Source organism: Phasianus colchicus, chromosome 3, assembly GCF_987193195.1.
Source record: "Phasianus colchicus chromosome 3, bPhaCol1.hap1.1, whole genome shotgun sequence".
Lineage (NCBI taxonomy): Eukaryota > Metazoa > Chordata > Aves > Galliformes > Phasianidae > Phasianus > Phasianus colchicus.
The window spans coordinates 25174087-25295982 of record NC_143438.1 but is presented as its reverse complement, the minus strand read 5'-3'; the positions used below and the strand labels follow the sequence as shown (position 1 = coordinate 25295982).

General features: G+C 39.9%; 4 protein-coding genes and 1 long non-coding RNA gene across 17 annotated transcripts in view; 1 reads left to right on the top strand and 4 right to left on the bottom strand.

Annotated features, from left to right (window-relative positions):
- Positions 1-1012: 1012 nt before the first annotated feature.
- LOC149918463 (uncharacterized) lies at positions 1013-55424 on the bottom strand. 5 transcript variants are annotated; one of them, XR_016465483.1, is made up of 5 exons: positions 55013-55424; positions 54429-54490; positions 9712-10028; positions 9461-9547; positions 1013-1156 (listed from the first exon to the last, which is right to left on the bottom strand). It is a non-coding gene; the product is annotated as an uncharacterized LOC149918463 (long non-coding RNA). The 5 variants fall into 5 exon arrangements; XR_016465484.1 differs by lacking the exon at positions 1013-1156 and adding an exon at positions 1984-2078; XR_016465482.1 differs by lacking the exon at positions 1013-1156 and having other exon boundaries at positions 8684-9547.
- Positions 55425-57182: 1758 nt separating this feature from the next.
- On the bottom strand, positions 57183-71309 carry ATPSCKMT (ATP synthase c subunit lysine N-methyltransferase). 6 transcript variants are annotated; one of them, XM_031589200.2, is made up of 5 exons: positions 71139-71309; positions 70305-70579; positions 68347-68484; positions 67276-67326; positions 57183-63886 (listed from the first exon to the last, which is right to left on the bottom strand). In XM_031589200.2, the coding sequence occupies exons 2-5, from the start codon at positions 70572-70574 to the stop codon at positions 63689-63691; spliced, it is 657 nt and encodes a 218-aa protein (XP_031445060.1). In that variant the 5' UTR covers positions 70575-70579; positions 71139-71309; the 3' UTR covers positions 57183-63688. The 6 variants fall into 6 exon arrangements, with proteins under 6 accessions (XP_031445060.1, XP_031445061.1, XP_031445062.1 ...); XM_031589201.2 differs by having other exon boundaries at positions 71207-71309; XM_031589202.2 differs by lacking the exon at positions 71139-71309 and adding an exon at positions 70868-70956.
- An 89-nt stretch (positions 71310-71398) lies between these two features.
- On the top strand, positions 71399-78414 carry CCT5 (chaperonin containing TCP1 subunit 5). The gene is made up of 11 exons (XM_031589204.2): positions 71399-71578; positions 71781-71841; positions 71938-72102; positions 72811-73009; positions 73974-74166; positions 74622-74771; positions 75116-75235; positions 75611-75796; positions 76678-76815; positions 77280-77460; positions 78140-78414. Exons 1-11 carry the CDS (start codon positions 71474-71476, stop codon positions 78265-78267), a joined length of 1626 nt encoding a protein of 541 aa, XP_031445064.2. The 5' UTR covers positions 71399-71473; the 3' UTR covers positions 78268-78414.
- Positions 78415-93916: 15502 nt separating this feature from the next.
- LOC116226351 (serine/threonine-protein kinase SBK2) lies at positions 93917-104991 on the bottom strand. Of its 4 annotated transcripts, none has more exons than XM_090137109.1 (4): positions 103663-104991; positions 96530-96737; positions 95556-95758; positions 93917-95298 (listed from the first exon to the last, which is right to left on the bottom strand). In XM_090137109.1, exons 1-4 carry the CDS (start codon positions 103768-103770, stop codon positions 94729-94731), a joined length of 1089 nt encoding a protein of 362 aa, XP_089993235.1. In that variant the 5' UTR covers positions 103771-104991; the 3' UTR covers positions 93917-94728. The 4 variants fall into 4 exon arrangements, with proteins under 4 accessions (XP_089993235.1, XP_031445065.2, XP_089993237.1 ...); XM_031589205.2 differs by having other exon boundaries at positions 96530-96719; positions 103663-104989; XM_090137111.1 differs by having other exon boundaries at positions 96530-96719; positions 103581-103715.
- A 15153-nt stretch (positions 104992-120144) lies between these two features.
- The window catches only part of LOC116226551 (carboxymethylenebutenolidase homolog), an 11721-nt gene continuing 9969 nt past the window's right edge, over positions 120145-121896 (bottom strand). The window contains exons 6-7 of the mRNA XM_031589453.2: positions 121457-121548; positions 120145-120609 (exon numbers count right to left, since the gene is read on the bottom strand). Coding sequence (XP_031445313.1) covers positions 120430-120609; positions 121457-121548 — 272 coding nt within the window. The 3' untranslated portion in view covers positions 120145-120429. The remainder of the gene's footprint in view (positions 120610-121456; positions 121549-121896) is intronic.

The window sequence follows — 121896 nt, the reverse complement described above, 5'->3', positions numbered from 1 at the left end:
CCTAGTCCTGGGAAATGACATGCAAGTTCTGACAAATATAGTCCTCACAAAGTTACCTGAATTATTGTGTCAATCTATGTGTCAGTACAAATATGAAATATCTGAACTGATCTTTTCCTTGCACTGCTACCTGCCACGTCTATCACTTCAATGAGAATATAATGTACGTAGTACATATGTATCTTTCTTCAAATAGTTTTACGATTGTCATTTCCTTTCCGATGGCTGCAATACTGACTAGACATCATAAATTTCAATTATTCTTTCTTCAAATCTAGGTGTTCAATCACAGTTTTTACTCTTCGTATTGCAAAAGCATGAGTGATTCTCTGGGAGAGAAATGCTTTTTTATCTCTGCTCTGCAGTCAGGTGTGGTGGAGTGTCAGACTGTGGTTTATGTCACATATCAGCAGGTCAGGAGGCCACTGTTTTGAAATGGAATCCGCATATCCACACTACCCAGAGCTGCTGTCTGACCTTTTCTTGCCCCTTTCCCCTCAAAGAGTAAGGATATCACAGAACTTTTCTGAACTGCTGCAAAACCTAACGTCTGGTCTGTGAATAAAATTCAATTTAAACACAAAACATCTTTATTTCCCTTCATTCATCATCAATTTCAACAATACCATACTTACACCAGGATATAAAACACACTCTTAACACTGATGTGTTCAGAAGTACTTTCAATGATAAATGCTGCTATCAGAGATGCACAACGCATCTGACATGTTGCTGCAGGGCTATCTGTTTTGTGCCAAGGAATAAGCTGATAGCATCCATTCACCTAGAAGCTATCAGTACAGCTTCTCAGCAGGCCTCCTTTTACCATGTTTTTTAGCCACTTTATTTTGACAATTTCTGCCTGGGAAAAGCCTAACAGTGGAACTACCTAAGATTGTCAATAAATAGAAATCTGAAAAGATAAAAACACTTTATGTTTAACAGTTGAAAAGCAACAAGAAATGATTTGACATTTTAAAAGGAAGTAACACCAAAAACAAATAAGGCTTATCATGTCATCCTAGACAATCACAGTCACAAGTACAAAGTCCAAAGGTGATATATGTAATGCAGCTGAAGTAGAGATGCTAAGGAGCAGAAGGTTTCACAGCCATAATGGACACTGGCATAAGGAACCAGCAATGAGCACGCAAACCTGAAATGTAATGAACCCACTATTTGTAAACATATCTGAAATCGGTTTCGATGAAGAAAAAGTGTAACACCAGCAAATCAACATTACAATCAGACACTGAAGATCTTCTCATACTATGAGAATGATGCAAAAGCAGCACACTCTAAATATTATACACATAATTACTAGCTTAATTACAGCTAATTGGATTTTTTTTTTTTTTAGCTAGAACATAGGAGAAACCACAGAGGAAGTTTTATAATTGGGAATGGTTTTAACATATAATTGCCATGCAGTCAGTACCACCACTGGGAAAACTATTTGTAGACTTGAAAATTAGATAAGCAAAAGTAAAACTTTTTGTTTAAAACAGAAGGAGAGTAAATATCTATATTCTCACATAAAATACTTGCATGCTTTTATTTCTATGTATATTGCATGCTCATCTTCAAGTAGAGAAAAGAATAGACACAAGATTTTCAGCCAAACTCACTTGTGATAGAAATGAGAATGATTGTGTAAATCATATAATCTCCCAAGTTGGAACAGATCCACAAAGGTCATAGAGTTCAACTCCTTTCTCTACATGGGACTACACAAAATGCAAATCCTGAGAGAGACATCTAAATGCTTCTGGAACTCCAGCAGCTTGGGGCTGCCCTGGTGAGACTGTGCCAGTGCCCAGTCACCTTCTGGTGAAGAACCTTTCACAAACATCCAACCTGACCTTTCCCTGACACAGCTCCATACTGCAAAGACAATTTATTTCAAATTCTGTTCAAGGAATGGGACACCATTTACTTTCATAGAAAAGAAATCAGCATTCAAATGATCCAGCTGACCTCAAAGGCAGATGTTGATGGTACAGCAGTAGAGGTTGAACCTTCCTGCCCATATTCCATTATATTTTGTTGCCGGATGAGAGATGGCAGCAGAGGGCAGTCTAAGAATCAAGGGAATAAAAACATGAGAGATGAGATATGAAGGCCTTTCCTAAGCAAATGATATATTTTTGACATGCACTTAAGTGGGAAGGCCTCTCACTTAGGCAGAAAGCTAATATGTTTTTCTGGACAGTCAAGATAATTCTTCTATCTGCCCTTAGCAAAAAGGTTACTCCTTAACCTTTACATCAGGTCTCATGCTCTGTTATTTTTGATACCACCCGTTAAATCTAAGGCTGCCTTTGTTAACAGCTAGACAAATAAATGATTTCCTGTCGATATTCTAATATGAACTTCATTCGCACCAGTCATGCATGCATATTTATGTGTATTTATCCTCAGACTACAACAAGCATTGGCTCTTGATGAGTGTTAGTGGACTTGCAGAATGAATCACTCAGGAAGCTGAGGATCTGTTGATTTTTTTTCCCTTCCAATTTGAAAGGAGGCATACAAAATAGAAGCATAGATTAGAACTTATTTATCTTAAAGTTTTGGACAGGAAACAAAAAGGGTCATGTGCATCTGTTGGTAAAGGTGTGCTTTTTTGACAAATAGAATAGTCATATCTAATTTGATGATTATTAAATTTATTGTCTATCCAATAGGCCTGTGAACATTCACTGCGTTTAAATTAAACAATGAAAAACCTTTGTGTTTGAACAAGCTTTTCTCCACTTAAATGAATGCATATTAAAAAATCAGAAAAAAATCAGAATTATTAAAAAAAAAGTATTTCTGACAATCAAATGAAAGCTCTATTAAGAAGAGAAATCTTCACCCAAGACTTACAGACATGACAAAAATTCTGAGGGCTGCTTTGAAAGCAATCCCTCTTATTTTATGATGCTGGCCCATGACCTCAAAGGCAGATGTTGATGGTACAGCAGTAGAGGTTGAACCTTCCTGCCCATATTCCATTATATTTTGTTGTCGGATGAGAGATGGCAGCGAGAGCAGTCTGACAGAATGTGTCTGACATGGGAGTGCAGACAGAGCAAAGGTGTGTCATTGAATTTCTCCACGTGGAAAAAATGGCACCCATTAACATTCATCAATGCTCACTGAACACTTATGGAGATCAAACAGTGGATGTGAGCACAGCGAGGCGGTGGGGGGTGTGATTCAGCAGTGACAGTGGGTCACTTCTGCTGGTGAAGACTTTTACAAACACAGCATGCAGGCCAATCTTCATCAGGGGTGAAAATGCACAGATAACAGTGGTGACTGTGCTGAGAATTAACGTTTTCTAGCTGAGAATTTGTTCAACGAAGTAGTGTTTTTGTGCTCTTTGTATCTGTTGTAGGTCTATGGAAATAAATAGGCATTACTTTTGGAGACAACCTACGTATATGGTAGTGTTAGGAGACTAAACAAACGTATCGCTTTGTATACATAATACACTCAAATACACACACAACCAAGTCCACCTATTTAGAATAAGGTTAACTACGTAAACTTCTAGCTACTCATTCTTTGCCTTTTAACAGGCCACCGTTACAGATTTCAAGCAATGAAGAACATATTGATGAATCAAAAGATGAAAAAACAAATAGCAGACATTATGTAAAAATCTGCTATTTCATCAGAATTTCCATAAATGCCCTATACTGTATGTATTTCAACAATTTTGCTATCCTTTCTTCAGGTATAGCATGCATCTTGGAAAAGACTGTGCTTTGCTCACAAAAATCCTGATGATTCTGTTCACATTTTGTTTTCTCTTAATTAACAACATTAGGCAATAAATTGTTGCAGTTATCCTTGTAAATACCTATATTGTGGGAAAGAGAACGCTTACAGCAGGAGGTACTCCCCTGGATATACCTCTTAAAAAACTGAAATTGCACAACAAGGATTATTTTTCATTTAAATGACAGCAGGGTTCCTCATCTCCTCTGAATGTAGCTCAAACATTAAAAACTTGAGTTTAGCTTTCCTTATGGCAAAGGAAAGGGAATCAATATTGTCCAAGAAAACAACTTGGCTACAGAGCCACAGGGGAAAAGATTACTGTCCCTCTTGCCTCCTCTGCATACAGAAATAAATGATTTTGAGCCAAAAGTCAGGGGAAAGAGGGTGAGCAACGTTATCCAGCCTTGTGGTTAGGATACACAGGAGTGCAGGAGACCTGCATTTTGATCCCTTTCCAGTGTTTCATTCTTCTTGTTGTTGCAGTTTTATTTCATTTTTAATTAAAAAAAAAGAGATAGGATATTCAGGGACCAGAATCTGCCATAGAATCTCCTGTACTGGAGACATCCAAGAGCAGGTTAGGTAGTTTCTTAGCATAAACAATACAGCTGAAGTCTACATGCAGGGGAATAAAACACAGAAAGGGGGAATTAATCAGTTGGTCTCCAGAGGTCTGTTCTTGTCCTATGTTTTTACTAGTGATTGAGGAAATAGTTCCTGAAAAAAGCCTTGCTACAATGATTCGTAGGAATGCTTTATTTCTCTGACTAATTCCTAGCTCAGTAATGTATATTTTCTAGCACTAGGGGATATCAGAGGTGAGGTTCTTTGAACAAGAAAAGCTGGTTTGCCTCCCTAGAGACCTCTTCTTGGGACAATTTGTGCTTGTCAAAGATACACAGAACTTGCAGCAGGAACTGGAAAAATCTAGTCTTGTGATAAGATAGACTTAAATAATTAATGTGCCTTTGGACAGTGACCAAGGCTCTGTTTATCTTTGGGAATTTTTTAATAGCAAGAAATATAAGTTCTTATTCTCCACATCAAAAGTTAAAAAAAAATGATTTTAACCAGCTCTGTTTCTTAAACCACAAAAACAAATAATTGTTCATCCTTATGAACGAAGTATCACAATCTTGACATGCGTCTTGGAGAAAATAAAGCACTCTGACCACATAACTCTTGACAAATCTCACTCGCTCACATTCATTATGTTTTTTAAACCTTCCACAAGAAATATCTTTTTTTACCTAAAAATCACCATCAGGTTTCTGAATACGTTATAAGCTTCTAGAGTGAGGCACAAAAGATAAAGCATTCTAAGAAAAATAGACATATTTGATAAAGCAGTGTTAATTTACATTGTAGAGCACAAAGTGCAGTACATCTTCACAGAAATACATTCATTTCTTTTATTCAAACATCTGATTGCCCAAAGCAAACTGGGTCTAACATTACTGTGGGCATAGGTGTCCCTGTTCATTACAGGGAAATGGGACAATACAACCTTTCGGAGTCCCTTCCAATTCAAAAGATTCTACTATTTGTCTCTGCTAATTCAGCCTCTTTTGCATCAACTCCTTTTGCCAAACACAGTTCCCATGGGCACATGGTTGCAAGAGACAGTGGGATACTATGCTAGACCTAAAGCTCTAGAAGACTCTTATCTCAACTGATAGGCAGCTTTGGGTCCTCCAAACTACTTTTTAAACTCACATATTATAATATATAATTATTGCAAACATGATTTTGAAACAGAGAAGATGACTACTTTGGTCTCTGAAGAAGCAGATTAGAAAGTACAGTGGAGGATTAATTCAGAGCCTCATTCACACTTCAGGGAAATTTCCAGTAGAGTTGCGGAAACACGAGAAGATCTTTGGCACCAAATTTTATAGTACTAAAGTCATGATGTTCACATTCTCACAGCCAGACATGCACCAGACAGCTCCAGCACTTATATCCCTATAGTACATTTGAACTAGGCACTGTCCCTCTGTTTTTCTTACTTTTTAAAAATCCAATCCAGTACACACACCTAGATGAGATCTACCAGATCAATATTATACAGAGATGCATAGTTTCAACTGAAGAGCTTTTGGATAAAGATCTCTTCATGTTATAATGATCACATGATCAAGATCACATTATATCATATATTGTTTTTATCTGTAGAAGCAGGAACACAAACTCCAGCCTCCTAGGATCAACCAGCAGGCTACGGACATCCATACTGTTGATTAGTTATCTTATTGCAAAACTGATAGAACAAAAAGGAAGCAAAAACTCATCATGATTACTTGCAAGTTGCTAATTTAAAAGCTTTTCCTATGGCCATAGTCCTAGAAGTAGAAATGACTTCCAATCACTAATGCATAAGCCATACTAATTAAATAAAATGAATGTATTACTTAGAATTTCCCTAGAAATTTCCCAGTTTCAGTTAACAATTCCAGAAAGGTGTGAAAGACATTTGAAATGGAGAAGCAGATCAACATTTGATATGAAAATACAGAATAACTAGTAAAATGAGTGGGAAAAAAAAAAAAAAAAAAATGAAAACAGAAAAACTCAAAATTAAGATTAAAATGTAAAAGTTAGTCTACCCAATAAAGACCAGGTATGATCCATCATTTTTATATAGGTTTGAGGTTTTTCACTTGTTTAAATATTTAAAAACTTCATGTTTTGCCACCAGTATAGGATTCAAAGAAGAATAATACAGTTCTCACAGCAGTCAAACTCTTCTTCATTTAGTGGGAAAGAGAACATAAATAATGCAGGAACAAACAATACAACTTTTAAGTCCCAAACATCAGTATATTTTAAAAGCAGTCAAAATATGAAAGGCAGCTACATAAGGATTTATCAGGTATACTGTTCTTTGCTTTTTACTTTTTATATTCTAGCTCCATAAAATAAAAAGAGGGGATTCTAAAACAAAGTTCTGTGCCCTGAGGCAAAGTGGTTAGAATTAAGTACATAAATGAGTGTTGCATGTTTTGAGATTAATTACTTCCATTTGCAAATGAATTAATGCATTTCTATTTTGTTTTTCAGAATAAAGGCTTATTCTTGCAGAGAACTGTCTTATTTTCTTATTTCATCAATGTTCTATAAATGCATTTTATGCTGATGTGTAAAAAACATTGTCCATTTTCCTTATTAATTCGTTTACATAAGGAACTACAGAGAACCTAAAAAAATGAAGACCATGGAAGAGAAAAATGTAATGCAACAAATAATGTACCATTCCCTACTCAGGCAGTAATATCCTTGGTTTTCACACAGTGGTTACTTTGAGTGCTAATAACACGCCTATTTATTTCCATGAAAACTACACTAGATGCAAAGAGCACAAGAACACTACTTGATAGAGCAAATTCTCAGCTACAAAACACTATTTTTCAACAGTCACCACCAGTAGCCATGCATTTCCACCAGCCACAAACAGGAGTCCGCATACCATAGCATCTTTCAACAGTGGAAGCAACCCACTGCCACTGCTGCCACTGCTGAAACACACTACCCACTGCCTCACTGTGCTCACTTTCACTGATCTCCATAAACATTCAGCAAAGCATCGGTCCCATTTTTCCTGCATAGAGGAATCCAATGACACACGTTTGTTCCATCAGCACTCCCATGTCAGATGCCATTCTGCCAGACTGTCCCTCTGCTGCCCTCTCTCATCCGGCAACAAGAGGTAATTTAATGTTGGTGGGAAGGTTCAACACCTCTACTGCCATACCATCAGCATCTGCCTTTGATGTCATGGGCCAACATCATAAAATAGGAGGGATTACTTTTAGAACAGTCACCATAATATAGTGTTTTTGTACTTGGAATTTTATCCAACAGGTTATCGGTGACTTTAAAATGGAGGCTAAAAAAAAAAAATAACAGATTTATAAATTTCAGGCCATGAAGAAATGCATGCTTACAGGAATAACTGTTATGAAATTAAAGACTAGATCATAAAAAAGCTGAAGTGTTACTGTTATTTATGCTAGAACAGGTGTAGAATCAGTAAAAAAAAGATTTCTGTGATGTAGTAATCTTAGAATGTGAACAATGTGTTCAATATAACCCTGCCCGAAATAGGTACCTTACTCATATATAACATATTTAACAATTATCAGTGACTGGCAAGCACTGGCCCCCCAAAATCAGTACGGAGTAAGACAGTTTTCAGAGCAGATGTGCAGAAGCTTGGCATTTCTAATTTCTTCCATCTATATTGCAGAGCAAGAGAAGGGATGCTGAAAATGAAGCAACATCAGCAGCTTCTGACTCCCCAGAGCTGAGTAGTCAACACACCTCCCTTTGCACTATCTGCAGCCAAAGCCACAGCACAGCTACCACCTATGTGTGCACAGATGCTGTGTCCCTACTCAGGCATGGCAAAGCAGCAGCACACTGAAATTCTCTTATATGTAACAGCAACAATCTCCACTCTTTGAGAACATTTGCCTCTGCGTGGCCAAAGGAGCAGCTGTACCATTTTCTATTAGTTCGTTCCACAACATAATTTCAATGAACAAATAGAAATGCTAGCTCAGAAACTTGCAGTTTGACAGAAAAAATAAGGTTAAATCACCTCTCAGCACCCTCAGAAGCATCACTGTCTCTCATAGTTTCCAATCTCAAAGTATTTAAGACTTTCAGTGTGTTTTGGGGTTCTTCGGGGGAGTGTTTTTTTTCCCCCTCACAACCAGCATATGATCAACAGTTACAGTTCTGCCTCATAGAAATAAAATGGAATTTCTCTTGTTTTTTCTACATGTCAATGCCAGAGCCTGGCACTCCAGAATTCACTGTTGGTGAATTCATGGATTAATTCCTGCTCTTGAGCCTGACACCATAGAGACATATGTTCTTAGCATAATTCACACGCAATTCCCATTCCCATCCCTGTTTTGCCTACTCTGTGACGCACCTCAGCAGCACAGGCAAGCATCACATTTTCTGATGAGTGTAGCTGCCTTATGGAAATACAACACAACATACTATACCAAAGGGCTGTGAAATTTTCTTCCAAACCACATTTACCCTTCTCTACAATATGCTCCAACAGCTTGGAAGGGAGAATCAGCATAAAACGCAGACCTTAAAGTGGCATGTATAAGATATCAAAAGTTTCACACCTTTTACTAAACTGATGCACATGTACAAAACAACACTGTTAACAGGCTTGGCAGAGCTGATTATACTTAGCCCCTACACCAACTCTTCTCATTCACTCTCATTTTCCGTTACCTCTATGTTACATGCTATTGTATAAAATCAAAGGGCTAAAAAGCCAGCATACAAAAAAAAAAGTGAGAGCATGCAACTTAACTGTTCCTAAAGCGTGTTGTACTATTTTGTTGAAAGACAAAGACCTTACAATTCAATTTTCCCTCTACACACGAAATACTCTTCTCATAGCTTTTAACTCAGCCATGTCAGACACAGAAGCTTTACAGCACCATTTCTTACATAGGTTTCATAAGTAAGTCTGAAGCTTCAAGGAGCAAGAGAATGTGCCTCATGCAGATAGATGCCTATGGCATATGTTTTCATTTCTTACTGTCCATTACAGTAGAGCACAAGGCTCTACTGGTCATGAAATGCTGGATTTTCACTGGTGATGCAATCAAATTAAAAGCCTCTAGCCCCACTGCTCTGTAGAATGGATACACACCTTCCATCGTGTCCATTTAGCAGCATAGCATGTTCCCATGCAGAGTGAGCAGTCATCAGATTCTCCTGATGAAACATTCTTCCCCTTCTAGAAAAAATATAAAAATACATATATACTTAAAAAAGAAATTACATATCAAATAAAAATATCCATCAGAATCAGGATAGGGCTCGTCAGTGGAAAAGATATCCCAGCTTGCTTTATTGCCTCCTATACAACACAGGCCACAGGGTCTGGATATGCCACATTACCTCTTTCAGAACCGTAAGTCTCCCCTGAAAGACTTCCAATGGTTATACAAGTATTCAGTCTGGACAGTTAACCGTTCTAGCAGTCACACACATAGATAAGCAGTTGTTCCTATTGACTAAAGAGCTGATCTGCATGGGAAAAGGGTTTCTTCCACAGCTCTGCAGTTCCATAGCTCACACTTCCCCAGGAACACATGGTTCTTCTTGGACTGAATCAACTGCTCACTGCAATGGAAGAGCTCAGCGCCTCTGTGCTGGGCAGGGGAAACCCTCTGCATCATCCACCTCAGAGGCTGGCTGTGGACAGGAGACTGTACCTGTGGGTATAGCAGAATATCAGGCAATACCAGGCTGCCTCAGCTCCAAGGTCAAGAGTGCTGTTATAACAGTTACAATACCATTTATCTGATCAACCAGATGTCCTAGGCACTTGCAGAAGACAGTCACTAGAGAATCAGTATTTTGCTATCATAGTTTACTTGCTCCAGGGAGCTGTTTTTAAATGACACAGGCTTCCTCCCAGTCAAACAGGTGATGCATGTTGCTTACATAGAACACTGGCCCAATGTCTTCTACTAATCACAAGCATTTTGTGCTTTCAGAAGACACGGAGAAAAGAAGAAACCAGAATGAAGACAGAAGTTCTGGAAGCAAAAGGTTACCACCAATGCACATCAGAAAAATATCCCTGGTTGTGTTACCCATGTGAAGAACCTTGAGTGATGAATCCCAAACCAGCTCCTCCAGAGTATCTCCTGCATCAGTTCTAGTTCCCCTGGTTCTAAGATCCAGGATACAGAGATATAAACCAGTACTGGGCTTAATGATTAAATTTATTTAAAGTCTCTGTGACAGATGCATATCTGTGCTATTCCAAGGTTCAGTGCTGATAGGGCACTGAGCAGCCTAATGTATCTGTAGGTGTCCCTGTTCGTTGCAGGGGAGTTGGAATGGATGACCTTTAAAGGGTGCCTCCCAGTTCAAATGATTGTGTGATACTATGTGTTTTCCACCTTGCAGCAGCTGTGAGATTAGCAATTGCCTGGCAGATCCACCTCATCAATTTGCCACACAAAAATTGTCAGCCTTCATAACACAAACCAGTAAGCAGCATCTCCTCAGGAACCCAAGTGGCATCTCACAAGAATTGAAGTACAATTTGTCACAGCAGAATAGAAAAATGGGGGGGAAAGAGAACTTAAAATAGTGAAGATATTAAAAACGGAGGGGGATGGGTGGATTGAGGAGGTTCTGCTAAAAACTATTTTAACAGAAGGTAAAGTAGGTGAAAAAAGGCCCAAGTGACTGAGAAGTTATTAGATTTCTTCCAGTAGAAATGAATCCACATGCAGCACAACCGCCCTGAAAACTGAATCCATGAAGAGAAATTCATGAGGGTTGCTTCAGAAAAGCATTACTCCTCCAAACCAGACTGCTAATGTACACACTGCCCAAGAGACTGAGATCAATATTCACCTACTCTTTACTTCAAGTGTTGATACCTAAACACAGAGGAAATGAAATATAAATGTTTGAGAGGAGTACATGATGATGATGCATTCTCTCAACAATTAACTCCAATTTGATCATTTCATGGCAATAAATTCCCTAATTACAAAAGGAAATGTTACAGTCTTCTAACTGTGACCAAATACAGGAAGATCTCTCCATCATGCATTACTTAAGTGGGTCTAATAACAACAACCTTAATTTACATAAATACAGGTCTCATCTCTGGAAACAGATCTTCCTTGTAAAGTTAAAACTACTTCAGTAAGCGAGACTGAAAATCATTTGTGTATCTAAACAGAAACCCAACTTGCACTGAACTGAGATCATTTTATTGTTAAAGCAAAACTACAGGTATGAGTTAAGTGCTGGCACAATGTCACTCAAAATTTTAATAAAAAAAATCCTTGAATGGAGATACAAAAAAATGCAATAAACTCTTCTCCCAGTGGAAGAGTTTAAGGCTGTATGAACAAATATAGGCACTGATGATTGATTAATTACCCAACAATTTCCAGATCTAGGTACCTTGTCCTTAAAATATCTTCAAGTATTTACAAACTTTCTGCAAAACTTACAGCAGCAAAGATCAATCAAAAAAAAAAATTAAACGTCATCATAACAAGAGCCTGGGATGAAGAAAAACATGGCAGAAATCCCATGCTTTTGACCTATTTGAGAGCATAACTTAGCCAGTCTAATTTTTTTTTTACCTGAATTCAGAGCACCAGCAGAGAGAATTAGTTAATATTTTAAAGAACAATTACCACAATTCTCAGTTTACACTGTGTTTACAAGAAAATTAAGGTTTGTAGTCAAGGTATTGTGTGTGAGAGCAACAATAAGAGCTCTCTAGATCACACATAGCAATTAAGAATATATCTAAATGAGTACCACTGTGCTCTTCAGGATTTTGTATCATAGAGGCTGACTACCAGAAAAACTGACCCCTGGGATACGAGCTATTCCTGATGCCACCTGCACAAACTTACCAGGCACTCCAAGACATGATGCTCTGGACATGAGCCTTCTATGCCCTTGCAGATACAATGAAAAATTATATTGGGATTTTTCACGATAGCATAACAGCAATTAAGCACTTCTATTACATGAAGTACATAAAATACAAAGTATTTCCCTTTTGACTCTAGCCACCTAACTTCACAACAGTACACGCTGTCTGCAAGCCATTTCTAAATCCTTTGCAGGTGACAGTGAAATGATTATTTGTAATAGTTCCTGTTACAGGATGACATACTCAGCAGGCAAAGTCTTTATCAGACAGCAGATAGTTTTGCAGAAGCTCTTCCCCTAATGACAACAACAAGGAACAGAGAAACAGGGGAGCTGACAACCCACCTGTTGCCATGTGTAACCTGTAAGACCTACATAATCTGGAACTGGCTCCAAAACGATAGTCTTTGAGGAACCCTCCCAGATATCCCACAGTCTGTGTCCTTTCCTAGAATGTCACGACACAGGGAACCTGCTTTAGCAGGGGGGTTGGATTTGATGGTCCCTTCCAATCCCTTGATTCTGTGCAAATTCATTCCTCCATGCAGAAGTCTCTCAGAGATTTATCTTGCACTTAAGCTATCACATCAACACCAGATATGAAGCCAGTACAATAAAAGTGTAAAAAAAAAAAATTGAACTGAAAAAGAAATCAAGTATCATGGCAAACAGCAGGAGTGAAGACAGCTGAAGATGTTATAGATTACCATAACAAAATTTCTCTGCTAAAATAAAATGATATAATTAAATCCACATCGATAAAACAGCATCTGTTTGTACTAGAAAGAGCCCCGTGTATTCTGTTTCCTTTTTCTGAAGGATAGGAGAAGAAAACATCTTGCAAGAGTCACTGCAGAACAGTAGATTTACTGTACATTAACAAAACAATTTTCTATTTGTATAAGACAACAAACATAAGAAGGTCAAATGCTTTTAACTAACTTATTTGCAAACATAAAGGCAAAATGTCAACAATTTCTAACCTTCCCAGAGTGCTTCTCAGCAGAGACCTAGGAGTAATATTTTTTCATGACTAATAGAAAATTCTGTCCCTTGGCCTCACTGGTTTGAGGTCTGGCAACATCAAATTGCTGCTCATTCTTCTCTGTTCATTTATCCCAATGTGATACGTAGCAGTGGCACGTGGCTTCTCATAGCTCTGCCAGGAGCTATGAGGTCTGATATAATGATGCTAAATTTGGGGGCGGGGGGCTAGAAAGTAAAATAAAAAAAAAATTTGGAACTATTTTAACTTTCCCACAGTTTGGAAAAGTAGTATATTTTATAAAAGAATATAAAGTGTTTCTCAGAAGAGTAAACAAATGCAAATATCAGCCTTTATTATCAACAAAATCAATATCATCCTGCAAAGTAGAAAGCCTTCTGATTATACAACAGTGTGTATCTGTTCCTTAAACAAATGAATTGCACTATTCAGCCTGTAGCTGCTCTGAAAGACCACACAGATCTTACCAGCAGTTAGAGTCTATCAAAGGCAAAAGGACATCTGGAAGTGTTTGTATGTTCCACAAGACAGGAAGTCATGTTTTGGGGCCTCCAGCTAAAGAGAAACATTGACAAACCAGGAGACAAACAGGGGCAGGACAGAAGACCAAAAGACTGGAGTATATTCAGACTGCAAAGACTTCAGGCTGATCTACTCACTATATGCCTCCACAGGGGGGAACAGGAGAGGGGGACAGAAAACAACTCTTTTTAGAAGCGTACTGCCAAAGGACAAAATTTCAGGCTACAGGTTGTAGTAAGGGAAATTCTGACTAAATGTAAGTAAAATATATGATGAGAGTGGGTAACAGCTTGAACAGGCTGTCCAGAGAAACCAAAGAACAGACTGTCTCCATTCTTCAAAGATTTCAAAATGTACCTGTGTAAAACAGAAATTACGCTGCTTTTTAGCACTGTTGGATTACATCATCTCCAGGGCTTCCCTCCCAGCCTAAACTAACACAATCATTCAAAGTGCAGAGTCATAATGATACCAGAGTATGACTGTAAATCAATCTGCTGCAGTGGTGAATTCATCCTGCCTCCTACTTTCTATCTAAAAATCATTACTGTTAGATATAATTCATAATGCTTTCATGATAGCTTCCTGCAAGGAAGGATAACAGCGTAACCTATGATGAATTCATATTGCTGTGAAAAAACAAAGCTGTACACACAGTTTTTCATTTAAAAATAAAAAATAAGTGTCAAGATTTTGGAAGCAACAAGGGGAAAAAAAAACAAACTATTTTATCTTAGACCAGAAGTCCAGGCTACATGTCCTTTGCATACAAACTGCTGTAATGAACAGCAACTTGGATATATCAGTGGACTTCACGGTAAGGAAGAGGTAAAAAAAAAACTTAAAGGTCAAGGCATGAATGCAGAGTTTGCAGAAACAGGGATTCTGTGAAAGAGTCACGAACACACAGCTCAGCAGTACAAATGGCAAGTGGTTCACTCCAGCTTGCACAGACCACAGTTTACTTTGGGGGGAAAAAAAAAAGAGGAAAAAGCAGAAGCTGTGTATGTTTTATGCTATGACTTCCCAAAGAGTGCTTCACTCACTGACTTGTTGGAAGCTTTCAGATAGCTGTCCATTCGCTTTTCCTAATGAAGTAGGTCTGCTTTGTATAAATATTTAAGCAGTATCAGAAGGAGACAGTGTAGGAACAACTTTCTAAAGCTAGCAGCCAAAATGCTCCCTGGAAAAAGAGAACTTGGACTCTGGTTACATTCCGAGGAAATATTTATGTGTATTAAAACAACCACCAATAGAATTTGAAAACACGTTACAGTCTTGCCTCTCTGGAGATCAGTTAATTCATTTTTTCTTGGAAGAACAAACAAAAGTTTTATAGTCCTTTCAGACAGAGGAAGACCTAAATCTGTGCTTTTCACATTTTGGATCAATACTCCAAGACTTGTGCTATTGATTAGAAGAATGTTAGTGTTATCACCTCCCATTCCTAGCAGCGAGCATCTGTTCCTGTATTTTTTTCCTGAAGCGTCTGCAAAGCATAAATCCAGATATCATATGCAAGCAACATGTGCAGAAGCACATTAGGATTTCTCCTATAAAAACTGTTTTTCCTTACAAGCACAGTATCAAAAGCACTGCATTTTTCCTACAGCTGTTACCCACTTCTTTCATTTTCTTGAACTCTGCCATATGTAGGAAGATAAATTATGTATTGATTTTTCTTTTTTTTTTTTTTTTTTTTTTGAATGGCCTCATGAACAAAGGCAGTGAAGTGGAAGATAGGGATTTTGGGAGACAACACCAGAGCATGTTGAATCATGGCTCTCTTCTGGGTGGTTTTTCTTTGAGTTAACAGACTTATCACCACAACAGCACACTTCCAGAATGTACATTCTCCTCACACTGGGGCAAAGGAGAGCCATATGCATCTATTACTATAGTTTTTCCACCAGTCTAGCACAGCTAATGGCCCTTTTTTGCCTCTGTCCCTCTCCCATTGCTCCTTCATGTGCTTTATGAGAGCATACCAGGCTCAGTGTTGGTGCTTTGTGACTACTCCAGTACACGGTATCATTAACAAGCCCATAACAGCCATCCCACTACCAGAACTGTTCCCAGGTCACGCATCACCGCATATGCAATTTCTGCCTTAGGTGAGCAATCACTTTACCATAATTCAGTGTGCTGTCCACAATAATAACTGGAATACATTACTTCTCTATTGAACACTTCAAATCCTTCAGCTATAAATGGCAGAGTTTTCAGCATTCAACAGTCAAGCAACATTCAGTCTCCCTCTCTTCTTCAAGCATATTTTATGACAGTGAGTTAATTAAACTCAGTTAACTAATACCATGAAGATAGTTCCCTCAAGATTTTTTTATTTTTATTTCTTTTTGGTTTCTTAGTACTTTCTGAATTCCTTAGCCAGACTAGAGACCAACAGTGCTTGAGTCTTTAGGAACAAAGCAATGCTACCACAAAAGAGCAACCAACACTTTTAAGCTTTGCTTCAAAAACATACTACCACTCTCAACCAGTCCTTGATATAAATAGTTGTGCTTATCCCAGTGGGAATATTCCATTTCTTACCAACAACTAAATATTAAAAACTCACTTCACCTTGAAAAGTAAAATAAGACCCCAAATGTTTTACAAGACACCTTTACCTGCCTTCTTTTATCTGGATTTCTTATGTGAAATAACCAAGCCAAAGACATTAACCAAAAAAAAAATATATATATATAAAATCAATATACATCCTTAGGTTTGAGAAAGCAGCATAGCCTATTATAATTTTCACTGAAATTAATTCTGCATACGATGTTTGGATAATTTTCTTTTTCTAGTTCCTCGTGTGCCTATATCAAAAATGTACTTTTGAGCAAAACTATAATCGTCCTATCAAAAAAAAAAAAAAACGACCAACAGAAAATCCTTTCTAGATGCAGAGGTACAATTGGGTAACCACAAGTTAACCCCAAGTTTGGTTATGTTTGTTTTTAACCTCTATTTAAGTTCTGAGTGTTGTTTGTTTTGTAGTTGTTTTGCCTTTTGTTACTTTTTTTTTTTTTTTTTTTTTTAAGTCTCAAATGTTTGAATTTTTCCCCAAAATTTGAGACAATTACAACCAAATTCACTTTAAAAAGATCCACAGCAACATTCTGGTGGAGAAAGGCAAACGTTCACATTCTGCATATATCCATTTTCATGCCATCAACCAGGAGATAGGCAGATCCTTTTCCCACCCCACAGTGAAGAGAATGGCATCTACATATCTTCTTCCTCCAGAAGAATACTCCACACAATGGCCTAGACAGCCCTTCCCACTCACTCAATAGGTTGACGCCTATTTCCAATGGTCAGTAAAACGGGGACCTCCAGCAGCATCTGCATCTGAAACATCAAGCATTGTTCTGGCCTTCTCGACAGTGCTCCATAACTGCTGAGTTAGGACATTCTGGATGTGATGCTCTCTGCACCATAGTACCCCAGGTACTGCCCAGACTAGAGCAATAAATTTACCTAGTGGTGCAAAACAGCAGAGAACACGTCCAGCCAAATATGGAGGGGTAAAAAAACAGTTTCTCAGTGACATTCATCAAATTCATCAAGTCTGATAAATGTGCAAGAAGAGAATACCTGAGCAGTTGCTCTCAAGCAACTTCAACCATTAAGAACCATTCATAAGCAGCAGTCTGAAAATTAGAGATAAGTGCAGAGAATGGTGGAAACATCCGAAGCAGGGAGTATGGAACATCAACATACTAAGATGGAACAGGAGAAAGGTCAGAGAAAACAAATGCAGGAACCAAAGATAAATACTTTCATATTCTCAAGAATATGGAATAATATCCCTTCACTTTTGGACTGACAAAAAGCTTTGTTGGAGAAAAAATTTGACAATTGCTGGAGGACTTTAGAAAGGAAATTCTGTTTCACTTGCACTATCAGCCACCAACTGTAAGTTCAATACTTCTGACACCAAAGTTATGCTTTCTAACATGATGGTTAACACTCTGGGATGAGAATTTTCCTGTATAAATGAGATTGGAACCTCAGAAACTTCTTACTCTTCATTGATCTTACACAAAAAATAACTCCAAATGCTGAGCAATCAACAGTTTGTTCTTATGAACAGTTTGAGGCACACACAGCTGATGCATATGCATCACATGTTCAAGTAGATCTTTACTCAGGCCCAAGCTACAAAAGGAATAGCACAGCACTATGCAGAGAAGAACATTTTTAGAGCAGAAAGAGCTGTTATATATAAGGAAGTCACTAGGTTTCTGGACTTCATAATTTCACTATCTAAATCAGTAAGGAGTAAGTAGCCCAAAAGTCATGTCATACACAGGGGAAAAGGAAGAATTAAGTAATGATAAAACCTGGCACTATTTGCTAGGGGTGGCAAATGCTAATGAATAAAAATTGAAGAGATACTGAAGAAAAGCTTGCAACTCTTACATCAAAGAGTGGCTATGATCCACTGCACTGTGTTGAGAAAAAAATATAATACAAATAATAAAGGTAAGAGATTTCTATTTCTTTTCTATAGCTTGTCTCATTATGCAGCTGAGTGTGAATGAGCCCTTGTAGGTACAGTCAGCAGGCGGAACAGAACTGCATAGCACACACAACTGAAATCATCCTGAAATCATCAGGAACTTCAGGAATATTGTGTGTTTGAGAAATGGCTTATCCTTCATCAAGAACCTAATACAGCAAAGCTTATTTAGTTTGGACTAATTTCTGGAGGACAACACCAGGCACGCTGTGCCAGACAGGCATAGCCAAAAGCTACAAAAATCTTTCAAGATCAGCAGACTTTAGATGCATCCCTGAAACCTTTTAGTGAATATGGGCAGCAAGTACTGAATGCTGCAAATGAGCAGGCCTATCTGGGGTTCCCTATGAGAATAATCTTCATGTTTGCATGTTTTATGCATCTACCTAGCTAAAATGAGCGTGGAACATCTGACACCTAGGGATGACGCAATGAATATGCATCAAGAGCACTTTAAAGCTCATATTTTTTCAATCTCCTGTTAAGCACTGTCATCAAAAGGTGTTGGGCAGTTCATAGCAATCATAGTACAGGGGTCAAAAGGCTGGGCTGTGCAGCTATAGGCGATTATTTAAGGAAAGGTCCTCATTTTAGAGTAGAAGAACTGCAGTTAGTACTGAAAAACATGTGACATCAAAGAACACAAATAACTCAAGAGGGAGGTCTAAAATGCAAAAACATTGCCTTGACCTTTTTCAGCTAGTTCTCTTGGGCTTGGATTCCATCCATTTCCTGGCACAGGGATTAACTGAGAAGCAGCAACAGAAAACTCAGTGGATTCCCTGGACAACACAAGCAGCTAGTATGTAGCTCAGGAATTGGAATGCAGCTGTCAAACAAAACCACAAGGATACTCTGTAGAGACAGACGATGCAGAACCTGGCAATAAGTTCAAAAAATTCTGAAAGGAAAGGCAGCATCACGTTAGTCAATTGAGACCATCATCAGCAAATATTGCTTCCTGAAGAAATTAAGAAGAGCTGAAATGGCACAATACTCCACCTATCTTATGGGTATTGTGCACAGTGGAAGAAAGGCAATAGATGTACTCTGTGCTGCAAATTGTGTTAAGAGTTGTACAGCAAATCCACAGTACAAGTGAAGGTAAGGACCACTATTAGAAATGTAAATAAAATAAACAGAGTATACAAAAAAAATTCTGATTACTGTTTTAAATCAGCGGACCCAGATGTGGGAAATCCTAATATTACACATTCTAGTGTATTAGAATATATGCAGAGAAAATTGCATTTGAAATCTCTGCAGCTTTGAATTTTAACAAAATAGAATCTGAACATCATTTCTGCTCATCTCTTGTTTCTTGACATCCAGTTTCCCCTTATCAATGCATTCCTGTTATGTCTAATTTCTCCAGAGCATTTCAGGGGAAAAAAAGACATCAATATAGAAATGAGCATTGTCTCATTTCTTAAAATCCCAGATAGTTAAATCCAGTCGTTCATTATCACTCTTCTATCCTGATGTCCTGGTCATACAAGTCCTTTGTCCCTGACTGGCTTCAGCAGCGTCCCATATTTTTCTGCATTAGAATTTAGAAGCATGATTAATATGTAGAGCAAATGCATTTTGCAGTACACATCAGAGTATTCTGAAAACGTATTAATACCCTCCGTGAAACGTTTGATCAATTACTGTTTAATATTGAATTTTTTAATTCACCCTCATGTCATGACTGAAGACAGCTTTATCAGAAAAGTTGATGTTGGGTGTTTTTACAAGGGTAGATCTCCAAAAGGCTATACTGGAAAGACAATTTCTGCCAGGGAGCAGCAAGAGCCAATGCCTCCCTATTGGAATGGGATCCAGCAGGGCCAGGCAGCCAAGTCCTGTCCTGCTGCTCCAGCCAGATACCAAGGCAGCATGGGGTACCAGGGCAGCCCCAGCTCTGAATATTAGGTACCTCTCACAGATAGGCCAAGGCTAGGCCCACGACCAGGCAGAGTAAGGCTGTAAGGAGCTGGAGATCAGGCTTGCTATATCATCTCCAGGGCACTGACTGGTGGTTGCAGAGGGTGACAGGCACAGTTAAAGCTAACAGTGTCTCCAGGGCCATGACAACTTGGAAAACACCATCAGAGAGACCTGGAAAGATTACAAAAGCTTTTGTTTAGAAGATCGGGGTTTCATAGTTGCCTAACAAAACTTTACCTGCTACTTATAAACCCTGTAACATCTAGTTAAAGGTCGTCACATTTATTAGTTTCCCAAAATAAGACGTGCATTGATTTACAATGGTTTCGCTGGAAGGCAATGCCTCATGGGCGACTAGAGGCAGAAAACCAGCTATAAAGCTGAGCAAGGAATATGTGGGCCTGCTTCTGAGTGAGGCAGGTGATTTAACAACAGCAGACACAGATAAAGCTAAAGCATTTAAAAGTCCTCTTTGCCTCAGTCATGACCAAGATCCCCCACACCCCTGCAATGAGTGAAACTGGTCTTGATATCTACTAGCAGTGCATGAGGTCTCAATCAGGGATTACTTGAGATAATTCAACCCATACAAGTCTATGGGATCCAACAGACATCATCCAAGAGCATGAGAGCTGACCAATATCCTTAGAAGGCTCTATTATCACAGAAATCTCATGGAAATCAGTTAGTCCGATAGGAGCAGAGAAAGACAAATATTTTATCAATCTTTAGAAAATGATAAGAGGTAAACCCAGGGAACTTGAAGCCCCACTCCGATTGCTGGAAGAAAAAAAAAGCCATCTTCAGGCATGTTTCTGGGTAGATGAAGTAGTTAAAGGTGAGTGAGAACAGCCAGTACAGATATACCAAATATAAATTGTCTTCTAGGATAAAATGAGTAGGTTCGTGGATGTTATTTGCCTTCAACTTTAGAAATATGTTTAACTCTTGATTCTGCTGAGCTACTCTGGAGGTTGAGTGATGCATTGGCTGTTCTGGGCCATGCCTGTGACTGCTTACAGCAGTTTCCAGCACTCGTCTCCACCCAGTTTCCCCAGCCCTACCCAGTACAGCAGACAAGGACCAGTGAGACACACTAGCAGCAGTGGAGATGAGTGGTGCAGAGACATGTTCTTCCAGGGGTGTTCATGTGGAGCCTGGTGCTGAGTTGCAGGGGAGCAGGAGATGGCCCAGCTGCTGAGGGGCAGGAACACGTCTTCAGCATGCCTTAAGACAGTGACTGACTACAACATCTCTTCCTTTTGCAGTGAGCAGCAGCAGGGCTGCAGCACTGGTGAAGAAAAGTAAGTGTCACCCTCCACTTTCCCCACCTGCAGCAGTGAGACAACCATGTGCGGCTGTTGTTGAGTGATGGGTGCACGCTTGGGCCACTCAGCAGGGTACAGCTACTGCCATAATGACACAGGGCAGGGGGAGGCTGCAGGACAGGCTGGACATGCCTGACTAGAGGAAAGTGATGATATGCAAGATTGCTGTCATCAAGTAAAGAGAAACACTTGAGATGCCTAAGAGCAGGACTGTTGTCAAAATGACAGGCCAGTAGGAACCTTATGAAATTCAACAAGGATGAACCTGAAGTCCTGCAGCTGGGAAGGAATAAGCCCTTACAAAAACAGATGCAGAGGAATGACGACTAGGAAACAGCTCTACTGAAAAGTAAAAATTAAAAAATGATCAAATTACAAAATCACAAAACTGTTGAGATTGCAAGAGATCTCTCGAGATGCTGATCTCCCTGCTCAAGTTGGGTCAATTACATTAGGTTGCCCAGGAAAAGCAACATACACAGAGGAATTTTTCATTCACTCTACTATTAAAGAAAAGTTCCCTCTTTTCTGGAAACCCTTGTTTAAAGAAAAAAACAACATGACACCTCCTCGGAGGTGAGAAACTCAATCCATCTTCTGTCCTCTGATAAGTCGCAAGAATACAGACTCCTAACACAAAGTTGGTAAAGTCCTGGGGCCATGGAATGCTGGCAGAAAATGAATGAAGCAAAGACAGATATTTCTTGTGAAAATAAGATGGTACCGATTTACAATGTCAAGACCATCTTTTGGGGGATTACTTTATTTGAACTCATTTAAACCTGACTGCAAGTCACATAGCTAGAGTTAAGAACAAAATTCTTAACCAATCAATCAAAAATAGTGCAATGGACCTCTAATTTGAAATTATCAAATGCTGTAGCAGCAGAGTAGATCATTTTGAAACTGAAACATTATCTAGGACTGAATTATAGTTCCTGTCCCTCTCAAGATAGAAGAAAATAAGAAAGCAATAAGGTGAGAAACCACCACAATATGATGGCAGAGCTATGGAGCTTTCCTAAATTTATTTAGGAAAGTGAATTTTAAATACATTAAAGAAACAGTATTTCTATCTCAAAAGAAATTACACTTTTTCAAATGCACAATGATTTATTTACAGATTAACTTTTAATTTTACAGTTTCCAGTCAATACTTCATCCAAAAGATAAAATTACATGTATTTTTAAATATCTAGAGGTTTATTAGCTTATTTTCATAACATAGGAGCTATAAAATTAAGACATCAGTGAATTCTACCTTGTAATCTAATGTTTCCTAAGTGAATAACAAAAATAGTTTCATCATATTGCTAGGATCCTCTTCCCAGGTAGCTACATTTCCTAAGGTTTCACCACATTCCTAGAAAAATCTTACCTTAGCCAAAGACATTTTTTCTTAGTTTTATAGTGATAGTTCTCTTTCCCTCATTAGAATGGAAGTTATCTGTATCAATACAACAGGTTACCTCTGCTTGTCTGCTCCAGAAAAGAAATGTCTCCACTACTTCCAGTAGAACATTGCCTTTGTCTCAAAGAAAAACACCCTTTCTCCACCAACTCACATTAAGATGAAATTGAATCAATATTCAAGAACATGAAGGACAAGAAGTTTATCAGGAACAGTCAGCAGGGACTTACCAAAGGCAAGTCATGCGTGACCAACCTAATTGCTTTCTATGATGAAAGAACTAGCTGTACAGACAAGAGAATAGTGAATATCAGGTCAAAGGAGTTATCACGTTGGAGGGGCTCTATCTGGAAAACCATTCAGTTTGGGGCTCTGCAGTTTGTGAAGGATGCTAAGAAGTTGAAGAGAGTCTGTTAGGAGACTGCCCAGTAGATGGTAAGAACTTAACTCTTTAGGAAACATTAAGGGAGTTCAATTTGTTTAATTTGGTAAAGACTTAATCCAATAGGCCTAATAGCAGCCTACAGCTACTTGAAATTACAATGACAACGGAGTCGAATTCTTTTCAGATATGGCAGACAGCAAACAGGGAGAAGTTGCACTTTGGAAGACTGATGGACATCAAGAAAAAATTATTCACAAGAAAGATTGGTTAGCACTAGAATACATTATTCACATGTGTGGAATTGCCATTCTTAGAGATTTTCAAGACTGACAAAACCACAACTGACTTGATCTAAAGTTTATAACAGTTCTGATTCTAGCAGAAGAATTGACTAGACAGCCTCCAGGGATCACTTCCAAACTGCATTTTTATCATTCTATGAATATCTGTGAGATAAACAACACTGGCCATTGTAACTTGCTTTTCAGTTAATGCTTAGAAGAGCTATGAAATACACTCCTTGTTCATGAAGCGTCCTAGAAAAATGTTAACCACATTTGGGAAAGAACCAAAACAAGACAAGCAAGACCTCCCTTTACATTACCTACATGAAGAAACAATGTCAATATTTCCCCTACTTCAGAAACGAATGTGTGTGCTGAATTAAAAATCAATGTTGAAAGAACTACATTCTGTTAAAAACTGCCTGTTTTAATCAGAAAACAGCTTAAAATGCCACTCACTTTTCTATGTTCTTAAGTATATAAAGTTTTTTTTTTTGTTTTTACAAATGGCACCTTTAGCACAAAAGTGCCAAAAGTGCCTAGTATTTGCTCAGAGAAAAAGAAAACATGAAAATTATACCTCCACTTTTTGGCAGTTCTCTCATGCAAGTATTTTTTTTTTTTTTTTTTTTTTTTTTTTTTTTTTACTTCTTTTAAACGAGACTAGAAAACAACTACCAACAACGGAAAAAAGAGAGAGAAAGAAAGGCAGAAAGACTAATTAATAAACTGAAAATTAAATAGTGAATTTAAATTTGTAAGAAGGTTATGAGGTAATGAGTTTGGTCCATGCTTTTCAGGATAAGTATGACAGTGTTGCATTCCCACTGAAGGATAATGAATACATACCAAACTTGGCTTCTTGTTCCTTACTATGCCTACCCTGCCAAAATGTCTTTTTAAGAGTTTGCCTTCTACTATGCATGTTATTTAATACATACATATCTCAGTGTCATGCCAAATGCATAAATGGTTTCTGTTGATTACTGCCTAGTGAATCCAAATAATAGGAACTAGACAATTATTTGTAAAGAGCACTAATTAGTGGCATCTACATTATATCCTTTAGCAAAACAGACTTTTTTTTAAGTCATTGCACTTAAACTGAACCATTCATCTTCAACAAAGCAACCGTTTGATCTTGCTGTGTTCAACAGCATATCTAGCTACATATTGAGAGCATACAGAGATAAAGACAGCCAATTTTTAGTGAAATTATACAAAAGTGGCTCAGGGACAAATGCTGGGAAATCAGAAAATATTCAAAACTGGTAATGACAGTACTGAGATAAATGGATGTGCCTAGATTAATAAATTAAAGAAAGACAGAGCCTCAAATAAAAGGCTACATTCTTTCATACCATTTCACTACTAATGTACTCCACCAATAGTTATGATCAACAACAATTAGTAATGTCCCAGGCAGGGGCAGACTGAGCATATACAGGATAAGGACTGCGTACTGCAGATGTGAAAATACATTATTAATTCTATTTTCTACCATGAGCACAGACCTCATATCTACAAAGGAGTTGCTAAGGACAAGCACCATATTCTACTGTAGCACAAGACCAGAATGGATAGCACAACCCCAGATAGCATCAAGTAGTTGATCCTGACTCCAGAATCTGTTCTCCACCACTCTATATTCTTCAGCACATATTCATTATAGCACTTAACTGCTCCTTCAAGGAAGCAATGGGTACATCTGGCATTTCACTACTGTAAAACCACATAGACATTCTTGATAAACCCAGAACACAGAGGCTGGATATTGCTGACAATGCAGCCACAGCCAAGCTCTGGTCGCAGGGCAGAGTTTTTAAACTAGCTTCCCTGTGGTTTTTCAGCTGCAGCTGTAACATTGACAGTACACAATTTAAGTATCTTCTAGCTAGTCTGAACTTAACCACCCAAACTGCAGCTGCTGTAACACAGACATACCACAAGTTCAGTGCTTAGAAACCACCAGGATCTCCAGAAGATTCTCCCAACTGCTGACCAGCTCTGGAGCCCAGGTTGGTTGGAGCTCATGGGCAGACACGCACAGAGCAGTCAAACATAAGCTGGGATGCTGTGCAGGCCCTAGCAGGGCTGTCAAGAGATCCCACCAGCACCCCCACGCACAGAGCTACATGGAGGTCAGCCTCACAAGTGGACAGGACAAGGGTAGGATTCCCTCTTCTACCACACACCACAGAATTTTCTCCCAGTGAGGTGAGACGGAGGCAAACTAGTTATAAACAAGCGTAGGTAAAGTTGTACAACCTCAGGATGAAAGGCACTGATGTCATCTCAAAGCACATCACTGGGTTCAGCCCTTTTTACTTGTTTATGTGCATTTGTTTCCCAACTCCTGGATGAATTCACCAGCAGGCAGATTTCTCTCTGCTTCTTTCCAGGTATTGGCAGGTTGAGGAACTTAACTAACAATGCCAAGTGGAGACAAATGCCAGGCGTTCAGAACTTCCTTAGCATTTTGTTCTCTCTAGCTTAAGCAGCTGTGTACTTGGCTATACCGAGTACACTGACTTTTTTAGCTGAAAAAAGTCATTTTGCAATGCCATGTTCAGTAGACGTAAATACATTACTCGTGAATTTTAAAATGGAATGTAAAGAGTTGTAACCCAACATTCAATCATGTCACACTACCACACTTTTATAAGCCCCCTCTTATAGAAATACCCCTCACTTCACAACCAAGCCTTATTCATGTCACCACTTTTGGCAGTACATACATTTGTGAACAACTGTTTTCAAGGATGAAGTAGAGGAAGAGTAAAATTTCATCAACGACCTCTGAGAAACACCTTGAAAGCTCACTGAGAATGACAACTATTGCAATTGAACCAGCCTGGGACATTAAGTTTCATGCACAAAAAAAAAGTAACTTATCCCATTAGTTCAGTGTTTTCATTACTTATTCTTTTCATTTTAATAACAAATATTAAAAACTAAAAAAAAAAAAAAAAAAAAAATGCTTTGTTACTTATGTATGTTCACCATACTAAGAGGGCTGCCCTGAAAATAATACCTCCTACTTTATGATGTTGGTCCATGACATCATAGACAGATATTGGTGGTATGGCAGTAATGGCTGAAGCTTCCCATCAATATTCCATTACATTTTGTTGTCATGTGACAGACAACAGCAGAGGAGCAGTCTGACAGACGTGGAAGGGCATATGGAGAAAAATTGTGACACTGAATTCCACCATGCTGAAATATGGCATCCATTGATATTGGTCTGCATTTAGTTTATGGAGAACAAACATAGTTGTGAGCACAAGATGATAGGGGGTGGTGAGTTTGAGTAGCAGCAACAGCAGGTCACATCTGTTGGTGCAGACTATTACAAACACAGCATGCAGGCTCTTGTTTGTAAATGGTAAAAAATGTATAGCTAATGGTGGTGTTGGAAGAATGAAAAATTCATAGCTGAGAATGGGCTCTATCAAATTGTGTTATTGTGCGTTTTTTATCTGTTGTCATTTCTGTGGAAATAAATTGGAGCAACCTTTGTTGATGGGGCCCTGAATAATTCCCCTTCATTCAACACTACCCAAGCTAACCAGCAGGTAGGACACCCATATAATAGGTCTTGCAGAGAGATCTAGACAAATTAGAATGCTGGGCAATCACCAACCATATTAAGTTTAACGAGAGTAAGCACTGGATTTTGCACCTGGTAAGGGGAAATCTTGACTCCACATAGAGACTAGGGAATTAGATGCTTGAGAGCAGACTCACTGAAAGAGATTTGAGGGTACTAGTCAATAGCAAGTTGAACATGAACCAACAACATGCCCAGGAAGCCCAAAAGGAGCAATCATACCCTGGAGTGAACCAGGCCCAGCACCGCCAGCCAGGCAAAGAGAGAGATTTCTGCTCTATGCTGTGTGGCCTCATCCTGGGTTTGCTCAGCCCAGAGCAGAGGAAGCTGAAAGGGAGTGCTGAGCTCTGCTCTCTACTGACAGCAACGAGGCCTAAAAGAACAGCATGGAGCTGTGTCAGGGGAGGGTCAGGCTGGAGGTAAGGAAGAGGTTCCAGTGGGCATGGAACAATGGGCACAGCCCCAAGTCATTGAGTCCAATTCCACTTCAATGAGCAGGGACATCTACAGCTAGATCAAGTGCTCAGAGTCCCATACAGCCTGACCTTTGAGTGCCTCCAAGAATGGGGCATCCAACACCTCACAGGACCACCTGTTCTAGTATCTCACCACCCTTACTATAAAAAAAATAAATAAATCTTCCTTACATCCAGACTAAATCTCCCTTATTTTAGTTTGAAACCATTTCTCCTTGTCCTGTCACAGCAGATCCTGCTAAAGTGTCTGTTCCCTTCTTTCTTATAGTCCCCTTTCAAATACTGAAAAGCTGCTTAAGAGTCCAGATTGCAACATACCTACAAAAAGCTCAATTTCACTCAGTGGAAAAAAAATAGTCCTACTCGAGCTGAAATAAAACTATTTTGTTAAGACTTAAATTGTTTTTTTTAGTAAAGCATCAATTTCTCATTTGGATCAAATGATAATAAGTAGGAGGAACAGTTTAATTAGCACTACTGAAAATATTCTACATCAGACAATTTTTTGCCTCAGCATCAGGCAGAACTCATTAAAAAAAAAAAAAAAGAACTCAACCTTTTGCTAACCTTTGCTAACCTTTGGAAGACCAATACTTCACACAATTTTCTAACTGCAGAAGATTTGCACAATGCTACCATTCAAACACATCTATTAATTTACTTTTATTTTCCATTCAACTTTCCAAAACTAAATTATCTAGCACTGAGGTTAGGAAATTGGAGAGTGAACCTCAAGAAGGATGAGATAGTATGTTCCCTAAAAGATCAGTTTTGAGGGGATTCTAAAATACAATAATTGTGAAATCGTGTAAGAAAGAACACCCCCGCCCCTAAACAATCCCTGTAAAGGGCAAGCACTCCAGCATTGTTTTTATCCTCATAAAACTGTCCTACTAGATTAGAGAGTTGTGTCAGACAAAATCACAGCTGACAAATGTAAAGTGATGCATACAGAATCATAAAGAATATATTTCACATAGACAATGACAGTATTTGAGGTGACTATAATTAGCCAAAAAATATCACACAGACTTGCATTATGACAGTCAGTACCAGCCACAAAAGCAACCACTGAGATCAACTCTGATAAAGAGAACAACATACAAAGACAGAAACCTAAAAGCTGCGGTTTCCTACTCAGCCTTTATTCCCTTGAAAGAATACACGACCTTGTAGCACACACATAGTAGTATGCATACAAGAAAACGTATGAAGCTACCTCTTGAAATAATAGATTTTGTGACTAAGAGTAAACTACTTTCATATGTCGTCATACATCATCATTTAAGTGTTTGGCATAATGCTCATACAACAATATTCCTACTGGACATCCTTAATCTGTATAGCATCTAGAAGAGAGGGCACTAGTTTTACTGCAGTACCTGTGTCAGCCAGGTGTTTTCCACTGCAGGAAGCAATCCTTATACCAAGTTTAAGCATAACAAACAAGCCTTAAAGTATAGCCAAAGACCAAACTACGCAGTCTTAAGAGAACAGAGGGAATGACATGTTGAGGGCCTTCTGCTCTTCCAAGATTCACCTGTAGGCCTCTAGTTATCTAGTGGGGATGTCTCAGTGTTTTCTTGCCTACAAGAATGATATCCTTCACTTATTGCAGAAAATCTCTGTTCCACAGTCATCCAACTTCATTAAGAATCATAAACATTGCTTACTATCAAAATAGCAGTAGTGGAGACAGGGCACCATAACAGGTGCAACAGACGTGGCAACATAAGCACCTTCTAAAAGTGTACTCTAATTTACTTTAGTAGGAATCTGATCTATACACTTATTTTTTCAATTTACAACTGCAAGTACTTGTTTCTTGATGATGGAAAGAAATAAGTAAATACCCAACATTATCTATTTGGAAGCGTCACAGAATTTTGCAAATCTTTCTAAGATTATTGCTCTAATGAACAACAAAGTGAATCCACATGTATATTTTAGGGTTTGCTACTGACAGCAGCATTTCAATACATTTACTTATTACAGTAATATTATCATTCACAATTACCTAATATGTTTTAATCGACTACTTTCATGTAAGCATCAATAAAAAGTACTGAGCAAAGGCATCACAGAAAACTCCACTCTGATTTAAAGATTAAGGAAGATTAGCTGTGATGGTTACAGATCCTGCAGTAGTGAAAATATCAAAAAATAGTATGAAGCATTGAGAATGAGAACAAGTCAGCACTCTGCCTGGGTAATATCACTTTTTGTATTTGAATAGTTGGAAAGGTCTCCTCATTCAGACCAATGTGACAAACACCAGAACCAGATTTTCTCTCCTCAGAGTCATAATCATTTAAGCCAGACCTAGGATTCTGATAACCTTCTCAAAAGATGATCTTGATTTGAGAATTTGCACCACAGAAAAGCACAGGAATATTACTCAGCACTACAGAAAGGAGTAAGATTTGTTGCAAAAGAAATAAGGAGAAAATGCAGTTGAAGAAAATGCCAACTACAAAAAGAATGTTAGTGTTTTATCACGAAAGCACTGGAATTGTATCTAGAATAGTGTACTTAGAGATGTGATTAAATTGTTATGAAATATCTTAAACCAAGGCTTGAATAATAATAGAAACAAACAGGATTAGTGTCTAAGTAAAATATATATATATATATATATATGTATTTGTTTTTTCCAGAATTAAATATAATAAAAGAAAAGAATAATTTATATGAATATTTGCTATATGAATCAAACCACAGAAACATTATGGTAAATCCCAAATAAAAGTATCTATTTAAAATTCAAGATTATCTGTAGCACCCAAGTGATTAAAAATGAATATAATTCAGACTTGTTAAAGAAATTAGAAGGATTAATAAATACAACACATTTCAAAAGTTCAAATCCTTCATCAGTGAGATGTTGCATTGCTATCCCTCAGAGCAGCATGCACATGGACAACATTCTGTATGAACACAAATCTTATTAAATGGGTGTCACTATTGCTGGGGGGGAACCAAACCTGTTTTTCTGAAAACATCTCCTTATTTCTCTTTCCCATCCAAGCCCAAAGGAGAAAAAACAAAGATAAGTTTGTAGCAAATTAAAGTCCCAGATGCAACTAAATGTAACTGTCACATGAACCTTCCACCACTTAAAGTATTTGTTAGCTACTAAGAAAAGTCAGGAAAAAATAAAATTGAGTATTACCTTCTTGCAGGGTAAAGAACACTAAATGTCTGCGAGGTAATCAAGACTTAATTCAGGCACCATTGCCTAACAATTGCAAAGACTATTTTCACCTGAAACATGAAAGCTTGTACCAAATAATGGAGTTTTTAAATTATCTTAACTTCCCCCCCCCCCCCCCCCCTTCTATCTTCTTCTAGCTCTGCTAGGAGCTTTTCCCTACACTATGTGACACAGAGGGCTTTTCTCCACTTTAGTGGGCTGTGTATCAGGCTCTTAATCATGTTACCACCTGAAGTAAATTTCCACCATAAAAGTAGTGCAAAAACACTTGCATTCTCTTCTTCCCAATTGCTTATTCTCTTTGTAAGCAGATATTTGTTCTCAAAAATAGTTTTTAGAAAATCTGAGAAATATATATTTCTTCACTTGGTCAGTGTAGAAACAGTTATGTCAATAAACAAAGTTCTCGTGTTTCCCTTCCACTGTTTTTGCAAAAAAGAATCACTACTTCAGAATAGTAAAGCCCCATTCTTCACTTCTGAGAGCTAAAACATTTCAGAGGGAGAATCCAGCTAACAGCTGCAGGATATTGTGAAAACCATGGCTACGGTCATGAGATTGGAGCTTAAAACCTACTACAATTATTACTTAACTTACAGAGAGCATTCTATTATTTCAGGAGGGGGAATGGCAGTGGGAGAGGGAGTGGACAGTGAAAGGACAAGCAGGAATGGTTTTAAACTGAGACAGGGGAGGTTTAGGTTAGATATTAGGAGGAGGTTTTCCACTCAGAGGGTGACAACACACAGGAACAGGTTGCCCAAGGAGGCTGTGGATGCCCCATCCCTGGAGGCATTCAAGGCCAGGCTGGATGTGGCTCTGGGCAGCCTGGTCTGCTGGTTGGTGACCCTGCACATAGCAGGGGGTTGCAACTAGATGATCATTGTGGTCCTTTTCAACCCAGGCCATTCTGTGATTCTGTGATGCTTTTGCTTTATTATTTGCTGTAGGCAAAAGGCAGGTAAACCAGATGGCACCATAACAACATGTGAAAGTATAAAGAAATTCTAGTAACATGCATTAAAACTGAAATCAGCTCAGTGCTTTTGCTACATATTAAGAGACCAGAATTCAGAGTTACCATTAAAAAAAAAAAAAAAAAAAAAAAAACTGTGTTTACTGGAAATAAATGGAAATCTATATGCAAATATCAAACATTTAAAAGAGTCAGAAAAACATGTTTTCATGACATCAGGGTCATGTTTGTTCTTCTCATACCTTATTTATAAAAAATTAGTTCTTATTTTGTTATTAAGGTTTAGAAAGTAAGTAGCAATACATTAAGAATGCCAAATCTAGAACTCAAATTTTCACCTCATCTTAAGATCTTCACTTTTTACTCATTGGGTATGTTCAAGAAATAAGACATTTCTGATTACCCTGAAGTTCACAGATCAGCTGTTAAATAGCAGCATCCTGGTTGCTAAGCTACAACATGCTTCGCAAGTTCCAAGTTACTTAAAATTCGTAGCAGAAGACCTTAATGTGAGACTAGTCTGTGGGCAGAACACTGTTTCTGAGGGTGGTATATTTATTCTAAAATAAGCAACCAAAAACCAAAACACCACCAGGCTAGATAATAAAATTCAGCTACAATGTCTCCAAAATTCAATGAAACATAAGGAAAAAAAAGTGCTTCAGGTGAGAAAGTAATTCAACCACCAAACAATCCTCCAGATACTAGAGGAAGAACTAGCACTACCACATGGCCAGTGGGGGGGATACAACTAATTATATCTCCATTTTTTGTAACTAGGCTTTTGTATTCTACTTGGCCTTGAGGGCATGAAGAAATACAAACTTATTAGTTGCTTGAACATCAAGATGTTAAAGTACCAAAGTTAGCCATATAAAACCTAAAACAAAGGAGTCTCTAAGTGCCACAGCCAGGCTTTTCAAACTGTTTGGTCATTTTGTATCAGCAATGCTTTTATATAACACCTGCAACATCCAAGTAAATAGTTGGTGAAAACCATGCTGAGGAAACACAGAGCCATTTTCTCTTAGGTGTTTTCAACTTCAATGATCTCTATGAAAATACCTTCTGAATGCTGAGCTAGGACCAGAAAATGATATTGAGCAGCACCAAACCACTTCAAGGAAAGAGGAGAAACACAGACCTGCGTCAAATTCCTCCTGGGTAAGAAATTCCATACAGGTATCATATCAGTGTTTCCTGATACATCCACAATATGAGCCCTTTCTGAACTCCAATTTGCACACCTGTCTGTTGCTTAGCCCAACCTTTTTTTTAATCCCAGATTTCAAAACTTCATTTCTGACTGTACCTCAGTCACATTTCTTCAAGTACTCTTCACCCTGCCTCTGAAAGCTAGCAATGTAGCACTTCATTGTTACATTAAAACAAACAAACAATAACAACCAGGTTCCAAAAAACATGAAAGAACACAGTAAAATACTCAACTGTCTCTGCAAAATTTTCACTGCTTAGTAACCTCATTATATGCATGTAATGTGCCATTGAAACTTAAAAAGTTTCATCCTTGATGAAATATCCATATCCCATAGCTTTTCACTTTAATTTTAGAAGTTGCACAGTTCTCTCTCTTCTAGCATTTTAATTAAACTTCAGTCACATAACCAAGCTAATGTCACTTTTTCTAAAACATAACACTCATCAATATGCTCCATACATCATTCATTTCAGTCAGTCAGAAAGTTGGGCAGCTGAGATGTGAAGTAGACATTCAATTGAAATAAGACTAGATTTAGTAGATTTACATTCTAGTCACAATGCTGCATGTCTGTACTGTGATCTTTTTGCAAAAAAAAAAAAAAAAAAAAAAAAAAAAAAACCTATTGCTCTGCCCATTTTCAGAAGTACATGCTAACTTTCACTTCTAAATTTACTGGTGGTTATTCCAGTAATTCTGAAAGAAAGATGTGGAATTAGATTGGAATGCTCAGAATAAATTCAAAATAATTAGTGGAAATATGCAGAGAAACACAAATGACAGCTTCTAAGAATGCAAAATACCTCCATATCTTAGTTCTAACTCATGAGTAGCAAGAATAGCCTGAAATCTCAGTCATAACTGCAGGATGTTAATCTAGGACAGAACTCTTAATCAACAGGTATAAAAATTAACTCTCAACACCATTCTGAATTAAATATACCTTTCCCCCCCAAAATGGTAACTGCTACTGAAGCTTAAGTAATTATGATGCTCAACACACCCTGCAGATCATCTCTTGAAGACTTAATCACTGCGCATATGTATGCAAACTTTGAGACTAAATACTGTATCTTTCCAATATTAATTGATACAAGAATACAAGCCTACAAAAGGAGCCTGATGCTTGGAACAGGCACTTGGGTGGCCAGTAAAATTCATTCCTTTCCTGAACGCACAAGCAGAAGGATCATGTTTGCTAACTGAATGGTCCTCTTGTTATACTCGTAATGTAACAACTTATTCTGGAATAACAAGTTCAGGAAGGACCGAAAACAAACAAAAAAAAAAATAGTAATGAGAATAGCGAAATAGTTTCACACTGCATTATGAACATCTCAATTTTTTAATCTGCCCAGCTATCAGATAAGTGAGCAAATGAAGGAGGCATAATCGTTAAGGTTTGATGAACAAATCCTTCAGAATAAATCATAGAAATCACAGAATAGGTTGTGTTGCAAAGGACCTTGAAGCCCACCCAGCCCCAACCCCCTGCTGTGGGCAGGGCTGCCAGCCAGCATCTCAGCCTGCCCAGAGCCCCATCCCACCTGGCCTTGACAGCCTTCAGGGATGGGGGACCACAGCTTGTATGGGAAGCCCGTGCCAGCCACACATTTCTACTTATCAGCCTACCTGAAGAGTCAACTACATGCATCTATAGCAGACAAGTTCTTAAAAAAAAAAAAAAAAAGTGAATCTGAGTGATTAGAAAATCTCTCCTCCAAATACAGAAGACTTCCAAGAAGCTAAGAGTACAGGATAGTTTCATCTGGTCAACATAAAACAGTTCTCAGATGACAAGTAATGAAAATTAAACAGAACTGTAATCATGGATTTTTACTTTGTCTCTATGCTTTAAACACAAAAGGATTATTAGGATATTCCATTTAGTTTTTGAAACTGTGACTTTACAAATGCTGTGCTCTTCCCAAAAATTGAATAGAATACGAAGTTTAACTCAATCAGAAGAGTGCTATTAAACTTCAATTACAAATGCATGATGGTTCTGGTGGTGCTATTTAGACCCATTAACAGATGAAAAAGAAGAATGAAATAATTTTTAAACAACAAGTTGCAGGCAATTGTTTCCATGTGTTTTGATTTCCCCTGATAAACAGCCCTTCTTACTAATGAAAATTGAGTGTGATAGTTGTCCAGACTAAAGACCAAAAAACAGTACCTACTAAGCAATAATAGACACAAGAAACTGAGAATCAAAAAGAAGACAGAACCAAATGTGTTACACTGTTCCTCTAAGTCAGCATGTAAGTAGTGTTGCCATAAACATAACAGACCCAGACTAGAACAAGTCAAACCAGAGTTAAAAGTAATTGTGTCCTGATGTGGAATAAATCTTTCATCAGTCTTGCAGATTTAGGAGTAACATTAAGGGCTGCAGAACACTGGAGAGATAAATATAATCCCTCACAAATAGAAAAGATCTTGCTGATGAAAGAGCAGGATGCAAACTGTAAAAGATGGTACATCCTTACAATTTCAATAATGCTTTTCTGCTGAAATAGCATCATGTCACATATATGAGGCTTACATAGGAACAAAGAAATCCTCCTCGTAACCAACACAAGGTGTGATGTTTTCTATCAGCAAAAAAAGTTAATGGAACGAGTTCTGGAAGACTTGGAGAGACAATACATAGACTTGGAGAGAAACCTGACAGCAACATTTGTGTTACTTTGAGTAACCTAATCAACAATTAGGGGGAAAAAACATACACCAGGTTTAACTATCCATTCTCTGTACATATATATATGCTTTTTTTTTTGCACAAAAAGAACTACTTTGCCTAGACATGGATGGAGCAAAAAGCTTTTTCATACTTCATAAGAAAGCATCTTTGGAACAAGCAGACCAAATGGCAGCTCAGAAGCAATAGCAGCTGTCCCAAGGAAGAGCAGAGGAGTAGAGCATGGATCGGAGCAAACCTGCATTGACCACCAGCACCACCAACCCAGCTACCCAGGCCGTCAACCTTCGCTGGCCAGCACATATGCAAAGTCTCTAGAAAAGGGAAAAGATTCCAATGAGTACCGCTGATGTGAAATACTTCAGGCCATTCTTTGAGAATACCATCTAGCAGGAAGGCTTGTGGCAACACTCACAGTACACACGCTTGCAGGAAGACACACCAGACATTGCAGTCCCATGATTTGAATCTGATGCCAGGACAGCAACAAAATTCTTGTTCATCTAAGGATGGGCAGCAATGAAATCTACAGGATTTGCAAGGTGCCCAAACATGTAATGAGTATAAAGAATACAGCTACTCACAGTGGTTTGTTTTAACTTTTCCACACAGGAGGCTCAGGAATATCAACTGTCTGGAACTGCCTACAGTCTGTCAGAGGTGTCAGTTTAAGGAAATGGGCTATGAATGTATCTTTATTTCAGTACTAGGGAAGTCAAGGTTATGTATTCAACGACTCAAGGAGAGCTCAGTTACAGAATCACCAAGGTTGGAAAATATCTCTAAGACCATCTAGCCCAATCATCTACCTACCACCAATAATACCAACTAATCACATCCCTTAGCACAATACTTAAACATTTCTTGAACACCTCCAGGGACAATGACTCCATCACCTCCCTGAGCAGTCTATTCCTGTCCCTGACCACTCTACTGGAAAAACTTTTCCTAACATTCAACCTGAACCTCCCCTAGAGCAACTTGAGGCATTGCCTCTAGTCCTATTGCTAGTTATGCAGGGAAAGAAGCCAACTCCCACCTCATCACAACCTCCTTTCAGGTAGTCATAGTCCTAAACATTTAAAGGATGTTTATATAGGTGTCGCATGTGCAATTAAGTGAAAATACAAAAAGGAAGTGGGATTTCTTCCAGACTGATGTATTGCTAACTCAAAGCACACCATGACATTCAGACACAATAGGCTGACAGGAATATTTCCGAATGCGCATTTCAATAAATTCACATATCAGAACAGATTGAAGGGGTTTTCTTTAGAGGAATACTTCACTAGAATATATTTTAACAGAAACACAATACACCAATTACTGTGGAAACTCTTGCCAAAACATTTTAGCATTAATTTTGACAGGGCTGGCAATAAGAACAATGAATTCATACAGATTTGAAATGTTTGAATTACACTGCAGAATTACTTGGCTATCAGCACTGTTGTATGGCTGCATAAAGTTAGACACAGCAAAGAAAATGACTATCGTGCACTTTTCTCTTTGCATCACCCTACTTACTATGTTTTAGTGTTGAAAGTCAAATGACAGCACCAATCAAGGAAGTGGCAGTACTAATCTCCCCATTTGAGCTTTAAGCAGAAAATGCTTCATTCATTTCAGGCTCTCAACTTGATTGTTACTCAAGAAGCAGATATAAGACAGTGTATTATTTGTGATATAGAAATGTCCATGTACACCAAATAACGGTCTGTTTTATAATTTGCTCTTAATTAGCTTACAGAGAAAGTAGAGCATATTATGCAGTAAAAACCCTAACTTTTAAGAAGAATAAAGTCATTTACTATTTACTATTACGTTTACTATAGCATTATATCAAATTGATAATTAAGCCTGGAATAACAGCACAACATTCTTGCAAATATGGCTTTTACAACTGAACTTCATACAAAAGTTCAGCATCCGACCCAAAACTCTGTTTAGAAGACAAACAGCTGCTCCTCTGCATGATCCACCAGACAGAACTCTAAGCTAAGATCCAGGAGCTCATTACGACTTTTGAAAACGCACTTGAGATTTCAGCAGAGCTAGAAATATCTGTTGCTCATGAGAGCTAAGATTAGAGGAAGATAACTAGCAAGAATTAGGATAAATAAAGCTAGCAAGACTGCTTACAGTTAATACTTCAATAATTGAAACAGGCCCTTTCTTGGGAATACAAAATACTGTCATACTTCAAGCTATTTCCATGTTACATCTCTGCTCCAACTTCTTGCAACTTCTACTTTTCCCCAGCTTTAACATAGTTGGATTTGATGTTTCTGCACTCCCTGTCAAGCCAAACAAAGCCTGACTTTTTCCATGCAAAAGAGGAAAACACGCCTCTTGGGAATCACCCCAAAGCAGTTCTCTGTCCATGAAACACCTCTATAGGAGTGTCACAGGATGGAAAAGGTCAGTTCCAATTGAGTCCCAGGACTGCAGGAGATAGAAGGATGGCCATATGATTAAGGCAGTTAAATGCCTTCCGAGGAGGCATCACTGGTCTGACCTTCACCTCATCAGTCCTGAAGCTCTCAGTCTTAAGCAAACTGAACTTTTTACTACTGATCCACCAAATGTGGTGTTTCCATTCTCTAAAATGCCAGATTTGAAGAAATTGTGATGACGTAAAAAAAAAGAAGTACATCTGAAGTCTTTGGGAAGCCTGTTTTCATAATAATATATATATATATATGATGTCATATATTCCAGGCATTTAGAAGACGTACAAAATTAGAGAATGTGACACTTTCAGATTTAAAACACCCTGTACCTCATTATTTCCTCTGTAAAATGAAGATAAATATGCTAAGAGAGGAAATTTATTTCACAGCACCTCTTCAGTACTTGTGAAGTGGTCATGCTACAGTACGATATTTCTTAGTCTTCTCAGTTTTCAGGAGAAAATTTAAATAATTCATTAAACAAGGTATCAGGGTAGGTATGGAGGGGATTTGTTTATCTCTAATTCTATCCATTCAAATGTAACTGACAGAAGCTGCATTTTTGTTGTGCTTGCTGATCATTACAACCTGTGCTATACTTTCCCAGTTTTGGAGTACTCAATTAACACCCACTCTGCACTGTCCCAGAGGTTGATGATATGATGCATAGGGAAATATAGGTTAAAAAAACATTAAGGAACACAAATAAGAAATATTTTTGCAATATTGAAACTTATTGTTTGATTTCAAGTTGAGATTGAACTTTCACAGAGATCCACATTTTATGCACTCTAGCTCATCCTCCTTCCAATTAAAACTTGTACATTTGCCAATAAAGAGTAAAAAAATCAGCAGTTCATTTGTTTTGTTTGCTTGAGTTACTCATCCCTAAATCACACGCTCTTCCCACCTACTTACCATGCAGCAGTGTTGGAAGGATTCAAACTGCGGTCTCTGTTGCCAGTGATTACAATTATAAAAGTGCTTTTTACTTAAAAAGAAGGACTGGACCCAATGCCATGAAAATACTGTCTTGAAACACCAAAGTTTTAAAATCTTAAGATGACAGTATTTTCCAACACAACAGATGCACTTGGTCTGATAACACAGAGTCTGGCCTGTTAAACATAAATCCTAGGAGTTAAGATAAATAGCAAATCACTTGTTTCACCTGAAAAATCCCAAATACTTCAGTAGCCAAAAACCAGAGCCCAAACAAAATATTCAGTTTGTTTAAAGTTTTCCAAAGAAACGTCTCATATTAAGTATGAAAACTCATCACAAAAAGCCATGACAAGGAACAAGGAATTCATACGTGGAGGGAAATTGAAGGAGATGCTAAAAGGGTGGCATTTTTGTTTTGCTTAAGTCAGTCACATCTTAAGCAGCAACACTGCATTCTAAAAAAAAAGTCTTTCATTCACTTAGGCAAAAACTCAAACTACAGTAACTGGAACACTTCAGCAAAGAGCAGAAAGCAAAGAGCTACATATGACTTCAGGAGAATCTCAGGGACAGAATTAAGCTCTCAAAGATTAGAAACAGTTATGCAGCCTCTTCAGGGAAACCACTCTTTAGACATTTAAAAATTAATAAGCAATGATTAGTTGTTTTCTTTTCACTATAGAAAACACATCAGGAGAGAATAAAATCTACTCAAGAAAGTACACACAAACTCTTTAAAAAATCTTATTATTCAAATAGACAATTTCTGGCCTATACCCTCTGCTTACTTTCCAAGTACAGCTGTTCATGGCTTCACTAAAGATTCTGCCAGCATAAAGAAGCAAGCAGAAGTTGCATACCAGTATAGTTAAGTGGCAGTAAAAGCTAGAGAGAGCAAGTAAAAGGCATCCACTTTAAAATCCCAGGATTTTTTTTTTAGTGCCCACGATATTCTGATGATTAGCTCATAATAATAGACTGTATAAGGATGTACTGCTGATGCCAGAATAAAGTTTTTCTGAGGTTTCTCCTCCTCCAAAATCCAAATTTCAGATCCTGTGATTGGTTAGGAAAACACAAAATTTGATATTCACTCTGTTTTCACCATCTTGTATTACTATACTAATTGCAACGCCCCAGCTCCACAAAAGACTGAAAAAAGAACTGCTTATTTACCACATCATTAAGGATTTCTTTCTAATATAACAAAGTATTAGCTGGATAAATAAAATATGGAATATTATTTAGTAATAGGTTCAACTAGACTTTTCCAGTCTTGTACTTTCCTCATCTACTCATAAAGCATTACCCACCTTCATGCACAGGACATTCAAAACTGAATGTTCCGATACAGCACAAGCATTCAGGATTTATTACTGTCATCTAAAATGTATGTATTTGTGTTTATGTGTACGCATACATAGAATCGTAGAATTGCTCAGGTTGGAAAAGACCTTAAAATATCATCAAGTTCAACCACAACCTAACCATACCACCTCAACTCTAACAACCCTTTGCTAAATCATGTTCCTGAGCACCACATTCAAACTGTTTTTATACATGTTCAGGGATGGTGACTCAACCACCTCCCTGGGGAGCCTATTCCAGTGTTTAACTTCCCTTTCCGTAAATAAGTTTTTCCTAACCTAAACCTCCCCTATATACATACACACAATCTTCTTTTAATCTATATCAAGCTGAGACTTGAGTATAAATACCTGGCTTTTCCTTCCTCTCCCCTGCAAGACCTAATGGAAGGAAACCAAAAACCGGGACCCAAAGAAATGACAAGTGCCACAAAATTCCCCTACTTCTCAATCCAACCAGGTACTTTATGGTGCAATTAGACAAGTAACTTAATCTTTGAGCAATATGGAAAAAGTATCTTTTGGCAAATGTGAACTGGGTCTACAGCCAGTAGACTTCACTGACAAAGCTAGTACAGAACAGATCTAAACATCTTGCTCCACGTCAGACACCTTAATCTTTATCTTGCAGTATCCAGCTGATTCTTATACTTTATTCAGATGCTTAACCAGCCCTTACAAGTTGGGCTAGGCCTCATGATAGAGAAGATGTAAGCTTTTCTTAGATCTCCTTTCTGCAAAGAGAAGCATTTGGGAATTCCTGCAGCCTCAGAGGAATTTAGGCAGCTTTTAAACACAGCACGTAAAAACAGCAGGGTGCAGAAGGAAAAATTCTGAACATTTCCCCTGTGCAGTTTGATCAATACTTCTCAAACCAAACTATTTCAGGTGAATTCACAAGTTAACAAAACTATATCGTTTTTGCTCAAAAAATGTTAAATAAAGAATCATAGGAAAAGTAGTAAAACTGCAGTCAGATATTGTAGCTAGGTTTAAGACCGCAATGTGGGACTGAGACATTCAAAGAAAAACCCTAAAGTGAATTTTTCCTTTTCTTAGTCAACTCACTTAGCAATCAAAAAAAAAAAAACCTAACACTCTAAATCCTTTTCCTGCTAAAATTTCTTTGAGACCTACATGTTGGATTTGGAAGGAAGGTCGTTCCTCACCACTTCTTTCTTAAAAGTATACATCTTTACTGCTTATGTGAAAATAACTGGTACCATTCAATAGGCAAATTAACTGAATAAAAACACATCCTCTCTCGTATTCACATAGATGCAGTTTGGTTAAGGTCTTTAAAGTCAGGAAATAAAGTGACCTTAATCCTGGCATAATAGAAAATCAATGTTTTTCTAATTTGAGGAGTGAGGGTTTCAGCCATGGAATAATAAATCCAAGCCAAGAAATGGCATTTCTTACATAAAGAGAGCTATCAGTCCTTTGAGTCAGTCAAACCTCTGAAAGAACATCTGTCCTGTTTTCTCACCTGGAACAGTGGGGAAAAAAAAAGAAAAGCACTTGTGCTATTTCTAAAGTCTCTTAACTACAGATGGACAAACCACTTTCAATCCCTTCACTGCCAACAGTACATCTGGATATTCAAAAACATGTCATTACAAGGAAATACAGACATGCAAGATGTAAATATGTAAATCTAAATACTCTTTACATCACTGTTGTTAGTAAAACATCCTATATATTTTGAAGAAATTATTTTCTTCAAAATTAATCTGATGCCTTGTCTTGGAGAGTAAGTAAGAAAAATTAAAATAAATTATCATGTAACAATTAAGAATACATTTTTTCCCTATGTCTAAATGCAAGTTGTTTCCTTGGACTAGCAAACAACAAGTTCAGTAGCAACACATTCAATAAAATCTCTAAAACCTTATGAGGTTTTATGTAGATGTTGATTTTCCCTCTCCATTTTACATGCTGGAATGTCAGTAAGTGTCCTGAATTGCTGATCAGTGTGATGACCGCTTGAAATAGTTCAAAAGAAGAAAGCATTTTGCTGAATAAACTAACAATGGCAAAGACCTCCACGTTACAGCTATTGTGTCACAGGAAGATTCACAACCTTGAAAACGTGGCACAAAAGAGAACAAAAGGTTGGCTTCCTCAACCTGCTCACTCAGAGGATTAAGGACAAAATATGATACAAATAGCCATTTTCTCAACACAGGATTTGATGTTAACTCCATTCCCCTCCCAGTTTTACAGCAGTAGCATTGTTACTTAGTGCTATCAAATCTATGGTCAATAATTCTGCACAAACAACACATGCACTTGATTCGCTAGCCAGTAGTATGCAGCAAACAGGTGCACTTAAAGTTTACAGAATATGAAATTGTGTTCTGTGTCTCCCAATGTCATAACATACCTCGATATTAATTCCCAAGGAAAATAGAAAAGGTAATTTCACACACCAAAATCTTTAATTGACCTTGAGAATGCAAGATCGCAAAGTGATCCTGGTGATCATGCTTACTGTCCCCTACACAGTTACAGATGCCTACAGCTTTTTCCCCAGACTTGCTCTTACAATGCAGTCATGGGCTGCAAGCACAATATCTGTGTCAAGTTAAAAATTGAGCTTTTTAGAGAAATAAGAAAAAGTACTATAATGTAAGCCCATAATATAAATAATAGAAGGCTAAAGCTTTGCTAAATTCTATGTATTTGTTACAGAAAGAGCTTTCAATCTCAAAGCTAGTAATGGCTTTCAATGGCTGAGGCAGTAGAAGTTTCTAAAAAGATTAAGGTGGAACACCACAGGTTATGATCACAATGTCACCACAGTGTCAGTAACAAACAAATATATGCCATGGGGCTTAATTATGATTCAGAAACACTTTTTTGTTGTTGTTTCTTTAGAAAATTCACTTTCTTCAAAACTTCCAGAGTGTTTTATATAAGAATTTTTTCTTGTAAAGTTAACTACTATTGTGAAGTACAAGTCAATCAGATCTACTATAAACAAGACAAAAAATAATCAGCAGATGTCAGAAAACACATTCATCACAGCCCGTGGTTTGTATTCTGTACCCGCACAATGGCTGATAGTTATTCCTCCAGTCCATCAGCTGACAGAACACACTACACAATACAAAGGCCAATTCCACATCAGGATTGTTGTGGCAAACTTAATTGTAGGTCTTTCACAAACCCCATTTATTTGGTTTGACCTATTATACAAGCAGTTCAAACCAGTACAAAGACATACAACAGCAAAACAGCACTGAACTCAAAGAAGAGTCATATTCAAGTAGGCAGAGTAATTTATCAGCTTTGTATATCTATATGACCAAGTTTCAAGTTACCTCCTCAGAAATGGAAAAATTATAGGAAATTTGGAAGGTAGCACAATGTTGAAATAATATATTTTTAAAGTAGTTTCATCTAATTGAAAAAACTATGCATGCTGCTTTTCTATAATGCCACTATTACCTTTTGCATGAGAGCTATTAGCAATTACTGAAAGACATTGTTTTCACAATATGCAATGTGAAAATCCAATGATTCAATCTTTCTCTGCCCAAGTCATAAAATAATCTTTTCAATCTGTTTTTAAATTACCTGGTGCATTAAAACTTCGGGAGTGTCTTATCTGGCTCTTCCCAGATTCCCACAATAACAAAAATATTTCGGGAAAAGAAAAATGAACAACATTTTTGAAACTTTAAAAGAGACAGTACCATTCCGCAACCTCATATCTCTGACTAGATATAACTGTGAATTTTGTAAGTATTCAAGTTACATTTTCTTCATTTAACATTAGAGTTCATATCAGTTAAGTTTCTCAATCTAGTTCATAGTGATGGTGATAATGGCAGCTTTTGATTTGGCTTGCAAGAGTAGATGTCACAGAGCAGACACAGTGTATTTGATGTCATGATTTTGAAACATACAGTGACCCGGGAATTATCTTCAAGGTCCCTTCAAACCTGAGTCATTCTATGATTAGAAAAGAAATTCCTATCCATTCCATGATTTCCCCTTGTAGGAAACACGACCAAGAAATGCGCGCACCACAGAGATTTGAGGGAACCATTTAATAGTCTCTACAGATTTACTGTAGTATTGAAAAACATTCAGGAGACTTATAGATGAAAACATAAATGGTTTGCAGAAACAGGCATTTTGAAAAGCCAAGATTTAAAACCAAAATAAACAGCAGAAAAACAAGTAGTGAAAAAAAAAAATCACTGAGACACAGACGTGCTGTAAAAAGAACAAGCAGGTTTACAAGGGTTCTACAAAAGGCAATGCATGAATAAGGAGATGGGCCCTACTCTTTCAAACAATGCTAGATGCAAGCAAGACAAGAACACAGGAAGCAAGAAAGGTAAATGACACAACTGAGCTTCCTCCTCAGGCAGAAATTTACCTCTTCTCACCAATTCAGGAATACCAAGTTTTCTGCAATCCCTTTCCTGTCCTATAAATTTACATTGATTAGAGAAGTCCAGGGAGAAAGCTGTGGGCTCTAACTACTTTTGACACTGAGAAGCAAGGTAAACGAAGCCTGAGGCAATGGAACTGCACTGACAGGAATTTAAATGGAAAGTGTTGTATTAATTACCACAAAACTGATAAACTCAAGGAGTCAATGATGCCAGCAAGATCCTGTCACTTACAAATCCTAAGCAGTTAGCTGTGGTTCAGTGAGCTGAGGGCATCTGCTGCTTTGTCTCATGGTAACAGTCATCGCTAAATCTGTAGACCTTCAATAAAGACAACACAACTAGAGCATTTTACATTCAAAACAAAAACCAAGCTTGATATTTCAACAGCACAGCTTTCAACTGCAAAGCATTTCAAGAACCTTTCCCCTCTCCATGGGAATCATCAGAAGAAAAAGCATTAGTTGAGTCAGGCTAGAGCTCCTGCTAACATCTGAACCAGTTTCCTTAACACAAGACAATACATAAAAGAGCAGTGAAACTAAGAAAAATATATAAAGGCATTTGGTAATCTTTAGGGCTGATTCACTCAAATGCAGTGCTGGAGAGAATACAAAGCTTTATCAGTGACTTCAAGGTCTGCCAAACGGATGCTGCCCTCTACCTACTCCTGACCTGATAGTTACTGACTGGCAAAGCCAGTTTCTCCTCAATAAAAGGTAAAAATCTGTAAAGCAAGAAAAACAAGAAATAAAAGCAGTGAAGAAACACATAAAGGAAGAGCAGGAACTTGGCAGTTAAATTCCAAATACCTGGAATTTAATAAAACAAGTGAAATGGTGGTTAAAAAACTCATCACGACAAGAAGAAGCATTTTAAGAACTGCAGATGTGTGACCTACTGAAAGACTTTCATTGTCAGTGTGCTCATAACATATCAAAGTTCACCTTCTGTACATTTCATAAAACAGTCTTAAACTCAAGGTACAGGTCTTTGACACAAATGAAAATGTTCTCAGATGCCAATGCTTTTACTGAGTGGAAAGGCTTGTTTGGTAATGCAGTTGGTTCTCTTTCGACTAAACATATTAAATCTGACCCTGATTCCAATGAGAATTTGAAATCTGCAAAGTCAGTCAGATTTAAGCCTGAGTTCCCATTTCCACTACTTCAGCACAAATCAGTGAGAACTGGGGTATGCTTATCACCCCCAAACTGAGTATAGCTCTCAATGAAAGGTGAGGAGTAATTCTGCCTTTTGTAAGTCCATGACAAAGCATAAGTAAGGCTCAACATCACATATGAGATCAGGTGAAGTACGACAAGATATAGCAAAATGAACGTGGAAAGGTATTTGTTTAAACATAAGCAAGAGACATTTTAATCTTACCCTTAACCCCAAAGTGTCCTGTTCTCAATCCATTGGCAACATGCTGTTATTAAATAGATTGCAGTAGAAATTTGAAGCCTATTTTAAAACAAAGGTTTCCACAGAGGAGACTGACAGGCCTTTATCTACAAACACACTGCATATCAACTGTGGCCAAAGAAAAGCTGCTAATGAATGTGTTAGATATACTACCTAGTTTTGTTTTGTGTTTTTTAACATTGGTACAAAGGAACCTCGAATTTGTTGCTTCTGTAAAATCTCCTTTGATGCTACATCTACAGAAGGACAATGGAACTCCTGAGCATTTCTCTATTCCGCCAGCACTTCTACAGGTTACCGTGCCAAAAGGAACTGCCAGTGCTCAAGGACAGGTGAAAACAAATCTGAACGTGTAAGAAATGCTTGGGATTATTACTGAACAATTGGATGAAAACAGAATATTAATGTAGATACAACTGTCTTCTGACATCCAGTTTTACAGAAAAAACACCACAAAAAAAAAACCCTGCACTGATGGTATTTCTCCCTGGCAAAAGCCATGTCCCTAAAATCCTACCAAAAACATTCCTGGTTATACCAAAGTTTGTCCTCAAACACTGAAAACAAATGTACAATTTGTATTCTTTAGAAGATACCGTGAAAATACTCTATTAGAGAATAAACTTACAGGGTTTTCTCTTTTCCCCTCCCATGACAATAATGCAATCCATATTTTGTACAAAGACCATCCCCTAAATGTTTTGAAAGCTAGACATAGTTTCAGAAGTGTATGAAATTTAACTTGATGAAATTCATAGAAATCTACTGTGGGAGCTACCACTTACACTTTAATAATTCTAAAGATACATTCGTTGATTTTTGTGCAGCAAGAAAGTCAACAATATTCTTCCAACTGGGCTTACGTGATCACTTACCTCTAGCTAGCAAAATCACCTTGCTGAAATCATCTTCCAGTAAAAATTTAAAAAAAAGTCATCTGTTCCACAGTACCAACAGCAAAATAGAGACTTTTTGTTATGCAACAGGTTTGAACACAGCTGGTAAGTCATGGTTTTGTTCAATGTCAACATGGTTTCACTTTTCCATAGGAAATCAATTGCTAAAAACATAGCTAAGTAGGCAAGAAGTTAGGACAGGCTTCAAATAGATTTTCTGCAAGTATATGCATGCACAACTTCAGGTCACTGTTATGACAAAGGCTTCCTAAGAAGCTCATTTTTTCAGTAAGCTGTTTGCAGTTAAGACTAAAGCAAGAGGCGATACAGTACATCAGAACCTCTAATTTTATAAACACCTTCACAATTACTGGTTCCACATTTAAAGAAAAGTAATCCAAGAACATTAACTGTTTGAAGATCTTCCAACTACAGTCTTATCAACAATTACAGGAATACCGTGACTCTATAAACAATCTATTTTTATTTTTTTTTTTAATGATGTGAAATTCTTCAATGAGAGACTTTTATCAGGATGAGTCAGGGACAAAAAAATAGATGCACTGCAAATGAATTTATGCATGATCCTTTCACAATAAAAAAGCAAGCACTACAGAATATAGATACTGAGCTGTAAGATTTAGTTCCAAGTGATATTATTCCATTCCTGTTTCTTCTTCATTTTGCTTGATGTGACTAGCAAATTAACTGTACTCTGAAATCCAGTTTGTTTTACAAAATTACTTCATTGCTACAAGAACTCCAACTCAAAACCTTCAGATATTTTCCATAGCTACTCTTCTTTTGGTTATTACTTCAAATTCTCTCTTCTCCTTACCATCTGCCTCTATATATTCTAAATAACATTCACCTTCACACAGTAATATTAGAGTGTCATTCACAGACTGCCAACATGAGGCAGAACATTACCACTGTTGAACTTGATGTACATACTTAGAACATACTCAGAAAACACAACATCAATTTTTTGCACCAAAAAATTGTATCTGTATTACCAATAAGAACAGGTAATATGTTTTCTTCAGAAACTAAATTCCATTGTCATGTGTTTATTAAAATGAAAGCCTATCCCAATAGTTCTGTTTCCTCATCTAAATACATACATACTATCTAAAAGTATCTGACCTTGCAGTGTCATTCAGCGAAGATAAACTGTCAACATTTAAGTCAGAACAACAGAACAAAACCAAAACAATTATACATGGAAAAAACCCTTCCCTAGACACCAGCAATTTACCACTCAAATCTGCCACAAAGACTATGAAAATAAAATACGTATATTTCTTGCTGTACTTGGAATTTAGTTTGTGGAAAGGAATTCTTGACAGACTGTTGAAACTTTTCAAGTAATTATAATAACTATGAAATACCTAATTGACATTCTCAGTATGAATGTAAGATGCTAAATGGTGTAAACAACAAAACATGTACCCTACTTCCATCTACTGACCAAAAGTTCTCAAGTAAAATAAGTTCACTTCTGTCTTGAAGGGATTGACTTAGAACTTTAGTAATTGAAACATATTCTGAAGATAACTGAGAGCTTTTCTGTTGTCACATATTATCACTTTTTCTGCTGCAATACTGATAAAAATCTTCACTCAGGTTTTAGGTTTCTGACTTCCATATCCCTCAGTGCCACATCCACGCAGTTCTTGAATACCTTCAGGGACAATGACTCCACCACCTCCCTGGAACAGGCTGCCCAATGTTACACTGAATTATGGATTGCAAGAGAGTATAAAATAAAGCACATTATGAAGGACTGCACGTTAAGTAAGCATTAACTGTACTACATGTGCATGTTTTCACATCAATTCATTTGCGCACGTTAGCCATAAGATTGGGAGATCAAGACAGCCTTTCTAGTTGAAATTTAGAATGCAATTGGCGATAAGAGCTGAGGACTTGGGGCACTTGACTGAACAGTAAGACAGGTATCCGTCTCTTGTCTGTCATTTAAGTCCCAAAAATATGACAGAAAAGAAAGGGCAGTAAGATAAAGAGAGGTATCAGTGCTGCCTGAAATATTTACAGACAGAAAATAAGTAGGTTTGTCCTCCACGCAAGCAGCATCACGATAACATGGCAGCGAAGGCCAAAACGTGCCCAGAGATGACAGCACCTTTCCCCACACCTCATTACTTCATCTGGGTGAAGGAGGAAGCAGCAGAGCCAGCAGCAGTTCCTTGGTGGGGAAACACAGGGCAAAGCCTCCCTAAGAGAGGGCTGGACATTTCCTGTCACCTCCACAGCATACTAATAACACAGACAGCACTGATTTGCTGAAAATAAGGGGGACACAGTGAACATGAGATATAAGAGAAGTTTAGAAGTCACTGCTTGATCTCTTCCTCTGGTGGCGGAGGAAGAACTCTGGCAACCCTTGCAGCCGGGGCTGCTTTAATTATGCATATAGAATAAAAGAGTTCCATGCTCAAGTACTATAGGGACACATGACTTAAATTCCCCCAAGCAGAGAAAGAATTACAATGCATAGAAAATGGATTATTTTCCACAGGAAAACAGGACACTCCTGTACATTTAATTTCAGTAGTGAAAAATATTCCAATTCAGTTTGATTAAATTATAGCAATATAAAAACAAAAAAAATGTTTAGGTTAAAAATTCAGAAAACAATGTAATAGAGATCCAACATTTACATAAACGAGACATTTTCATTCCAATTATTAAATTAAATAGCACTTTACCCCACCAACATGTGGAAAATCACTGGGGAAAATGGCTACGCTATACATGAGTTCCGCTCAGTTTTTGTTATGTTAGGAGTGTCACTCGTATACCTGGAAATGAAAAGACTGCAGCTAGAGCACAATTACCTATGTACAGAGCGCTATGGTACGTTGCATAGAAACCTGGGCAATATTTAACATGGCTCATTTGCTTTTAGAAAATACAAATTCAGAGACAAAGCTGTTTGTGCATTAGGTCGCAATTCAGTGAATATCTTTAACCAAGAAAAAAATTACACAAATCAGAATGTTTTCCTTCCGTATTTCCCTTCAAGTTAAAATCCAATAACATTTTGTTTACAGACAAACTGAGTGTTCCAGGCTATTCTTTTAATATCTATGTTTTGTTTATTCTGTTTTATGTGTTTGGTTTTTTTTAGATTGCCATTTTTATGGCCTTCAAAGATTTAGTTACACTGATATAGTGCGGACTCCTCACCATTACACACCTCCTGAAAAAGAAAAATAAATACTTGTCCTAAATTCACCTTTTAAAATGTTCTCATCACATAAGAGTAATTTCAGAGGCATGTGGTCTTAATGGTATTAAAGGTCATGAAACAGACATTTGCCAAAGTAAAGCATTTATTCTACTTCTTCCAGATCAGATCATCTGTGTTACTCTCCATGCACTATGAATAAAACTAAATATGTGAAAGATTAGGCACAAGTTAAGCACAACTTGAGAAGAACACATATATCATGAACAATTCTGTATTTTGCATACTTGCTACCATTCCCACAATGAAGGTGACCAACAAATTATTAAATATCAAAGGAAATAGTTGAAGCCTATGTAAAACAAGCACCAGTTCCAATAGTATATCAACCAGGAACAGGTAGAAGGAACAAAAGTCACGTGCAGATGTCAGGAAGTCAGCCACTGAACTCAGGTAGGACCAATGTTACAGTAAGCCTTGACACTTCCACTGCTTAATCTCAATTAAACTGATAAAAAAAAGCAGCAACAAGACCCTTATGTTACTACTCAGCGGGTTCTGGGTAGCAAAAACAATAAAACACCAAGACTATGCACTGAATAAGAAAAAAAGATTATCAGAAAAGCACAATGAATATAGCATCCCATCTAAAATATAAATAACTGAACAAGAGTTTGTTGAAATAATTGTATTGTAACAACGGCTTCAGAGTTATATATGTTAACATACTGCTGTTATTTTGCGACATTAAACTGCCCAATTACTGTCTGGGTTTCAGGCACAAAAGAAATCTCTGCCTGCCTGATTACTGTGAGGAAAAGAGTGGAAAATGCACCCAAATTTATGAAAACATATCGACAAACAAACTCACAGAAGAAAAATCTAAACAAAACAGAGTTGCAGAATTTAAACCTTCTGCAGAATACAGTAAATTTGCATCCCAATTTCTTTTCTTTCTAAACAAAATAATGCCCTAAATGCCCAAATTAAATCTTTCTCAGAGCAAAACAGGGCTGTGCCTTATCATTAAGGCTTGTTATACTGGAGAAATTGATGGTCTGTAAAACCAAAGAAGGCTGAAACACCAAGCACCAGTAAACAGAATAAACTTCTGACTGCTCGTTAACCAACACTGCTAGCAGCATAGCTTGCCAGGAGTTCAGAGAACAAACAAAAGTGCAGAGCCCTAAAGAGAAGTAAACTCAGGCAGGCTAACAGTAAGAAGGTATTGGGGCTGAGAACCAGGCCATATATTAGGTAACATCAGAAGCCAGGTCATGAGAAATCAGTCTGGGAACACCCATGGAGCGCATGCACAGCCAAGTGCAGGGGCCATCAGGAAGCAGAAGGCTCTCACTTACAGAATGGATAAAATAGAATCAGGCCCATAGCTCCATTTCCTGCTGGTTACACATAGGTCTTCACATGCAGGTCAGGATGGGAAACAGCTGATCAGCTTGCAGCTGTTCAGACCCGGTCCCCTCATCAGCACTGGGTGCTAGCAAGAATTCTGAAGGTTCCTTTAAACATTTGGAGACACAAATAAAAGCCTGCTATTTATTAAAAGGTGAAGTATATCTTGTCCATGCAGGGAAACGCACTGACCAAATCATGACTTTTCACAGAAGATAAGCATCCAAAAGGCACTGAGTTGCTACAGCTGGCAAACAAATGCTCCCAACTTAATGATGCCAAAGTCGTTTCGCACACGGTTTGGGGTAAAGATTAAAGAATACGACAGGATTCAGTCACAATTCAGGTTACCAACTATTCCTGAGATACAAATTATAGTTGATAAAGTTGCTTAGGAATTTATCTAGAGAAATCTGTAATAGAATAAAGGAGTTATATCTGCCCGGCATTTCATTTGTCTCAATATCTCAGAAGCTCTTTCTCAAAGAAGAAATATTTGTCTATTTACTTAGTCCCAGGAAGCGAGCAAACAGGAATGAATGTTAAGTTTGCCTCTTTTAAATAAAACCTATCATGTGATGTTGTCCTCTGATCTCATCATAAAAGCTTTCTCTGAAAAATTAAAGGTTAGCTCATCAGGCAATAAATGCAAGCAATTTCCCCTCACTGTTGAGGTCATGAGAATTTATCATGGATGAGTATTTATTTTTAGCCACTTTCCCCATCGCACCCTTTATGCTATCATTATCATAGTTTGGGGGTCAGGCAGATTGAGCATAATGACAGAAAGAAACTAATAGTTGAGTAGCTCCTCTGTTTAAGTAGGCAGAATTGTGTACTACAACATAGTGATTGTTCAGCTACCTTACCATTAACAACTCACCAGGAACAGAGCTTCATCTAGAAAGACTCAGAAGCATCAAACTGACCGAAATCCGGAAGGGTTATGACATACTTTAAGCATACATTGCACTACAAATACTGCAACATGTAACATCAAAGAGTAAAAGGCTAAAGACTGCTTTGCTGTAGTTTAATACAGCATCAGTAAAAAGACAGTTTTCTAGTCAGAAGGTTTACTATTATTTAAGTCTGCATCTCAGTTATTGTTTCAATTTTCTTTCCAACCTCCAAATAGTACCATTTCTTCATAACTTCCACTAAGGTTCATGTACAAAATGAAGGCTGCAACCTGTCAGAAGGGTATTTATTCCTACATTTTTACACTACCCGTACTGAATGAATACTAATAAAGTTGTGTGCATGAACACCATCTCACTAAGAAACCAAATGAGCAGAAAAAACATGAGGCTTCTAAATTAAATAAGTGCATGTAAAAAAAATAGAATACTAATTTAAAAAAACACTAGTTCGGGTTTTGTTTTTGTTAGTTTAGTTAAATTATGCAAGAGCAATCTGGGAAACTCAGAGTAGCGCAGCAGGATAATTGTGTATGGTCGTTTAAATACCCACCTGCAGATGCAGGAGCCACATACAACCTTAGCATTGAGATCAGCCTCATTTTCCATAGGTCAAAGGCTAAGGGACTGTTCAATCAGCCAAGAGCCAGCAAATATAAAAGCATAGTAGACCCAGACCAATTACACTTCACAGAGATTTATCACTAGGAAATGTTAATTAACATCTTTACTCAATCTAGACTTCTTTTAGGAGATAGAAAGTTAATTCTACTTTGCAAGTCACAAGAGTTCTACCATCTGTTAACATATCGTCCCAGTCTCTGCTTTCCCTCCTGCTTTTTATTTGAGGCAACTAGCAACTGTAATATGGACTGTAACTTCAGATACATTTCAGAATGCATTAAAAGAGGCCTTCATAAAATTCATCCTTTGGAAGGTATCACCTACTTCATTGGGTTTCTGTTTGCTTGTTTTTTTCAGTCTCACATCTCGACTATTTTCTATAAGGAGCTTTAGAATCTAGGAATAAGGCTTCTTTTCAGTACAAGTTAATCTATTTGACGAAGGTGCTGAATTAATCCTCCTACTGCTATCTTCCAAACTATGACTTAAGCAAACATATCTAATGTAGAAGCTGAGAATGTCCTAATTTAACTAAAACTTCAAAAACCTAGCAGCAAGAAAGGGAGAAAAAAAAATGTGTGGGTGGTGGAGGGTAGCGCAGGTTAAGTGGCAAATAAAGCACTGCTTATACACAAAAGTTACACCTCTATCTGGAGAGCAAGTAATAGAGTTTGATCGAGAAAGCGGAAGGCAACTGAAAATAGCAAGAACAATTTGAAAGTAAAACGATAACAGTCTTTGCAGGTTGTGTAACTTACTGGTTCCCCATAAATATATTAACCAACCATAAACAGATCATCTATGGAACATGGCAGAGATTATGAAACATCTTAAAATCAGATAGTATCAAGTTTTTCTTAAAGAACAAGTATATTAATACCCCAGTTTCTTTTATCTTAGTACCTTCTGCATTACAAAACATACCAGCTGAAACCTGTTCTGAAATCCAGCATCTAATGGCCCCAAGTACCAGTAACACACCTCACCTAAAACACTGGAGAAAACACAAATTTTAACAAGACTGGTATGAATTCTCTGTACTCTGTGGGATAAACAAACCTAGAAGATATGCATTGTAACCAAAGATACCATTGTAAGCCAGTTATCCATACAAAAATATTTAAAAATTGTATTTGCAAAGCATTGATCCTCAAAAATTAAAGCTCTGTTGTACAATCACTCAAAAACAACAGCGTTCAGATCAACACTATGCTGCACGTAGGCCATAGTGTTTGAGGGAACAAATGATTTTTCAGATTACTTTTATCAGCATAATCAGTTAAGTCTGTCTACAGAACATATCCTCTCTAATGCATATAGAAATAATAGATAGTTTAACAGCACTATAATAAAACAAACAATTTAAATAACAGACCACACTTCTTCTCTATCACTTTCTGTAGCAACTGGACAAATCAATACAACAAGGAAAGCATTACTACAAAGACATAATGACAAAAGAACCAGCAGAATAGGAAGGTGCTATAAAGGAAGGGAAGACTGCTCACCTATATCAGAAGATTCTAGGTTTGCAGGGGAAAGCTCTACCAGGCAGAGATCTCCAGAAAGAGACTCTTCCCCAGTGGCAGTCAGCCCTTAAGTGGGTTTAGGAGAGGTGCAGCAGGTTCCACCCCTCCTGGTCACACAGCTGAATTGCCTTCACCTGTGTTCCCATTGCTGACTCAGTCCTTTCCCCAGGTGATCAATCAGTGGTTCAGGCCTGACTCAACACTTCCTATACACTTTTCAGTAAACACTTTGAAAGCAGGTGGCACAGCCACCTTGCTTCTTAGAAGCAGCTTTAATGCTTTTGTGTTCAGTTGGCTCTTTTGTGCTGTTCATTTTCTTATCAGCCCCACCTGAAGAAGCATATTGACTTTCACCTGATCTTCAGGCTCCTGCTGTACCATCAGTGTGGCATCACAGAAGCACATGCTGAACATCCAAGCCTCACTGTGGCTGATTAATGTTACCAAGCTGGTGAGCTTGAGCAGAAACAACACCATTCTCCCATGCAGCTTTTTAATTCTAGTGGTCTGAATTACGTGCTTTAGTGTATTGCAGCAAAAGTAGCATTCTATGTATGGCGATGCAGAGAAAATTCTTTCAGTTTAGGGGAAGGACTGTCACTAATCTTTCAACGAACAATTTAGGCTTCCTTCGTAGAATCACCTCAAGCAGCCTTTTCTGTACATCCATTCTGATCTGCTTTTTGACTTCACAAGATTGGTCTGATTTCACAATTGTTTTTCATGATTTGGTGACAAAAGGCAGAAAGCAGTACTGTTGTTGAACAGCTTTGTTTGTTGCTGGACTAATAACCTTTTATTATATTTGCTTAATTGGTAGATAAAGAGATTTGATTGCCTTGGTGAAGGCAATGTATTTGTTCACACAATTCAACATGCATTTTCCCCATATACAATAGAGAAAGCAGTATTTTGTCTTGATGTTGTTCATATTTAGAGAGGATAAATGGCAAGTTTTCAACTCTGACTCTTGAAAAGTTACCTAGAAAAGTGGCCTAGGAAGAATCTATGAATTTCAGCAGCTTGTTTTCCAGACAAATGTAACATGCACTACTGCTGGCCTTGAGTAGTTAAGCTGATCCCTGCCAAACAGCTTCTGAAAGAGAAGACCAAGACAGTAACTGTACTTTAAACTGATGGTAACATCAGGCTGAAAGGTATTTGGGCTTGTAAAGAAGTGAGCTGTAACAGGAAGAGCTGCTGCCAAGTCTCATGAACAGGAAACTTTCGTTCTATCTTACATGTCATTTTGATGAAAGTTAGGCCTAAGGAAAACAGTCCTTCCCTCAGATTATCTTATTTGTACCTAAGAATAATTAAAATTTAAATTAAGAAATGAGAACATGTAGGCTTACAAACATAGGCCATGACAGATCTACCCAAAGAATTTCTGAAGTGAAAAAAAGGTCACATTGATTTACGCTGATTTAGTGACACTTCCAAAAGGAACTAACACAGACGATGTAAAAAAAGGGTAAAAAATAAAAATTGAAGTAAATAATACAGTAAGAAGGCCACAGTGCCTGAACTGGATTGTAGCCGATCTATATTTAACAGTGATAGTTTGAACTTCTGTCCTACAAAAAAAAAAAATGGAAATCATCAAATACAGAGAAGAACCAGACTAACCTTCATATAAAAAGTAGAATCCAAATACAGTTAAAAAGCTGTAACCAAGAGACATCAAATGGTAAGAACTACTTGATGCAGAAATAGCTAAGAAAAACACAAGACTAAAAAAAGAAAAAAAAGTCATGAAGCACCACAGGTGCTATGTCTTCCAGTCATCAGTAAGAATATGGCACTGAATGTCACATGTGAGCATCTGACCTACCTCTAGCTCCATTCATTGTGCAATGGCACAGGTACTGCCACCCTCAGCAGCAGCCATCCGAAAAACATTCTTCCAGCAGTAGATGTGTACATGCAGCTGCCAACTGAGAGGACTTCACCATGTAATATTTTTACTACTACATAGATTACGCTGCTGTAAGGAGGAAATCTTCCTCAGCTAACTGATAAAACACCCACACAGGAGCACAAAAAGGTGAAGCAGTGCAGAAAGCCCAAATAATCCCTGCTTGCTCCCAGGCCCACCTAAGGAACCATCAGCCTCCCTCCCCAGAACCAGAGGAGCACAGGAGCACAGAGGCAGGTGGAAGCCCAAATTCAGGGCATCATGAGCCATGGGAACTGCAACAGGAGTATCACTCATTATGGGATGCAGAGGAAGAGGAGGCATGAGATTCACTACAGATCATTTGGAAGAGCAACCAGTACCAGACAAATATGACAGCATCCAAGTCTCCTGTTTCCTGGAAGTGTGCTTAGACTGCCTAATTTTCCACTCAGACAAATAATCCTCAGAAGAATTCTATTTGATCAGGATTTTTATTAGAATAAGCAAACAACCTAATTTAGATGGCATGTCTGAGAGGCTTACAAGAATAAGGTAGCAGTTCTAGGAAGCTTAAGCATTCGTTAAATCAGTGTGAATTTAACTTACGTTATACTTAACTCTCGTCGGTAAAAACTAGCCATCCCCTGAAGCCAGAGATTGTTTTCATAGTGGAAGCCGTTTCTATGTCTTCTCAGGGTGATAAATGCAGTTTCCTTTTAAATTAGTGATGCTGTCACTCAGAGGGAGCTGGAGATTTTTTGTTCTTGTATTTTTTTTTTCCCCCACTATTGTTTATTCCGTAATACTTTATTAAAAAAAACATCTTAAGACTTACTAGAATACACAGTTCTTTCAAAATACCACATAACAATGCTACTTTGCTACTATTAGCCTTGCATTCCCTGGACTTTGCTTGACATACAGACTGACAACTGAAATTAAAGCACTGAAGCAGCAGGAGACTCTGACCATCTTTGTCACTAAACAGCATTTGTATTCACACATCGTGACCATTACCTGTTCTGTTCTTGCTCAGAATCTTTATAGAACTGATGCAGGGGGATATTTATGTTTGCAAATAAACTTAGTTGGTGTTGATTATACTCACAAAACTTACATATGAATTAAGCACAAAGGTAATCAGAGTATAAACTTGGCTTCCACACATGCTGAAGAAAAGGAAGAAACAATAAAACATACGGGATACAAATGATGAGGACCCCTGTGGAGAATTTGAGTTACAGCACATTTGGACATAAGTTATTTTGATTTGTGCATGCACTCTGAACTACATACATAAGAGGTACGTAGTCCTAGAAAAAGAGCATCACTCAGCATTGAGGTGGCTAGAGTGATGGTGACAGAGAAGACCTTTGGATTTTGGGCTATACACCACACCACTCAATTCTCTCCCAGAACTTCCTCCCATTTTTGTTGTTCATCCTGTGTTCCCTCCTCACACTTTATTTTTCAAAGCTAGAATTCATTAGAGAGCAGTGGGAATGCGCAAAAACAAACCCCCTGCTCTCACACAGATATGAAGTGCTTACCAGAAGATGCACAGAGGTACAAACACTTGCATAGAGCAGAGATTCAAGGCTCAACAGCCCAAAGCAAGGGACAACAGAAAGAAGGCAGGAAACCCCTTGGTTTGATAAACTCGTTTTCGTTGGTCCATACCATTTCTAAATCCATATTTTTAGTTCAGTGACCCTCAAATGTTCACTTCAAATACACTGAAATTTTCCAATGGAAAGACAAGACCACAGGCAGCAAACTTACTGACAGTAGATCAGTCCTTTAAATTACTTCTGGATTCCTCAGAAGCAGCCCACAGTCCTCAGGGAGAAAGCCATTAATTTTCTATTTCTGACACTGCAAAGACCTCCAGTCACCTCAAAACTTTATTCCACAAGCTTTATAAGAGTCTTGCAAAACCTACTTTATTTTCAAAGAGCACAGCATATACAGTAAACTATGAAGTATCCCTTCACATTTACCAGTAAAGCAATTGGCACTTAATTTTTTTTTTTTTAAACCAATCACAGTAGTTCACTCAGTTGTATTACAGTGATTTTTCAGGGACTACTCAGTAATTCACAGCAAAAACATCAGTTCCACATTTCAACCGAAGTCTGTAATAGAAAACCCAACATTATACTAAGAAAAAGAAATCAGCAAAAATCCCACCTGAACAAATAACCCAAACGAGAAGAACTACTGAATGGGTAAAAGGCCTGTGTTCATTTCCCAAGTGATGAAATATAATAAAAATGCTAAATTAAGTACTTAAAACTACTAAATAGCCAAATTGTTGTAGACCAAGGCTGTTTTTCAGTCTAAAAACCATATGGGTGGATGTGTTTTTCTTTCATTTACTGGAAATAAAAATCATGCTGTGTCAGCATACAGACAGCTAAATAAAACAAGGGGTTTAAAGTTAAATACATGTTAAAAAAAAATCTACACAGAAAAAGGACATTCCTGCAAAACACTTAGTCTTCCTGTAAGGTCTGCTGATAAAAAAAAAAAGCTACCAGTTTACAGAAAAAGAATTTATGAGAGCACATAATCAAAACTGTGAGAAGACACTATGAAAAATAAAAGCAAATGCCGAAATAAGAGAAGAAATCAAAACACAGAATGAAGAAAGAACCAACAACTAATGTTTTCTTAAGTTAAGGATATGAGGATGAATGAAGATTAACCAACAAAAAAATACCAAGAAGATTAATTCTTACAGCTTTCACACACGGAAGTGATTTTTTAACAATTAAATACAGAAGCCACATTTTTAATCAAGAATTCCAGAACTCTTCTGGCAGAAATGAGCTATTTCTAAAAAACACACAGGTTGTAGCCACATCATAAATCTAGATAGATGCAAACTTAGGAAAAGAAAAATAACTGAAATCAGAATTTATTGTCATTAAATCTGATGTTAGAGTGCCCTCTTGAATCATGTATTTGAAAGAATCATGTTTCCTTGAATAATGCTTCAGTATTTGCAAACCATAATAAAAATAAACTACAGAAGTCTGAGGTAATCTATGAGGAATCCCTGTTCATTCAAGCATAATGGCACCAGACTCATTTCCCCACAGCTCATTCTTAATATGAATGCACAAATCCAATGAGTAATTCATACAGATATGATGCTAGTCTGTCAGACAGCTTTTGGAATGGCTCAAAGTGCCATACTCTGGCTATAGATATCCTTCCTCTCTTCTCCCCACAGTACAAAACATAGAAGATGAAGATGTTACCTCTGCCTACTTCCTCTTCAGATCTCAGAATGGTACTGCAATAGTGGTAACATTTTTTTTTTTTTAAAGTATGTTCACATGAGAAATGCCTTAAAAACAATACTAGTACAGAATGTAGGAGATCTCTGGTGCCTCATGAGACATATCCTTTATTAAAGTTAAAAGACTTTCCCTAAGCCTGGGCCCTGGAAGTGTTTTCCCCAATGATAATACTCATTCCCCTACCTTTTTTGAAATGCACTACTTTGATTTTGCATCTCCTTACCTGGCTACAGTTTACGAGTTACAAATAAGTAGCAATGCAGAGATGGAGGATGAGCTTCTTTGGAACAGTATTAGATTAAATGACAGCATATTATCACACTCCAAAGGGTAAGTCAAGAACTTAAAAACACCAAGTAATACAGAAATGCCTAGGGCTCAACAAATACACAAATCTGGACAAGCTTGGTTGAGACTGGAGTAGCCATACTGACTGTGCAGCATACACCAAGCAACGTGCATATCAGATGGCACTCTTGTAATCAAACCACTGCCCAAAGAACTATCATTTATTTTCACACAGATCAAGTTCTACTGAATTTCAGTAAAGCATTACTCATTTGGCAATGCAGCAACATTCCTTTTCTGCTAAGATACGTCAGGACAAGTAGCTCCCAAAACTCAGGTGATTCTACTAGAAAACAATCAAAGATAAACTATTGTTTTGTGTTTTATTTTTTTCCTCTGTGCATCTGAATTACCTTAATTTTAAACAGCAGCATGCATAGCTTGGGGGTTTCCTTCTTGTGGCTTTAGACTGGCACTATAATTTGATTAAGCCAGTTCTCTAAGGCTTTTTTAGTTTTCAAAAGTAACAAATTGGTACTTTGAAGCAGCACATCAATGAAATCATAATTATCTGAGCAATTGGAAGTGTAGCAATATAATTCATACAGTGAAAACTGAAGCCATGGTTATGCTCATTTGATACCTTACTTGATTAAATTCTAGTAAGTGATTGGGAAAACTGAAAATGACAAAAAAAAAATGCTTTCTCAGGTTCCCTGTATAAATCAGAGCAATTCGCTTTCTGTTTTGCACTTCAGCCATAAAACAAGAAATGCATTCCTTAATAAAATAAGGAATAAAAACCCTGTAGACCACTGCTTATTTGAGTGTAGACCCTTAACAAAAGGTATATGTCTAGAGTAAGAAACAGGCCTCTGCTTTGCTTTAAAAGCAATCATAAATTCCTCCTCGCCTTGAGAACAGCACTAAATGTTCTTAAAGCTCATGCCACCACATCATTAATTCCACCTCACTCTCTTCAACAAGTATTTCTGGAGCAGTAGCTGATAACTAAGAAGTCCACACCAGAGTCTTTAAAGCAGAACTGAGAAAATCAGATTTATGTGTTAACACAATAGACAAATACATAGCCAAACACAAGGCACAATATATCTGCTTCATTCCAGGCAACCTAACCTGAGTGAATGTCAGTGAAAGCAAGTAGCAGAAAGATGGGTCAAAGCAAAGCATGACAGGTGAGTCACACCTTACTTTATCAAAATCTTTTGCTGCTTCTTTACAAATATTCAGGAAAGGACTCCTGGCTCGGTTAGCTAACATCCCTTCTGTATAGTCTATTTTAGTAGAAATAGTTTCAGACATCCTTTGAGATACTAGTTTTAAGGCCATTAAATGGATATTAAATTAAACACAGACATTTTAGGTAAGCCATTGTAGCCCAGTCCTATCACTGCAATACTTACATCTCTTAAATAACGTTGAAAGAGTTTAGTGCAGTTTAATAAGATCTACTAATGCGACACTGTAGTGAAATGCTGTAAGAGATGGTTCACCAGTAATAAGTATTCTTCAAGAGATAGTCTTGATGTTCACAGCTGCACTTGACCATATGTAAGACTGCCATCATCCTTTCCATTGCAGGCTCCAGCACATACATTTGCTCCTTTCTTCTTTTTGTGTACATGAGATTCTACTGTACCATTTATTTTCAAGTCAGATACTGCAAGTCCAAGAAATACACCTTTTCAACTGCTAATGAAACATCACAGGTTTTTTGTTGACCCAAAAAGCAGTGTCTGGTCAGGAAACAAATTCCTAACTTGTTCTACCTTAGTTCTACAGATATCCCACACGCAGAGGTCTGACAAACTTACATGGTCACTACATAGCAAAGTCTTCCTCCTCAGAGATATTCAGAAGCTGACTGACACGACCCTGGGCAACTGACTAGCCACTCCTGCTTGATCAGGATTGAACTAGATTACCTTTGGAAGCCCCTTGCAGCCATTCTGTTGTTTTATAATGGGGCCAAGGTAGGCTGTATCTTATTTTCATTCATTGTTAATTGGAGAAGATGGCCAAACTTTACCCAGGAACCAAAAGAAAAATCAAGTAAGCAGAATGTTACAGAACAGAAGTGCTGTAACCATGCTACCATGTTAGAAAAGAACAACCTTACAGCAGTGTTAGCTCCCCACTGCAAATCACTATCAGTGAGAGTGAAAGAGAGAACTTGGCTTCACTTCCAAGGAAAAGCTGAGCAATGATGCCACGATTCTGCAGAATCTCAGATACAACAGCTCAGAGTAAAAATAAGCCCAATTGGAAAACTCATTGCTCATTTCACTATAAATCAGATCGGGTCTACTCAGATTTAATGAAGCTAGCCAGACCAACTTCCTCTGGAATCAGAGATTGTCTTCCCAATGCACCCAAGTAAGCAAGTTTCACACATGCCTTTTCCAAGGTTTGGACACATCAGAGGTGTGACTGTTCATGGCCAAGTAGATGACTTGTGAAATCTTTCCCAAATCAGAGACCTTAGGACAAAAAATCAAGGTCATCTGCAAATACCTATGCCAACAAGAGCTCATTCCTGCAATTTTGTCTCCATAGAAATAAAGATGCACAATCATAATGAAGGGATGCAATTCTGTTAATGAATATACTCATATTTGCTTGTTGCATCATATCCCATTTAAAAACACACATTTATGGCTGAAGTGCAAAATACCAGCATCTTCACACTCGGTTTGCATAGTTTGATGTATGATGTATATTGATTATGCTTGTTTAGTTTATCTAATGAAGACATTTGGGAACTACGGCTCATTTGAGAAGCCAATGGCACACCATCCCCAAAAACAGTAGCAAATGCTACAAAGAATCAAAAAGAATACACATTTCAGGTTAGCCAATTCAAGTATTTGAACTTACATGTTTCCCTTGGCATTACTATACCTTGTTTTACTCCATTTTCCATATCACAGTCATTGATTTCTGTAACGATTTCTCATTCTTTTATCAACCACATTACATCCTTTAACTCCACCTTTTTGTGTTTTCAAATAATCAGTGTACTCCCCATCATTTTAGAGAATATAGCCCTCCATACCCTGAGGTATATGTTGCATTACACTTATCATCTAACAAACGAAGTCAAAGCTGAAAATTTCAGTACATAAATACACTGGATGTTCAAGATTCTCTTTCTGGTGTAATTTTCAAGCTTCTTGCTTCAAATCCTCCAGAATGTTTCAAATCATAGGCCCATACAGTGTCTATTCCCTCTCCAGTTGTATGATCTGGGATCCAGCATGGAAATGGAAAACGACAAGCAATGATTCTGGCATTACATTCAAGTTCTTCTTTGAGCTTCTTCTCCAGCTCTGGCATCTGTGGAGCAGCAATACAATACTTTAAGAAACAGGGTAAGTCAGAAGCATTCTCTAATTCAAGTGTCTAAGATGAGCTCAAGGATTGAAATTTTGAAAAAAAAACATTAGGAAAAAAAAACCACCACAAACGACAAGTTAAGAAAATACTTAACAGATTCTAATTCATGATTTTCTTTACTCACGATTCTTCTCTGTAGAGCATGAGAGTTTAGCACCCTGACTTTACGCCCAAGCTGCATAAACTGTTTGTTGTGTGATATTCAAAAGCCAACACCTTTTACGATTTCCAGTCTAACCCCAAATCAGTCCTTGGAACACTCAAAATACCAGGTTTGGTCATTAATCCAAAGCAAGTACTCTGCCAGCACTCCGCAGGAAAGTACTGCTGTGCTAAACAGCGCTGAAATTGAACTTTGTTTCCCCCTGCCTATTAACACACTGACATGAGTACCTTCAGCAGTACCATATGGAACATACTTTGGCTAAAGACCTGTTTGGTACAGTTTTCCTCCACTGGCTTTTGAATCAGCCCAATTTTTGCAAGGGGATATCATTACTCCTTCAGAGCCGAGCAACGCTCTGCCCAAATATTTTATCTTAAATATGCCAAAAATTCCATTATGGATTGCGAGAGATGTATTAACACATTTAGACTTCAAAAGAATTTCTTTTCAACCTCAGAGAGATATTTTAATCATAAAGAGAAGAAAAAATCCACTTTATAGATCTATCCATTTCTCTCCTTTGGAAAAAGTCTGATGTTATGCTTAAGTAGATCACTACATATCAGTTTGAAATTCTTTTCTACAAACACTATCTATCATAGCAAGTAATTACAGCAGCAAGCTCCAGAATTAAAATCTATTTATGTTGATCTTTGATATACTTTGATATAATGGCATAGCATTTAGCTATTAAAAAGGTTAAAAGGACAGAAGGAAGGACACAAAACCAAAACAAACAGAACACTTTTTTCAGTCGGTCTTGTTTTCTAATATTTCCAAAATCTGAAGCTGATTGCTATTATCATACACATGTAAGCTGTACATTTTTGATGCAGCCTCCCACTATAGCTAGGTTTAGATTACAACTAAATATTTTAGTAAAATTATTCAGAGGTAACTCATTGGTACATTAGATCTATGAATAATGTTTTTAAGCATTGCATGCTCTGATTTTTTCCATATAGCAAATGCTTTTAAACATTTTTGCTACTATACCTTAAATAAACGAGAAAAGCAAGCCCAATTTAATCTCTCAAACTGAGCTAATACACCAGAAAAGGTAGGACTAAGTTGTTATAGCAATTACAATAGGTTATGTATGTGGACATAGTCCAACCTTTAACAATTACCTCTGAAAGACAGTGACATCTCAAATTAAAAAACTTCATTAATACTTCGGCCAAAAAGAATCATATCTTTCAGCCGAAGTAGTGTTAAGCTAAAACTCACAGTAGTTTTAGATGCTATCATCATACTTTAATTGGTATCAATATGATTTTATTGCTTTTTAAAATGTCTACACAGATATACTGTAAACCTTTCGTATAGAATACATGCAGTTAAAATTCAACAGAAGTTGTCAAAATGAACACCTGGTAAAAATTCTATCATCCCATCCCAAACAAATAAGTCTCTTTGCAATGGCTCACTGAAAAACATCATCTTCCCCCAGATGCTTACAAGACCAGAGAGGTCTCACAGTTCTCCCTGAAGATCAATACATCCCAGCTCTGTTAGCTAATCTTGGATGTTAAATAAAAGCACAGTGTGACAGCATCAAATCAGACCACTATTACTATAAAAGCTAAAAGATATCTACTGCCTTCAGTAAAAAAAAGAAAAAACGCATTAGTTTCTACAAAATCAATTTAGGCATTCAGAAGGCTAAGCATTCACAACTTGAAAAGTAAATTTAAAAGACAGAACAAGCAAATTAATTCTCACAAAACACAGTAGTTTGTATGTTTGGGTCTGTTACATTTCTGACGGGATTTTTATTGGAAGTATTCAGCCTGATATTTACTAGATTTACTGAAGCTATTTTGAGACTAATAGCTACTCTTTCCATCACATCTGTTACTAACTTACCCCCATTTTATACAATTATTTTAAAAATTCAGCCAGTATTTCCAGGGTATTTGTTTATTTCTAGTTTATGGAAATAGCTTTCTTCACCTGCACTTCTGCCCTTGGTGCAAATGCAGAATTACTGACTCCAGATTCCAATCTTCACACTGCCCCCTCCTGGAACTCAAGCTAGAGAACATGCAACATTCAAACCTGGAAACATCTGCAGCACGAGCACTGTCTAAGTTCTCACTAAAACATCACTAGAGAAAAATAATAAAGTAAAAAGTAGTGCATTTTCACTTTGGTTTTCAATGTGAGTTTAGGTGTAAATGTGAAGTAGGCATTTAATTCCAATACTGTCAAAGAAAAAGCAAACAGCAGGGAAACATCCCTATGCTACTTGGCACACGCACCTCCCTTTTGCTACCCCAGCAATACTATCAGTGTATAATGCAGAGCATGGCATCACGTAGAGCTCTGCAGCCATTTCATTCCACATCTGCCCCAGCAGAAAAAGGAGCAATACAGAAGCATCTATAGGATATTTCCATTTCATTTCTACGTGTGCATTCAACCTACGTAGAAAACATTAATAAAAAGATTAATATAGCAAATCTTAAGATTTTTTTTCTCTATTCTAGTAAAAAAAAAAAGAAAAATAAGAACTAGATAAAGGTAAAAGAAAACCCTGACTAATCTAACACACCAGATAAACAGCATCTATGCAACAATACCTCTATCTTGAATAACCCATTTTCGCCAGAGACGAGATCAACAAAAGCTACAGAGCTCTCCTAAAAAGAATACGTGCCTTTATACATACTACACTTGAAATATCTGCCTCCCTTCCTAAATCCTCACAGTCTAACACGAGCAAGGGATTATTTCAGTACACTAGCTGCTGGCCTGATTGGAGGTGATAGCATTTTTGGATAACACAATGGAAGTTCAACACTGCACAGTAACAAGTTCAGAAAGCAGCTGTAAACAGTTTGCAGGGAGATAGAGCAGGGAACATCCCATTTCTTTCCAGAGTGAAAACTGAAACTTTGAAGAGCCAATCTATCACCTTCTCAAAGCAACTTCAGCACAGCAGTTTTCATTTTACTTCTGACCTTGACTAATGGACAGTAAAGACACCAAAAACAACTCCAGTCTGTATATTGCCACAAGTTTTATCAGGTTTTATCACAAACATAAATAACCAAAAATACCCAGATATTAGTACTACCTTTGATGTTTCGTAGGTTAATTTGTTTTGCAGATGAATTGGTTTTGAAGCATTTAAACAACACAAAATTGGTAAACTTACCATTTGAGGTACCCCAAAAACAACAACATTTGTATAACGTGAAAAAGAAACCTAGAAGAAAATATAACAAATCTTAAAAATATATATGAACAACAACAAAAAACCCCAGCATCTATAATTTCAGAACTTCTCATTCTTCTACTGTAACCCTCTAACTAGTCCTTTTAACACTAACTTAATTCAAAAAATACCAAGAACTGAAATCCTGTATCAACTGCACATGAATATACAGTCAGCTTTAAAATGCCATGAACTAGAAAACTAGAGAACTACAGTCTGGTCAAGAATATGGCATCAGTTCCAGGAGGACAAAAAAATCCTTGTGGGATTTCACTCACTGCTAACTTTTGCCAGAACTCCTATTTATATTGAGGTCTGCTATGCTTATCCCATTCTGTTAGATGTTAGCTAGAAATTGAAGTTTCCCATTCTAGTGCCTGGGTTCTTCTCACAAGCGCCCAGTTTTCAAACACTCCTTTCTTGAATAGGAGATAAAAAGAGTACACTCACACTTGTTCACTAAATTCCTTGCATTCACTTTACCAGTTATGAAATACCACTTGAAGACTGATAGGAATAGCTGGAGAGAGACAAATACAACAACAAAAAAATCTAACTGAAGAAGCAATTTTGATCAGAATGATTGAACAATGCAAGAAATTCTCAGTTGCACCTTAGCTTAAAGCAACACTTGAAATCACGTAACACACTCCATAGAAGAACATGCATCTAAGGAAATATCAAATTAAGCTTGTGTGTTACTGACTCAACAGAAAAGGGTCTCAGGGAAGCTTGACATTACAGCAGCCTCCATCACTCAACACACAGAAGTACAACACAGTATGCTCAAGGATCATAATGTGCAAGTACAGCAAGACACTGAAGCACAAAAGCAGAAAAGCACTGTGCTGTGTGGTGGCCTTTGCCTCTACAGTTTAAACAACTCTTCTCAAAGTCCAGTACAGCAACCTGTGGTCAGACAGCATTCTAGTTCTTTCAAAAAAGTAACCCCCCAATTCAAGTAAATCTCACAGACATTCTAGATTCATTCTTAGCTTCTTCACCACCTACCTTCCATAAATCTGAAATATAAAACTTGGCATTGTGATGTACCCCGTCCCTCCAGGCACGGTATCTGGAGTACCAGACTAACCAGGGATTTAACTCATAACCAACAGCTTCAAATCCCCTTTTTGCAGCTGCTATCACCTACAAGGAAGAAAAGGAACCTTCACTTAGAAACAAAGCGCTCGAAAGTACATTCACCTCAACACATAAGAGAAAGAAGACAAAAGAAGTTCCATTGAAACTGATATTGATACAAACAAAATAAATCACTTAAACGTGCACAGGACAAAGCTGCAAGCTTCTACATCTATGATTTACACTAAAGTTGAACTTAGCATATTCATGATACCACCTTTGATCTGAAAGAGTACTAGAACTGACCATGGAGACAGTGTAACACACAGTCAGATGTGCTCAGCGCATTTAACCTTGCTGAGAAGCAGTGATAGGCAGGCATTTGATAAGTCATTTTGGATTTCCAGCTGGGATCTTTCAGTAGAAGGACTCTAAAAGTATATTTCTTTGAATTAAATATTAAGACTCAAAAATGGTAAGCTGTATAGCAAATGCCTTCAAAAACAGATCAAAATTTGCCGATTTTACAGTTTTTTTTTATTATTATTATTATTATTTTTAAGGTAAATACTAAATAGACAGACACTAGTTCTTAGAAACGTCAAAAGACTGGATTCAGTCATCATTTAAAAGCTTCCTGCCAAGCTCTAATCGGGAAAAGCCCAATTTATTACAAATTACAGAACAGACAAGGTGGAATCAGGAAGAAATGCAAGTTTTTTCAAACAACATCCCATGTCTTATCTGCACAAGATGCTTCATGCTATTGAAATAATGCTTCTTCCATCATGCACACTAATTTACAAGCATACTGAAACACATAACATTTTTACCACGCTTAAAATAAAGATACAGTCATATTTATCCTCCGATAACACGAGTAGGTACTAAATACCTAAGAATATATGAACAGAAGCTCAACTTTTTTCAAAACAGATGCACTAAGGCAACACCCAGCATCCAGTCTTAGACACCTGGCCCTCCAAGTGGTCTTCAGTTTCCATTTAGGTACTGATGTGTGCACACATTTTAATATATATATATACATACAGACAAATCAGATGCTTCAGATACTCAGGTTCTATATACGTACACATATACACATTCAAATTATGTGCGTCAAATGAGGGTTAAGAGCCAGAATACTGACTAGAAAGGACATTAGGAATTGCAATTCTCTTGTACCAATGTGCTTTTCTCTGTTCCTCACACAGACCCAAATCCTTCACAGATTCTGATTTCCAAATCAAACTTTGCAGTATGGACAAATAGTTGAACCATTCACATGAAATACGGACAAAGATAGCATTCAAGAACTATCTTTTTTTCCTTTTTTTTTTTTTCTTTACCACATCCACTTTGAAAAGGGGCAGCCAGCACAGCACAAAGATGTGAAGCCGGTAGCTTTAATGACACCATGACATTTATTTTTTTCCAATCCATCATTCATTTCTTGTTCTCTTTTGTTGTGCTATCACTTTTATACAGTAAGGACAGAGCTGCAGTTCCAAAAGGAGAGGGTTGTTTAAGCTCACAACCTCTCATACTACAGCTATAAACTTACACAGAATACAACTTCTGGGGAAACACAATACCAATACTTTAATTATATCTTTTTATGTGAAGAGCATAATTCTTTCAACGAACAGGGTAAGGTTATGATTCTAAACACTACTTTGTCAAGCTGAGGGTAAGAAAGGAACAGAACTATTGATCGCTCGCCCATACTGAATGTAAACCATTCTTGGGCTTGCAGCTTTGCACGGGATTCAAAAATAGTGGATGCCAGGGACAAAATATTCATAAAATAGGAGAAAACAGATCACAGCTGGAGTATTTGCCACATACTTGAGAAGAAATAGAGAAGGAAGATGTCTACGACTTACAATACGGCCATCCCCACTACCAATATCAACTACAGAGCCTCTTCTGCCTTGTAACATCTTCAGGACGTTCTCGATCTGAGCTGAAGTTGCAGGAACGAAGGGCAGGCAGACTCTCCTCAGAGCCGGAACCACAAAGGGGGTGACAACAGCATACAATGCCACCAGGGTGCCACCAATGCCAGCTGTGATCCACAGCCCCCAGTGTCTTCTTCCAGAACCATCCTCAGAGCCTGCTGGCAAGGGGCTCTCTGCTGTTGGGGCACCAGGCATCACACCTGAGAGCAGACATAACACCACAGCAGATTTACTGACTGCTCCGTGAACAGGAAAAGCAATACATCACTGTACCAAAGATGTAAGACACTAGGGGCAGGACAACCTCTTGTAACTCTTCAGTCGATTTCTAAGTGGTAAGTTTGTGTCTTTAATGAGCTAAGGCGCCAGGCTGTCTTTCTAGAGAGAGAGAGAAGCAGCTGGTGCTTAAGCCCAAAGAGGCTGCAGAGCCCCCCTCTCTGGAAATAGCCAAGACCACCCCGGGATGCCTCCCCAGGCAACCAACCTACCGGAGGAAACGTGCTTTAGCGAGTGTTAACGAGTGGGCCTACAGAAGCCCCCTACAAGTCTGAAAAGCCAGGGTCCTACCCGGCACAGGACAGCCCGAAAGAACCCACGGCAGCACACAGACCAAATACCACACACACCACCACCCATGTGCGCTGCGCGGGTGCCGCCTGCAGCGCTACTTATAGAGGACGGCAATACCACCCCAACATGGCGGGGGAGAGAGCGGAGCAGCGCCTTCTGGCTGCGCTCCGGGAGGTGGGGGTAGGGCACCTTTCTGAACCCGCGGTGTGTCTGTCCTCACTCCTTTTCTTCACGTCATCCCGGCGCAGGCCGCTTACCTCCTGTATTCTGCCCGAGGATATCCCCTTTCCTTCCCCCTTCCCCCCCCGCGCTGTTGGACAGCGCCGCGCCGCTACCACGGCCTCAGACGCTTCCAGAACGCTCTAGCCCAGGCGCCACATAGCTCCCAGCGGCGAAATAAGTCTCGGGGCGGCTCTCTGCGCAGGCGCGGCGCTAGGAGCGGGCGAGCGTGTTGACGTCACAACGCCACGACGCGACGGGCGCGGCGGGATCCGGCTTGTGCTCGGGTGGGCGCTGCTGCAGCCATGTCGGCCATGGGGACGCTGGCGTTTGATGAGTATGGGCGGCCTTTCCTTATCCTCAAGGACCAGGAGCGCAAGACGCGCCTCATGGGGCTCGAGGCTCTCAAGGTGAGCGGGCGGGCCCGGATCTGCCTGCAGGGGGGGACCTCGTTGGGCCGTGCCGCCGTTAGGCCGCCTACGGCCCGCTGCATGCTTGGTCTGCCCTCAGACACACGCGGCTGTCCGCGGTGAGCTTACAGCCTGTAAGTTACCTTTGTATTACGGCTTGGGGCTGGGCAGCGACTTACCTGTTTCCTCCGTTGTTTTACAGTCTCACATCATGGCAGCAAAAGCCGTGGCAACTACTCTGAGAACGTCCCTTGGGCCCAACGGTAACAATGAAATAGCTATAGTCGTTCTTTTCCACTTGTTGTTTTCTATGGATTTCTAGCTTTTTCCACTCACTTTTTGAATTTTTTTTTTTTTAGGCTTGGATAAGATGATGGTGGACAAAGATGGTGAGGTGACAGTGACAAATGATGGAGCCACCATCCTGAACATGATGGACGTGGATCATCAGATAGCCAAGCTTATGGTGGAGCTGGCCAAATCTCAGGATGATGAGATTGGGGATGGAACCACTGGAGTCGTGGGTAAGAGCAAGTTATGCTTAATCATAGAACCATAAAATGGCTTGGATTGAAAGGGACCTCAAAGATCATCAAACTCCAAGCCCCCTGCTGCAAACAGGGCTGCCAGCCTCCATGTTTAATACTAGACCAGGCTGCCCAGGGCCCCATCCAACCTGGCCTTGAACACCTTTAGGGACAGGGCATCCACAATCTCTCTGAGCAGCCTGCTCCAGCACCTCACCACTCTCTTGGTAAAGAATTTACCCCTTATGTCCTTTCCTTAATGTGGGATTCCCAGTTATAAAATCATATTTTCAAATGTATTTTAAGAAGGAAAGTAGCTTTGCCATCGTGTATTTTAGAATATTTACTTATTCGGTACTCTTTTTGGTTTCTTATTTGGAGCATTTTAATTAGAAAGATGTTTTGTGACTTACTTTTTTACTGTGGTTGCGTTTGAAATCAGTGTTGAAAGTTCTATTTGTCTAAACTTATTTTCATGGTTTTCTGCCATAGTGATCACTATTGGCTTCTGTGTTTCTTTGGTCTAAATAATGCAGTTTTCTTAGTGAATATGAGTTTGGTGGTACCATTCTTTTTACCTAATAAATCTCAAACAGTTAAAATACAGTAGAAAAAATCTTAAGGCATACTTTTTAAACTCTTGACTGTGTATCATGCCCCCATCTGTGGGAGAGTAAACGTTTGTTTTTGAATTCTATTTTACAGTTCTGGCTGGAGCATTATTGGAACAGGCTGAACAATTACTAGATCGTGGTATTCACCCTATCAGAATAGCTGATGGTTATGAGCAGGCAGCTCGCATTGCTGTTGAGCATCTGGACAAAATCAGTGACAGCTTTCCAGTCGATCCACAGAACATCGAACCTCTGATCCAGACAGCAAAGACCACATTAGGCTCTAAAGTGTAAGTTTATAAAAGCTTAATGAAAGTATCTATGTTTTCCATACATACTCTTTTGTTATTGGAGGAGCTGCTGAAAGCTTTATTATATTTGCAGCAAATTTCTCAATGAATTCATATTTCAGGATAAGAAATTGTGAAGTCCTTATTTTCCAAGGGGCAATTTCGTGAAGTTAAACAGCTGCAAAATCATTTTCTTTCTACCCATTCTGTTCTGTATTACTCTATCTTGGTACTTAGAAACATTGAGTCCTAACGTTCAGTTATTTTTATAAAGGTAGTTTTTTTTTCTGAACAGACTCAGAAAAGTTCTGGATTCACAATTGCGATTTTCATTACTGGTTCTCTTTCTATATATATAAATTACACCTTAGGGATGGAGATGCTTTTACTGTACATAATTTTCTTGCTATGCAGTATAGAATGAATAAGCATTGGTGTCATTTCTCAGCCAATTTTTGTCTGTTACTCTTTAGGGACCAACTTTTTAAGATACCACTGTGGGTTCTGTCCCTAAAATTATAGGAAAGGCATGAGAGAAAATTAAAGACAGAAAAATACAGATGGCTGTGTGCCATTTTTAATTACTTTGGGACAGAAGTTGTTACAAAGTGCAGTTTATGATTATCATCTTGTGACGCTTTGTAAGGTCTTTCTTGGCAGACCTGTGTTAACAGTGGTTTCTGTGACTTGAGTGTTTTGAGTAGTATTTAATTTTCCTCACTTGTTTCCTATTGGTGTCTTGAGACTATGTTCACAAAGGATATGTAGACAATCTACGATTTTTTTGTCACATTTAGCATGTTCATATTCCTGTGCATCAATGAGCTGCATGCCTTCTCTTCATGCAGCAAACAAAATATGTTGGCTATATATACATATTCTTTTTCTGTTCAGAATTGATAGAATCGGCTTCTTCTAAATATGCAAATATAACACAACTTTGTTGTATGTTCTTTAAATTTAGAGTTAACCGTTGTCACAGACAAATGGCAGAAATTGCTGTGAATGCTGTACTGACAGTAGCGGATATGGAACGTAAGGATGTTGATTTTGAGTTGATCAAAGTACAAGGCAAAGTGGGAGGCAGACTGGAAGACACGCAGCTGGTAAAGGGAGTGATTGTGGATAAAGATTTCAGTCATCCACAGATGCCTAAGGTGAGTGAATCCTGTGTCTGCATCTCATCTGTAACAGTTGAAATAACATTTAACGAGTAGCATTTAGGTTGCACTGACGTTTATCCTGTGGAAAGGAAGGCTAGAGGAAAGGATCAGTCGCACAGTCAGAAGTGTCTGTGAAAGTGAGTGGGTAAAATTTTCAATCTCCACTGCGGAGAGGAAGCGTTCTTCTTTTCTAAACACCTAATATTTAAAATAAATGACTGAAGACTGATGAGTGCTTAAACACTTGTGTTTTGAAGCTGTGGAATTTATTTCTTTCAAGTGAAATTTTTGATAAAATTGTTTGAGTATAACTGGCTTCAGCATAGAATCATTTAAGTGATCATCAAGGATCCTACAGTCTCTACTTTTTTAAAGGGAATGTCTGCATTGTGCAAATACAAGAAGAAGGTGTGACTGTCATCAAACTTCAACTTTTTATTATTGTACAGGAGCTTAAAGATGCTAAAATTGCGATCCTGACTTGCCCGTTTGAACCACCAAAGCCTAAAACCAAACATAAGCTTGATGTCACATCTGTAGACGATTACAAGGCTCTGCAGAAATACGAAAAAGAGAAGTTTGAAGAGATGGTGAAACAGGTAGAGTCTTCAGAATTATATTTCTGTATATATATTTTTGAGGCCTTTACACAAAGCAGCATAGTGCATCCATTTATTTCTACTGATAAGCTAGTAATCCAGATAAGAGGCAACATGTTGACGGTTCTAAGTGTATGAATGAAAGTGAAGTTTATCTAAGTAATAGATAACACTCCAGTTTGAAATTTACTTTCATTTCTTCGTATGTCTTTATGTACAGATATACATGTTTTCTTCAGACTTCTATTTTGAAAAAAATAGAACTAAAACAACAAAGAGGTTCGTTTATGAAATTCTTCATTTTTGTGTTGGTGCTGATTATTGTCATTGTGTGCTGCTTTCAGATAAAAGACACTGGTGCAAACCTTGCTATTTGCCAGTGGGGTTTTGATGATGAGGCAAACCACTTGCTGCTTCAGAATGAGCTGCCTGCTGTTCGTTGGGTTGGTGGACCTGAAATAGAAGTAAGTAAAATCTTCCCGAACTGGGATTTTTACCAGATCTCAAACCTTTGTTGAGTAGTCTGCTGTACAAGTTAGAAATTTAGGCTTTCTGAGTAGAATTATATTATTGTGATGTAGTACTGGCACATACTGAAGCAAAATCACTGGGGATCTGTATGTGCTGGCGTCAGTGGGATTGTGGTGTGTACTGGATTCCATGCATAATTGTCCTTATGGGTTTTATGTCGCTCGGAGCAATTTTGCTTTCTGTCTTGTTTTAGAATCAAGGCATTGCCTGATGGGAAGGTAAATTCTTTGGAGATATTTGACAGGTTCTCTTCTTTTAAAAATCATTGTGGAAAAGTCTTCTTAAAATAACTGATTGTTTAATTTCAGTTAATCGCCATTGCAACTGGAGGACGCATCGTTCCTCGTTTCTGTGAGCTCACACCAGAGAAACTGGGTTTTGCTGGTATTGTCAGAGAGATCTCCTTCGGCACAACAAAGGACAGAATGCTTGTCATTGAACAGTGCCAGAATTCTAGAGCAGTGACCATTTTCATCAGAGGAGGAAATAAAATGGTAAGGTTTGTGTCCTGGTTTTGGCTGGGATAGTTAATTTTCTTCCTAGTAGCTGGTATGGTGATAGTTTTTGGATTTAGGGAAATAATATAATCACATCAGTGATGACACACTGATGTTCTCCTCGTTGCGATGTGGTTCTGGACAGAGCCAAAGACTTTTCTGCTCTTCACACTGCCCTGCCATTGAGGGCCTGAGGCAGCACAAGGAGTTGGGAAGTGACAGAACCAGGACAACTGATCCAAACTGGCACCCTGCTGGGATAAATCACAGCAGCTAGTTAGTGATGTTTTATACATAAGTGATTGAATATGTAGTATCTTGTATTTTAAGAGCCTATTAACTCTACCATTAATTTTGTCTAAACTTTACCTGCAGTGTGGAAAAATTTAGGGAGGTGGGGGTTTGTAGGCAATTGTGTTTGTGTTAAAGTCACATCAATCCTATCATAGAATCATAGGAGGGCCTGGGTTGAAAAGGACCTCAAAGATCATCTAGTTTCAACCCCCCTGCTATGTACAGGGTCATCAACCACCAGACCAGGCTGCCCAGAGCCACATCCAGCCTGGTCTTGAGCGCCTCCAGGGATGGGGCATCCACAACCTCCTTGGGCAACCTGTTCCAGTGTGTCACCACCTTTGTGTGGAAAAACTTCCTCCTAACATCTAACCTAAACCTCCCCTGTCTCAGTTTAAAACCATTCCCCCTTGTCCTATCACTATCCACCCTTGTAAACAGCCGTTCCCCCTCCTGTTTATATGCTCCCTTCAAGTATTGGAAGCCTATTGTTTACTTGCATTCTTTTTTTCTGTACTAGGAAATGCATCTTCATATTCTTCAGTTGTGTGTAGTATAAAGTATGTGCTACTGTATCATTTCAGATTATTGAAGAAGCAAAGCGATCTCTTCATGATGCGCTGTGTGTGATCCGGAATCTCGTTCGTGATAACCACATTGTGTATGGTGGTGGTGCAGCTGAAATTTCGTGTGCCTTGGCAGTCAGTGAAGCAGCAGATAAGGTAAGGAAGGAGCATTTACAACTTTCCTTAATTTCCCTTGAGAAAGAAAGAGACTGTAGAATCATAGAATTGCTCAAGATCATCAAGTCCAACCGCAACCTAAGCAGCTTCGTATAATTTCCAGGGAGGTCTGTGTAGCTGAATGCTCTTACAGTCTGTTATTTGAAGAGCTTCTAAAAGACTTCAGAGTTTTCAGAAAACGCATGTTATGGAACTTCCTGACATTTACTGATAACCAGTATTAAAGTTCTACTTCACCCCTTTGTAAAGGTGTTGCAAGGACTTTTTCTGATAAGAGCAGTATAAAATGGCTTTTATTTGTGACTAGTTATTCAGAATACTGTTAGTTATTGAGGGGAGTATTACCGAGAAAACTGCATACAGTACTCTGTAGCTAGTGTGAAAGTGCACTTTTGCTCACTTTGGAAATAAAAGCTGTATCGTTTTTATTTTTCATTTCCTAGTGCCCATCTTTGGAACAGTATGCGATGAGGGCGTTTGCAGATGCCCTGGAGGTAATCCCCATGGCCCTTTCGGAGAACAGTGGAATGAATCCAATTCAGACAATGACTGAAGTACGGGCTAGGCAAGTGAAGGAAAACAATCCCGCTCTTGGCATTGATTGTTTGCAGAAAGGAACAAATGGTAAGAAGTATAACATGGAGAACAGGGAACGTAACAGGATTTCCTTCCTCAGAAATCTGAAAGCTTTCTATTTTATCAGCACTCTTATTTTGTTTCTTTTCTTTTCTTCTTTAATATGTCTGTCAGAATTACAAAGTCTCTTATCTTACCTTGTAAGTGGGAATGGGGGTGGAGAGATAAATTATGTACAAGAAGAAGAAAATCTGTAACTGACAGATTTAAAATGTCAGTGTATGGGCATTTATTTTCCTCTGAACTTACACTTCAAATTCTTATTCTGATGTTTATTTATGAGGAAAAAAGAAAATTTTGAAACATCAGGTGTTGTGCTTATGTAAATGCATAATAGTTCCTTGATATTTCTGTATTGTGGCACTTCAACTTTCACTGACTGCTCTACTCTTTGGATGCTTCTGATATCTGTATAAAGAAATGCAGGAAGTTGAAGTAACAAATGAGGAAGAGTTAGTTGTGAAAAGAGAGTTTGATATTAATGTTTAAGATTTTGGGGAAGAACCCAGGCTTAAAGGTGTAATTTATACAAATTCATTATGATTGCCAAGAGAAATAATGTTATTACGTTCTTTAAAATTACATAGAAAATAACTGTCTTGGGTAAATATTACATTTGGGTTTGAGGAGGATATCTAATGCTTTCACATCTTTTTTTTTTTAACAGATATGAAACAGCAACATGTTATAGAAACCTTGATTGGTAAGAAACAACAGATTTCTCTGGCAACTCAGGTCGTTAGAATGATTCTGAAGATTGATGATATCCGTAGGCCTGGAGAATCTGAAGAGTAAAGGTTAAAAATCAAGAGAAGTTAAGGGGGCCACAGCAGTAGCGAAGACGGTAGTATTCTGATGCTTCATCTTCAGCTATTTATTTTGGACGCTGTTTCAAATACTGTAATGGCTAATTGTTGGAAATAAAATGCAATTTAGCACTGATGGTTTCAAGACTTGTTTCAGAGCTGTCATTGCGTCTTTTTGTAGACAGTTGTAAATATTCTTAGGAAAAACGTTTTGAAAAAACATCTGTAGCAGGGGGAGAGGTGTGGATAATGCTAATGCATTTAGTTGCTTAGTGGGTATTAATAGTGTTAGGAGGGTGGTTGGACAAGATGATCTTGTAGGTCCTTTCCAACCTTGTGATTCTCTGATTCTATGCATTAATAAAATTTCATAGGTCCTTTTCCATTGTTCCTACAGCTAAGTTCTTTAACTGCTTGTAAGCAAAGCCCACAGATTTCCATTTTAAGAACCTGTCACTCTGTAGTGCATGAAGCCGAAAATAATTATAGTAATTCTTACATGCTAAATATATGGATTATAAAGTTTGCATTTGAAGACTTAAGGTACCATGTAATATGTTTCCAGTTGCTTGCCAGTTTTCACTTGTGATACTGAATACAAGCTGCTTAAACACCTGTGATGCATTCCCAGATCTTGACAGCCTTGAGTTTATTCAATGTTATTGCCATTTGAATAGTGGCACGAATGAACATCACATTACAAGAAATGAGCTAAATGAACAGCTCTATACCATATATAAAATACGTGCCACTGGGCATTTCATTGCCATTCTGAAAGGATTTAGGAAGATAATAATCTTACTGTTCCTTGCAGAATTTTCAAACGGCTTATCTGAGTATTTTAATGTTCATTTGGCGTATTAACACAATAAAAGCTGAGGTTAATCTTTTCCTTGTAGGGTGTTGCTGAGCTATGTGCAAGGAGAATTCTTTTTTTTCAGAGGGATGCACATTCATCCAGGTGTGGGCTTTTTTTTTTTTTAATTGTTGTTTGTTTTCTAGAACTTACCTATGCTACTACAAAGGAGTGTATTACTTACATGCTTAGAAGGGTTAGACCAGAACTGCACAAAGTATTGAAAATATCAGCGTTATACAAGTTATATTTCATATGCAGAGTTTAAAGTTTCAGAGCATAGTAGTACAGAGAAAACTACCTATAGTACGATTAGCTGGTATGTTTTGTTCCTGTAATGTATTAAGATTATGCAGCACTTTAAATGAAACAATGTCCTTCAGCGAGTGTCAGCAAAGGGAAGGTAAAAAAAATTGATTCTTTGTGGTGAGAAAGTTCCACCTTAAAATGTGGATAAAAGTGTATTTCTAGAACTAATTAAGGAAGAGTCCTATGAAGCACTATTGTAATTGTTAGAAGCTGAGTAGCATAACTTGTTTCTTGATTATTTATTGGTTTGGGGTTTTTTTGCCTTGTTCAAAAACTGTTTTATTTACGTGCAGTTCAATAGGCAAAAGCAGTAAGTCACTTCTACTGCTGCTGAAGTTTGGAATTCTGAATCAATTCCTCATTGTAATAGTGATTCTTAGTACCCCGTAAATTTATTGGATGGATACAGAGCCATCTCTTCTGTTGCTCAGTAGCAAAAAACAAGCAAACAAACCAACCAAAAAAAAAAAAAACCTGTTGCTATAACTTCCATAGGAGTTGTATTGTACCTTTTCCACCTGATGGTGAAGTTGTACATATGATAGAAAGCAAGTGAGAAAATGGTTTGTTATTCGTGTTTCATTTGTTTCTCTCATGAAATCCTGTTTCCTGTCTTGTTCAGAACTGAATTCCATTGCCAAATTGTTTAAAAGCTTCGCCTATTAGCTGTTTCAGTTACATATTTTTTTTTCAGCATGTTTTAGAAGATGTGGTTTGTTTTAAATGTGGGATGCCCAGGTGAAAGAGCAAAGGTGGACACCCCCTATATTGTTTGCATTTGAGCATTCTGGCTGCTTGACAGATGTGAAGGAAGGAGGGCTCTGTGCAGCAGCACTGCCATTGGAGGGGAGAAAGCTCTGATAGTGCTCTGCTCTCTGTGTGTTGTATCGGTTCACAGCAGCTTGCAGCTTGCAGGCCGTAATGTAGACCAGATCACTCCCAATTCCAAAAAGACTTGCAGGCCATCAGGCCAGGAGGCTCTGGGGATGTGCAAGTTGAAACTTGGTCAGATTTGGGGTTTTGTTTTTTTTTTGGGGGGGGGGGTTGGATTTTTTTTTTTTTTTTTACTGCAGTCCAGAAGCCTCTGGAACAGGGAAAAGGTGATCCTTCTCATTAATTTGAATTAAGGAAACTGAAGTCTTCATATGTATGTAAATATTATTTAATCTTAAATGACACCTTCATGTGGAATGTTTGAAGACTGGTAGTGGAACATTGACAGAATTCTAAAAATGAAGGGTTTTTCCTGAGGTTTTTTACTTCTGGTTTTCAAAATAACATGTAGCATTATCATATATGTTATTTAACACATACACATAGTTGACATTTAAGTCTTGCATAGATAATAGGAGGACAGTGACATGCAACTGAAAGCATTAAACCAGATTACTGAAAGCGATGCAGCTCAAGATGGTATGCTTTCAAGACAGGAGTGATTGTCACACCCGCTGTTTTGTTTAACCACAAACCCACTGTTAGGATTTGGGGCCGAATCTGAATTGTGGGAGATAAACACTGGTAATGAAATGAAGTGTTTCACTGGCCTTTGAATTTTTCCATTAACTTGGCAAAATGCAATGCTCACCACTGGAGGGCAATGTAAGTATATCACTGCCATAAGGGGACTGCAGCTGGACTGAACAGCAAGCTGAAGTGTGGCAGCTTTCTCCCAGCAGCACCAGCATGCCACACGTTTGTCACCAGCACGATCTGAATCTTTTCAAAAGCTCAGTTTCTTGAATTGTTTTCATAACAATTCCCTCTTAAATCCAGTGTTTTGTGTCATCCTAGAACCCTCACTCGGATCATTCATTGTGCAGCTAAACTCATAGAAAAGCCATTTGGCATCAGAACTCAGACCAATTTCTAAGCCTCTCATGCTGTGTTCCTGGGCCTAGTTCCTTTTCTTCTTCCATCTCTTGTTCTCTGCACTGACACAATGCTCATCTTTGCAGGTGCTTGGAGGAGGTTCCCAGAGCACAGTCTGCAAATTCTTCTCCATCCCTTGGTCACACCCAGCTCGTGGCAGCCAGCAGCTGCTGGGTGCAGTCTGTCCAGGGCTGGGATCCTGGCTTTGGGTGCACAGCAGTGACTCAGCTGTGTCGGATCTGGGTGGGTTTTTCCAGGAAGAAGATTATGCAGAGCTATGAAACAACATTTTTGTTTCTCTACAAACTGACCTTTTCTACTACAAATGTGTTACTCCTACACTTAGGAGAAAAACTTCTACCTTTGATGTTTTCTGAGTGCAAGCAAGCAGCAGCAAGTCCTTTACATAGTTCAGATGGACAGGGATCAACCAACCTTGAGCCGTTTTACCGTAAAGAACAAGCTAGGAAAACTTCCTTCCTCCATCATAACCATGCCAAGCACCGTTAAAAATTGCTATTATATGGGCTGTGGCTGTTACAGGTCCTGAACTTGTACCATCATCCCAGGAGGGATGATTCAGCTGGGAGGAACTAGCCCTGTTTGTCCTCTCCATTTCACATCTTGGAGGGCTTCCCGGGAGCTCTCTGCCAGGGAACATTTCTCACCGTGTTAAAGAGCCAATTAAATGGACTGACAGCATTTGCTTTGTAAACAAGTCCTCTCTGTGATACAACAGAGACAGTTTGCTAAACTCAGATGATAGGAGGGTAATGCTTTAGCGTGTTCTCTGCAAGACGCTGAACCTGTTGTACATGTGCTAGAATCTGCATCTTTATGGTATTTCTCCCTAGGTTATTTAGGACCAGTCTCTGTGCTATAGTGAGAGTCCTAGTGTTTAGCACTGAACAGCAGCAGCACAGGCACTGAAAGGAATGGATCCCTGTCAGCTGCCTGGCATCTGCCTGCTCCCTCAATATGGGACACCACTTCCGGGGCTCTGACAGCACTCTCCTTGCCTCCTTCCCAGGGTTTGGATACTTGTGCAGGAGGCACAGATGTGTCATCTTCAATTAGACTGCTATCAAAAGTGTGGGGTGGGAGATGCCTCTCCCTTTCCCTCAGGAGCTGCAATTAAATTCAGGCCCAGTTCCTTGCTCCTCACCTGGAGCTACCTTTTATCTGTGTCTGTGCCTTGACTCCAGTGCTGCTTTGATTTAGTGACTTGCTCTAGCCTTGTGATGGTCTTGCCTGGTGATATGGGCTCTTGGCTGACCATGGTCACCATCTCTGGATGCCCTGCTTTTCCTGCTTGTCCCCCTTGCCTATGAGCTGTCCTTGCCTGCCCTGCTGTCATCCTCAGTTCTTGGCCCACCTTTCCCTGTGGAGCAGCCTTCTCCTGCTGCATCTTGACAATGGCACCATGTCACATCCACAGGCAGCACTCGCTCTTCCTAGTGTCTCTTGGGAGAGAATGAAGTTTTAATGCCATACGTGAGTGGCAGGAGTTGAAAGGGAACAGGGGCCTGCTTCAAATAACTCAAGGAGAGACAGTGGGGCAGGCAGAAACTTGTACACTCTCATTTTCTGAGGTGGGCAGTTGAGAGGCCCAAAGAGAGAAACAGGAGGAGACAAGAAATAGAAAAAACAGGCTGCTCAGGGAGGTGTTGGAGTCACCATCCCTGGAGGTGTTCAGGAACTGTGTTGGTGTGGCACTGAGGGACATGGTTAGTGGGCACAGTGAGGATGGGCTGATGGTTGGACTGACTGATCTTACAGGTCTTTTCCAAACTAAATGATTCCATGAAAACCAAAGCAGATGGATGTGAACGAGCAAATATAATAAAACTCATTAGTATGGTTTCATAGTATAATAAGCCAAAAAATAAATGCACGTGAAATATTTAAATGTTTGGTTGGAGTTTAGATTTCACAAGTTCTGGTACGGCATAGTGTCTTTTTATACCATGGGAGGAAAACTTTTGGTTTCTGTATAATTCATATGTAACCAGGTTGTATCCTCAAAAAAACATTTGTTCTTCCCTCCAGAGCAGGCGGGTGGTCACCCTGCTAGCACAAACAGGGCCTGTGTACACAGGGACTATCCAGTGTCACCTCAGCTGCTCCAGCCCGAGGGCATCAGGGCCACAGATTGTCTCAGTTTCAAGAAGCTGCCTTGATTTATGTGCCTTATGTCACCTAGTTCTCAGTGTATCGTAAAAAACCCGTCCAGCATGAAAATTGCTGAGTTCCCACTCTCTAACTGGACTGTCTGGTGGTGAACCTCTCTGCCAGCTGCTCCTATTCATCACTCACTGGCCATTCCCATCACCCAGGCTGCAGGTGCAAAGCCCTCTGCAATCTCCTGACCTTTCTCCCACGCATACATCGCCGCCTTCTCTGCTGCTCACTGCCAGGTCTGTCTGTCCAACCGGGGGCAGGAGCTGACTGCCTTCACCCTCAGCTGGGTTTTCCAGTGAACCTAACCCTCCTCTAAGGACCCTTCAAGCAGCAGTCTAAGCTGACATTAACTGGTTTCTTATTTTTCACATGCAGCTACTGTGCTGGCTGGCATTTTGCTAGTGTCTTGACTAGGTGATTAGATACAAGGTCTTCTCATTAACACGTCTCTAGTAAGTGGAAAAAGGCCAAAGGCCAGGAAAGGCAAGACTCCAGCGCTGCTTTTGAATTAAGGACAGTGCCAAAAGTTAAGTGATTACAAGAGGTAGTGACTGGCAAGGTAGTCCAGAGAGATGGAAGGTGACGTGTGGAGAGGGCTGGCAAAGCAGACATGTCTGAAAACCTGCTTAGGAAAGATCCTCTGCTGCGTAAATCTGGCACAGGCTTGCACTGGAACATCATCTTAATGCTGGTTGTGCTGCCTTGCTTTTCAGCTATGGTGACTCAGTATCTAAGAAAAGCTACTGCTACAAATCTCATGGGAGCTCCATTTCTGACTCTTCAGGATCTCTGACAGGATCTTTCTCTTGTTCCCTTCATTTTGGGATCATGCAAGTTTATAGGAGAGGAACAAATCAGAGTTGCCTAGTCCCATCTTCCTTGACAGTGGAAAGTTGCAGCAACTTTTCTGATAATGCAAAAAGCATGTAACTACCTAGCTCCTGGTTGCTTAGAAAGAGCAGAGAACCTAAATAGAGGCACGCGGTTCTCAAAACTGAGCACTGAGCATTATTTCTGAGTAGAAGTGCAAAAGCTAACAGGGCTAACACAGTTCAGCAGATATTTAGTAGTGCTAGCTTGATTTGAAGTGTTAGCTTCAATTTCCATCTGAAACTGAGCATGGGAGGAGGTGGAACTAGGTTCTAGTGGGAGCAGCACACAGCAGTGAAAAGCAAGTTGTATTACTAAATCCTGAGCCAATGTGGATTGCTGAGACGGGAGCTAGTGGGTATGGGTGTCTGGTTCCTTGGCTCATTCCCAGCACTGGAGGCTTAGCTGCTGAAACACAGCAGTATGAGCATCCAAAGGACTGAGAAGTGGTCATGAAAATTCCTGCAGTGAAACATCCCCTGAAGGTACCTGCAAAAAACAGGATACCACTTAGAAACTAAGTGGGGAGGAAGGATTGCTCTGTTGATGTGGCAGGATGGGGACAGACCAGCTCCTGCAAGGTTTCAAGTTGGGCTAGCTCCTCACCTTACAAGAGCTATTTAAGTAGGGGCACCGATAAGATAATAACAGATGCCTTTTCAAGCCCACACGGAAAGAAATTTAGCAGCTCTGGTGTCTCAGTTGCCCAGATCGTAGCCCTGGTCCTGATTGTTCATGGTCTGTGTGTCAGAATTTCTGTGGAAGGCAGAAGATGAGTGACAGGCAGCAACATGTACTCAGGTTGCACATGTGATACATATGATTTGTCCAAATCACAAATATAAATGAAGACACTGAAGCTAACTAAGGCTAATGAGGGAGATCTGCAAGGCAATGGCAATGGCTCTGTAAATAAGTGTGAACATTTCTGCCAGCATCCTGAGAGATCCTGGGATAAAGGGAAGAGCTGGAAAAGGGAGCTGAACACTATACTTCCTAAAGTTACCCTGTCTCTGAAACAATGTTTGCTTTTCTGCTTGGTAAGCAAAGGTCCCTGACCTCCAGCAAAGAGTTCCCATTACACTTTCTTCTTTACTATCTCTGATTATCTATGTGAGAACAGCAATTTCCCTGTACAATTGTTCCCAGACCTTAAGAACAAGCAGAAAGTTTAGAGGCAGGGCTGTAAAATTCATCCTGACCTGCTGCCCTCCCTCACACAATTCTAACCTGCAAATGCTCCTGTTACAGCCATCTTACAGGCAGCAAGCTGAAAAAAGTCCAAAGAGCCACTAAAGAGAAACAAAACCTGTATCAGAGCTTAGCATAAGTACTCATACAAAATATTTGGTACACAAGAAACAACAGTACATGAGGCCATGCAGAAATTGTTCTTGCTTTCCCTAGAATTAGGAATTTGTGGCCTATAAGTTTGTGGTGAGGCATGTGCTTAACACAGCTGATATAAGATCCAAACGGTGCGACTATAGGCAGCTCTGTTTTAAACAAGGCAAATTACATAAGTCATTAAGTGACCTGGAAAGGAACTACCAGAGCTGGTCAGAGGAAATTTGTTTGACTACACAGAGAGATACTGCTTTCAGAGCCTTTTGCCAGAACACAACTCCAGCAATAAAAGTCCTCAAACATTTTCCTTCTGTAGGAATTCTTTGTGGGGTTGTGTAGACAGACATACATCTGTGCCAATCAGCCCCTCATTCTTCAGCTACAGCAACATTGTATTGTTTTTGAATGATACCATGTCAAACTTCCATTACATTATTTCTAGTCATTTGGTGCGTGGCAAGAGTGCAATTTAAGTTACAAGTATCAAACTCAAGTTCATCCAAAGGCTAAACCTACTGTGTAGCTGGGTGACAGGTCTCTGCCTTTATCCACATTTATCACACAGAAGACATTAATTCCCTTGACAGACGAGGAACTCCTAGGCTGTTCATCTGCACAGATGAGGCAACAGACTGAAATGAGACAGTGAGACATGATGTCAACTTGAGAGCTATCAGTGTGCCCTTATGGCCAAGAAGGCCAATGGAATCCTGGGGTGCATTAAAAGAGTGTGGTCGAGGGAGATGATCTGCTCCCTCTACTCTGCCCTCTTGAGGCCACATCTGGAGTTACATGTCCAGTTCTGGGCTCCTCACTTCAAGGCATGGAACTTCAAGACAGAGGCCAGCAGGTGGCCACAAGGATGATGAGGGGACGGAAGCATCTCCTGTATGAGAAAAGTCAGAGAGATGTGGGAATGTTCAGCGTGGAGAAGAGAAGACTGAGAGGGGATCTTATTAATGCTTATCAAAACCCTAAGAGAGGATACCAAGAGGATGGGGCTAGGGTCTTTTCAGGGATGCCCAGAACAAGGATCAACGGACAGAAACTGGAAGACAGGAAGTTCTATCCAAACATGAAGAAAAGTTTATTTACTTCGAAAGTGACAGAGCACACATTGTCCAGAGAGGTTGTGGAGTCTCCGCTGGAGATATTTAAAACCCAGCTGGAAGCTTTCCTGTGCAACCTACTGTGGGAAACCTGCTTTAAGCAGGGGAGTTAGACTAGATGATTTCCAGACGTCCCTTCCAACCTCTAAAATTCTGTGATTCTGTAACTGACTGAACTCTTACCCACATTCACAACTAAGTGTTTAACTAATTGCAGCAGGAATATTCAAATGTACATTTTGGAATTCCATGGAGATTCCTCCCAGGCAGTTCCTGTTGTACCCAGACAAATTCTTTTGTTTCAGCATGTAAACTAAGTGAGTGGAGAATCTGGCCACTTCAGAGTCTACTGTGGGAACTGAGCACTCACCAAGTTATACATAGATAATTAGGGTTAGGGATAGGGTTTGTTTCTAATTGTTTCTATTTCTGCAGATGAAGAAATGGGTGAACAGAATAGCCTTTTGTAGATAGTTCAGATAATCAGGAGATGTATATTGTTTAAGAAAAGTAATAGCAATAGACTATGCATATGCTGGCAAAGATACATAGGACTGTGGTCCAGCTGGATATAAGAATTTAGCAAAACAACAGTTCATGAAGTCTAACTTAATTTGTCTGGAGACTCCACTGTGAAGATCCTTGGAAGGACTCCAACCTCCATCATGACAGCAATCTACTGTCCTATGCAAGCATGTTCAGATCCATGCTATTAAATAAAATTTGTCCTCTTTTCTTGTTTCCTTCAGCAAAGCTGCAAGACCTTGAATAACTCTCACAGTCCTTTTCTAAATATATTTCAACATACTTCTGTGGGCACAACTGGTGACCTCCCTATTGGAAAACACATTCCTGTCACTGATCTGTTTAGCTCCAGTCCTAGGCATTCATACTTCCCTGGCTTAGCTCAATCTTATGCTGTTAATGCGTCAAAGTCTCCTTTCAAAGAATACAATCCCAAGATGAAGTCCAGTGGGTGAGGGTTAACGGCAATAGAAAGGAAGTGGTGGAAAGGAAAATTGAGGCTCAGGGTTGGGACTTCTGATTCTTTGCCCAGCTCTGCAAATGTAGTCACATATCTGCCAGTTAAGGAGATATGAAGTCAGAATTACTGAAGATTGATCCCTGGTCCTATCTTCTGGGTGACCTAATTTACAGCTCAGTGTCCGAACTTCTCATCAGTGAGATTTTACCCACTGAACCAAACCAGTTTTGGTGGTGAGTGGCCAGTTATGCAAAGGCTGTAGAATTTGGCAATGGCATCCATTTACCCTGCTGCAGCAACAATACTTTCCCTTTTGATGTCTCAACATTCCTATGACCACCTGGCAGTCCCCACACACCACGTGCCATAAACCAGTGATGGAAGGAAAGAAAAGGACAGGGGCATCCTGTTACAGCCAAGTCTCTGCCAGCCCTATCCAATTCCTGACATGCCGTTGTGCAGCCAAAGACTAGTGGGAGGACTGCAGGCTGTCAGAATTGCTGCCTATCACAGCTCGCCTTAATCCCAGATTTCCATTATGAAGCAGTCCAGAGGATGCCAACCAGTTCAGCAGTTCCTGGAGGTAGCCAAGCAACAGTAAACTCAAACAGAGATTGGCAATGGCTACCTTCAAAGCCATGCAGAAAGTTGCCAGGAGCCCCAGCATCCCCTTGCCCTAAACTCTTCCAGCACTGGGAATAGAAGGTGCCCATCCTACCCAAACAGCAGCTGCTCCTCGGGCAAGTGTGCTCATATGTTTCCAGCTGAGTGATGAGCAGTCATAGTGGGATAAAGGTGCTGCAGTCTTCTCTGATGTGCTATGAGCATTGTGAGTATGAAGGAGGGCAAGCCTGAGGACATAAGTTTCCAGAGTCCAGGGACTGAACAACATGAGCAGATAGTGAACTTCCATGCCTTTGGACTAGTCAATATGGACTAAATGCAGCCATTTTTCACTGTGCAGCTGATTTATGCAATAGATCCAACCACAGATGACACAAGACTGTCCTAGCTCATAGCAGCACTGCATTTCTATGCAATGATCCACACAGATCATGGAAGCATGGAAGCTGCAGCCGTGCTATGCTCCAGGGACCATCTGGGTGGTGAGAATATCTCCATGCATGTTGGGCCTGGATGGCATTGCAGTGCTCACGCTACAATGGACTGACATTCCTTACACCGAAGAAAGACACTTACCAACAACTTCTCTCCTTCATGACCTGAGGAGCTTTCAGAGATCTTCCTTGTGTGCTGTTGTTTCTTCTCTTTCCCTTTCTTGGTCCCTGCTCCGCCTGACTGTCTCTTCAGCCCTGTCCCTGCATCTTTGTCCACAGCCATGAACCTCAGAGCATTGACCTGTAGCAGCACATCATAACAGTGCAGGCCATTAAATATATTCCTACCAATAGGACTGAGCAGCCATGATTTTTTCAGTAGATTCTGAGAGGGGTGCAAGCAAAGAGGCTCTGCAGAAGGCATTGCCGGGAGTTAAGCCTGCCCAACATGCTCCTGGGAATGCTGGTTATGTTACCCTGTGTTCAGCAATCTCTTCAAAATTTACTGTCCTTAATAACATGAAACAATTTCTCAAGAGGGAGTGTCAATAGCAACAACTGTCAACAGAAGGACAAGGGGATGTGAAAGCTGTCACTGTTTCCTGCTTGGCTTTGGAGAGAGCAGATTCAGTAGAGTCAAGCAATGTCAGCACATGGCTGTCCTTGCTGTGCTTCCATCTCTCACTCCATCAGTGGAAGACAATCATCTGAGGCAGGCAAGGAGCATGGCTGAGGACAAGGACAGGGGGCTGAGAGATGCCTGTTCAAGGGACTGTTTGCAGCCTGTAACCAGTGACCAGTTACCAGTAGCTGCACATTAGGGATAAACTGGAAAACAGACTGTATTAATCCCTTACAGTAAATTTTATCAGGAAAGCTCTGGCAGAGGTTGACCTTGGTCAGAGTTAAAATACTCAAAACGTACTACCAGGGCCCCAAGTGAGAGCAGGAATATTGTGCTATTCCATCCTGGAACATCGGGATCAGCCAGAGACCACCAACTCCCTGGTGGGGGACAGCTTGCAAACAGCAAAGAGGGGTTAGAACTGCAATTAGCCTGTGTGACAACTGTGACCTTCTGTCACCACCCTAGGCTCACCCAAATCCCCCTTCCTCTCTCTCTTGCACAAAGCTGAGCTGAGGGATAGGGCTTACACATGTGACCAACTGCCTGTCAGCCCCAGGGAAAAACAGAAACACAGCCACAGCAACGGACAGGCCTGTTTATGGGCAGGCCTGTATATGGACAGGCCCAGACTATTGGTTGGCAGAGCTTGGCTGGGCTGTGAGCAGGGAAATCGAGGACTCTGAGAACGGTTATGGGATTTAGCAGTGGCCAGTTCTCATCTTGTGGTCAACACTGACACTGACAACCCATCAGAGCACAAGGAGACTTAATGTTATACTATGGGCAGTGAGGTACAGTGCAACCCGAAGTATGGGATGAGGGAAATATGGAACCTGTTCCTTTGATCTCTCTGCCTAAGCCATTTTTCTCTTCTTCACATGTCTCCACTCAAGGATATAAGATTCAGGTAATAAAAAATTTAATTAAAGATTTATGGCTGACACTTCATGAGCCATCTCATATTTTCCAGTCAGGGAAGAGCTCTAGAAACTCTAGAAGAAAGCAACTGGGCTGCAGTTGTGGCCAGACTGCTCGCGTCAGCAAGGACGAAAGGTAACAAATCCTCACCATCTCTATCCTCCACTTATTGTCTCTTTCCACTCCTGTGCTCAGAAGGATGCTTGCTCAGAACACAGTCCTATTTTTTGTTTTGTTTGTTTGATTAATTGTGCTTATCAAAGCTCTGGCCCATTTTGCCTTTGAGGTGAATGTCAAAAGTCAAGAAAAAGCAATGAAGGTGGAGGCAGCAATGGGCAGTATGTAGTGTCGGATCTGCCCTGTTATATTCCATGGCTTGTGATGCTTTCCTGCACCCATTTTTGGGCTCTGTTGCTCAGTTCTTTGACACTCTTAACACCTGATATCGCAGGAGCATCAAGTAGGAGCCTTGTTCAGAAGACAGTGCTACAAGAGAAGTCTGAGGAATACAGAGGATTAGTCTTTCTCTAACTTTCCTAATAAACCTAAGGCACAGTCCTCGCAATGTTTTAAGTGGGAAGAGATGGAAGTAACAGAGTGTCAGACTTGACATGACAGACGGTAGAAGGAAGATTATATGTTGCAAGCTTCTAGAAATGAGCACAGCTTAACTGGAGAGATCCTGAAAGCTGAACCTATTTTCTGCCTATTGTCACAGCATGAACCAGTCTAATAGTGTGACTTTCCTCAGTCTATCTATAGAAGGGAGAGATGGCTCTGACCACAGCATCCAACCATACAGACCACATGTGCTCCAGAGCCATGGGATGCATGCACTTGGGCATCTGGAGCTGTGTTCACACTTCTTGTTCTGCAGTTGCTGCATCCAAAATTCACACAGTGCAATGAGCTCTGTAATTGACCAATTTACCTCTTCATTCCATCTCAGAGAGGAGTGAAGTACCAGGTCTTTCCCTCCCCTTTGCAGTCACCTGATGCCTCTTTGGGGACGACACCAGATCTGCCCCATACCTTGTGCCTACATTAACTGAAGTCTTGCCCTTTTACTGCACCAGGCACTCAGCCAGCCTTCTTGCAGAAAGCAGCAGAGCATGCAAAGGGCCAGCGTGTCTGCACGCAGCTCCGTTCCATTCGGCCTCTCCCAGCAGCTGCTGTGGGGGTGATGGGGACAAGTAGATCTTCTTTCAGATCCCCTGTGGATAAGCTTCAGCAGGTCTGCTTATTCATTGATTTAAGAAATCCAGCTGCAATTACGAGTGAGCCACTGGTAAAAGAACCCAGGCTGGGCATTTGGATCCAGGCACGTCTTTGGCCACGGTACAGGCTGCTGTTCTTGTTCATTGTAACTCTGTCTGCACCAACATCAAGAGCTTGGTGCAGTCACAATGCTGATTTCATCACTAAGTTGTATACTGCACAACTTTCTAGCAGAAGAAACACCTTCCATCAAAATTTCAGGACTGCAACAATACCTTCTTACAGCTTCAAGCAATGGTCCCACTATGGTTCTTTGCTAAATTGTCTCCTGTTTCTACTTTGCATGTAAATGGTACCATCTCCAGAATTTCCCTCCAAGGTATCAAACCCTGATCATTTGCTCCTACTTCCTGCACTCCTATTTAGATTCCAGCAGGAATCTTGCTAGATATCTTTGCTGGAGATTTGACCACCTTGTGTTCTGCATCCCGTTCAGACCTGCAAGGGACCCATCAGTGTTTTTGGCAGAATACCACAATGAGAACTCATGCAATCTTATGTTTCCTCTAGGTATTGCAAAGATTTTTGTGTGCTTTTCAGGAATCCTTGTACAAGTATGATTTTTATTCCTATGTGCTCCTACATGAACACATTTCTTCTATCTGCAAGATAATGCATTTTGTTTGAATACACCCGTTTTACAAACTTATAGGGTGAGTGACCTGTTTATCAGTCTATTCAGTTTTGTGTTATCTGTAGGTTATCTGTAGTGGTTTTGTATATAACTTCAAATCACTGGTTCAAGAATTGATAGTTCTCATTCTATTACTGATCCCTGCAGAAACCAACCAAAATAATCAAAGACCATTCCCAATTATTTCTTCTCTAAATTGCAAGTTCTCAATTCTTCATATACTTTAATGACTTTGCATGGTGTATTGTTTTAACTAATACAATGTACTATAATTTTATTTATATCAATAAGTCACGCCTTACAAAATTTTGCACCATAAGGCTATGGATTTACTTTAACAATCACAACTTTATCAAACACAATTTTCAGGTAGAACACCAAGGGTTGCATTCCACAAATCGATGTTTCTGATCTTTAGTTCTCTTTCAATAAGCACCTCTATTAGATCCTGCATTGTTTTTTCACTGGATAGGCATTAGCTACCTGGCCTGTACATCCCTTGGTCTTAGAAAAGGTGGGATGCTAGGTAACACATCTTTAAAAGTTATATAATCACTGAAAATGAAAACTGAGCTGAAGACATTTCCAACAACAGCATTGTGATTTGAGCTGGAAAGAATTACCAACAACAGTTCCCTGAGGAAAAAGGTAGGAAACTAAGAAGAGCTTCTAACTCCTAATTCTCTCTTTGTTAACTTTTTCCAATACTAAAATGTACGCCTACAGAGATTAGGATTAGGAGAGGGGTGTTGATGGGGATGGGGCGTGGTTGGAGAGATTATAAGAAATGGGAGAAGGAAGGTCTGTCTTCTAGAGGGAAAGGCAGGAATCAAAGGATCGTAGACAATGTTCTCTTAGGACCTGAAAGCTGAAATGGGAGGTATTCTTGGGCTGCCACTGGAAGTTCTTCCTTGGGTCTGAAGGACTCGGGTTAGGAGGAAGGATGAAGTGGTAGTAGATGCTGGAACAGAAGGGCTCTGGCTTTGTGAGGAGGGAGTAGTCCAAGTAAAGGAGGGTTAGGATTGAGAGCAAGGCAACAGTGTAAAACTGCTGGGAGGAATCTTCATAATTGTTTTAATGGATAAATTAATGTTCCCTGCCTGTGATTATAGCTCCTCTGTTATCCTTTCCCAGCAAAACCCTGACAAACCATCCTCATATTTTTTTGCACTTTGGCCACTCATGGAGGGAGAGGGGTGAATCGTGCTTCATCAAGGATGACAATGTTTGCAAAAGGATGTTTTCCTGAATAAAAGGAACTAGAGGAGGAGACTCATGAACCAGCTAAAGTGTAACTTCAGCTGTTAATAACCCACTGTCATCTGCTCCTCAACGGAAGGAAATGGGAAGAAATATATAAAGACATCACCTGTGGTTCCTTGTATCTCCTTCCTGTTCACAAGGGAGGTCTTTCAGAGGGAAAATCCTATGGAGCAACCTATGTGTTTGGTATTAAGAAACTTTACAAGAAGAAAATAAAGCAGAAAAGAGAATTCCAAGCAGTTGCAATCACTGTAGAATTAACAGCACAAATGTCTTCAGAGATAGTGAGAGGAGTAGGCAGCAAAGAAACAGATATAAAATGTATGTCTGTTGGGAAAATCTCCAAACAGTTAATGCAAGAACACATGATGGAGGCAAGGCACAGATCTGTAGTGCTACAGTTCTCACTCACACCTAGCTCCTATCCACCCTTTTGCTCTGCTCATTTCCTTGCAGCACCTTGTGAACATTCTTCTATGTCACTTGCTACTAACAGTCCTTCCTCCAACACCCTGCCACAATGGCTCCCACCATCTTCTCAGCATCATCATCAGTCCTCAGATAACATCCACCGTGATATGCTGAGGGCTCCCACCACCTCCATCTCACATACCTGAAGCCACCCCTCAAGGGCCCTGGTGGTGTCAGATGGCCCCTGCCTCTAGCAGTTTGTCCTTAGAAGGCCACTGGCATTGTCATACCTATGCTCTCCCACAGCAAACAGATCCCCTGCAGACATTTTATTGCAAGAGAAGAAGAGCCACACGTGGAAACAAAGATATCTGCTCTATTTCAAAGGTAAGGCAGGTTCTGCATCCCCAGAAACCACCTTGGAGTCTCCAGTGGCCAGGATACAAATTGATGCTTCACACATGAAGCATCATGTGTGAACATCTCTCATCTGTGTGAGAAAGGAAATATTTTCAAGTCCCAAGGAAGGAGGTGGCAATGGGCAATGCTGAGCCTAGAGTGAGGACCATCTTGGGGAAGGAGCTTGGTTCCATGATGGTAGGGATAGCGCTGTGGAGAAGTTGATCTCTGGGTTACCATGGCATCTCACAGCCACACTGCTGGAGGCCCACTATGATGCCCTCAGCCCCACAGCTCATTGCAGGGTGACCTCCCTCCCCTGTGGGGAGCAGGCTCTAGGGCTTCACAGCAGCCTCCTCACTGCGCCCCTCATCTTGACGCCAAGGGCAATCGACATAGCGCAGAGCTCCACCAACAGGACAGCGCTTGGCAGGATCCAGTGCCAGCAGGCTCCGCAACATGAGAGCAGCCTCAGCTGTCAGGCGCTTCCAGTGGCGAGGCAGGTTCTCTTCCAGGCCCGTTTCCTGCCACAGCATGAAATCCTCAAAGAAAGGGTCTTTGGGCAGGCTTTGCTCCCAAGGGAAATAGCCAGTCAGCAAGCAGAACAGCAGCACACCAAAGGCCCATGCATCCATGCTGGCATCTATGGGCACCCCCTGGGCATCAGTGGTGTTGCTTAGTTCAGGGGCAGTGTAGGGGATTACTCCAGCCACCAGTTTGAGCTTGGTACCCTTGGGCCGTGTAAGCCCAAAATCAGTCAGTTTGATGCGCCGGCACTCAGGGTCAAAAAGCAGCACGTTCTCAGGCTTGACATCACGATACACAAGCCCCCGGCTGTGGATGAACTCCAGAGCACTCACGAGCTGCTTGGCACAATGCTTGGCAGCTGGTTCAGGGATCCCATCCTGCAGAGGGAGAAAGATAAACAATGTTGCACTTGCACAGCACCTAATCAGTCCTGCCAAGGTGCTGGGCTTTCATTTTTGCTCTCCATTAGGGAATGTCTTTCGAGTTTCTGTTCTTGCAAGCTCCAATCTTGTTCAAAGCTGTAGATCTCAGAAGTGGAAGACCCACATGCCATTGACTTTCTCCCTCTGCCCCAGCCAGTCTGCAGAGGCCAAACACTGCCACCCCAATTCCCATCTTTTGTAGCAGCACTCACCCTGGGTTTGATGATTGATATGAGGTCTTTGTGCATTGCTGGTTCATAGAGGAAACCATAATATTGACTGGATTCGATTGCAATTCCAAACATGCCAATGATAGCAGGGTGGGTGGCAAGGGAGAGTGCCACACAGTACTCATACAAGAAGGTGTGCAGCTTGGTACTGGCTTTGGGCAGCAGCTTGAGAGCCATAGGAGTTCCTGGGGATGGGAAGAATGAGTTAGATCTCCCCTGAAAGTCACTCACATCAAAACCAGGCAGAGAGAGCACTGGGCAGAAATGGGCCTAGAAACTCATAGGGGCCACAGGGATCTCTGGCCAAAAGTTTTATATTGAGGTGTGTCATACTGGGACCAGATAAGAAAACAGATACTGCTGTTCATGTGAGTTTTGAGCTATTCAGTTCATGCCATAGGAACAGTGGGTACGGGAAGAGAAATTCAGGCTACATTAATTCATCAGTTCAACCTGACACTCCTGGAGACGAGTACTCTCAATGCTCTGAGGGCATTCATAGGCCTTAATTGCCTTGACCAGTCCCACCTTAGACCTTCACCCACACCATGGCGATCCGTGGGCCCAGAAGAACAACTTAAGTTCAAGCCCAGTGCTTCACTCCCTGCCTATGCTGTGTTGTTGGGGTGCTGGTTTCTAGCTGTATGATATCCATGCCTATGCATGTCCATGAGACCTGATGGTCCTGACCACTGGACTGACTTCCCAGCTTGCCCTTGGGCCTACCTCATCATCCCAATCTTGCCTGTTGCTCTGGGCTGTTCCCCCATCATTACCTACCTCCTGGCTGTGTGCAGTGGGAAGGTCTCTGTCCAAAAGGCCCCTGCCCTGTTGGTTCCCTTGGAAATCCTCTGACACTCCTGGCACCAAACACCCAAGCCCCCATCAACCCACACGTGTGGGCAAGTGGAGAGGAGACCAAGAGCAACAGCTCACAGGTGCAGCCAGTTCCTTACCTCTCTGCCTGTGGGTCACTAGCATCACATGGCCGTACTTGCCCCTGCCCAGCTCCCGAATAACCTCATAGTGCTCAGCCACCTCAGTGCGCACCAGGCTCTGAGCCGTGATCTCCAGGAGCTCCTCTAGCATGGTTGGTGCTGCTGTCGGTGCCACTGCCACAGCTGAGTTCTCAGCCATTGCTGAGCTCTGCAGAAACACCAAATCCTGAGTCAGAAACAGAACAACACGCACAGAGCAAAAATGGATCAGACATGCCAGAAACTATACCATGGCAAGGGATATTTCTGCTACATGGATTCTGGGTACTCTCTTGGCTGTGCTAGGGTTGAGTTGGTGTTTTTTTAGAGTGCATTTCTAGGCAAAGGCTGTCACCATATGGAGGACCCATGTACTGAAGGAACTTCTAATCCTTTCTGGCCTCCTGCCAAATGCTCATCTCTCTCTAATTGTAGGCCTCAGGCCTCTCATTTCAAATACTTGAACTGTCTTGCTGTATAGTACAGACTGGATACTGGCTTTCCAGGCTTCTTTTTATTCTATGCTCTATGATGTTCATTAGTAAGTAAAACATCAACAGCGTTCCAGATTGTGAAGCAAGACCCAACTCTCCTGCCCTCCTCAGCCTACTGCAGACACCATGTCTTTCTACACTGAGCCCAGCCCTTGTGCTTACTGAAGAAAAAATTTAAGGTAGCAGCACAGATGGACTTGCCTTAGACAGAGGCACAGATAGCCCATGATAAAAAAGCAACGATCAAATGTGGTATGCATTGAGTAGGCAAAGGGATCTCAGTAACTCATGTGTCTTCTGACATTTCTGACCCAATTCACTCATCTGTGCAGCCAAGAAACTTAAGCAGGAAGGAAACTTGGACAATCAGTACCATTTTGTGCCAGAACCAAATGGTTCAGACACATTTCAGAGAAATATTTTTTTGTTTGTTTTCTGTTCCCCTAGCATACTACAAAGGAACTTTTAAAAGTATCAATGGCATCATTCTCCCACAGTCTATACTCTGTTCTGAAAATAAAGACTCTGTCATGCTGGTCCTGGGAAACCCTCCGAGTTTCAGTTTCAGGACAAGGTCACAGAACCACAGAATCACAGGATGTTTGAGGTCAGAAGGGATCAAGTGGGTTTTGAATATCTCCAAAGATGGAGATACCCCAACTGCTCTGGGCAGCTTGTTCCAGTGTTTAATCACTTTTATGGTTAAAAAGTTTCTCCTTGTGCTTATATAGGAATTCTGAGTTTGTTTCTGCCCGCTGCCTTTTGTCCTGTCACACAGTACCACTGATAAGACTCTAGACGTATCTTTTTTATACCCTTCCATCAGGTAAGAAGATCCCTTCAAAGATAAACTATTCCAGCTCCCTGAGTGTCTCTTTGTATGAGAGATGCTCCAGTTCCTTAATAGTCTTTGCAGCCCTTTGACTTTCTCCATTACATCCATGTCCCTTTTTTGCTGGGGAGCCCAGAATGAACCTAACCTGCTGATGTGGCCTCACCAGTGCTGCACAGAGGGTAATCATAGAATCATAGGATTGCTCAGGTTGGAAAAGACCTTAAAGATCATCAAGTTCAACCACAATCTAACCATACTACCCTAACTTTAACAACCCTTTGCTAAATCATGTCCCTGAACACCACATCCAAACAGTTTTTAAACACATTCAGGGATGATGACTCAAGCACCTCCCTGGGGAGCCTATTCCAGTGCTTAACAACCCCTTCAGTAAAGAAGTTTTTCCTGATATCCAACTTAACCTCCCCTGGGAAGTATCACCCCTCTGGAGCTGCTGGTAACTGCCTACTGCAGCCCAGAGTGCAACACAAAGCCTGAAGGTTGCAACATTCTTGGACCTCTTACTGTGCAGTGAGACAGAGATGCAGTGTAAAACCATACACTCAAAATCTCTTTCTATGTAACATTCTGACTAACATGAAACCTTTAAGGAAGGGAGTAGGATCTCAAATTGTTATAAAGGCTGATGGCATCCTGGGAATATGAGTGGGAGTAGAAAGAATGTAGCATTTTCTCTTAGATTTTACATTGCTCTACCTGCAACCAGAGCTTATTGCAGTTCCTTCAATTTCTAGCCCCCAGTGCTGCGAAATCTGTAGAGTCCAGTAATGTAGAAACATAATTATTAAAGAGAAAAGACTGGATTTCTACAGGAGCATAGGACTGCCTGTTCCCCTTCATTTCCCTTCCCTTCTCACCTAGAGTATGTATTGTTAAATGCAACTCCTAAGTACCAAGTGATTGGCCCTACATTTCTGAACAGGCTTTGGCTTAGTGAGAGAGCCAATAGCAACCAAAGTTAGCACAGTCCATGGGATATTCAACATTGAACAAGTGTGTGCCTGGGAGGAGATAAATGAAGGGTTGGGAGACAAAGTAAAGTCATTCTGGAAAGTATTTTAGAGATTTGGCTTTGATGTCCTCCTGTTTGCTGTTCAGCCATTACAGCCTGTGAAACTGCATACAGCAAAGGCATTGCAGAACCTGTCCATGTATCCACCATGATGCTGACACTTTCAAACTGCTGTTGTCATATTTAGGCATTAAAAGGAATATGTGAGAAAGCCTTTTAAAGAATCCTATCTAGGAATATATAGAAAAAAAAAAAATTAAAATGTAATAGACCTTTAAAGCACATAGTCTTCCCTGTGATATTAGATAGGCTAATGTCGTACTACCTAGGGAATGGAGTAACAGGAAAGATATCAGCTTGCCTTGTTAGATTTATATTTCTGATAAAGCATAAAAAGATTTCTTCTGATGACAGTATTTCTCCTATATCAAATTCATGGTCTTATACAATTTCTTGTCAGCAAATGGTTTACAATCTTCTCAGATAACTTAATTTCTCAACTTGACTTAGATAAAATTTCTCCCCCTGAAGGCTGGCCACCTGTTAGCACTATCTAATCCAAAGACTGGAATCTTATCATTGCATCCACTTAATGAGTCATTCAATAGTGATATAATTTTCAAGCACATATATATTAATTTATCAGTTTTTATTATCATCAATTATTTAATATATGATTCAACTATTCTATTAATTATATAATTTTCTCATATTCACTATACCATATCTTGCTCTCGTAAATGAGAGGATATGCTTCTTTGGTTCTCACTCCAGCTCTCAAAGTCAACATATTTCAGTTTGTAAATTCTTCAGATGCAAAGCAAAGAATCAGTGAAATAGCCAGTATGGAAAAGCAGATCAGCTAAAATTGGCTTTAGGGACGATGGCAAACCCATATGTCTGATCAGGATTCCTTAGAAATCAACTGCATTCACTATAGAACAGTTTGCAGGATTTGGCCATTGCTATCCTTGAGGTAATGCTGACGTGAGTTTGACATTTCACTAGGAAGTTAAGTGTGGGCTACATTTGGGCCGCCAGTGAGTACAGTGTGCTTGGGTACTTTGCATATACCACTGTTACCTTCTAGAATGCTGTTTGCCCTTTGCTGAGTGGTTAGATTTGGACAGGAGGCCTTCAAGGCACTGGCCAAGATACACTCACCATTTGGCTGGGGTATACTGAAGGCAGCAGGCAGATCCCTTTTCAAAACTGTTCTTTCCTCCACTATCCTTCCCGTGCTTCAAATCTGTTTTACCTCGTTCAAGTGGAATTCCTTGTTTTAATTTGTGCACATCTTCCTGGATCCATCTTTGTCATTGCCTCCCATTAGGTATCTGTATAACTCTGAGACTCCTCTTCTCTGATCAGAAGACTCTCAGCTTTCTCAGTTTCTCCTCATAGAAAAAGTCCTCCATTATAAATGTCCCTGAGCATCTGGCATGTTGGGATCATTTTCTAGTCCAACCTTCTACAGAGCATTAATACAAACCAAATAAACAACAGCATTTGGGGCACCTCCATCGTGCATGCTTGATCCAAAGGCAAACTGTGATTGAGTGTATTATGTATTTATATGATATCCTAATTTGAATTTACCTGCCTGATGCTGCTATCTAGAGAAAAGTTTTCTAGTGTCCTTCCTTCTGACCGTTGCAGGGTTTAGAGACATTGTGCTCAGAGATATGGCTACAGCCTATGAAGACACATATTTAATCTACTTAAATTGAGTAAAAGCAGCAGGGCACAGCCTGAAACTCAGCCTGTGTATTTAATCAACACCTTGCATGGGCTTCACAAAGCATTTGTCACATTGTGCTTCTGCAATGTCTACAACAGTTAGTTTAAAAACAGGGAGAATATTTCCTGAAATTGTAGTCACACTGTACTTTGAGTAAGCAGATCAGATCAAGACACCTTTAAGTCTCTTTATTCATTAGCCACCTTCCAACAACTTTCTGTCCAGCTCTCAAAATACGACCTTTTCTCCAGCTCCCAGATCCATTTTTACAGCTCTTATCTAAAACGTCACCAGATTTGCTGCTCCATCTTATAACACAGACTGCTTCTGTAGGAATGCTTCCTCTGAAACATTGAGCCAAAATTACCTTCTGCCTCTTCCTCTGACATCTTTCCCCAGACATCTTTCAGCAAGAACAATGCACTAAGAGTTGCACTACCTTATAAATCCATTATGATTCCAGCACTTTTCCACATTACTTTCTTACAAGGGAACAGCTCTGCTTTCTCTTCACATCCCTTTCAGAGTATTGCCTCCTTTGTTTCTACCTGAGCACTTTCCCCTGCCCACAGTGAAGCATGTTTTGCTTGACTGGACTCAGTTATCAAGTAATTCATATCACTTAGTGTCGCTCTTACCAAACCATCACATTAATTTCTGTTTCAGGGTTGTGTGAGCAACTGACCTTCAGGGATTTTTCCATTAACCACTAAATCTTTGGTGGATGTCCTGAACCATTCTCAGCCTTGTGTTTTTTTTGTAAGGCACCTACTAGAAATATCCCACCCAGTGAACATTCTCTAAAAAATATCATTCTGGCATTGATCAAAATCAACAAGCCACACAGTTTTCAATGGATTTAAGAACAAGCAAACTTGCAAGACTCAGTAGAGTGGAAACTACCATGTTTTACTGTTGTCCTCATGTTACACATTTCATTAAATTTTGACTCCATTATAATAATGTTACCTTTGACAATGATCTTGAAAAAGCACTGAAATCATCAGAAAATGTTTTCTAATAACACAAAAATGGAGCTAGATAAATAATGTGTTGCTTGATAAAACGCGCGTGCACGCGCATGTCAAAAGTGTTATAAATTACCAAAGAAGACAGAAGTTCACTCTGGTATTGAAGGACAAAAAAAAGTTAAATGTCATGGTAATCAGATTAATCTAAACTCTCTGTGCCATTTTTTCAATAAAGCGAATGCTTTGTAAACTCATAAATGTAGATCTGCTATGCCCTCACTTCCTTTGTAGGCCTTAATGTGTTGGAAGATATAGAATTGCTTAAGAAATAGACTGCAGTTGATACAGATTACACCTGAGTGATACAGGGACAAGCATAAGAGAATAATGACTACAAGCTACTGATGTTACAGATTCAATTTTGCATTCAATTTGCTGAAGAGAATGTCCAGAGAGCATCAGAAGCATGAAACATCAAGGAGAGAGAAACTAGAATTTGCCAGATACTAATTTAAAAATTAAGCCCCACTCTAAACAAACAAAAAAGCAAAATCAACCAACCAAACAAAATGCAACCAAAACCAGATATAGCCATTCAACTTTACTTGTAGTTCTAATAAAAGAAGGTATCTATTGTGAGATTATATGCCTTTCACACTGAACTCTGTTTCTGCAAGGTTTCTACATGCATATGCCTTGAGACAGACTGAAACTTAATCTCTGAAAATCAGCTGAGTTAGGAAAGCTGTATTTCTAAAGAGCTGGCCACCTGCTAGTGACTTCTGCACTGAAACTGAGAATATTGTGCACCATCGGACTTGTGTTTTCATTAGAAATGCATTCCTTCAGTTCGCTCTGCTTTGCATTATTATTTATCTCCTTTTTTTATGGTGTTTTTTGGAATGTCAAAAATCTACTAATGTGAAAGCCTGGTTTCCCTAGGATAAATTTCCTGAGGAGTTCTGGAGGATGGCTGATGTCTGAAGGTCAACAGAATTAGTGATTGGATACTATCTTTTTAATGCTTTTGATGAGACCACAACTCAGCAAATTAACACTGCTGACCACATTTGACAGAAAAAAAGGATCAGAGAATAATCATGGGAAGAACCATGAGAATGCTGAAAGTACAGACAATTGCAGGGGAAACTGTCAGGGTGGTAGCTTTTTTTATCTTATTAAATAGATACTGAGAAAGTGACTTTATCTTCTGCACACACCTTCACCAGTTCTAGAAATTCACTGAAGACACTCTCTCACTAATTCAAGGCATTACAGCAGGAACCAATAACTGAAGCTGAAATGAGGTGGTTTTAGAGCTCAAGTGTGGTGCACATTTTACGAAGAAGGTCATTTACCCCTAAAAACCTCATCAAACATTATGCAAGATTATCCCTATGTATTCGGGATTCCTAACCCGAATTTGCTTTTTTTTTTTTTTTTCCCTAAAAGCTACCCTCAAGTGCAAACTGTGGATACACGCAAGGTACCACAACATTTTATCGCTGGGATTGTTTCTGGCCTTTTTGTTGATAGATTTATGAGCTGCTTTCTAAAGCAGGCCAGCAAGCTAGTCTCACTGAGGAGAACTGCTGGCTGCCTCCTTCTCAGCACTGTGCAATGCTCTCCTCAGGAACAGACCCCCCACAGACTCCCCACAGACAGCTCTGGGAAGTCCGAAACCACAGCCACTTCAGTCATGATCTCTCTGGGACCAAGCCACATCACACTCTTTTCCCAACCAACATGCCGGTACCGCAGCACTGTCGCACCAGACATAACCGCTGAGCAATCTCCCATAAGCAGAGCAACATTTTAGGGCACAGCTGCCCAAAGGACCTCATCACCAACCAGATCACGTTGAGCACCAAATGTCGGGAATGGGTGGCTACATGTTATGGCAGCACACAAAGCCAGAGACTGGTCCGTGAGGGGTGCCCAGCTGTGCCCCCTTACCTGCCTGTCCAGTCTCTTTCTCCTTACTATGACTGCAGCCCGTCTTCTCACACACCCTTTCCGTCTCCCCCAGGCCTCTCACCTTCTCCAGCAGTGCAGGGCAGACAGCCGTGGGCAGCCTCGACTCCCCCTCTGCTGCCTCTGGGCTGGGACCAGGCTGTGTCGAGCAGCCGGAGGGGCTGCCAGGCATTACAGGGCTGAGCGTGACGCTCCGCCCCTTCTTCAGCCTCTGGTCCAGGGGCACACCGCCCCAGGCTGAAGGTGACCTCTCAGTGGGAGGAGAAAAGGGGCGCTAGGGAGGAAAGGGGTTATCCATCCGCCCAGCTCATGGACAGGGAAGTGTCATAGGGATGGAGGTGGAGCTGTTGTTTCTGCTCAAGTCAGATCATCACAAGCCCGTGGGATCCTTCAGCAGATCCACCCTTTGCGGACCTTCCCTCCAGCTTCGGCTGTCCCTACAGTTGAACAAGCAAAGGAGCTCTGGGGCCATGCCAAGTTACAGTACAGCCCGCACAGCAGGGCTGAGGACCACTGTGGGTGGCCAGCACTTTCTTTTGGTCACCAGAGGGGAAGAAGGCATTTCGGTCACAGCTGCCTATGTCAGTGAGCATCAGAATCTAGGCACAAACTGTAACCAACTCAAGGCCACATCATGGGGCTTATGACACAGACTCCTCGCACAGACCAGTACTACAGAGAGTTACAGAAAAGGTGAAATTATTAATGGTAACTACAATGGCTTGTAGGAGTTCCATCTACGCTCAGTTCTTCCACCTAGCTGATATTCATGGAACTATAGACTATCCTGAGTTGGAAGGGATCCACAGGAACTTGAATCCAACTCCTGGTCCCTCAACAGGACTGCCCAAACCCTGTGTCTGAGAGTGCTGTTTAAACACTTGCTGAACTCCTGCACTTGGGGCCTGCTCCATGCCCACCGCCCTCTGGTGCAGACCCTCTCCCTCACCCCCAGCTGCCCCTCCCCTGACACAGCTCCATGCCATTCCCTCGGGCCCTGTTGCTGTCACACAGAGCAGAGCTCAGCGCTGCCCCTCCGCTCCTTGTGAGGAGCTGCAGCCGCCATCAAGCCTCCGCTCAGCTCCTCAGCTCCTCTGCTCTGAGTTGAACAGAGCAAAGGACTTCAGCCACTCCTCATACATCTTGCCCTCTAAACAATTCACCATCCTCATAGCCCTCCTTTGGGTTCTCTCTAATAGTTTTATGTCCTTCCTATACTGTGGCACCCAACCAGCACGCAGTACTGGAGGTGAGGTTGCACAGCACAGAGAAGAGCACACAGGCTCTCCCCTCGCCCACTGGCAGTTCTGAGCCCGGTGTGGTTGCCTTTTGGGCTGCCAGGGCACACTGATGCCTCACATTCAACTTACTGCCAGCCAGAACCCCCAGATCCCTGTCTGCAGGGCTTATCTCCAACTTTAAAGTGCTCTTTCTTCTACTTGAACAAGGACAGGAAAGAAACTCCTGTGGATATGGACACCATGCATGTCTTAGATACTGGCTGCAGAGAACAGAGTTTTACACTCTAGGAGATCCATCAGTCTGTGTATCTGCAGCAGTGATGAATGCAGCTGTGGTTGTGGCACAGGAGTGTCACAGTGCTGGCCTTCATGTTCTCTGGAGCTGGGACCATGTAAGGGATCTGAAAGGCTTAAGCTGCCCCAATGAGCCTCTATACCCACTGTGGGGACACAGTGTAGTGAGGAAGGCAGAAGGAGGGCAAAGGTGAAAAATGAAGTCTAACAGAAGACAGGGCTGAATCTTATGTCTGCTTTCTGAAGGGAGGGAAGGACTTGTCAGTACAGGCTCTAGTTGGCCTGTAGGCAGCAAGATAAGATGCACTGGAATGTCATCACAGACTGGTGAAGAGTCAGGCTGCTGTCACCTAGCTCTGATGGTGAAAGAAATGCAAGGGTAAGAGGAGTAGCATAGCCAGACTCCCAGCACTCATCATGCTTCTGGATAAGAAGTGGGAAATGACACATGGCCTAAAGGTCTTGTGCCACTCAAGGCTTCCCCTTCTCACTCAGGCTTGGAGGATGGTATAGTGATTGGGAAAGGCCTTCAGTGTTCCTACAGACAGGAACATTACTATTGGGGTGGTAGAAATATATAAGAGAAAATTATCCAATGTCCAAGGATTCAGCTCTGGAATAAATATAATAAACCACAGTTCCACAGGAAAAGGAATCTAGCTATCTGGGGAACAGAATAAAACCATTGCCTCCAATTGAGATACAAGTCAGAAGTCAAACTGAAAAGTGTCTCTGAGGATCTGCTTGAAGACAGAGTTACAAGGAAAAACTGAAAAAGGAACTCATCTGCACAGTCCTCAGGAAAAAAACAGTGAAGGTAAAAGGAAGAGAAAATATGGAAGAAGGAAGGATTTACAAGTGGGTATTAATGGCTCTTCTGTTCAGATGGTTTAATATTTTCTACTGCAAAAACTCCTTTACAATGTGTTTGTGCTTTGTGATGCACACAAATACTGTGGTTGATCAAAGTTATCTGAAAACATTACAAAAATGTCTCCTTCTTCACCTCTGAATTGTTGTTGGATTTACCAGCATGGTAAATATTCTTTCCCTTGTATGCGTGGCTCAGGAGGGGAGCATGCAGAAAAACAATGGAATATGAACATTCCCAAAAGCCAGATATGGCAGCTAGAGTCACAAAGACGTTGTAGTGACTTCTTCCTTGTTCCTCTTCACTGGCATATATACTGCAGCCCCTTTCACCCTCATCAGAATAGCAGCAGAACTTCAAAGTACACACTGTACACAACTTCAAAGCCTCAGGATTGAATTCCTATCAGTGAGTGCTCAGACAGCATCACTGCCTCTTCACAGATAACTCTGCCAGGCTTCAGCAAGTATGAAAAGAGCCACTGAGGGAATTGGCTGCTCCAACACATCACCAGCAGGATACTCCGTTTCTCTGGTATTGGCCCTAGTGTGAATGCTCCCTTTGCATTAGGTGGTGGGGTATGTACTCTCATTTCAGAGTTACCTGACCCCACATGGCTCTTCAGTTCCTTTTCTCTATCAAAGCCACCAAGAGCACATAGTGTGACAAAAGATTTGATGAGTATTTGAATCCAAGACAGCACTCTTTAGCAACACAGAAGTATAGAGGCTTATCAGCAGGGCCACATGAGAGAGAAGGCTGATAAATATGAACATCAAGCTCCTTTTACCAGGACTGCTCTCTTTATGTTGAAGTTTGTGGCAATAGCCATATTGTCTATACATATTCAAACTGACAATAAACCTTTTCACAGAACATCACTGATGGTAGCTTTCAGAGCAACCACAAATACTTCATTACCAGCATGCAGTTTTCTCACATCTTTTCAGAACCAGCTTAGCACCTGACGCTGGAGTGTGAATAGCTCTTTGATTTTCCCCATTGCCTTCCTACATCTTCTTCTATTAATAAATTTATGAGCTTCCAACTCTTCCACTCCTCCAGCCCCAGTAGGCAGGCAAGGGGGTTACAAGGAGCAGGCTGCCTCATGAGCACAGAGCTGGGGCCCTGAGCTCTCCTCGGCACACGCAGGGTGCTCAGAGTCGTCCACCAGCTGCACAGACCATTTGTGCTATGAGGTCATTCAGCGCTACCCCATCGCTGAGGAATCTGCTGGCCACCTTCCTGACAACACAGCACAATGTCTCCCACCTCGCCTGCCAGCTAGCACAACAGACTCTCACTGAGCTCAGACCCCACTCTCCACAGGTGCTTCTCAATCATGCTCTCCAGCATCCATGGCCTCTGGTCACCCACTGACCACCATGTCTGCCTGCCTGCACCCTGCCCTGTTCCATTCCAGTCTCCTCTATTCGAGCTGTCCTTCTCACCACTGCCAGCATCGTAAATGTGCTGTCAGAGCAGGATGAGTTGTCTGGGTACTTACTACTTAGAGACATCCTTGAGAGGGAAAGATTATGGGGAGTCTTTGCAGGAGAAAAGACTGGACTTGCAGAGGAGGAGTAGGACTTGAATGGTGGTATAGAGATGCTGTGCTTTGATGGAAAATCTTTCTTCTCTCTGACCATGGAGAGGGAGCCATCTAGTCCCTAAGTAACAGGGAGCCAGGAGATGAGAGAGAGAACAAAGCTGGTAGTACAGGGGCTTGGCAAACAGGGCCTGTCCAACAACAGTGTCCATGCAAGATGAGCAGGGCAGGCCCAATGATGGGAGCCAGATTCAGCTGCGAGACCAAGACATCAGGAAAGATTGTAATGACAAGCAAGTCCAAGGTCTAGCTGAGAAGCTGATCTGTAGGCCAGAGTCTGTCTCCATGCTGCTAACCAGTGTTAGACACAGTCCAAAAACTGCCAGGCAGGCAGTCCATGTGTCGGAAGGGAGGGAGATAGTCCCAGTGGAGAGTCAGCAACAAACCCTTGCTTTCTGACAGGTCTGGGTAGCTGAGGGGCTGGGAGCACTCATGGCCACACAGGTGGGACACACTGGTCAGCTAGGCTCTGCTGCTGGTTGAGAGCAAGTTGACCAGGGAGGTGGTAAAGTCACCATCCCTGGAAGTGTTCTTAGTAGACATCGTACTTAAGGACACGGTTTAAATGGGCAATATTGGTGGCAGTTGGACTAGATGATCTTAGAAGTCTTCTCCAACCTTACTGATTCTATGAGTCTATGATGATGGTGTGGGGAGGTCCCTTCTGAAGCCAATTGGTGCTTCCCATTGCCCACTCTAGGCCCATTTTATTTTTCTCCAAATTCCTCTGAAAGACACCTGGTGACACAGGCTTCCAACTGCCTGGAACAATGCCTCCTCTGGAGAAGAGATGACAGGTGAGGGAAGATGTAGTAGATATAGTAAATAGGTATTATAAAAACTGAATGGAATGAAAGAGATGAAAATAAATTAATGCTCACTATCTTTTGGAAAGATATCAGAACAAGAGATAGGTGCAAAAAAAAAGTACAAGGCTTCTTCACACAGCATGCCTTCATCCTTTGGAAACCCTCAGGGGAGTGTGAGTAAAAAGCATTTATGTGGTTTCATAAAATAACTGGACAGAGAAACTGCAGAGGAAGAACAATTAAATGCAAAGATTCAACAAAGATTCTCTCAGGCTGCTCGAAGCTAAAAGAATATTTGGAGGGATTGACTACATACTTCCATGCTCTTGTATCTTCCACAAGGAATTTGCCACTGGACAGTCTCACAGCCAGGATATGTAGTTAAATGGTCTTTTATTCTGATCTGGCTCAGCTGTCCTCATTCATTCTCCTAATGAAATTCTGTGGTGACATTACCATTCCTCCCAGAACAGCCCCACACTTGCTATTTGAATGTCTGGTGAGTGATTCTCTGTCCCAGCTGGGTTTTCATCTTTGCAATCTCTCCCTGCCAGGGTGACATCTTTCAGAAGGGTCAAGGAGATAGGAGGGAGATTGCCTGATAGGTAGATCAGAGCTTAGAGAACAGAAGGTCTCCAGAGAAGGAGAGAAGGCCAACTCTAAACTGCAGTATCTTGGATTATTTGTTCTTTCTCTTAAAAGGCCACCTGTGAACGCTTTGTCTTCAGTATGGTACCATAGCAGTGAGCAGCAAGAAAATCTTTTAGAAAATAATTCTTTATTATCCAAGGGAAGCTCAGGAATTTCTCCAACTTTTCTCAGACTTTTGGAGGAAAGGGATTACTCCTCTGACAATGGCAGTCTGGTCCACCATGCTTAATCAGGAGGAAATTATCTCTCAAGAGCTGTAGCCACATTGAATCGATCTTCAGCATCCCAGGTCTGAAAGTAATCAAGAGAGTAAGAAATGTGCCCTTAAACAAACGTCCCATTTAACCCAATGTTTTCCTCCAACAACAGCAGTAATAGATAATATTTAAAAACACATGCCTACCCTCTTTCTGCAGTCCATTTTCCTAGTAATCTTCCAATATCTAAAAGTCTTGTGTTAAGGAAGCTGGAGGGTGAAACCCAGTCCAGTTCTTTAAATATCACTAATTCATTTCATCCCCTTTTTGAACCCACTGATAGCATTGCCCTCTACAATCTGCTGTGGCATCAAGTTCCACACATTTACTCGATACTATGTAAAAAATACTTCCCTTGTTTGTTTTAATTCCTCTTACACTAAATTCACTGTGTATCCTCTAGGTTGTCTTGTCACAGAACTTCTTTGTGAAAGACAGATTCATCTTGTCCATCATCTTCATGATTTTATAAATGTCAGTCATATCTTTTCTCAGCTTTACCAGCTCTCCAAAAGAAGAAGAGCTTTCCAATAATCCCTCATAAAACAACTACTCCATGCCTGATCTCTGCTGCCCTTCTCCGTGCCTTCTGTAATTTCATCATGTCTTTCTTGAAATATAGAGACCAGAACAGTCCCCTGAGCTCCACATCAGATTGCACGGAGATTTTATCTAGAGCTAAAATGGCATCCTCTGTCTAATTTTAGTTACTATTATCAATATGCCCAACATTTCTTGTGGCTGTTGCCAAAAGGGTAATAAATGTGAATTCCAAGATCTCCTTCCTAATTTGAGACTGCAGATCCGAGTTCTGAGATCAGCATCATGTAGGCATGGGTTAGTTTATTTTCTCTAGATGAGAAATATTTTCTCTAAATGAGAATATAACCTTACTTAGATTTACTAAGTTTTTGATTGCTTAATTTTTTATTACTATTCATAGTGAAGTTCATCTGAGAGTTTTCTGCTCAACCTCTTGGTTTTGTATGATTCTCCTAAAGTTCCTTGCCATCAGAACAGTATTTCTGCACCCAAAGTAAGTCTGTATAAGACTTAGACTTGATTTCACTGTTTACTTGCTTCTCCAGTTTATCCATAAACATGCAGAACAAAACTAGTCCCAGGATATGCTCACTGTTCATTCTTTTTCATCCTGAAAAGTACCAAATGTGACCTATCCTTTGCTCATCTTTCATTCCACAAAATGACCTTTCCTCTAATTCTGCAGTAATTTAGTTCCTTTACTTACTCTCAGTGAGGAACTTTGTCAAGGGGGCTTTGGAGGTCTGAATGTATTATTTTGCCTGTCCACGTGCATATTAACATCATTCCTGAACCCCATCCTTCCAGAACCTAGCATGGCCATACATATGGCTCCCTTTACAGAAGCCATATTAACTCTTTCTCAGCAGATGGTTTTCACACACTTGTCCATCTTACTGTTTATTATAGACACCACTGTCTTGCCACAGAAGGAAGTCAGATTCCCCACTTATTTTTCATAGCGGGAGTTACACTGGCAATCCACAAGGGTTCTGGCACAGATACATTAATGACAGGTTATACAGCTTGGCCAGCAGTTCACAGTTTCACATTTGAATTCCTTCATGACTTTCAGGAAAATGTCATCCAATCATGGTGACTTATAAATATTCAAGGTATCTGTTTGGTTTTATTTCAAGAATAAACTGTCTTTTCTGATCAGTCTACTGCAAACATGTCATCAGGAGCTGAAATCTTCCCAATAAACAGGGTACTCCGTGCTCACTAATAGAATCATAGAATCATAGAACGGATCAGGTTGGAAGAGACCTTAAAGATCACCGAGTCCAACTGCAACCTGACCATACTCTCCTAATTCTAACAACCCACCACTCAATCATGTCCCTGAGCACCACACCCAGAAGAAGGAACTGTATCCCAAGGCTTCTCTCCCATGCATAGATAAAAGAAAGGAGCTTGAAAGCTTTCTAAGCTCCCTGGGAGAAACATTTGAAGTCTGATGTCTTGGCAAAAAATCTACCTCTAAAAAGCAGACTTGTCTTGTCACTTTCCCAAAAGCATGATCAGTAGTGTGGCTGCTGCTGCATCTTCAAGGTCATACTATTCAGAGACAGAGGCAAACCAAGACCAGCGTGGAAAAATACAACATGTGACACTAGGGGGTGATTTTAAACTAAGTGGAAATATATTATTTGTTTTCACTTAGCTGCTTTGAAATTCAGTGTCACAAAAGCGATGTGTTGCATCTAAACCCTTCAAGCATTCATTTATCTGCATTGGTAACTTCCCAGGACCCACATTACAGTTTTGTTTGTCATTATGGTCCCATGATCCATCTCTGGTATGAGATCAGACAAATACCTCTACACGACTGCCTGAAGATGTGCAACAAAAGACACGCATTTTTTGTTGCACACGACAAAAGAGACATACAAATAAGCAAGCAGAATCAAAACAGGAAGAAAAAATTCCTTGTCCTGGTGAGACATTATTGAGTGGACATATATGAGGGAGTAAGGAATTCAGCTTCAACAACCTTGTTACCACATTCTTCTTTCTCCACAGAAAAAGAAGGCAAAACAGTCTTGGCAAAACAGTTTTAATGAGCCTCTGGTCCTTGTTAGCCTGGGTCTGCCTCCATGTAGGAGCTGTCTACTCTTTCAGTCCTTAGAGATGTATCAGTTTGCACTGTGCATCCAGGGAACTGCCCTGACAACGTATGATCTGCAGGCATGACATGAGCTATAGGGCACCCAGTGGTTCTCCATCCTTAAGGGAGCTCAGATCCAATTTAATTCACCCAGAGTGGAGATTTCATCAGTCTCTGTGATCACATGAAAACTGAAGCTTCACTCTTGGGAGGCTCAGAGTCCACCCTCATGAGAAATTTAATTCATGAGGTTCCAGGTGCTTTTCTCCACAGACACTGAACCATTCTGGTCAACATGGCCAGCTGTCGGTGATAAAACCAGGACAGTAAATAGATATTTTCCTCCATTAGGAAAGACGCACATCAAAACTTCTTCCATACTAGACATACAAACTCTTAACAGCTATCTCTTGGAATCTCTGCAGATCTTCATTGTTTCTTCAGCAGATGAAATGACAACAACATTTGTGATGATTTGGCTGGAGTACGAATCAGATGCCTCTATGTAATGTTGCCCAGTGGCTTTCTGCCACAGCTTGGAAAGCTAAAAGCTCTCTAGCTAATGCATTATTTTATTTCAGTGATCTCATGTTTAAAGCATCATTTCCTTAGCCTGAGGCTCTCCCGTGGGGTCAGTAAATTCCACTTTCAAAGAAGGTTTTAATTCCTCGGTGAGTGACAAGCTGGAATGGTGATGTGAGTCCTAATCCCTCTTTTGAGTGGTGAATGGAGCTTCTCATCATTAGTACATCAGACATGCTACCAAATATATCTTCAGCTTCTCCTCATTAGTACATAAGACATGCTATCAAAGATATCACGGGACTAGCAATCACCAGTTTGCAACAAGCCAGCTGGACAACAAGAAATGAAAAGGTCTTCTTCCAACTACACCAGCCTGCAGGGCCTCTGCTGGACCCTCCCTCCTCCCCTTCTACTGGTGTAGCATGAGACAGTGCTCACAGTTTTCTTTTCTCTCCCATGTCTTTTCTCTCCTTCAAACTATCATTCCTCAATTTGCCTGGGAGAGGAAAATTAATACTTAAAATATGTTCCTCTTTATTCATTCCTGCTCTATTTCTTCTTCCTTTGAATTAATTTCTAGCTCCTCGTCATTCTACTGAAACATTCTAACATGTTCCTTTTCTATCCTCTGTGCTCTACCACTTGGTATCAGCACAGTGAAACAAACACATTAAGAGATAAGCAAGGGAGGGGAGTGGTGGAAAATCAGGGAGACAACCATTTTCCCCAGGCTGCTTTTGTTTCACTGAGGATTAATTTCCATTATCCCAGAAACCTTTATGTCTACTTCCCTGCCATTATCCTGGGTTCAGCACTTCTTGGGAATCTAACTTCTCAGTTTGGTAGAAGATATAAAAATGACCTGACAATAGCTGTGAAGTAACATGACAAGGCCACTTTTCTCTTGCAGTGCCATTGCTCACAGTGCAATGGAGGAAGACTTGCTATAGTGAACAGTCTCCTTATCCTTGCCCATTAAGTCAAGGATACCCATGCCTTTTAGGAAGTATCATCATTGTCAGTGGCTTTTTCATCCTGACAACCCAGTTCTCCTCGTCCTGCCCTACCATCTGCATTCTATGTCTTTCCCTTACTTTTTTGTTGTGTTTCCACCCCTCTGTGCTCACATTCAATAGATTATTGGCAGGCAAAAAGTCTCTGCACAGATAAGAGGCACTTGAACTAGTGAAGGTGTCTTTAAAGATCAGCCCTGGGTCTGTTTGCCCCTTGTTCACAATGGATCTTTTCCTTCTATCTCAGATGCACGAGCCCTCTACTTTTCCCACAACTTTCTGTCTTTCAGCAGCCAGCATCACTTTCTGCTCTCTTCAGTGCCTGACTCCTGACTCCCACTACCTTTCCACTCCATAGACAGACAGATAGGTAGGGATGGGCCTCAGCAGTATTTTGGAAAGGCAGAAAAACAGGATTAAGTGAGCTCTAGCCATGTTGCCAGCTGTGTAGTACAAACGTAGTCCTACCTGGAAGCCCTTTGGCTATGAATAACAATTCTGAGATGACATAACCAGCAAAGACTGTTTAAGCAAAGTGCTCTGCTAACAAGGCTATACAGCTTGTAGCCTGGCTCAGACTACAAGAGGAACAAGTTTATGGCTTCTTGCAACAGCCTTCACGGAGCCAAACACAACAGTTTGCTTTCTGCCTTGGTATTACACAGCAAAGTGGCAACAGCAAGCATGGGCTGGGATCAAGGAGCAATAAATGACGTATCTGAAGGGCATAATTACTTTTGGTCTTCTGGGTTTCACTGATTTTAATGATGTGAATTTATAGCTGCATTAGCTATTTATCATATCCGAAAAAACAGAGGGTAGCAATGGAATCGTCTCATTTTCCCATAGCTAGCTTCAATTTAATTTTTAGCTCTTAAACAGAATCATGATGAGACCTCCAGGTGCTTTACAATGGAGGGAAAAGCCATTTACAGGAAGAGAGAACAAAACACTGCTTGAGCCACACAGTGGAGTATTCACACAGCCGAAAATAAGACCAGAAGGTCTTATTTTTCTCGTACTGGTCCTTACACTGGGCCCTGCTGGTAGCCCCAGGAACAGTTACCTTCTCTTTTTGCTCAGAAGAGTCAAAGTAAGCCATAATGCTTTGTCTCACTGCTTTTCTTGTTGTTTTATTTTTAACTGAGAGCAATTGTTTTTTGATTATCAGGCCACTCATCTGAGGTATTCTGGCAATTTTCTTAATTTTATGTAGAGTCTGGAAAAAGGAATGATTCTTCAAGAAATATTCAACAATTGGTAAGCTCAGCACCTGGTAGAAAAACTGAACAGTTTAATAGTGCAGATAATTTCTGATCCCCTTAGCAAATAATTTTATCATAGCTTTGCCTATGTTTGTCACAAACTATCAGCCCAGATACAAAACTTCCTCACCAGCTCTGAATATAGCTGAGGCTGGAAGGAAAGGAAATGTATTGCCACAGGTGTCACCATCTGCTCCACCGTATGAAAGGGGAACTTTGTTTTGGAGCTTTACTAGCCCATTACACTCCCCACTTTCTGAAGTTACGTTTTCTGGTATTTGCTGAACTTTGATATATTGCAGAGACAAAGAACAGAAACAGGCAAATAAGCAGAATGTGCTGAGGGAGATTTCTAAGGGCATAAAGAGGAGACAGGCACCAAACTCTCATCACTCTTCTCAGGGAACTCTGAAACAAAGTATTCTCTGTGGTGCTACCTTCATTTTTCCTTGTCTTCAGTGAAATTAAGTTAGGTTGTTTTGTGCCCGTGTCACAAGCATACTTCCCTCAAAAACAGTCCCAAAGCTAAGCTATTACTCATAGCCTGCAATGAAACTCAATGAAAAGTCAATAGTTAAAGGAGCAAAGTCCAGTTTGATTACAACCTTTGGTGGCAATTAGAGTTTGAAATAGCAAGTATAGTATGCCTGTGGATGTGGCCAGAATGAATTACAACAAAGTCGTCGGATGGCTTAAATCTGAATCTGCTGGTGTAGTCACCTCTTCCCCTCATCCATCAATTTTCCCTGTTGATAGAAAAAAATCATAGAACTGTCTTGGTTGGATAAGATCTTTGAGATCACCTAGTCCAACCATCAGCCTAACTTATGAAGTCCCATCACTAAACCATGTCCTTTAGTGCCATGTCCATATATCTCAGTTACCTCCAGAGATGGGGACTCTGGCACTGCCCTGGGAACATTCCAATGTAAGAGACATGCTGCCTTTGGCTCTTGCTGGTGGCCGAAGTGTTGGGCTGCTACTTGGTTGCAGGGAGAGGACATCACCAACAGCTTCCCTTCCCCTCAGGGTCCCGGGGCACAGTGCTGGTACATGCATGGGACTGCAGTGAGCAGACTGTGGTTACAGCATGCTGGAAGTGTAGGAAGACATGGGTTTCATGCTCAGCAGTGGACCAAGCTGGTTCTAACCTGCTCCCCTCTCCTTCCTGTGATGCTATATCGGTTCAGCTGGTTGCTCCTCTTAACCCAGGAGCCTCTCTTATCCAGCGCAATTCTCACTCAGCTTCCTCCCTAGGATCTACTCTGAAGAAGACAAAGTTAACCCCCACACCCTGAGATCCAGCATCAGAATTCCCTAGAGCCAGATGTTGCTGCTGAGTAATGCAAATTCAGCCTGGGAAGGAGAGCTGCTAATCATAATTGTACAGCTGGAAATGTGCAGAGAGCATATTGTTAAAGCAAGTGCACAGTCTTCTGTAATCTACCATAAAGTGTAAATACCATCCTGCTCACAGGCTGGAAGATAATATATATATATTTATACTATTTGCACATTAATTTATGTGAGTTTTGGCACTGCTATGTCTGAGAAAGGCAAAGTACTTTTCCCATCTGACTACAAGCTGCACACAGAAAGACCATATCTGTTTAGAGCCTGGCAGCCATAAAAGCTGAGAAAAGTTGTCAAAATAAAATACTGACTATCAATTTTAGACACCTTGGTATAAAGAAATATTAAAGGCTAACAGAGAGGAATGGAGAAAATAGAGCAGACTTGAAGATTCATCAAATGTCAATTGTTGCCATAAAGATTGCACTGAAAACCCATAGAGTTCTCACTCAGTAAACAAAAGGAGAAGCAAATGGAGAACTAACAGTGATGTCTGTGTAATATGAAACTGATTATAAAGAGATGTTATCAAAATATTTGTATCAGAGAACAGAAATGAGGACCCAGAATTTAACTTCTTAGAAAGCAGAGGATCGAGTGATTAGATTTGAGTTATGTTTTAATATTTTCTTTAACATGAAGGGCTCAACCTTCTTTGAGAACAGGAGATTATCAGCAGTGGACAGGATATGGCTTCTTGTTCTTCAGGACATTGATCTTCACCATCTTCATCTAACTTGTCCAGCTCCTGCGGTTTTTCTCAGGAAGTTCACTTTAGTTCATTCCATTTCCTCCCTTGGTATAACACTTTCTCACTGGCCAAAATCCCACTCAGTCTATATGGAAGGTGGGAGTAGATTCTTCTAGATTCTCTCTTCCTGCAATGTTTTAAAAATAGCTAAGGAAGGATTCTGCAAGTTTTTCTATGTAGCACTGCTTATTCAAGGCTGTTATGAAATTACTTACAGAAAGCCAAAACTTCTGATGTTCCTGTGTCACTCCCATCCAAGTCAAGGGGAAGAAGGACAGCACCAGCTAACAGTGCTGCTGTTCAAATTTCTTTTCATATCCTGCATCCTTAGAAGGTATAAATGCATATGAGGGGTTTTACTGGAAAAAAAAATTACAGAAGGTTAACATTTCATATTCCACATGCACAGTGCCAACAGGGAATCACTCCCAAAATTATTAAATTGGCAAGGCAGACTGTTGGAATTGGATAGATCTACAAAAATACTGTGCTGGCAGAAGGACTTCTATAATGTCTTAACCTATATGCCTGTTTGTCAGCACTTTCCAAACATAAAGGACATTCTCAAATGCCAGTTTTGTGAATATGTGAATTTTTCAGTAAAGTAAATGTTAACGTTGTCGAAATTATGAATCTTCCATCTCAAGTCCTGTATTTCTACAGCCTCCAGTGATGGCAAATGTGAATACATGATGAAATGCAACACCTGTCCTAGAGCAAGCCACCCTGAATTCTCCAAGGATGATTAATTTTGACAAAATTCTACTAACAATGCTGCTCACAGTTTCACTATTGCCATGTCTCCAACAAAATTCAGCAAAGCTTAGCCCAGTTCTCAGGGACATCTGCTTGTTCACATAAAAAAAAACCAACCCTGCAATCTGGCATGGCCAGCTGAGAAACATATTGGGAGGGAATTCTACTGTGAAACATACCGGAAGGGCATTAATAAAGGAAATTGAGAGTTGTTTTATTTAAAATCCATGTTAGGCAGTGGTTGTAGGGTGTTTAATCTCATCGTCTCTGTCTGTTCTCATAGCAACCCCAATAAATCGGGCAGGAATCCACAGGTAGGAACTCAGTTCCCACTTTACAGGCTTTCTGAGCCTCATGCCCAAGTCACCCTCTGGGAAGGTTCACACATCATTATCTTCAGGTTTCAGCAGAGCTGCATGGACACGTGCATGGGACGTGGCTGCACCAGTGAAAGGAGGTGTCTGCCATTCCTCCCTGGCACCATTTTCTCCTGGGTGTGGTGAGGGAGGTGCCCAAGGGGAAGATAACTGCATGAGGGAGGCATGTCTGGCAGAGGCACTGGGGGAAAAGGAATAGTGGGGAGCAATGGAGATGCACCTTTGGAAGAATACTCCATGAAAGCTGAAGAAGCTCCTTGGGATTTCACTGAAGGTAAATTTGGCCATGCTTAGCACAGCATCTGCATCTATTTCCCCAACATCAGAGATGCAGGCAAAGTCTCACTAAACGAATACACTGAGAAGGAAAAAGGGAAGAAAAGAGGAGCTGAAATACAGTTATATTCTTCTAGAAAGCTAGTCTACCATAAATACTGTATTGTGGGATCTACGTGTTACACATCCTGATACCTGATTCAATCACTGTGGAGAGAAATTTGATGACACTTGAAGGATTTAAGGAGGTGAGGATTTATATTGAGGTCAACGCTGTGTTAGACTCAACTTTGATTAAGGAAGAAGGAGAGCAACTGCCTGAGATCATCTGAGATGACAGAGGATTTGCATTAAGTTGATTATGAAATGATGCAATGCACTTTCCTGGGGGGATGGAACAAGGAAGGATCAGCATCAGAAGCTGAGCTAGCAAGGGACTTTTTTTATGAAGATAATGAAAAGGAGGAAGCAGTGGAGGACTGGTGCTTTGTGGAAGAGATGTTATTAAATGTCACAGGATCCTAATGTGGAGGACAGGCAGATAGTGTAGCAAGAGATCATTGCAGCTGCATCCATATGTCTGCAAGTATTTCAGAATCAAGAAGCAGGCATATAAGAGGGGGAGATAGTGGCATGCATCTGGGACAGGAAAACAATGAGCCCTGTAGAAAGACTGAGGTTTCAGGGTAGCTTACTGCTATCTAGTATCAGAGAACTAGTAATAAAAGTATCTGTATAGGCCGTGAAAATGAGAAAGGCAAAGGGAAAGTGCTGGCTATCATCTGGAAGAAGAACTAATCCCTCAAAATCTGGTAAAGACTGAATTGTCCAGAACTCTGTTGAGTTCAATATTCACAGAATAAGTCAGTGTTAGCCAAGTTAACAATTAGCAAAGTTAATTTTATTGAAGAAGCAGAAGTGCAGATGTAAGGAGGGGAATGATAAATTAGAACAATTGCATGTGGGCAGGTTTGCATCTTCCATGGAAGAAAGGAAGACCCTAGTAAAATTTAAAGCTATTCAGGCTAGCTGTAATACCAAAAAGTTGTTAAAATAGATAATCCTGAATTCAGTCGATAGACACAGGGTAGATAATAAGATGCTAAAGGAATTAACAAGGTGGCAGCCAAGATGAAATCCCTGCCCTTGAGCCCTACTCCCACTAGAGCACTGTCTGGAAATGCAGGAAGAAAGATTCAAAGTCTTCACTCACTTGTCTGTTGTTTTTTCTGTGTCCTACATATGGCTGATGAGAGTCTTCTGTTCCTAATTAGTTCTTATTTCTCTTCTGTTTTCATCCTTTCAGTCTCTTTGTGTTCTACCATCTACACCCTTGTTCAGTTCCTTCTTTGCTAGATCTGCATATTCCTCTAGTCTCCTCACATTTCTCTAATGCTTCAGTCATATTTCCCAACCTTCTGTAGCCCCTTTTCATTCTGTAGACATTTCTTCCTATTGTTCTGCTTCCTTCCTCTCTTTGTAGTGCTTTCTCAGGCTCAATTTTTATGAGTACCGAACTTTTTTTTTTCCCCAACAAAACATCCCTGCAAAAGTTCCTGCTCTATCATATAAATAACCTCCTATCATGATCCTTAATCTGTCCTTGAATGCAGTTCTTTCCAGATAGAAAAAAAAGGAGCATGCATCCCCATTTTCAAAGGTATTAAAAAAATGAAGTAACTATCTTTGGATAATGTGGCTATTTAAACTTCAATAGACCATCTTTGTAGGAGCTTTCCCTCCATGATGTCACATGTCTCACAGCCCAACAACTTTAAACACAGCTTTAACAAGAGCATTATCTGAGCAGACACAGAGTTTCAATGACTTTTTTATTACACTGATAGGAATATAAGAAAGGGAATCTTTCAGATTCTAGAAGAAACCCCGCATCATATTATAATAATTTTAAGGCACATGAAGTTGAATTTTGAAAAATTTTTACATTACAACTTTCAGCATTTGCAAAAATATAAACATCTCCTTAGAAAATAAGTACATACAAGTAGTGCTATTGTAAAAGGTATTTTTAAGTATTTTGCCAATTTTAAGAGCATTTTAATCAATATAATCTTTATTATTTTCCAGTTTCATAAGCCAGTGTTTTATTTTATGGGCACTTGATTTCTTCTACATGTATTTATTCAGCCAGTTGATCATATCCCTTCTTCCTTCCTCAATATAAGGTTTATCCTGAGGATTGATGTTTTCTTTTTTGCGGTGCACAAAACCATGAGTCTGTCCAGGGTAAATTTTAACTTCATAATCAACTTTAGTGTTTTGTTTAAGCTTCTGTTCCAGCACAGTAACCTGTAACAGAGAACGTACCATCTTGGCTGAACATTGACTTAGCATGGTAGGTATTTACAGGCTTTCTTCTTTTTTACTATGTTTTCAACTAGTGGGTTGTTTTTTCTCCAGAAGAATAAAAGTGTGTGACTGTACAAAACTGCAAAAATGTGTATAAATTACTCTAGTAATACCCCTAAAGATAGAAGTACTTACTACTCACTGTCACAAGAAGGATAACATGAAGTCATTGCTACAAGTAACTGTTGATAGGCTCCAAGAAATAAAACCTGGCATTATTCTGAATCCATTTGAAATTGTGCAAAACTGACAGACCAAAGTTACTGGGATTTTTGCCAGGAAAACACCATTCAAAGAAAACACACCCTCCTGTTTGGTCCCCTTTGTAGATCATCTTTTTCTCCAGACATTCTCCACCCTTGCTGCCCAGGAAGACTTTTGACAAGTGTACCAGAAAGCAGAAGCTCTGCAGGACAAGCAGTTCTCACATATGTCCACATTTTGCAACAGAAAACGTTTTTAGTGTCACTGTAAAACTTTTTGGCTTAAAGAACTACAGTATAAAGGGGGAAAAAGTGCAAATTGGAATAGGCTCCCCAGGGAGGTGGTTGAGTCACCATCCCTGAATGTGTTTAAAAACCATTTGGATGTGGTGCTCAGGGACACGATTTGGCGGAGGGTTGTTAGGGTAGTATGGTTAGGTTATGGTTGGACTTGATCATCTGGAAGGTCTTTTCTATGAGTGATTCTATGATTCTAAATTCATCTTCTGGTTTCTCTTAAGTAAATATCAATTTACAAAACAAGAACAAAAAGCATGGAGACATATCTCCAATGGGAAACTCACTTGCTCCAGAGGGACGATTTCATCTTTTTCAGCAAAAATGAAGAAGGTTGGGTGAAGCAAACTGCTTTTGTCATCAAAGAACTTGATCACTCCTAGGGGAAAAGGAAAGGCATATGAAGTGACTAATGCTAGTTAAAGAGGTTAAACCACTACTAAAGCTATCCAGTCAAAATAAAAGACATTACAATAAGTTAGAGCTGATCAGATTATAAAGGAATTAAACACTTTGTTTGAAAGTCCCTTTTATTTTGAGAAGTTCCCATGTTTTGGGTTGCCATTAAAGACAGAAAGACCAGCTCTGTTCAAAAAGTTCAGGGAAGATTATTACTGGTTTGCCCCATTCTCACTTTAAGTAGTCAAATTACATAACGGTATTTTGTAATCACATCACCTTTTTCTTCAGTAAGCTGTTACACTGAGTTTTGTCACAGGAGCACTCC

Excerpts from the sequence above, each read along its gene's own strand:
- CCT5 (XM_031589204.2), top strand. The coding sequence starts at position 71,474 with ATGTCGGCCATGGGGACGCTGGCGTTTGATGAGTATGGGCGGCCTTTC. Across the intron at positions 71,579-71,780 it reads TGGGGCTCGAGGCTCTCAAG|TCTCACATCATGGCAGCAAA; the intron begins GTGAGCGGGCGG and ends GTTGTTTTACAG. Across the intron at positions 74,167-74,621 it reads GTCATCCACAGATGCCTAAG|GAGCTTAAAGATGCTAAAAT; the intron begins GTGAGTGAATCC and ends ATTATTGTACAG.
- LOC116226351 (XM_090137109.1), bottom strand. The coding sequence starts at position 103,770 with ATGCCTGGCAGCCCCTCCGGCTGCTCGACACAGCCTGGTCCCAGCCCA. Across the intron at positions 95,759-96,529 it reads AGTGACCCACAGGCAGAGAG|GAACTCCTATGGCTCTCAAG; the intron begins GTAAGGAACTGG and ends TCCCATCCCCAG. Across the intron at positions 95,299-95,555 it reads TATCAATCATCAAACCCAGG|GATGGGATCCCTGAACCAGC; the intron begins GTGAGTGCTGCT and ends CTCCCTCTGCAG.
- ATPSCKMT (XM_031589200.2), bottom strand. The coding sequence starts at position 70,574 with ATGCCTGGTGCCCCAACAGCAGAGAGCCCCTTGCCAGCAGGCTCTGAG. Across the intron at positions 68,485-70,304 it reads GTAGTGGGGATGGCCGTATT|GTGATAGCAGCTGCAAAAAG; the intron begins GTAAGTCGTAGA and ends TCTTCCTTGTAG. Across the intron at positions 63,887-67,275 it reads TTTTTGGGGTACCTCAAATG|ATGCCAGAGCTGGAGAAGAA; the intron begins GTAAGTTTACCA and ends GCTGCTCCACAG.